The 144,179-nt window shown below is 43.1% G+C and overlaps 3 protein-coding genes across 5 annotated transcripts; 1 reads left to right on the plus strand and 2 right to left on the minus strand.

Annotated features, from left to right (window-relative positions):
* Nucleotides 1–2,681: 2,681 nt before the first annotated feature.
* On the minus strand, nt 2,682–26,289 carry CNOT7 (CCR4-NOT transcription complex subunit 7). 2 transcript variants are annotated; one of them, XM_075258792.1, is made up of 7 exons: nt 26,166–26,289; nt 16,359–16,572; nt 12,685–12,878; nt 12,287–12,448; nt 9,118–9,262; nt 5,432–5,542; nt 2,682–4,086 (listed from the first exon to the last, which is right to left on the minus strand). In XM_075258792.1, the coding sequence occupies exons 2-7, from the start codon at nt 16,473–16,475 to the stop codon at nt 3,958–3,960; spliced, it is 858 nt and encodes a 285-aa protein (XP_075114893.1). In that variant the 5' UTR covers nt 16,476–16,572; nt 26,166–26,289; the 3' UTR covers nt 2,682–3,957. The 2 variants fall into 2 exon arrangements, with proteins under 2 accessions (XP_075114893.1, XP_075114892.1); XM_075258791.1 differs by having other exon boundaries at nt 26,148–26,289.
* Nucleotides 26,290–26,356: 67 nt separating this feature from the next.
* On the plus strand, nt 26,357–55,982 carry VPS37A (VPS37A subunit of ESCRT-I). Its single transcript, XM_075258786.1, has 12 exons — nt 26,357–26,817; nt 32,194–32,268; nt 39,734–39,848; nt 41,313–41,413; nt 42,784–42,979; nt 47,070–47,140; nt 47,689–47,816; nt 47,899–47,957; nt 48,041–48,109; nt 49,568–49,711; nt 54,195–54,275; nt 55,531–55,982. The coding sequence occupies exons 1-11, from the start codon at nt 26,711–26,713 to the stop codon at nt 54,273–54,275; spliced, it is 1,146 nt and encodes a 381-aa protein (XP_075114887.1). The 5' UTR covers nt 26,357–26,710; the 3' UTR covers nt 55,531–55,982.
* A 4,338-nt stretch (nt 55,983–60,320) lies between these two features.
* MTMR7 (myotubularin related protein 7) lies at nt 60,321–111,439 on the minus strand. 2 transcript variants are annotated; one of them, XM_075258765.1, is made up of 14 exons: nt 111,309–111,439; nt 96,701–96,823; nt 93,020–93,182; nt 91,188–91,345; nt 90,146–90,274; nt 87,986–88,120; nt 85,796–85,928; nt 78,295–78,404; nt 77,697–77,822; nt 77,558–77,607; nt 64,930–65,130; nt 63,657–63,791; nt 61,764–61,890; nt 60,321–61,171 (listed from the first exon to the last, which is right to left on the minus strand). In XM_075258765.1, the coding sequence occupies exons 1-14, from the start codon at nt 111,330–111,332 to the stop codon at nt 60,809–60,811; spliced, it is 1,977 nt and encodes a 658-aa protein (XP_075114866.1). In that variant the 5' UTR covers nt 111,333–111,439; the 3' UTR covers nt 60,321–60,808. The 2 variants fall into 2 exon arrangements, with proteins under 2 accessions (XP_075114866.1, XP_075114867.1); XM_075258766.1 differs by lacking the exon at nt 64,930–65,130.
* Nucleotides 111,440–144,179: the final 32,740 nt, after the last annotated feature.

Below are 144,179 nucleotides of genomic sequence, written 5' to 3' on the forward strand. Positions count from 1 at the left end.
ATGGGGAGTGGCTGGGAAGAGGCGCATCATGGTGCAGGTAAAAAGGGTGGATGGGGGTGAACTGCCCAAAGTGTCAGAGACAGATGTGTAGGTGTCCAGGCTGGTGGTCTGGACTGCAGCACCAGCACTGTAAACAGTGGAAGAGGCAGTGTCGGCAACGCCAGGCGACGATTGCTCTTCCCACTGAGCCCAGGGCTTGCCTTCCAAATGACAGCACACGCAAGAGGTGGTAAGGTTGCTCTTTTAAGAGCCCCTACTCAGTTTAGACTTGCAAAGTGTGCAAACTGCACTAAATTTGTCATGTAACTGACATGTAAATGATGGGTCTATCCATTGGCTGTTCATTTTGATGAAAGTCAGCATTGTCAGCTGACAGCTGGCTGTGCTTATCCATGATGATGCCACTGGCTGCGCTGAAGACACTTTCCGATAGCACGCTGGCGTCAGGGCAGGAAAGGAACTCCAAGGTGTATAGCGCAAGTTCCAGCCACAAATCCAACTTGGAGACCCAATAAGTGTAGGGCGCAGAGGGATCGGAGAGGACAGGGCTGGGGTCAGCCAGGTATTCCCGCAACATGCGCCTATACTTGTCCCTCCTGGTGACACTAGGCCCCTCAGTGGCGGTAGTTTGGCCAGGGGGTGCCGCTACCCTCCTGTGTGACAATGAGATCATCTGCCACTTTGTCTTTTTCCTCTTCCTCCATCAATATACGCTGTGAAGCGGACAGGAGTGTGCACTGACTATCCTGCTGGGATGGGTCTGCTCCTATGCCCGACTCCTCAGCGTACAATGCGTTATCCCTGATGGTGAGGAGGGATTCTTGCATCACACACAGGAGCGGGATTGTTATACTCACGAGTGCGTCGTCACAGCTGACCCTCTTGGTGGACTCCTCAAAGACACGGAGAGATCTCGCATAAGTCTGCCAACATCGGCAGCGGGGAAAAACACATTGCCATATCATCCAGGATGGATTCCCTCACCTCGGAGGCAGTGTACTGTCTGTCCCCCAAGCTGATGAGCTTCAGCACAGCCTGATGACGTCTTCCCACACCAGTGTTGCAGCGTTTCCGGCTCTAACTTTTTTGATATTGCACAGCATACCATATATAAAAACACAATTTAATAGTTCATATATACAACCACCTTCATACAACGTTGCGGCAAACAGATTGCAAGCAAAAAATTGCACAAAAATTCAAATTAGCCACTAAAGTGCGGCTCAAGCAATCCCCTTTCTGCAAATAAAATGTACTTTCCAAAAAAACTGCAAGATGTGAGGAGTTCATACATACCACACGTGTATATATTTACAGGGGCGGGTGTTACAGAAACGCCAAAATCTCAAATGTGTCAACCCATTTTTTGCATGCAAATTAAATAGGACTTTACATAAAAATGTTATTTTCCATTCCCCTATAAAATTTTTAGCAATCTATACGCTCATCTCTAGTGATAATCGTTATTACTATTATTTTAGCATGTAACGGACATCACTAGAGACATATTTTACTGTAGAAAGCTCAGGCATGGACAGGGATTGCGTGAAATGTAAACTTTATTCATGACTTTGTGTATATGCTGTGTAAGTGTTTGGTGAGACCTTTTTTTGGCGCTGCGAGCTGGACAAAGGTAAACATCTGGGTCACAGCGCCAATACATTTCCTGGTTATGTTTAGAGGGTATAACATAAGAATACCCCACTAGTAAAGCTCAGGGGGAATTATATTATACCTGTATGTGACAATCAGAGCAAAAGTATAGTATGCCCTCTGATTGACAGGAGGGGGGAAATAGGGACTGAATCACGTTCTCCCCCTTCCTGGGGTCACATACAGGTTGTGTACAAAGATCAGATTGCTTCTTTGTCTCTGTGCACGCTACAGGAGCCCTCCTCCACCCTCCTCTTCCTTTTACATTTCGGAAATTGCTTGCTTAGACAGGAGGGGGTGGGACACTTTAGAGCCTTATATCTTTGGACTGCATGAAGATATCTTGATGCTTTAAAATGTATTTTAAAGAGGAGAATCTCATCTTAAAAATGATACCAAGATCTTGGTGAAAGAGCTTATAGTTTTGGAGCAATTCACTGTTAAAACGCTGTAGGGAATTGAGATCTGCTGTTGGATCTCAATGCCAAATAGCGTTTTCAACAGTGAATTGCTCCAAAAGTATAAATTCTATCATCAAGTTCTTGGTATCATTCTCCTCTTTAAAATGCATTTTAAAGCATCAAGATATCTTCATGCAGTCCAAAGATACTGGCATTAGTAGGGAGGACGTAGTAGCTACATCCTCCGCTACTGTGTTACCACCCTGGGAGGACATAGAGCTGACGTCCTCGGTGAGAAAAGGGTTAAGAGTATATTCACATAGAGGAAAAAGCTGCACTAGTGCCTCATTCATAGGGAGGAATCGGGGGCTTTTGGGCTCCTGTTTTCCTGATCGCTGAGGTTCCAGTGATCAATTCCCTTGTGATCTGTCCCTGTAAGTGTATTTCATGATCACTTAGCATACTAATATCACCAATAGGCACTGGTTATGTTTCATATACAGTACAAATATGGTAGATCCTACCGGCGACAACATGACCTTACAGTTTGAGAAGACACTTACCCTTTGCCATATGACTACTCACAGATTAAAAGAACACTCCGAAAACCAGAACCTTTTCAGCCTTTATTACAAAAGCTCTAAAAACAAATATCCTTTGTTTTCAAACACTTTGTATTTTCTGCGTTAAAAAGGATCACACGGTTACAACACTGTAACTCCGAAAAGAAAAAAACCTCAAGATATTACAAAGTATAAAGGTAGAGAGTCCTGACTGACATTTCACTGTATTTTACACAGGTCAATAGTGTGTAGATAAAAGCACACACAATCCATTTGTAGGGAAATAGGAATTTACCATCAAACCCCTGGAGAGAAAAAAAAAATCCTATGTCTATGCAATTCATCAACGGGATGGCTAACAAAATAGTATTGTAGAACGATGGTGACAATAGAAAAAGTATATTGCAAAAGATAAGACAGCACCAACAAGAGCTGCAGTATTGTCCACAACCTTAGTGATGGCAGCACCATGCTACCTAAGGTCTAAGGTGTCCTCTTCTTCCCCATCATGATGCCGTCCATCCACAGCTGGAATATGCTGAGAACGTCAAATGCCAAAGCTAAAACCTTTTACTTTTGTTGTTACAACAAATAATTACATTTCTGTCGCAAAATACAAAACCAGATTGTATTTTCCAGTGCCTAATCCTCTGCATCGGAGATCCCTATCAGACTGGTTGAGCTGTTGGACGGGATTTTCTTAATTTTTTTGCATGAAGCTTTGTCTTACTAAGAATTCTTTGTCAATATCCAAAACTCAAGCACCTAATAAATATTGTTTCATAAAAATAAAAAAGAGTGATCTATGTAAGTAAACATGGATTTGGGGATAAAAGTCGAGTGCTTCTTATGGCTAGAGTGCACCAAGGGCTGGAGGCAGCCAGCACCTTCAGATCTAGCCGTCTTCCTCAAAGGAGATCTTCACGCTTTAGAGCCTACAGTCCCCCGCCATGGTGTAGACCCCAATAGTTTATGGAGTTGCTCTTTAAGGCTTATAAAGGAGGGGTAAAGATGCATTAAATATGTCACCTGAACTCAGTGCCATACACAAAAGTGCTATGTTGTTTGTCAATTGGAAGAGGAATTAATAAAAAAAAAAATCCTACTGGAGAAAGATTGGAATAGTGCACTGTGTAGATGGAGCTCTACTGTAGATAAGGCAAACATAAAAGTGAGACAACAATCTGAAGGCCAAGTGGATCCATATTGGTAGAGTAAGACAGAAAATGTTTCTGAGACATGGGCGGGTTGATAGAAAGAAATCTGAGCAGAGATAAAACATGTAGAAAGTGACTCAGCTTGGCAATAAAAAAAAAAAAAAATTAGTTCTGCTTTTCAGGTCATGACTGCTTGTTGGCTTCCTCTTCATAAGCATTCCCAGTGCCGTTTTGAACGTAGGAAGATCCAGACCCCAGGCCATATAAATGGCCACAATACTTGGCATCGTCTATGTGGTCTTCAAAGAACATCTGGAAGGAAAATGTTAACAGATTGTTAGATGATGGCCATGTAGAAGAAGGTACAACATGCATGTCCATTAAGTCCACAGAATCCTATTGATATAAGAGAAATGTCATCTGAATTTTGGGAGCATAGGATGACTCCCTTGTGTGTGTTGGGGCCTTCTGTTATCTCCCCTGACAGATAATGTTGTGGAAATGAAGAATAGGGCATGGTGAATCTTATAAGTCATCAACAGAGGCGACTGGTGGTGGATTACTCAATATTGTCTGGAGAAACCGTACACAATCAGCCAAACTGAGTGTGAATGTGTATGGTGTATGATTAAAGGTGCCTATACATCTACAATAGCTCTCACCCAAAGAAATGCTATTGAAAGTGTCCAGGCACCTTTATTCAAGGTTTCAGCTGGCACATGGCAGAATCATCTGACAATTCATCCATAGATACACACAGGCCGGCACATCTGCCTTCAATATCTGTACAGTATGATAAAACATGACATTTGACAACAGAGGGAGGACGACGGTGACAAATGCCTCTCCATTATTACTGAATATTTTCTTAGTAAAAAAAAAAAAAAAAAGACTATAGGTCTGACCCGGTGCCATTTGTAGGCAATGCTGAATTCATCAAAAGGGTGTATGCCATGGCATGCCAGCATTCGTACCAAGGCATATTAATAGGCTTACACAGTTCTCTACATGGACACAGAAGTATTTAGCGGTGGTCAAGGATAAGAAATTTCTCTGAAGACTGGGAATGACTAAAATATAAAAAAATAAAAAAAGTTTCCTTAGTCACCGCACTGCTTGGCGATCCCTGCCTGTCTTAGTTTACCACCTGATGTCATGGGGCATGCATGCTACGTTCAGTACTACGTCTGCCCGGTGTAATGAGGAGGATGAGGGTTGGGGGAGGAGCTAGGCAGCAGTTAGGGGAGGGGTGTAATTTGCAGGGGGAAGCCCAGGAATAGAAGCAATACCCAAAAAGCACTTTTTAACACAGGAATGTAACAGCTATTTTTCTCAGTCAAGAAGTTGCAATGGTGAATAAAGGCAGATTTGGAGAGTCTATAAGGATCCTACAAGGTACAGTGAATTTTATTATGAGTTTCCTGCTGATAGACTCCCCTTATGATGTTTCTACTACAGAGTCCAGTGATAAATCTTATTCTACAGTGCATCACAATTATATCCATGGAAATAATAAACTAGCAAAGCCTCCTTAGGTCCTACATTCATACCAGACCTTGTAAGGTCGCATAAACCGTATATACTACTATATAATATAAAGCTCTATAAAAAAGAACCAGAACCTCAATGCAGATATTCAGTTACTAGCAGCTGATACCTCTCTCATCTTGAAGAATGCCATTCCTGTCAGTAAGGAGTCCGAGCCAGCCTGATGCTGAGGTCCTATCCGTTCCAGCTCCAGCTGTTCTGCCACTTCTTGCAATCCACCCTGATAAGACAGACAGTGATGTCACCACATCTGTAATTCCGCTGGTAACCCCAGACGGTCACTAATAATCTCTTAAGTAGTAATAGGCCCTTCAGGTAGCGAATACCCTGTGGCCCCCTGGCTGTATGTAGTTGTCCATCTGTCACTGTACAAGAACTGAAGGTCAGGTATGAGCTAATCCTATTGAGGAACCTCTAGGGTGGGGACTACAGATCCCCCGAGCAAGACAGATACACAGCTCAGCATTTTACTCAGGTTCTTTCTTTATAGTGTGCCTGTCTCGTGTCTCTTTTCAGGATAAAGGATTGTCTTTTAGTACATGAGAAGTAACACTTTTTCTGCAGTTTAGCACTTTTCCCCACCAGTATGCAGTTCTCTCTGAGCTGGTGGGTGGGTGAAGTCTACCTGCCATATACTGTACACTATACATAGAAAAGCATCGGTCTCTCTTACTCAGAAACAGCCCCAGGACTGTGCAGGACAATAAAGAGAAGAACCCACCTATACTGATATACTGCATAAAGTATTTTGGATGGGATAAAAAGTTCCTATGTAGCTCCAGCATCAGGCTAAACCCGTCTTTCTTCTATTATCTCCTGCACACTCCCCCTTTCACATATATGTGCAATGTGATTCATGTTTCCTGCAGTCGGCCTGAAGACAGATATAGTAGAATATTCAGCAAAGAGGAATGGCCTGATATGAGGAGAGGTTTTTACAGTCTATTTTAATCTCATATGTGGCCCAGCACACTTGGATACATGTAATCCCACTTAGAAGAATAGTCTGGGTGGGAATATACTGGTGTCAGGCCCATTCTAGTACTTACAGGAAAAAGGTTATTAATATTCATGTATAAATGTGAACTCAGTAGGTGTACAGGAGATCATAGCAGGGCTTATAAAACCTGGTGTAGGTTAGGTTACTGAGAAAAAGGAAAAACGTGAAGAAAATACATTGACAACAAGATGAGAGCACCACAACAATAAGATGAGGGACCTCCTTTATATTCAGGACAACATACATACACAGATTTCCATATCCGAATAAGGCAAATGGAAGGAGAAGCATATTTTTAAAACTCAGCATTGTGTTTGCTCCTGTTATTCCTCATAACAATATATGAATACACTAAAAAAGAGGCATTATTACCCTTGTCAATGTTATCTGCGCACTAAACAGTCACATCTTAAAGGGAAACCTGTCACCTTGAAAATGTATTCCAACCTAAAGGCATCATGTTACAGAGCAGGAGTTGTGCAGACTGATTGCAATTCTTGTCAGGAAAGATTCAGCATGACCTGTCATTTATTTATGTCTCTGTCCTTTCAAAGCTTAGGTGTCCAGTGGGCGGTACTAACAGTGATTGACAATCCACCATCTTAGATGAGGCATACAGCAATTACTGTTAGGACCACCCACTGGACTCATTTACTCCTAAACACAAAGAGCAGAGATTTCAATGGATATACTACATCTTTTCCCACAAAACTATACTCAATCTGCTCAGCTCCGGCTGCTCTATAACATGCGGCCTGCAGATTAGAATGTATTTTCATGGTGACAGGTTCTCTTACAGCTGATCATACACACTGGCCCAGATTTATTATGCTTTTGTAGGGGCCACACGGTGGCTCAGTGGTTAGCACTGCAGCCTTGCAGCTCTGGAGTCCTGGTGTTCAAATCCCGCCAAGGGCATAAAACCATCTGCAAGGAGTTTGTATGTTCTCCCCGTGTTTGCATGGATTTCCATCCCATATTCCAAAAAAGACATACTGATAGGGAAAAATGTACATTGTGAGCTCTATGTGGGGCTCACAATCTACATTTAAAAAAAAAAAAAAAAAGATTTATTATGCTTTTGTGCAAAAAATTGTGACTTTTTTAAAAAAATCTGCATCGAATTGTCTGGCCAAGCCAGATTTATCATCACTTACCCCAGAAACCTGGAGTAAATGATGGGGAAAATGTATGTCAGGAACAATAAGTTGGCATACATTTTCCTAGAGGCATACAGCTCGGCAAAGGGAGCGCCTCATTTATGAAGAGCACCTTTCACCATCTCCGGGATGAATAATGCCAGCCTTCATAAACCTGCCCCATTAGCAGGGGCGTAACTACCGGGGTAGCAGCAGTAACAGCTGCCACAGGGCCCCGAACATTAGGGGCCTGGCGACAGCCGCTACCGCTGTATTTTATTTCTTAATAGGCAGTTACCGGCTGGAGTTACTCCAGCCAGTAATGGGCCCTATTTACTTACCAATCCTTGCAGGAGCTGAGATCGGTAAGTGATGCCGCAGGCCCCACAAACACTAATATTATACTCCGGGGGGGTTGGGGGGGACCACTATGGGGCATAATACTGTGTGCAGGGACCACTATGGAGCATAATAGTATGTTCAGGGGCCACTATGGAGCATAATAGGATGTGCAGAGGTCACTATGGGGCATAACACTGTGTGCAGGAGCCACTATGGGGCACAATACTGTGTCTAGGGACCACTATGGGGCATAATAGAGTGCACAAGAATGCGGGGGGGGGGGGGGATGCTGGTGCATGCCAGAAGTTCGCCACGGGGCCCCGACATTCCTAGTTACGTCACTGCCCAATAGATATGTATGACTAAACCTGTTGATTTTAGTGGGACCAGCAGATGAACTAAAGTCCATTGAGGTATCCCGCCATAGGAATATATTAGATTTCAATACGCCTGATTCATTGTTCTGAGGGAAAATAAACTGTTATCAGAGGGGTCTGGCGCCAACTTATTCCCCACTCCCAGCTAAGAATACATGCATGCTTGGCCAACACAAGCAGAAAAGTGTACAAGGAGTGGAAAGGAATAGCTGTCAGCCAGACAGCTACCTAAGGTATACAGCCTGCTCGACCTAGAGATTTCTGAAAAATCTGACACGTCAATGAGCAGGCAAAGACAAAAGTGTAGACAGAGGAATAAGTCTGTGCAGCGTCTACTCTGCCAGGGCCTTCCAGCTACGCTCCCAGCACAAGCAGCCATAACTACTACCGTCCTGTATGTTTAGTGGTTTTTACAAAGCTGTCTCTGTACACAATGGAGCACTTTGGCTGGCAAACATGATGGGGTATTCTGGCTTTCATACGTTACTGTGCAATGTTAACTAAATACACACCAGATAGATGCATGCTGATGCCATAAATGCTCATTGAAAACAGCTTGTCCTGTTCTAAAGCTGCCCGTACACATTCCATTTGCTCCCAATACAACATACATGCAGCCCAGTTCGTGTTTGATTATTTTTTCTCAATACTTCACGGTTTTTACTCCAAAATAAGCAATGCCAAGAATGCCTCGGAAAAGATGGCTCCTACTCCATCCACTCAAAGTGGATGCAGAAAGTGCAGTCATTCTGTAATAGTAAACTGTAATAGTAGCCATGCTTATGTTGTACAATCGTCTACTTTATGAACCAGGTCAGCAATGGATGTCCAGAATATTTGGTGGGGCACAATCCTGGGATGACCTGGGTACACTGACCAGAGCAAGAGTGTAATAATGGGCAATATGATAAATAAATATACCGCCATCTATACATACCTTTAAATTTTTGCAGCTTTTCATGAGATATTTGACATCATAGATCACAGGAAAAAATAGACGAAGAATTTCAAAGAAGTCTAGCTCAACCTCAGGCAGGTTAGAATTAGTCAGTATTTTTATTAGATAGCCAAAGTCATACCCACTGCAATAAAATAAGAAAATACATTACTAAAAAGATTGTTATACATAACAGAAGACTATCCCAAATTATACTATATCTCTAGTTTATACAGACAGGGATTGTACTAGGGACACAAATAAGAACATATGAAGATGTTCTTGCCAAACAGGATCCCTTTATGTGTTAAAAATTATATATATATATATATATATATATATATATATATATATATATATATATCTCTATCTCAATCAGCTATAGCTACATAGGGGAACTACAGGGGAACTACAGACTACTGGGATCAGTAGTCTGTAGTTCCCCTGGTCTTCCTACAGACTAATATCGTAACTGGAAGTTCAGATTTGCAAAACACAGTCCAATACACATGGTTATGGCTTTAAAAATGGGATAGACCTGTTGTGAACCACCCAATCTACAGGTGCAAAATGTGGGAGGAATCTACAGCAAACCAAATGCAATAGTCCAGCAGTCCCTACATTGTGTAGGGTCTGTAAGCAATGCAGCAGCTCAGTCTGATTCACAGCCACAGAAAGAATTTACTAACCCATATGCACCAATTTTCTTACATAGATGGCTATAAACACACACAAATCTTTTTTTTCTGCATCAAACATTGAGATACATTGTTGGTTCTGTGCCCTGCTTTCCACTTTTTACAAATATGGGCAGGCTGCGGACAACTCGGCCCAACCAATTTAATATAACTTTCCTGACTGGTGAAGATTGCAAATCTGACACACAGAAGTCTATGGAGAAGGAAAGGGGAGGAGGAGACTAATGATTTATTGCCTCATTCTATACAGTGATAGATCATCATCTTACAAGATACGGTAGCAACAAAAAAAAAAACCCTCCTTATTCATGGTGTCTATTTAGGGCACTAAAGTACATTTAGGTCCTTTAGTGAACAGCCAACTCCTGTGGTCAGTGGCCACTATGAAAAAAAACTAAACCTTTATACTTCGATAGACAGGAGTGCAATGAGTGCAGTTGCTCACTGAAGCCATGGAAATACACCACATGCGCACTGCCGCTGAGGTATACTTCTTGGGCTTCACTGAGCCACTGTGTAGGTGCCAGGAGTACAGAGCTAGGTAATTATACAGATTTTTTTTAGTTTTTAAATTGCAGGCATTGACAGGATTAGGCATAGGCTAGTTGTGACAATAAACCACTGGTCCATAAGGATTTTTGGGTGATTTAATGTCCCAAATAGATCCAATTACGAAGATATATTACAAGGTTTTTATGAAATATTTTATAACTGGAGTTTAAAAAAAATAAATAAATAAAATTATTTGAACAGCGGATCTCAACGATTTATAGTTTTGGTGAATTTTGCTATTTTATGATGAATGTTTTACCTGTATAGACTAGCATGAGGACAGGTACTATCGTGTCTTATATATCGGTGTGAGAGTTGCTGCTGGTCAATACAAAACTTATGCTGATGTTCCCTAAGGCAGAAGCAACAGTGAAGTATCTATGCGGCTGACTTAGCTGGATATGTCCCCACAGGGACAGATTCTGGATACATGGCATTTTCTCAATAAGCTGCCACCTAGCACTATTTTCTGCAGTCATGTGGTGTGAATGGGCACGTGTTACCAAAGACATTGTAGACTTTTGGTTTTGTAATCCTACAGATGATCCAGCTCAGCCCTGAAGAATGAAACCAAGGCTCCTAATAAGAAGGCTGTAAAGCACGTGGAGAAATGAAGCTGCTAAGATCAAAGGACAAGTGTAATGTCATGGGGAAGAGAAAGTGAAGGTTACATGAGACAAGTACGGCTGCTATGGATTAAAGGCTTACGCTGTGATTTCCAGCCATCCATTACCTTTTCTTAGACACAGTACACATTCTCACTTATTAACTCTGTTGCTTGTCATAAGGGAGCGACACATGACGTACAGTGACAGTGACAATTCCCAAAATGCTGACAGCTCATCTATACAAGACCCCGTTATGTCACTGCTCAAAGATCTACAGTACATTAAATGACTCACGGAAGGAATGTTATGGAAGGGAATAAAACACAGCAATCCTTCAAGGAATCTCCTCTATCCATACAATAAAGGGAACATTTACCTGCTATCAGCGGTATTTGTTTTAGTAAATCGGATGTATGGGACTCTAACCTACATTCAGCACCTTACAAGTTATATAAAAAGAACATCCAAAATCAACATAAACACATTGTCAGCGGCTTATCCACATACAGTGAGTACAATGCAGTACAATGGGTCGTCTAAAGTCACCCTGTGGCCACTATGGGTATATAACCAGGATGGTCACAATGTGGCATGGTAAGTCACGTGGTTGGGAACCTGTAAGACATGGTCAGATTCTTAGCACTGTCCTGGACTGACACTTCTGTCGGATAGAATTGCTAATAATCGTGTAAAGTATAGGGCAGGGGTACCCAATACGTCGATCGCGATCTACTGGTAGATCGCAAAGGACGTATGGGTCGATCGCGGGATGCAGGGATCCCCGGTGTCTGCTAGCTCACAGTGCAGGCTGAGAGTCATCTCCTGACACTGGCAGGAGGGGCTGCCGCAGCCCCAGCCTGTCAGTGTCCAGAGATAACTCTCAGCCTGCACTGTGAACAGACACCAGGGATCCCTAGGCGGCCACAGAACGCCGTCTCCTGCTGTCACGATCCGTTCGGCCCCGCCCACATACCCGCCCCACCCACAAACACCCCATCCCGGCCATAAGCCTACCCGGTCCCGCCCATAAGCCCGCCTCGGCCCTGCCCACAGGCCCGCCCCGGCCCCGCCCTAGTAGATCTTTTGTCTTGGTCAGCTAACAAAGTAGCTCTCACGATGAAAAAGTGTGAGCACCCCTGGTATAGAGTGTTACAGGAGGACATGTGTTACTTTCATGTAGCAGCTGAGCAATAACATGGACTTCTATGGGTCTATGACTGAGGCTCCAGAACAAGGGGCAACAAATCCAGCTAAATTCAATTACAATAAATAGCTAAAAGTCTTCTATAGACGAACATGGAAATCACTGACCTGTGGAAAGAAAGCCACTTCACCCCTTCACAAAGCACCACTCCGGAGGTCATAAACAACTCTGCAAAATAGTGAGTTTCAATCCCCTCCTCTTCGTGTTTCTTAAATTGGATCCCAGATGACGTGAGCAGCTCTATGGAGTCTTGTGCATACATGTCTTCCCTAGGAAAACCGTAAGCAGGCTTATTAAATGTCCTCTGCATGTGACATGAAATCTGTGTGTTGAGTGGGATTAGGCAGGAGCTGTGGGGTACGCCGGTAAGACAAGCATCTCCTGGACAACTCCTTGACTACACAAAGTAACATCAATCATTGCTTCAGGATTTTATTGCCTAGTTCTAGCTCCCTCTAGGGGCCGTCGGGCAGTCACTTTTTCATGCACTCTGTCGGCGACTTACGTTAGATTAAACTTAAAGTTGAATTGCCAGGTGGAGGTTCCTGGTGGGTATTCTCCTTGTTCATTCATAAATGTCAAGCCAAGCTGAATTATCTTCAGTAAGTCCACATTACAACGTAATAGCTGGTACTGATAGTCAGCATTGCTCCTGAACTCTCCTATTGGTCTCGCAACTACCCCCGGAAATTCTGTGTCCTGAAAAAAAATAAATAACACAAGCACAAGAATATTTCACTGCCAAGGTTTTTTTCTTTGGTGTGCATTCACATTTAAGGAAGAAATTCCCAAAATATCCAACATTGTCTGTGTCTTTTAGACACTTTATCTCTGAAAAGGACTTACAACTTAGGTATAGGTTTCTGAATGGCAGTAATGGGGTTTCCTGAAGAGAAATAAAGCTTATCAGTTCATTCCCTGTATTGGATAAGCTTCAATAGGGGGCGTTCACACTTGCGCCCATGTCCACCCGCCAGTTTTAAAAGAATGGGTTTTTAAAGCAATCCGCCGATATCTGTATGTAACCTCTCTGCAGGGAAACGTTTTTTGGGGGTTTTTTTGCACAGACACCAATATATAAGCATGTCCCCTCTGCAGAACAAAGTGAGATGCCGGAATTGTTTGAGTGCTACCTCCATGGCAGCTGCTCCGACTAGGTCTAATGTGACTGACTCTGCTCTATTCTGGACACAGGTCCACTGAATAGAGCAGAGTCAGTCATGTAACAGGGTCAGAGCAGCAGCAGGGTGGCAGAGAACTGAGACTTCTGGCCTCCACAAAGAGAACTATCAGGGCTCCGGGGAACCAGCTTATATTAGTAATAAAGATTATCCATTGCAGGGAATGTACTAGCAAGCTTTATTATTCCCTGAGAACCTCTTTAAAATATAAAGTTAGACTAGACAGTATGAAGATGCACCAGATATAGCACCCATCAGCAATAAATCTGGAGCATTTAGAGTCTAAATTTTAGACTGTCAGGGCTGCCTAAATCTTGTACAGGATAAATATAGGGCAGTACATGGTGCCTCATTGGTTAGCACTGTTGCCTTGCAGAGCTGAGGTACTGGGTTCAAATCCAGGCAAGGGCAACAACTGTGTGGATTTTGTATGTTCTCCGCATGTTTCCGTGGGTTTCCTCCCATATTCCAAAAACATACTGATATGTAAACTGGCTTCCTGTGAACAACTGACACTGGTTTCTGAGGAGGAGTGCCTGCACGGCTCCCCTACTCCACAACGCTCCCTGTGCTGTGAGTCCTGTGAGAAAAGTATATTACAATTGTCTGTCATATCTGCCTTTGTAATATGCAAGTTAAAAGGATTTGTTTTACCCAAAATGTAACTATCATCAAAAGAAAAAAAAAAAGCTTATATCAGATGTGTGAAAACGATGGAACCAGCCTACCCATACAGCCCAGAGGAAGCAGTCACCTTACAAAAGTTATTATAACATTCATATGACATATCCGATGGACTACTTTCCTCGCAGAAGTGGATACAGCTGTATACAGTCTAGTAATGTTCTGTCAACAGCTCAGACTCTAGAGTGATACACTACAGCATAAAGTAGGGTTAGTTTCGTAGGAATGTTTTGAAACGTTTGGGCTAATTCATACAATTAAAATAACTGCAATACTGTCTGCACAATTCAATTCACGGGAAGGTTATAATGTGTGTATACACATCTCTCTGCCTGTCCTCTACCAGAAGGCATAGGTCTAGTCTATGATTTACACCATTTTCAGGTTTCCACCTAACACTGATGTGAACCTAGCCTAAACTGTGTGTAGTCATGTGAACGAAACTGTGGACATTTCACCACGTTAGAAAGGACTTTGCCCACATGTGGCAGCACACAACCTATGACTGTCAGAAATACATACCGTATATACTCAAGTATAAGCCGACTTTTTCAGCACATTTTTCATGCTGATAAAGCTCTCCTCGGCTTATACTTGAGTCAGGGTCCACAGAGCACAGAAAACTGGAAGGACCTGGAAAGGGGAGGTCCTTTAGTGCTACTGCTCTGTGATTGGTTTCTCATGAGGTCACGTGACTGTGATGTCATCAAAGGTCCTGTAGCCACTGGTATGTAACATCTGCAGATAAGGTTGAATCTAAATCCTAGTAGCTCCGCCCACACCAGAGTCCGATCACATGGTCATGACGTCATCAGAGGTCCTTTAGCCCACTAGGATTTAGCATCTACCCTGCAGATGAGTGGCCAGGATTCATTGTGTCTTATGGAAGATGTCTGTTGTATGGAGGAGAGGAAGCTACAGTAACGTGACACACACAGGGACCTTCCTTTAGTTACTCTGCCTATTACTGTCAGGCATTTGGGGTTATTAATTTAGTTTCAGTAACTCCATGTGCCTCACATTAATAACAGTTAACCCCATCATGTCCCTCATATTAACCCCTGTGTGCCCCATATAAGGGTTACTAATATGTGAGACATATGGGGGTACTAATGAAGGACCTTAATAATGAAGATAACTAATTATTACCTCCATATGTCCCACATATCAGTAACTCTTATGTGAGGCACATGAAGGTACTAATGAAGGACCTTAATTATGAAGATACCTAATTATTACCTCCTTATGTGCCACATATCAGTAACTCTTATGTGAGGCACACAGGGGGTTAATGTGAGGGATATGATGGGGTTAACTGCTATTACTATGATCCCCATGGAGTTACTAAGCTGCAATGCACACAACCAGACTTTTTATCTGCAATGGTGGATTTCTCCCCCCCCCCCATAGCTTATACTCGAGTCAATAAGTTTTCCCAGTTTTTTTGTGCTAAAATTAGGGGCCTTGGCTTAGATTCGGGTCAGCTTATACTCGAGTATATACGGTACTTTTGGTGCAGTTTAATTTTATAGGCGAAATTATTTAACATGTTTCGGCTGTAAAGATAAAAAAAACTACAAAAAAAAAATTCACTCTTGGGTTACATGCACATGATCGTGTGTATGTGGTCAGTCCAAGGTCAAATGGCACGATATGCATATGGATTAAATCCATGTGCCTCCATGGACCCATTCACTTCATCTGGCGAACCTAGGCTGCGAAACAGGCAGGAATAGGATGTGTCCTGAGTTTTGCCCTGGGCATACACAGGCCGGTGATAAATCATGGGCATGCATATGGGGCCAGAAATTTAAATGGGTCAGTGTGCTGGTTGTGAAAATCTTGTTAACTTCCTATACTTACATATTAATTATTCGCATTACAGCACATTTCGCACTCCTACTTGACTAAAATACGCCTAGAAAACGGTAGAAGATGTAGTTTTAATCCCTTTTATACTGGAAGATATATCATGCACTCATTTACTGGGCTGCTGTCTAACCTAGGATGATGTTTTAAACCAAAAAAAGATATATAACAGTATTTCACAAAGAGGAAAAACATAAAATTCAAGGGAACCCTGAGGAATTTGGCTCTATGGTTCAATGCATAAAATCCACATGTAATCTGGCTGAAGACGTGAAATCTACCTGGATTCTCATTGAAATCAATGGGTAGTATATTACACATGAATTTCATCAAAGAATACATGTAGAGTTTGTAAACTCCCCATCTCAAGAAATGCTTCAATAGATATCTGCACATCAGCAAGATTAGAGCAATCGCTTTAGGAATACACAACCCCTAAACATACCATTGCAACATAACTATACTTGCGTATAACTTGACGGATTCTCTTCATCTGTTCATCCAGGTTGCAGGCCCAGACTTCGCAGATCCGCTGGCTGTGGTCCACTGTTGCGGCAGGCATAGTGGTGACGGGGGAGGGGCTCAGAGGCAGGCATCAAAATGTTGCACGTGGCCGCTGAAAAGTTTCATAGGTGGAGGGCTGCGCTACTTCCACGAAGCTGAGAAATGAGAACGAGTTTAGTGTTATAGGGGTGAATGAAATAATCAGAAGTGAGAGGAGGAAGTGTCACTGAATCGTCTTTAAAAAATAAGTTATATTTATACAGCACTTTATGAATAATCTCGTATTATACACTGATAAACTAGCAATTCACACAATAGGAATGAGAGCCCCGTGACAAGAGTTTACAAAGTATGAGGAAGAAGACATGACACAAGAGGTAAAGGGTAAAAGTACGTATACCATGGATAACACAGATAAGGCTGCACGAGAGTCACCAGCTGGTCTCTACAGATAAAGGGTGAGGGCTGAGACTAGTAAGGGGGGCACAGAATGGGGATCGGGGGGCCTCAGATGCATTAAATGAATAAGCATGGTTACCATTAGATTTAGCTGTTAGAAAATCACTGGAGACTTTTAGAGGTCAAGAAGACAGAAGAATAGACCAGGCGTCCAGGAGTTTGGAGATCAACAGGGAATTAGACAGGTCAGTAGTGAGCAGGTAGGACAGGTTAGGAGAGATTCTTTACAGTAGTGGACTTATGCAGAGGACGCTATAAGGTCTCTACAGACATCATAGTCACCTATAAAGGCAATTTTGTGCATTTCCAACATCAGACACACATGTATGGCGGGTGCCAGAACTTTATTTAAACATTATGGGGCCACACGGTGGCTCAGTGGTTAGCACTGCAGCCTTGCAGCGCTGGAGTCTTGGTGTTCAAATCCCACCAAGGGCAAAAAAACATCTGCAAGGAGTTTGTATGTTCTCCCCGTGTTTGCATGGATTTCCATCCCATATTCCAAAGACATACTGATAGGGAAAAATGTACATTGTGAGTTCTATGTGGGGCTCACAATCTACATAAAAAAAAATAAATAAAAAAAAAGAACTTTATTTAAACATGGCACCCATCTGTGACTGCACGCAATTAACTTCTCAGATGCCAAATTATTTTGCATCCATGCCATCCTGCCTCACATTGCCATTGGCACTAGCATTCAAGCGCTCCACTGCTGAATCCACATAAAACAGGCAGAGAGTAAAGTCCTGAAAGGTGGGCTTCTCTCCACAGGTTTCCTTATAAAATCGTGGCAATCCAAGCAACCAAACCATATAATCTATAGCAGGGGTAGGGAACGTACGGCACTCCAGCTGTTGCAAAACTACAACTCCCAGCATGCATACTTGCTCTGCTTTTCTTGGAGCTCCCATGGAAGTGAATGGAGCATGCTGGGAGTTGTAGTTTCACAGCAGCTGGAGAGCCGAAGGTTCCCTACTCCTGATCTATAGGGTCCACGGATCGCCACATGTGACCGCTTTTAAATGGACAGGGTTTCTGTCTTTCGGGTCCCAAGTGGATCCAAAGTAATGAAACCTGAACACTAGCATGAACCTAGCATAACCACAAGCAAAATTCAGTGGCCACTAAATAGGGGGAGTGGCCTAAAATAATTGTTTATTAGTCATAATCGAGGGGAAATGTTCCACTAATTGTGATTTTGATTAAGGTCATAATTACCCAGACTCACCCAATGGTAAGATCTTAGGTCCGTCATAGCAAGGGCTGTAATATAATCAATATTACTGCAGTCTACGGTATAAGTAATCTAATGATTGTACGTTCATGTTCGTAGGTTTAGCTGTGAGGTGCGGCTGAACAGAATAGTAAAAGTTTCTAATAATAATACTATTTAGCTCATAACGTGAATGCTGAAGTGGTGGAAAAAAAAAACTATAAACTAATAACTATAAAAGTTATTGGTGAAATCACAATATATCAATGTACTAAAACATGAAAACTGTAAATTTGGCATCAGTGCGATCCTGCTAACTAGCAGAATATAGGGGACATGTCATTTAGGCATTGCTGCCTCTCAAAATGCCCCAAGTATTATTATATAAAGTATTGCAATGAACATCATAGCAGGAAAAAACATTCATATGCTTTAATAGCCCTATATTTAGAATTGTATAAATTAATTTGCTATTGATGTATGGAAGGGAATTTTAATAATGAGAATTATATCATTTACAATAGTGCAATCTGTAGGACTACAGAATTTTATTATTTTGTGCCAGAGAAGTGCCTCAAAAATGACGGAGGTGCTATATCAATCTAGAAATACTCCCGCACAGCAACCTCAAAAATATCTGGCAAAGTTCAAATCGATGGAACAAAGTTCTCAAATCCACATATCTCTGCAAATACCAAGTACAGGTACGACTAAGCTAGGAGCCTATTCACATGCGATTTAGCATATGATATAACTATGAGTCTCTCTGGAAGTCCTTGTATAAGAGCTGGTCAGTACAACCAGATGTCCCTTTTATTAGTATAGATTCCTCATACTACAGCCCACGAGCCTGGTGTACATCCTGCTAAGTGGCTTTATCATGTCCTAAGGGACATCCAGTACGCCCTGACAGTTAGCAGTGAGGACACACATAATATAAGGGAGCTCAAAGATGTGATGGCTGGATACTACATGTGTGGCAAGAAGTCACCAGTTCCATAAGATAGTCCACAACACTGGGCAGGATAAGGACGTGTATTATATAAATATAATACAGGCTATGAGAGACAGAGGACACTACTAGAAGTTACTACATCACAGCCATTACTATAGGACTACTTTACTTTACATTCACTTTCCCCGACTCTCTCCTAGGTGGCGTAGCTTCAGAAACGCCTGACATTGAGTCATCACCATCGGAAGAATCCATGGTCAACCATAAAGGATCTCTACTCCTCTGATGCATACAATGGGGCACATTTACTGACTGTCTAAAAGTAAGACAGCGCAGACCCAGACTAGACAGTCTAACACTGCCCCAGATCAAAGCGTCTAACACTAAATGTATAAGGAAAAATGTCTTTGCACCGTAAAGCTTTGTACCCGAAAGCTCGCAATATGTCATCGTTTTTAGTTAGCCATTATAAAATGTATCAACTACTGAAGACTCCTCAAATACTTTTTTTTTTATATAACAGTAAATGGTACGTGGACAACATTTTGGCACCCCTTGTTTAATGAAAGAAAATCCACAAGGGTCACAGAAATAACTTGAATCTGACAAAAGTAAGAATGAATAAAAATTCTATGAAAATGAACAAATGAAAGTCAGACATTGCTTTTCGCTTCACTGGATTTTAAAAAAAATAAAATAAAACTCACGAAACAGGCCTGGACAGAAATAATGGTTGCCGTAACTTAAAGGGGTATTCCCATGTACATAATCATATCTATATTTGTAGATAATTAAAAGTGAAACATTTTTGCAAATATAAGCAATTAAAAATTCTGCAGAGTTTTATAGATTTCCTCTAACTATCTTAGTAGTGACAGTCTGTTGTCTTGATCAGTTGCCAACGGATACGACCAATAATGCAGAAACTTTCTATGGTCTGGGACTTGTCAGGAACCCAGCCATGATGTCCTTATTGTATCTGGGTTATCAGACAGAGGACACTACAGGTATCAGAAGATATCGTGGCCACAATAAGGAAATCGTGGCTGATTTTCTGACCTTAGAAAGTTCCAGCATTCATGGTCGTATCCATGGTAACCGATCAAGATAACAGACTCTGCAAATTTAAAAATAATTATGTACATGGGAATACCCCTTTAATATTTTGTTGCACAACCTTTTGAGGCAATCGCTGCAATCACACGATTCCTGTAACTGTCAATGAGACTTCTGCCCCTCTCAGCAGGTATTTTGGCCCCTCCTCATGAGCAAACCGCTCCAGTTGTCTCAGGTTTGAAGGGCGCCTTTTCCAGACGGCATGTTTCAGCTCCTTCCAAAGATGCTCAATAGGATTTAGATCAGGGCCCATAGAAGACCACTTCAGAATAGTCCAATGTTTTCCTCTTAGCCATTCTTGGGTGTTTTTAGCTGTGTGTTTTGGGTCATTGTCCTGTTGTAAGACCCATGACCTGCGACTGAGACCAAGCTTTCTGACACTGGGCAGCACATTTCTCTCTAGAATCCCTTGATAGTCTTGAGATTTCATTGTACCCTGCACAGATTCAAGACACCCTGTGCCAGATACAGCAAAGCAGCCCCAGAACATAACAGAGCCTCATCCATGTGTCACAGTAGGTAAATGTTATTTTCAAGATATGCTTTTCCGTCTGTACATAGAGCTGATGGGCCTTGCCAAGAAGTTAGATTTTTGTCTCATTTGTCCATAGGACATTCTCCAAGAATCTTTGTGGCTTGTCAACAATTTTTCTTTATTATTACTTTTGTCAGTTTCAAGTTATTTCTGTGACCATTGTGGGGTTTTCTTTCATTAAACGAGGGCTACCAACAATTTTGTCCACATGTGTAAATCCATCATATCTTTAGACTCTCTAGTCTATGTTCACCCCACCTATGTTTATAACAGAAAAAAAGACCTTTGAAGCACAGTGTCACTTCTTAAGCCCTACCCCAAGGAGCAGAAAGTGGCTATTGTGGTTACACCTACAAACTGGTATAAACATGACGCATCTCTGGCTCAATAAGGTGCATGTATCTTGGGTAAAACTCTCCAACTTGCTAGACATGTAGGTGTGGATCCTCAGGAAAAGGGGACAAGAGATAAATGCACCGCAGAGTGACAAGACTCTGTCCTTAAATTCTGATTTAAAGTAAGCCAATTAAAAGATGGTATAAGTGTAGACTAGACAGCGTAAAGATACACCGGAATCATCATCCAGAATCAGTCACTGTGATAAATCTGATGTATTTTCAGTCTATGTTTTCACTATACACTGGATTCATCATCCAGCATCAGTCCCTGTGATAAATCTGGTATATTTTCAGTCTATGTTTGCACTATACACTGGATTCATCATCCAGCATCAGTCACTGTGATAAATCTGATGTATTTTCAATCTATGTTTTCACTATACACCAGATTCATCATCCAGCATCAGTCACTGTGATAAATCTGGTGTATTTTCAGGCTAATTGCACTATTTGCATTTTGAACAATACCTCTGCCCCAATGTATAAAATGCAGGTCAAATTCCCTCAGTCTGACTCCCATAAACCTGCATTAAGAGTCTGACCTGTTCATACAGGAGAGACTGCTTAGAATTTACTATTGCCTCTACTCCAGTAGCTGTGGTGCCATTTCATTCAGGAATAAACTAAACTTGCTGACCTGAGATATCTCTGCCCACTTTAGTAAAAAGTAGCAGATGGAGCACAGAAAAATCAAAGTGGTTTGTCTTTCACTCAAAAAAGGGGCACCAGAGATGAACCACTTTGACCCTTCCGTACTTTACTCACTACATTTTATTAAACTCGGCAGAGATGCCTCAGGCTAACAAATGTACTGAAACTCCCACCAGAAATCCATACCAGTCACTAACTGGTGTGAATCGTATCACTGGTGCACAAAAGCGTTTCTAGAATTATTAAGAGGCAGTGGTATCTGGTGCCGAAACAGGCACAAGAAAAGCCATTCTTAATACATTTCTTCAAAGTGTGTATCAGATGTACATTGAGGCGTTCAGTGCTTCGGAGGGAAGCATATAACTTGTCAGTAAGGCCGTGAGTAAATTATGCAGTAACATTCCACTACACACAGGTTCATGGTGGGTAGTACTTCTTGGCCATGACACAGAAACACATTTGACAATTTGCTGTGACTGGTGTTGCAGTTTTTTTTTTTTTAAATACTGCTCATTTAAAGGGGTAATCCAATTTGAAATAGCTATTATCTATCTAATACACAGGTGTAGAATGTTAAACAGTGGCGTGACCACATAGATGGCTAGAACACAGAAATGGGGCAAGACCACAGCTAGGAGAAGTTTGGAGCAGCAGTGAAATATACGCCCTGCCACTTCACTGATACTCTATGGCAGGGGTAGACAACCTTCGGCACTCCAGTTGTTGTAGAAATACAACTCCCAGCATGTATACATGCTCGGCTGTTGTTGGAACTCCTATGTAAGTCAGTAGAGCATATTGGAAGTTGTAGTTTCACAACATCTGGAGTGCTGAAGGTTGCCGACCCTCTGCTCTATGGCGCTGAGCATTATGTATCCTAATATGTGTATATGGAGAGATCTATCAATCAAGCTGAGCTAAGAGAGGAAAAGACTGAGGAGAGTCACCCAGTGCACACTCCCCATGGCTTGTTTTACAGCTATGTTTTCTCTGAAATGCCAAGAGTCTCATAGTATATCAGAGAGCCTAGGGAAGAAAGGAGTCTATCAGGGTAACATGAACCTAGTGATATTTGGCCTTTAACACATCATTTCTGCAATGTTGTTTCCAGAAATATGTAAACACACTAACTTATTACTTTGGCAAAGCTTTACTTGCTCTCGATAGCAGAGTTGCTGTAGTACCTACATTTTCAGCAATATCAATCATAGTAAATATATGTAGGAGGGAATACATTTTACAACCCAACTTGTTGCGGTGCTGGCCTCCTAATACAGTACCATAATGGAATTCAGTGAGCCCTTTAGACCACCCCATTCTTTCACAACTGTTTGTATGGCTGTGTTCCAATATAACGGCAGCTGCATGAGGACAAAACCTCAGGTATATTTGTCCGTCTTTTCCAATATCTTTTCATTGCCCTGCTGCTTCTTATTAAGGAACAATTCCATAACTAGTAGGTTTATATTAGGGAAAAAGTTGGAAACACAGGTTACCTCTGTAAAAGAAAGAGGTCACCAAAAGATGACATGTCAATTATAAAGGGGTATTCCAACAATCAGAAAACCTGCTAAACAAGAAAACAACATCACCTGGCCTCCGGGGACATTGGACATGTTATTACTATGACACACTGTGACCTTGCAGGTGCTGCAACTTCTTGTTGCAAAAAATTCAAGCAATGTTAGGGTGCATTCACACTACGGAACGCCAGCGTGTATCACAGCCGTACACGCCGGCGTTACAGCAGGGCTGCCGGACACTTCCCATTCATTTCTATGGGAGCCGGCATGCGAGCGCTCCCCATAGAAATGAATGGAAAAAAGCAGTCCATTCATTTCTATGGGGAGCGCTCGCATGCCGGCTCCCATAGAAATGAATGGGAAGTGTCCGGCAGCCCTGCTGTAACGCCGGCGTGTACGGCTGTGATACACGCTGACGTTCCGTAGTGTGAATGCACCCTTAGAGGTTGTAATACAACTCCATACACTAACATTAGTAAAGGAGGCGACCCGGTGATCTTTGTTTGTGGCCAAACTTACCATGTAACCCTAGCCTTAAAGCCATCAGAAACATAAGACCAATGCATGGAAACATTGTGGTGCAAAAAAAACCAATAAATATTAGAACCAGGGATTTGTGTACACTTAAAATGTAACTTTTAATGAGTAACCTTAAAAGTGATAGTAAACAACAAAAAAAGGTGTAGACCCTAAACGTTCAAAAATTAACACTTCAAGACTTGGTGTGTATAAAATATGTAGGCGTGGGTGGTATACTGGCTAATTCTGGTACAACCACATTAGCATAGAACCGCATTCCCACACATCAGTCCTCTCACCCCAAAGAACCTTCAAATCATAATAGGGTAACAGAACTGTAGAAGGAGTAGCACATGTTGGATAATACAGCCCATGCAACACCTCTCCACTCCCCAGTAATTACTAGAAGCCGGATCTCTCCCAAGAAATATGTCTAGTGAATGGTCTCAGCTCAGCACTGTTAGGGTGCATGCACACTGAGTAACGCCGGGCGTGTATGAGAGCCGTACACGCCGGCGTTACAGCAGGGCTGCCGAACACTTCCCATTCACTTCAATGGGAGCGCTCGTAAACGCCGCTGTTACGAGCGCTCCCATTGAAGTGAATGGGAAGTGTTCGGCAGTCTGCTGTAATGCCGGCGTGTACGGCTCTCATACACGCCCGGCGTTACTCAGTGTGCATGCACCCTTACTCATGCATTAAAGGGTAACCCCCGTTTTGAGAATAACGGAGGTATCCCCAAAAGTACCTTCACTATAGCCACTCATTCACTTCACACAAAGGGTTAAACCGGGACTGGCTACCTGGGGTGTTTTACTGACTAATGATGCAGAGTCGCGGCAATATGACCATACGCTCCCATACACACTGAATGATTAGCAAACAATTTGCCACTAGAGAGATTTGTCTGACGCATTTCTGCTATTACTTTAGCTCATCAGAGGCATAATTTTGAACACAGTAACGAAGCGCAGCCACAGGCCTGGAGCACCCGGTCGGTTTTGATGGTAAGCCGCCATACTGAGCGTACTCAGTATGCTCAGTTCCCCTGCTACTGCGCCAGCGCGGGATTACAAGCAATGACGCCGGAAAAAGAAGACGAGGAAGACGGGACCCGAGGACATTGCTGCAAGAAGAAAGAAGATGTAGGCGTGGCTAAAGATGACGTCGGACCGTGCATGCCCGCCCAGCGTGCACAATACGGTATGATTACCATATTCTGTTTTGGGGTATTATTATAAAACCGGGGGGGGGGGGGGGGGGGGGTAGTTTAATATGACATTAGCAATGCCTGAATGGCCTTTTTAAAGGCTATTCACACATATGTGGGGCTCGATCAGCATAATTTTGCTGACAGAGCCCCTTTAAAGGGAATGGGGGTCTCCTGTATGAATGCAGCAGTGTTGTGCACACACAAACAACTCCATACACTTCTATCAGATACAGCTGAACGTGGCCATATCCATCAGTGTCACAAGTGAATGTAATGGTAATCCCAAACATAGGGTCTCCCATCTATGGTGAAGGTAGCAATGGTAAGACCCTCAGTGATCCCTTATCTGCTCTACACAGGAGGAATACATAATACAATTATTTTTCTTTGTCAATATGTGTGTATAAGTAGTAGTTTTCAATTATCTCATTTTGGGAACATAAACATTAATTAATAAACATTAATTTTCTCTAGAAGTTGTGACTGAAAAACAACCCACAAGTCCGCCACTGTCTCTTACATTAATAATTATCTTTATTCTATGAGTCCGTACAATTACCACAACAACAAATTAGTAAAGTTTTTTCTGCACGATAATGAAACTACAGCTTTTATGTGACCATATTAATAGCCATAACTTGTCGCCTATGTAGTGGCATGAAGGTTTGTCTGTGCAGGGTGAGTGGGGTACACATACTGTAAGTTATTAACATACTTATTTTATATTTTATTTTTAGGAGGGGTGCCATTGCAGCAGGATGTCAGACTGAGCCAAATTCAGATTTTGTGGGCACAATGCCATTCTCTGTGTATGCAGACACCCCACACTGGGTGTTATGTGTGGAGGAAGCACAGCACATAATGATGCACCTTGTATCCATACATACTGCACATATCTGCCATAGAAACCATCAGCATGTAAATGAATGGTGTCTCTGGTGCACTATAGTAGCAGTCCATGTAAGGCAGCCCTCATTCACCTGAGCACCCCTGTACACTACAGTACTACAGCCAGGACATAACTATTCTAGCATTATGGACAATGACAGCACCAGCTCCAGAGCACGGCCGCTGCCACACGTGAGGGTGATGACAAGTGTGACCGCACACACACATGGTGAAGGGATGCACGACTCACCCCTTACCTCCTACTGTCTGCTCACCAACAAATATGTCTCCCCCGCTTCGGCTCCGCGTCACGGCCGCTCTCTATGAGGTCACAAGGATTCTCCTAGACCGAACACGTCATCAGAGCGACGAGCCTTCACGACTGGTGGCCTCCTACTCCTCCGCCGGGGCGCCCAGCGATGACGTCACCCGTCACCCAGGGAGGGCCAAGTCCAGGCCTTGTGATGCGAAGCGTCACGAGATTGTCACACGCTGCGACCCGTAGCCAGCCATAGAGAAAACAGAGCTTGTGTAATAATGTACACAGCACGCCGTGACTGCAGAAGTCTGTACAGATACTGAACACATACATGTCCGGCGACATATCACTCCTGGTCTGTGTGCCCAGGAATGCAAGCAGTGCTGCCCGTGTGACCTGACCCTTGTTCCAGGCTGATATCGATGTCCTCACTACACTGAGGAGGAGGAGGTGGTATATTGTCCTGAGCGGATAATCCCCTGCCCGCCCCCTGCCTCATCATCCCAACACACCATAACAAAAGCCCCTGCCTCCTCCTTCTGCCCAGGGATCACCGGCATCATGAGCTGGCTCTTCTCATCTAAGGGCACCAGACCTCTGCCACCTCTCACCAGCCTACAGCAGCAGAAGCAGAGGCAGATCGACTCTCTCAAGGCATGTCATAGCAAGTGAGTGCCCTGTAACATGTGATCTATGTACAGTATACATCTGCCCTGTAGTGTGCTCTTTGTGTACAGTATACATGTGTCCTGTAGTATGTTCTTTGTGTACAGTATACATGTAGCCTGTAGGATGTGCTCTGTGTACAGTATACATGTGTCCTGCCTCTAATGTGTGCTCTGTAGGATGTGATCTAAGTACAACTTATGTGTGCCCAGCAGTATGTTCTTTGTGTACAATATACATGTACCCTGTAGGATGTGATCTATGTACAATATAAGTGTGCCCAACAGTATGTTCTTTGTGTACAGTATACATGTACCCTGTAGGGTGTGATTTGTGCACAATATATAAGTACCCTTTAGGTTGTGATCTATGAACAATATACGTGTGCCCTGTAGTATGTTCTTTGTGTACAGTATGTGCTCCACTGGGTGTGATCTATATACAGTATACATGTGTTCCGGAGGATGTGATCTATCTACAGTATACATGTGCCCTGGCTCTGATGCGTGCCCTGTAGTATGTACTTTATGTACAGTATACATGTCCCTTGTAGTATGGGCTCTGTATACTGTATACATGTACCTGTAATGTGTATTTTCTATACCCTTGTCCTACACAACATAAATAATTTTCTCCAGTTGTTAGCCAATAAAGTAACAATTGTTTTGCCAATGATTTTACAACTTAAAAGTTATCAAATCCATTTCCCAGCTCATGGTGTGCAATACCTTCACTGGTCAGTAATTACTATGCTATGAGTGTGAAAATGACTTGGGCCAAGACATGTTACCACTGAGTAATATGTTACATGTTCCCATATTAATAAAACTTCTGGACCATCCAACATTGCTACATGGTATCTTTTTTTCCCGTAAAAGTAATGTTCTGGTCACATCTAATTCCATTGTTCTTCTACTATGAAATTCATGGCAGTGTTGCGTCCATTACATGATAGATACCAACGGTGCCTCACTGACTCCGCTGTTTGATATTGGAGCCTGTCAGTATTCTGTCATGGTATGGATAATTTTACAGCACGCTGGATCTGTGACAGTGACAATAGAGCCTCTAAAACATATACAAGAAGAGCCTTACACCCATACACATACTTTGAGTGCCCAATCATGTAGCCGTATGATGGTTGGCTCATTCTTTGAAATGACCCCACTATCAACAATAAAGTTATTTAAAAAAAAAAAAAAGAAGGTACAGTGAGTCGACATAAGTTGACCAGAAACGGCCGATAATGCTAAACATGAGCACGCCGAAAATATTCATCATGACTGATCTGCTTTTGGCAGACTAAAGTTTTTTGATGGCCAGGCTCAAATTAAAATTGTTGGCATCTACGTATCCAATTGTGAGCCATTTCATCCAACATTTGCTTCTGTGATGGTCACTTTCCATATAAATACTGTGGTTGAAACAATGGCTATACCAGTACCAGCGGGTGGTAAAGAGCAGCAAAGAGTTGAATGTTTTTTGTAGTATAATGAAGTAGTAAAGTATAATGATACAGCAATCATCATTTCAATATAAGTCAAGGGTAAAGGAACTTGTCCCCTGGTGGTTACATCTCATAGAAGGAGAAAGTATTGCATCTCAGTATTAGGAGGTGTGGATATCAGGGACTCAGTAGAGACGTATCGACAGTATTTGTATTCTAAAGGCTGGAGCCACATAGGTGATGGTCTGAATATTGTGACTGTAACACAGAATGGAGTGGACCCTCATTGAGGTGCAAGGATACATGAATACAAACTCCTCATAATATAAGACCCCATAAAATATAAGACCCCATGAAAAGTGTCTGTGTTAGTGAAGCCAAATTGAACAAACATGCTAATGTAGATCTCATACAACCATGAAAAAACTGTCCAAAATGACCCCAGATGTGTGAATCAAGTCTTACTGTTAGACAGTTTTGATAAGTGTGGGGGGATATCTATCAAGACCGGAGTGGAAGACCTTGGCATTAAGGGAGAATGCATCGTTCTAAACTATGAACTTACTGCCACAGGATTTGGAGATGGCGGATAACAAGTTCAAGAGGGTTATGGGGGGTAACTGTCCCAGATGACCCCAAGCTATGCCTCCTCTATGTGGATCCAGAGCGTTTCTGTTCTACCGTAGAGAGAATGTTTCTTAATGAATCCCTGTATTGTGCTCGTAAGACTGTGGCCCGCCATTGGATGTCCGCCCACCCTCCAGTGCTGCGTGAATTAATCAGATCTGTGAATATCTCTTTGCCTCTTAAAAAATGGATATTTAAGCATAGGGATATGGAGACTAAATTCCACAGTGACTGGGACAAATGGATAGCTCCCTCCATACTCTACCTCAGCCTGGCCTGGACTATGACTAAATACTTTGTGTTCGTCCCATGGTCCTGTTTAGATGGGTATGAGGATATACGCGTGTTGATGGGGGTTTCCTGGGGGATGGGGGGGCGGTTGTTTATGGTTTGTGTACCCTTTTTTTTTTGATATTTTGGTATAATTCGACTTCTTTTTCATAAGGAATTCTTATATGTTTTTTATTTAGAATACGGGTATTGTGTGGGCTGGATTTGTCCATTATTTGTTACTTTATTTTGTTAGTGTTCTCTCTGTGTAGGCAGATGGACTTTAGCCCAGACCCATTCTTTACAGACAGTTGACACCGGTTTCTCCTGCGGTCTGGCTTTTGTATTAGTTTCTAATCTGTGTTGGGCGGACGTTATCTATTTGGGGCCCTGCGAGGACATCTATTTTTTGATGTCTTTTGTCCCTTCTTTGATCCTTTAATAAAGTGTTGTTGTTTTAAAAAAAAAAAAAAAAAAAAAAGTTATGCGAACTAGAACTTCTAGGGTAGGGTATTGATCCAGGGACTTAGTTCAGCTGTCACAATTGGGAAGGATTTTTTTCCCTCTGTAGGGGTAACTAACATCAGCCCTGTGGGTTTTTTTTTGTTTGTTACCTAAACTCACCAATTCCGACAATTTTTATGGCAATTGGAGTTTTAAAATCTGCGCCACAGTTCATACTTTTTTTGTACAGTGGAATTATATAAATTCTATCATTATTAATATTGGATCATTACCTAATTTCACATTTTGTTACATATTTAGTTTCATAGGATTTCAGTCACTAGCTTTTTCATGAATTGATGGAGCTTTAGTGCTTCTGACTGACCATGGCTGTCGGCCATTTATGTAGGGGTCAGGGTCAGTGATTTAGCCTACCAACGCCATAGCCATTTTTGGCGGATATGTGTCTGATAACTAGAGATCTCCGTGCCTAAAACTTTCAATCCAGAAGAAGGCATAACACATACACACTTTCAGCCAACTTGTTACAATGATTACTTTTTCACCCCTGGGAAAGGCGATCAGTCCTATGAGCTTGGATCAAATCTGCTGATGTCATTAATAAATTCATACTATCTGATGTTAATCTTACTATTACTGCATTATTACTGTTGATTGAATATCAGCTCTACATACCAGCCTGAATCTGTCTTCCTTTGTTTCAATGGGAAGCAGTGCCAGACATATCTTTTTCAGGGCAATGAAAAAAGAAGCGTCTTGTTCTGACTTGCCGCAGATTCCGCTGCTTAGTCCTGTTATCTCTCAGGCTAACCAGCAATGAAAGCCATGGTGGAAAGCCAAAGCAGAGCAAGAAGCACAAGGCCGGAAACTGGTGTGGAATTTTAGGCAGAAGACCTCCTCAAAATCCTCTACCTTCACTTTCCACCATGTGAACCTGGTCTAAGGTGGCCATATACTTTGAACAACATATACTCCCCCCTTCCCCTTACATGTGCACCCATACATGGGGAGTATGGAGCAGCCTAACACCTGTGATAGAAGCTTATCTCCTTAGAGAATGACATTGGCATACCTCCATAGATCTTAGATGCTCAGGTGGTCCCACAAAAATTGCCAGGTCCATTTAATAGGTCCCACGGCATCTCTTCCAACCTCTATTAGTTTTTCAGACCCGGGGCCTCAGTTTGTCAATGACGTCTTTATAGTATAACTATGCATACTTAAGTGGAAGCGTGTAAGGATTTATGGTGTTTGTCTTGATTTTCCTATGCCAAATATCCGCAACGTTCGGCATTCCAGAAACTCCCAGCATGCTCCATTCACTTTTATAGGCAGCTCCAAGAAGAGCAAAATAAGTAAGCATACTGGGACTTGTTGTTCCACAACAGCTGAAATGCTGAAGTTTGCCTACCCACGTCCTCCTGTAGTGATATAAAATACTCCAGAACTAGTAAGTATATGTAGCTGTCAGGTAGTAGACCGAACAGTCTATAGAGAGGAGTGGTTATTAGAACAGCAGATGTGTTTATTACAGTGCTTGGTGTAATAACACACCTCATGTGACTCATCTGTCATCATGCGATCAGCTGGGGCAGGGCCATACTTGTCACTTTCCCATAAGCACTTCTGCAGATTCTTTAGAACAAGAGTCCTGAGCAGCAGCCGGCTGGAGAAGTTAAGATAAAAACACACTGGGAAGAAAGTTGTGGATTCCTTCAGTGGTCAGTGATGAACAGGTTTCATCAAGAATGTTGTTTTTCTATTCTACCACAGGTGTCCAAATACTTATTGGTAGACAGTGTAGAAGGTATCTCCCTATAGATTTAAACCATGCATTAATCTATAGGGAACTACCTTTCAAAAGATGGCTCTAGGAGCAAGTTCCTTTTTTCTACCATTGAGGCATGCATAGTATTGAGACATACTATCCCTTCTGACCTACTTTTTGCTCAAAATGGTTCATGTCATGAGTGTTTTATTCTGCTCTGCCGATCTATAAATGTTCCAGCTCGGTTGGAGAAGTTCTAGGCCCTAGTTCATACGGCTTATCACGTGATGGACTCCTCAGGTTCCTCTAGCTTGCTTTTGCCAGGCTTCATCTTTGGTCCACCTTCAGTTGGCTCATAATTCAGGGGTATTTGTAATAATATTGTGTGTTAAATGTTCCAAAGCCAGAAGTAGATTCAACAAGTAAGAAATATAAAGCAAGGACTAATAACACTTATAATGTATCTTTGGTTTAAAAAAAATTGTAGAAAAATAAATAAATTATATATATATATATATATATATATATATATATATATATATATATATATCAAAGTTAATCTAAACAGCTTAAACTGCTCCAGCATGATATCTTATCACAGAAGACAACAAAAACCAATGAAGAGTATGGATAATTTATGTGTTTCTATATTATATAGCTAGGTTTATGATTTTATACAGTATATTATTGCTGGGTATTGTAAGGGACATTTCATGGTATCTGATGAAGTCACTTGCTTTTTTTGACACAGCTATTTACAGTATTTTCATTCATTTTTTATTTTTTCTATTTTATATTTAGTATTTCTGAAATTCAGAAAGATGTGGAATATAGACTTCCAATTACGATCAAAAACTTGACCATCAACATAAATATGTAAGTAACTCTGTTTTTATGCTATTTCAGGGGTTATACCACACTGTTCAAAGTTACTAAGATGTATTTCACGCTGCAGCTGCAATGTCTATGTATACTGCAGTAGCCCCCAGTGCATCATATTTAATTGCCCTACAGACTCCCATTATACCATAGGGTCATTCCGTGTCAAGTGAACCAATGATTTTTCCCTCTATATTTTTAATTCTTTTGAGATTTTGTCATTTGGTAATAGTGTGTCAGAGAATGCAAAATGTGAAGAAAAAAAAATTCTAGAAATTTTTTTGGATTTTTAATTGATTTTCAAAGTTCAGAAAAAGTGCGAATTTTGGTGTTTCCTGCCTTTACATTTCTCCTCATAACTTAGGCTAGAAAAAAGATAGAGAAACAAAATAAACGCCATTCTACTCAGAACTATACAGGCTTTCACCAAATATGTCACAAGAGTATCTTTGTTAATATTTTACCCATGTGAACGCAAACGCAAAATTTTAAAACGCATTTCCGAAAAAAATGTTTTATTTAAAAATTTCAAAAAAATGCACATGGGCCTGCTATGCCCTTAGCCACATCTGTACCAAAATTCAAGTTGGGATCGCGATGGGATAATATTTTAAAATACAACTATTACAGTGTCATTCCGAAAATCTTGAATTCAGATCTGTTCAGCCTGTGGTCTAAAATGACAGTGAAGTCCATGAAGTGGTAGAAGGCGGCACAAGATTGGCAATGGATGACATAACTGGTTATGTGACCTGTGAATATAATCGGCGCTGGTGGCTGGCTACTGTACTCTCCAAAGATTGTGAAAATGAAGACAATAAAATTGACTTTTTTGCATCCTTCTGGTCCAGCACCATCCTTTTTGTATCCAAGAAAACCAGACATTTTACAAGTCAACAAAAATCAGATATTAACTCAGATGGAGCCGAATACCATGACAGGCCGTACATACCGTATTTTTCGGACTATAAGACGCACTGGACTATAAGACGAGGGACTATTAGAGGAGGAAAATAGGGAAAAAAAATTTTGAAGCAAAAACTGGTAAAATATTTAATATATGGGAGTTGTAGTTTTGCAACAGCTGCAAGGCCACATTGACAGGTGACCCTGCAGCTGTACGGGGATGCATAGAGCGTTTTTTTTGCGGGGCCAGCTGTAATTTTTAGTTATACCATTTTGGGGGATATCTATTGCTTAGATCACCTTGTATTGAAAAAAAACAGGAGGTGATTTAGAACTTTTATTTATTTCATATTTTTAAAGCTTTTTTTTTTTTTTTTTTTTACTATTTTATTCCCCCCCGGGGGCTTGAACCTGCGGTCACTTGATCGCAAGTCCCATAGACGGCAATACAACTGGATTGCCGTCTATGGGACATTCTGTCTATTAGTATTACGACTGGTCATAGACCCAGCCGCAATACTAATATATAGCAGTGACAGGCCCGGTAGCTTCATTAGGCTCCCGGCTGTCACCCGAACAGGTCGGCTCCTGCGATATCGCCGCGCAGGAGCCGGCCTGCAACTTCAGAGGTACGGGGCCGGTGGGGACCGGCCCCGGGGGAGAAGGGGCCACGGATACTGACCCGGCATCCGCTGTACTAGAGACGTGGATGCCGGGGAGGGATAGACGCCGGGGCCTGAGACATCGCTACGATCCTCTGCCCTGGATGAAGCCAGCGGCGGGGGCACGGAGGAGCCCCTGCCACTGCTGGCTTCATGCAGGGCAGAGGATCGTAGCGATGTCTCAGGCCCCGGCACCTGTAATGGCGTCTATCACTTGCCGGCTTCCGCCTCTCTATTACAGCGGATGCCAGGCGCCACCTTCAGACTATAAGACGCACCCTTCTTTTCCCAAAAAATTTTGGGGAAAAAAAGTGCGTCTTATAGTCCGAAAAATACGGTACTCTTTGACACAAAAGGAAATGGCCATTGCTAGTAAGCGCTTATGGACAAGATTACATTTCACTCACTAGAAAGGACAAATTGATGATAAAAGGCCAGTAGTTTAAAAATGTCCTATTAATGGTTTGATTAGTTCATATTTTATAGAATGAGGATTTATCTACTGGACTATTTTTCTTAATTAATTACATGTTTAGTGATATAATAAAAAACAATTGTTACATGTAGAAATAGGTGTTATAAATATTGGTTCTTGTACTCTTGTTAACATATAATTAGGATGAGACTATTTAGAAAATCGCACTTGAGGATATGAACAGCTTTTTTCTTTCGGTTTGTTCAATGCATTCAGGTTGAAAATGCTGGACAAGTTGTGTTATGATGATAAAATGTATTTATTCTGGCACTTATGGGATTTGTTTTTTGTTTCTCTTTATTGTTGCATATAAATGTTGAATTCAGCAAGTTGTAATTTGAAAAGAAAAAAGGAAGAAGCCACACCAACATAAAATCAGATGATTCAAGGCTTAAACAAAAATTAAAAAAAATTGATCCCAATTTGGTCCCAAGTTGAAAACCTGTACAAATATAACCAAGAACACAAGTAACACAAATGCATTTTTTCACAATTTTAGAACATACATTTTTTTCACAATTGCGCATCAAAATTTTGAATTTGATTTCTCCAAAACAAAATATAAAGAAACCTCGTCTTGTGACATATCAAATGAAAGCCGGTACCGCTCTGAGAAAAATGATGCCTCTCCCACCTATTTATCTTAATTCTAGCCCAAGATATGTTAAAAAATGTAAAGCCATACCAGGCCAAAATTCACACTTTTTCAAAACTTTAGAAGTCTATAAAAAATTAACTGATGACGAAAAAAATTCAAAACTTTTTATTTGTAATTAACTTAAGTTGTACTTCATAAAAAATAAAAATAGAAAAAATCTAAAGACGTCAGGTAAAAAAAATATTCCTATTTGGATCACTTGATATGGAATGACCCCATAGGAACTTAACTGAGTGTCCAGTTTTCCTATGTCATTGGAGTGGCAGTAAATGCTGGTGCATTGCGGCTCCAGATATCCCTACAGTACAGCCCAAAATGGCAGTCTGTAGTTGTCCCAGTATCGGCCTGCTGCTCCATGGTGGTCTCACCCCTACCCATCAACAGGTTATCATCTATCCTCTAGACAGGTAGTAAATTTTAAACATCCATCCCCTTTAATAGGTTATCTGGCACTTAACAAAAAAAAAAAAACATAACGCAACCATGTGACGTGTCATCCGTAGTGATGTCATGTCCTGTTGTACAGCCATGGCACCAATAAATAATAGTGTCTGGTGGCTCATGAGGTCACTATGGACAATGTATGTTACGGTTCGGATTTCAGGTGACCACCATTTGTGTTGTATGGTCTTTGAGAAATATATTATTTAACACAAAAGGCTTATATTTCTTCTAGGATATTTCTCTACTAATATAAATTTGCAGGTGATCCATTTTAAGGCTTCTCCCTTGCACTAAATGTTATATATAGTATTCACGTGTATAGTGCCATATTTCACAGTGCTGTAAAGATTGTCATCCTCACATCAGTTTCTGTCCCCAGTGGGGCTCACAATTTTAAGGGTCTGTCGGCTTCTAAATTTTACTTCTTTCTAGGCCTGGTTCTGTCAGTACTGGACGTCACATTTCTAGGCTGGTGCCGACTCAAGGTCATGTGACTGGAGCCATCATCTGATCCCATCTGCCTCCTGTCCTGTGTTCACTAGTATTATCTGCACTATTGGTGCCTAACAAACTAGATCCTTGTAATAGTAAAAGCAGCCTCCATAGTACAGGTAATACTTGGGAACGTGGAAGAGAATGGGACAAGATGGATCAACTTGGTTGGATGATTGTGAATCAGAACCAGACTGGAAACCTGATGCGCAGCACTGACAAAACCTGATCTGGAAATAGGTAAATTTTAGTTCCTGGATAAGCCAGTTTAAGTCTCAGATTACCCTTACCAGTACGTTTATTGGAGTGAACGAGGAAACCAGATTACTTGCAGAAAACTTGCATACGCATGAAGGTAACCTACAGACTCTGTGCCCGAGTAGTATTCGAAGCCAAGACCCCAGCATTGCAAGGCAACAACGCTAACCACTGAGCTGTCACATGTACTATAAACCGAACGTATTCTCTAGCCCAGGGGTCTCAAACTCAACTCAGCATGTGGGCCGCAGAGCAAGATCCCAGCCAGTCGGCGGGCCGCACTAGGTCTACAAACAAAAAAAAAATCAGTACAACAAGTAGAATCGTACATGCAGTTTACTCAGTGTCACAAAACGAACAGAAACTGTAGTTTGCATCACAACTGCTGTTAACTAAGCTAAGCCCTTAAGAAGGTTTCTGTCCACTCAGCTGAGTGCGTTTGCCAGACACCAGACCGTCGACGTTAGGCCTGAAGTTGTGTGTAGTCGCAAGTCGCAAAGTTGCTTTCAGATGTTCGTCAGTCAGTCTCGATCGCAATGCTGTTTTGTTGATCTTCATTGTAGAGAAGAATTGTTCACAAACGTATGTACTGCCAAACATCGCCAGAATTCTAGCAGCTCTGCAGACTAATATTGGAAACTTTTCTCTCGGAACGAACTTGTAGAATTCTGGAACGCCAACATCAGTGTACTTCTGTTTCAGAATAGTGTCACACTGCAAGTCCAGTAGTTCCATCTGGACTTCTTCTGGAACGCTCTGCACATCAACCGCAAATGGAGTTGCAAAAAGTGCAAAATGCGGTTCCAGAGCCGTGAATTCCTGAAAGCGATGTTCAAAATCATCTAGTAATCTGGTCAACATATCTGCATAGTATTTCAGGCGGTGTAAATCGACAGCACCTAACGACTTTAGAGCTGAGAAATGAGCCATGTTGCCACCTGTCAGCTGGTTTGCCCACAAGGTGAGCTTGCATCTGAACGACTTGATGCGGTCAAACATCACAGTAATCAACTGCTTTGAGCCCTGCAGTTCTGAATTCAGTGCATTGAGGTGTTGTGTGACATGTGTCAGAAAAGCTAGATCCGATAGAAATGTTGGCTCACACAGCTCAGGAACGTCTCTGTCTTTCATTGCCATGATCAATGCTATTTCCTGCCTCTGAGCAAAAAATCTCTGCAGCACTTTGCCACGACTCAACCATCTGACTTCTGTATTATACAGCAACTCTCCGTACTCCGCCTCTAAATCGGCTAGAAATGACACAAACTGCCTGTGGTTGAGTCCCCTTGCACGTATGAAGTTTACTGTCTTCACAACAACATCCATGACTTCCTTCAGTTGTATATTTTTGGCACAGAGTGCTTCCTGGTGCAAAATGCAGTGTATGGCTGCAAAAGGTCCGCTCAAACTGAGCCGATTCCGTTTGTCCTTCAACAATCCGACAACACCAGCCTTCTGTGAACACATTGCTGGAGCACCATCTGTGGCCACTGAAACGAGTTTGTCCCATGGTAGTCCACATCTGTCAATACAAGCTTCCAGATCTTGAAAAATGTCCCTACCGGTCATCGTTCCTTTCATCGGTAGCATGTCCAATAACTCTTCAAAGACGTTGAAGTTTGCGTCGACCCCTCGGATGAATACGGCACAGTACACGGTATCTGTTACACCAGTGGACTCGTCCAGTGCGATGGAATACGCTTCAAAATTCTTCGCAGCTGCAATCAGTTGCTGTTGTACATCGTCGGCTGACTCCGTGATCCTGCTGGCAACTGTGTTTGCAGACAAACTTATACCTTCGAAGAGCATCTTTTTCTCGGGACAAATAATTTCACACGCCTTTATCATGCATTCTTTTACAAACTGGCCTTCAGTGAATGGTCATGACGCCTTTGCTATCATCTCGCTAACAACAAAGCTTGCCTTCATGGAATCTCTGCTTGCTGTATTAACACGTGCAAAAAAGTTTCTTTGGTTGGCGAACGATGCCTTCAAATGACGGCTTTTTCCTCGCGAATTGTGCCAGTCAGTGCAGCAAACTGTTGTTCATGCAGCGTATCATAATGTCTACGCACGTTGTACTCCATGGGCACAGAGATGCATTGCAGACAAATCAGACAGGTGATTTTGTCGCCTACTTGCGTAACAAAATATAAATTTTCCCACTTGTCCTGAAACAGTCGTTTTTCATCCGCAATCTTTCGCTTTTTAGAACACGATGACGACATTATTAAACAGTCCAGGGCAAAGCTATAATAGGCTATTTTCCCAGCGAACAATTTGGTGGGCCCGCAGACTAATCCACGCCAAGCCTACTTGTATGTATAGAAAAAAGAAAATAGTGGCACTACTGCTTTAACAGAGGCAGATCTTTGCAAATCATTGCAGATTTAAATTAGAAACACATCTGACTTCAGCTCAAAAAGCTCATACAAGCTACTTGTATGTTCCATTTCTCTAGTCTAGCATCCTAGGTAGATAATAAACTGTATTATGCGTCTTACTTACTTCTATGGTGCTTTCCCGTGGATGCCCCGCCCAAAGCCTGGCGACAGCGCGTCTTACTTACTTCCGCTGTCCAGATATCCGCTGTCGCCAGGCTTTGGGCGAGGCATCCAGCGGAAAGCACGATAGAAGTAAGTAAGACGCATAATACAGTTTATTATCTACGTAGGACCTAAACTGTATTATGCGTCGTAGGATGCTTCTGCAGGCCGCACAAAGCTGTTTGCCGGGCCGCATGTGGCCCGTGGGCCACGAGTTTGAGACCCCTGCTCTAGCCACAGGATAGGGGATACATGTGTTATTTGCTGGCGGTCCAACTGCTGGGACCCCAGGAAAACGTCACGTCCCCCTAGTTTCTCCATGAGAGTGAGGCGTTGGTGCGTATACTTTACCACTGCTCCATTCACTCCTATGTGGCTGCCAGAAATGGTCATCCCAGAAGCCCCATAGAAGTGATCGGAGCACTGGCTGAGCCAGTGGTCGGATCTTCAGCAATAACATATATATATACCCTCTTTCCTGTGATTATGGGGATAACGTCCATCCTTATGGAGAGACCACCTATTAGGTGTGTGGAGACTTATACAGCTATGCAGTGGAGCAACTATGGCTGTATAAGTCTCCACACACCTAATAGGTGGTCTCTCCCTAAGGATGGACGTTATCCCCATAATCTGGTCTCTCAGCCTCTCAGTTCTACCAAGTCAGTTCTCTGTAGGCTGTGCTGATGAAGTCCAACCAGACCGAAACTGCCATCCGTAGCTGAGAAACTGTCTTGGTATAAAACCCACATCATACAGCAAAGGCTTCTGGGAAAGTCGTGCATGATGTTCAGGGTGCTTCCTATGGAGGGCAGCATAACAGAGGCACTGTCTCCCTGTTTACATCTTGGGAGACAGATTTGCATATTCTTCCCTCTTTCCTGTGGATATAGATTACACATGGTTCATGTCACAACTCTTTTAAATATATTTCATAACTTCTGAGATCTGTCACATTTGTGTATATTGTAGTCATTTATCACATGTCCTGCTCTAATACTTTACTGTGTTTCTGTTGCAGTTTGCTTCCTCAGCAATTTCCTCAAGACAAACCTATAATCACAGTCTTTCCACCAATAAGACATCACCTAGTGGACAAGCAAGGCACTAACGTGACATGTCCTTTAGTACATAATGTAAGATGCTTTTGTACAGTTTGCGTTTGACATAGAAGTATTGTCATTTAACCTCTTAATATCTCGGTTGCATTTTGCTTAAAAAATAGTAGTCAAAAAAGGAGATAATTGTGAAGTCAAAGTTTTTCTTGTAATTCTTGTAATGTTTCTGGGTAAGCAGACATTTCTGATAGATTCTGTGAATATGTCATGAATGCTTCATACAGGAATACCACTTTAAAGGGATTGTCCCATCTCAGCCTTTCAGCCAGGCTGCCTGCAGTGTCTGCTTCTCACTTCTGCAGGTCAGATAATATGAAGATTCTTGTACTGAACAGGCTCAGAGTTAGTTTACTTAGAAATAACAGACCAGGCTTTACCAGCAAACTGCAATTAGCTGAAGCTGGCAAGAGCAGTGAGTAAGTGACGTCACTTGTCCTATAGGTCTGTGGTTATAGCAAAGCTGTGTAAACAATGGGAGGAATAAGGTCACATTGCAGGCAAACAAAGCAGAATTTCTAAAGCAATATATTTAGAAAAAGGTTTCAATTTACATGAGCTACCAGTATAGATAGGATCCTTGAGATGGGACAACTACTTTAAAATGTGTTGACCCTTCTAAATTTCTTTTGGTGCTCTACTTTTTTTGTGTGTTCTGATTAGATTTACAGACCAAAGTCTTTTTTTTTTTTTCTGGGAAAGTAGTAACACAGTCTGGAAAATTCAACAAATTCCCTATTCCAAAAAAGTGGTATACATGGGGTCGGGTTTGACATGGGTGAGGCTTGCACCCATGCAGCCTGCAAAAGAAAATCACTGCAGACCGGCTGGGAAGCTTTTACAAGGCTCCTGGCTGTCATCCCAACGTATGCTCCAGGTGCTGGCGACTACCAGCAAAATAGCAGCACTGGGAAAATGGCGCCTCAGTCAGCTTTGACCGAGGCGCTGGAGGGGCTAATGCCTCCGATCGGTGCGGGTACCGACCGGATGCATTAGCGCTGGGTGTCTGTTGTGTAAAACAGTAGACACCAGGCAGCTATTGTCCCGAGGGCCACAAGTTTGAAACCCCTGATTTAGACAAAGGTGACGTTAATGACATTAGTATGTTCGAATTCCCCGTACACTCTCCCTTACTATCGAGAGCCCTAGGCTCAGGGAATAACACTGCTGTAGCTTGATATGTTTCTCATTTGGCATAATGAATGGGGCACTCATTTCCTGATTTTGTGACCACCCTGAATAAACAGGGAGCGGTGTATATATATTGAGTGAAATAGTGATGGCAGAATGACTGTATATTTTGTCTATCCTCTCTCACTTCTGTCTCCCTGCGCCCCTAACCTTATGACTACTTGATTGTTCTTACTACCACATGTATTCTGTATAAAGTTGGAAACCATTGATAAGATATAGAAGATATAGCCAAATCTGCCTCTGATGATATTTTTAAGATTAATATCTCTCTTTTTTTTCCTCTTTCTGTAGTTTACTATGCACTCAGATCTTGGGAAAATAGTCCAGAATTTACTAGAAGAGTTTTGGAAAAATCCCCCGACTCTGGCTCCAACCTCTGGTTCATTCCCTTAGTAAGTGTGATCAGGCTACAGGTCTGTTCAGTGTTTGATATGTTCACGTCCTCAGGTCTCTGATCCTTCCAGCTTTTATCAGTAACAGGAAGAATCAGACATTTTCTATCATGGTAGATTATCAGCTTTGGTTATCTGAAGCATTGTACACTAACCCTTACTTTGCTTATTGCCGCAGTACACAGTTAGGATTGAAGCTTTATGTCTCCCTATTGGAGCTGGCCATGCCGATCCCTGAAGGATGATCCCCAGATTCCCAAAATGTAACTTGCCTTGGTATATCCTCACTAGTGCTGGGACAGAGGCCATGTAGTTTCTCCTGAGATTGAATGGCTATTAATATGTGCACCAGCAGTAGTAGTGAATGCAGATGATGTATTCAGATCTTCACAGGTGCAAGGAAATCCACGTGTCACAAGCCACGGCACATTGTTATGTAGTGGCTCAAGCATATTTAAATCGTTTCGAAAAATAAATCTGCCTGAAGAAGTCCATAAAGATAAAATCCAATCCAAACACCTTCTGTCCATATTCAGCTTTAGCAAGCCTTTATAATTTTACACTGATGCCAATGCCAGACTAGTAGCCCAGTATAACAGTCCAGATAAAATATAATCTCCTATAGTTATGTGAAAGCTCCCCTGTTCTGTTTAATCTCCATCTTGTCAGTGTCTATTACTGCTGTAATATATCAGGCAGGTAAAGAAGAGCAGGCCATTTATATCCTTATGTATTTATAGTGGCTACGCTAGAAATGGAAGATTGATGGTAATCTTGTGAGCCCCTGGGGAGTAGGAAGCTGAATTTCATCCTTACTTAGCCTGTCAATAACCTTATCCGCAGATTAACATCGTTGGTGTCCTAATAGGATTGCAGGGTAACTGTATGTTAAAACGTGCAGATCCTTCCATGCAGACCTGCACGCACAATAAAGTGACGCCCAGATCATGTGCAGACAACACAATTGTTAGAGTAGATCTCCATGTTCCCGTACTGATCTGGACGGATACCAGGTTGGTTGTGGTCATTGAGAGGTGCAGTATTTCATGACAGATATGGTATAACTGCATGGGGGCCACACGGTGGCTCAGTGGTTAGCACTGCAGCCTTGCAGCGCTGGAGTCCTGGTGTTCAAATCCCACCAAGGGCAGAAAACCATCTGCAAGGAGTTTGTATGTTCTCCCCGTGTTTGCATGGATTTCCATCCCATATTTCAAAGACATACTGATAGGGAAAAATGTACATTGTGAGCTCTATGTGGGGCTCACAATCTACATTTAAAAAAAAAAAAAAAAGATATGGTATAACTGCAGTACAGTAGTGTCAGGGAGCATTGTAATAATTGGAAACACCGCTTTCTTGTCTTTCAGCTTGTACAGCAATCCTGCAGGGAGGCCTCCGTACCCTCATACAGGATTTCCATTTCTTCCACCTTTTTCTACACAAGAAACCAATAGATCTGTGCCAGTATCTGAACCCATTCCTTCAGCCTACAACACTGCCAAAGCTGCTGCCCCCGCATACGGCCTGATAACAGATTTGCCTGTACCTGTACCTACTTCTGAAGTAAGTGCATAGCCATGAACTAAAAAAACAAGAAGGGTAATGTGAAATAAAGTATGTAGGAGCGCATACGATTTCTAAAGGGAAGGTGTCATCAGAAAATAATTTATTTAAAAAGGACCTTTCATGTCCTCGGGCACATGCGGTTTTATATACCGCTAGAAGGCCGACTTCCTGCATGTCCGACTTTGTGTCCGGTTTGAAAAAAAAAACGTTTTTCGCTGCAGAGAGACACAAGACGCTCACGGGCGGTCACTTTACAAAACCATTCAAGTGAATGGGTTTGAAGACTGACTGCCAGGTGTCCGTCTCCTGTCCAGTTTCTTGGGCAGAAGATGGAAACCCGAATGCACAGGGTCCACCTTTCACAATAGGTGATGGACACACATAACCTCTGTTCCTTAAGTCCATGTATCTGCAGTAACAGCAGCTCAGGTAAGATGGCCTTAATATACAAAAAATAGAAGAGCTTAAAAATATGGTTTAGTCTGTAATTTTCATTACATATATAATTCAAAGGGTTTTTTTTTTTTTGTTTAATTCCTTAATATTGCTGCGAGTGGGGCCATAAACATAACTAACCATTACTTGCCTATCCTCAGGTCGCCACTTCCAGCAGCGGTAGCTCTGTTTATGTGTATACAGGATTTCCATTATTATTTTTAGAGATTTTTAAAACACATTTCCTACATTTGTTTATTTTTTAAAGCTGACCCACAAGGCAACTTGTTCACTTAAACAGGGCTCTACCATTCAGAAAATGAAGAATATGCCTGAATAGCCTTTAAAAAGCCTATTCAGGTGCTATCTCCAGTTCTTCCAAAGACTCCCCGTTTTTAGTAAATATTGGTAAAACAATATGCTAATGAGGCTCGCCGAGCACCCTGGGCGTTCCACAGGGCCGGCGAGCACCCCCTGCGTCATAACTGAATAAAGCACCTCTGTGTCTTGTGCTCCGTTATGCCCTCCTCCTCCACATTTGCTGTACCACCTACATCCTCTGTTGTCTTGCTACTGGCGGTTCAAATCCCGTGTATGCTGTGGAACACTCCTTCTGAGCGCTATTTTCTTGTAGAGAACTGGATGACCGTACTTCGCATGAGCAGCACGCTCGTGTAGTTCTCAGGGGAACTGAGCATGCTCAGTATTAGCATTCTACAAGAAAATGGCGCTCGGGCATGCGCTCTTAGTGCTCAGAACGGAGCGTTACGGGATTTGAGCCGCCAGGAGCAAGACAACAGAGGATGTAGGCGGTACAGCAAGTGTGGAGGAGGAGGGCATAACGGAGCACAAGCCACGGAAGGGCGTTACTGAGGTATGAACACCCAGGGTGCTTGGTGAGCCTCATTAGCATATCGTTTTTCCCAATTTTTACTAAAAATGGGGGGTCTTTGGAAGAATAATAATATAATAATAATACATTTAATTTATATAGCCCCAACATATTCCGCAGCGCTGTACAATTTATAGGGTTCAGATACAGACATACATAACAAAGAACGTCATTTCACACAATGGGACTGAGGGCCCTGCTCAAAAGAGCTTACAATCTATGAGGTAGAGAGGGTGACACAAGAGGTAGCAGGGGCGGCATTGCTTATACAGTGTTCAGACAATTTTGTGCATTAGGAATTGTGATAGGCTTGTCTGAAAAGATGCGTCTTTAGTTTGCGTTTGAAACTGTAGAAGTTGGGAGTTAATCTGATTGTCCGGGGTAGAGCATTCCAGAGAAGTGGTGCAGCTCGGGAGAAGTCTTGTATACGAGCATGGGAGGTTCTGATAATAGAGGATGTAAGTGTTAGGTCATTGAGTGAGCGGAGAGCACGGGTTGGGCGGTAGACAGAGATGAGGGAAGAAATGTAGGGAGGTGCGGCATTATGGAGAGCCTTGTGGATGAGAGTAATAACTTTATATTTTATTCTATAATGAATAGGCAGCCAATGTAGCGACTGGCACAGACCGGAGGCATCGCTGTAGCGTCTAGCCTGATAGATGAGCCTGGCCGCTACATTCAGAATAGATTGTAGAGGAGAGAGTTTAGTGAGGGGAAGACCGATTAGTAAGGAATTACAGTAGTCAAGGCGAGAATGAATCAGAGAGACAATAAGTGTCTTTAGTGTATCTCTGGTAAGGAAAGGGCGTATTCTGGAGATGTTTTTGAGGTGGAGGTGACATGAACGTGCGAGTGATTCAATATGAGGGGTGAAGGAAAGGTCTGCGTCAAATATGACCCCAAGGCAGCGGGCATGCTGCCTAGGAGTTATAGTAAGGCCTGAGACTGCAATGGATATATCAGGGACAGATCTGTTAGATGGTGGAAACAGTAGTAGTTCAGTCTTAGAGAGATTTAGTTTCAGATAGAGCGAGGACATGATATTAGAGACAGCAGAGAGACAGTCACTGGTGTTCTGAATGAGTGCAGGGGTGATGTCACGGGAAGATGTGTATAATTGGGTGTCATCAGCATAAAGATGGTACCTGAAGCCAAATCTGGCGATGGTTTGTCCAATGGGGGCTGTGTAGAGAGAAAAGAGCAGGGGGCCGAGGACCGAGCCCTGAGGAACCCCAACAGCAAGGGAAAGAGGGGAGGAAACAGAGCCCGCAAATGATACACTGAAAGTGCGGCCTGAGAGATAAGAGGAGAACCAGGAGAGCGCAGTGTCATTGAGGCCAACTGAGCGGAGCATAGTGAGGAGAAGTTGATGGTCAACAGTGTCAAAAGCTGCAGAGAGGTCCAGAAGAATAAGAAGAGAGAAGTCACCATTGGATTTAGCCTTTAGTAGATCATTAGAGACTTTTGTGAGAGCTGTTTCAGTAGAGTGCAGAGCGCGGAAACCAGATTGTAAGGGGTCAAGCAGAGAGTTAGCAGAGAGATAACGGATTAACCGAGAATAAACCAGGCGTTCCAAAAGTTTAGAGATGAAGGGGAGGTTAGAGACGGGTCGATAGTTAGCAGCACAGGATGGGTCCAGGGAGGGTTTTTTCAGTAGCGGGATTATAACAGCATGCTTGAAGGAGGATGGGAAGATTCCAGAAGAGAGAGAGAGGTTAAATATTTTAGTAAGGTAAGTAGTGACAGCAGGGGACAGAGATTGGAGAAGGTGTGAGGGGAAGGGATCACTACTGCAGGTTGTGGGGCGAGATGAAGAAAGTAGCTGGGAAACTTCCTCTTCTGTGACAGGTTCAAAAGATGAGAATGGACAGTCATAAGTGCGGCTGGTGAGGGGATCAGTACTATCGTAGGTGTGGGAGTCAATGCCACCTGGGGCTTGGGCAGTAATTTCCTGATGGATCTTATCAATTTTATCATGGAAATACATGGCCAGGTCATCAGCACTAAGGTCTGTGAATGGCGTCTGCACCTTGGGTGTGAGTAAGGAGTGAAAGGTTTCAAAAAGCCTTTTAGGGTTGCTTGAGAGAGAAGAGATGAGGGCGGTGAAATAGTCTTGTTTGGCAAGGTAAAGGGCAGAGCTATATGTTTTAAGCATAAACTTGAAGTGGAGGAAATCTGCAGGTGAGCGTGATTTTCTCCATAGACGTTCGGCACACCTAGAGCAGCGCTGAAGAAATCGTGTCTGTGGCGTGTGCCAGGGCTGATGCCTCCTATGTGGGACTTTATGAGTGGAGGGGGGAGCAACCTCATCCAATGCATTTTTGAGGGTATCATTATAGTGACTGGTGGCCAGATTGGGACAGGAGATTGAAGAGATGGGGGACAGGGAGGACTGTAGAGTATCTGAGAGGTGCTGGGTGTCAATAGCACGCAAGAAGAACTGGAAGTAGCACCTGAATAACCTTTTGAAAGGCTATTCAGGCATATGCTTAGCTCAAAATCCGTTTTCTGAATGATAGAGCCCCTTTAAACCCCTCTTTCCCAGGTGGTTACTGTCTGCTAGAAAGAGCCAGGTCCTGGCTGTACAATTCATCCAGAACCCGTTATCGATGTAGCAGGTGTTGATTCTGCACTTGCTACATATCAGCTCCATTAACAATACACTAGGTGTGACGTAATAGTATGGCACTTTTCTGAAATGGGTAATACAATAAATGTCTATTGCTGTAGCAACCACCAATAACTATATGTATTTTTTAGGTGGGTATGAATGGCTTTACATACAAAATGCCTGATCTCCCGGATACGTTTCCTGAACTCTCAGATTTGAGGTATGTATTTTTCTGTTATATATATATAATTACATTACATACATAATTCATATATAACTGTAGGTAGGGCTAAGACTGAGTGCGAGAAAAGTGTTGCAAACAATTATTATCTCCACATTTTAATAAAGAGAATTAACTTAGACATACTTTTCAATATGTACGCAGGCCAGGGGAGGCAGAAAAAAATTCCATACTGTCTGTTCCTGTTTTTCAATGACTTTTCATATTTTTTGTTGTCTTCTGTAATAAGATATCACACTGCAGCAGTTTAACTTATTGCATAAGTTCTTGTTAACTCTGTAACATCTGTACATAGCTACTGAAGACAACAGAGGCGGCAGCGATTTGTTCCCCTTTACCTATAGGCCGGTCTTGTAGAATAAGCATTGAGCCGATCGGTTTCTCATGTACGATAAGCTTACTTTTACTGACTAGATGCAATGCTAAGCTCATCTGTATATTATTATGTGCGTGGTTACTGTCTAGCATGTTATTTTAGGTGTACTTCTATGTCAGTGAGTGACGCCGGTTTCCTTTCTATATTTCAGTGTGACACAACTCACTGAAATGATGGAGCAAGAGGAAGTTCTTCTGGAACAGTTTATAAATCTGCCTCAACTAAAACAGATTATATCAGATAAAGAAGACCTAGTGAAAAATATCGAGGATCTGGCAAGTAAGAAGTGATGGGTAGGGGGTTTTAGTAGTTGTAGGAAACATTATACTTCTCTGGTTCTGACTATAACGTTATATTCCAGAGAAGAATCTTCAGATGGAGCCGATTCTGGAGTCAAAGCGACAAGCGTTACTGGATAAGGTACGTGGCGGCGGAGGGGCTGACATGGTAAGTGCCGGACTTTGTGGGTTCAGCCATGTCAGTGTCTTCTTTATTTCTTACAGTATGAACTTCTGACACAAATGAAAGCTGCTTTTGAAAAGAAGATGCAAAGACAGCATGAGCTGAGTGAGGTAATACATATATGTATATAGACTAGGGAAGATGTGGGACATATAGACTTGTTACAGCGATATGTATGTAGGATGTTGAATAACGTTGCTAATACTCTACCTCATCGCAGGTTACATTGTATCTGTTTCTCTAGTCATTTCTTTTAGGTTCCTGATAGCTTTTAGACTGTAGCAGCACATGTTCATCTACTGCTGCTTGTGATTTCAATATCTGCATAAAGTGTGCTGTATGTTATGTTCTGCGTCCACCATACATTAGAGCATAGCTGACCGTATGTGTTATTTTTTTTATTAGTGGTAAGGAACTTGTGTCATAAATTGGCCTAAATTATAGCAAAATCTATAATCTATCTAAATATCTAATCTATAGCTGACAGAAATTTGCTTACCTGGGACATCCGAACAGCGCCGCACCTCCCATGAGGCGACCTGAAGCGACCGCTTCAGGCGGCACTGTGCCGGGGCCCCAGGGGGGAGGGCGGCATTTTTGCTAACCGAAGCAGTCTCGGCAGCCCGGCACGGGAAGTGAGCGGTGGATTGGGGCGCTCCTGTGGACACAGCGCTGCTCCAGCGGCCGCCCCTCACGCTTAGCAGAGAGCAGGTCCTCTCCCTGCCTGCTCTCTGCCTGCTAATGACGCTCGCTCCGCTCTGCCCCACCCCCTCCGCTCTGCTTTCTGACGTCCGCCTCAGGCGGCACAAACCCTAGGTTCACCCCTGCATCCGAATATGCACCAAATTGAGATGTACAACTCTTAAAGGGGTTTTCCAGCCACAGATCAAATTTTCATACTGATGAGCTGTCCACAGGATAAGTCATCAGTATGTGATCTGTTGGGGTCCAACATCTGGATCCTACGCAGATCATGTGTTGAAGCGGCGTCCTGTGATGGATGCCGCTAGTGGACGGAGAACACATGTAGCACCACTCCTATAAAAGTAATAAGAGCAGCACAGTAGCCCCATCCAATGCATAGAGCTGGTTTTAGTGAATTGCAGTGCCACTTCTATTACTTGTATAGGAGCATCACTACACATGCTACTTGTGCCTGAGAACAGATAATCTACTAGAGGCTACTAGTGCAGGACCCCAACAGATCACATATTGACAGCTGGACCCTTACAGATCCTGTGTATAGGTTATCCGTATGAAAATTAGATTTGGAGCTGGACAACCCCTTTAATATCTTCATATGTGGGCCTGATAGGGTCGTAATGGCCACTTATCCACAAAAAAGCTAAAAAAATGTGGGGGTTTAACAGCCCTAACTGGGCCCAGGGACCTGGTTTAGGAGATGGATGTTGTTCTATGATTGGCTTTTAACAAGGCCAGTTTTTCTCTTCAATAATGAAGCCTTGTTTAATGGTGGGAAATTTGTCAGTCTTTCAAATACTGAAAATAAATGGAGGTATAATGTCCTATCACATGAGTTCTCATATCCTGCTTGTTCCCCCTCACAGAGTTGCAGTCTGAGTGCTCTGCAGGCCAGGTTAAAAGTTGCTGCTCATGAAGCTGAAGAAGAGTCTGACAACATTGCTGAAAGTTTCCTGGAGGGAAAGTCAGAAATAGATGATTTTTTAACTCTGTTTATGGAGAAGAGAACAGTAAGTGCTGTGGTATTGGGTTCATGATCCTGTGCCTATACAGTATTTTGGGGATTACATAAATAACAATTTTTTTAGATTGTATGTGCGCGCCTCTTGACCCAATGACTGAAAGAACAGATTTTTTAAAAATATGTTAGACTGATCCTTAAAGGGGCTCTATCACTGGGAAAAGTCATTTTTATCTAATCACATGCTTGCATAGGCTTTAGAAAGTCTACTCCACACTTACCTATAGTATATAGATTGCCTCAGTGGTCTCTGAATAAGTCCGTTTTTATTCATATGCTGATGAGCTTCCAGCCAGCTCAGGAAGTTCCCAGCAGCCTCCTCTCTCCTATTATCTTCTATGTGTGTGCAAACAGGAAGCGAGTCATCAGCAGCAGCAGCCTCCCATAGAAAACAATAGGAGAGGTGTGCACCATCTATCGTGCACTAGTCTAATTAGCATATGAATAAAAACTGACTTATTCAGAAACCACTGAGGCAATCTACATACTATAGGTAGGTGTGAAATAGACTTTCTAAGGGCTATGCAAAGGTGTGATTAGTTAAAAATGACTTTTCCTAGTGATAGAGCCCCTTTAACCCCTTAACGCTCTGGTCAGTAATAGTACGTCCTGGCAAGTAGCACGTTCGCGCTCAGGTCAGTACTATTACTGACCAGTAATGGCGCCGGCACAGAAGCTGTGCCTGCGCCATTACACCCGGCACTCGGCTGCATTACACAGCCGAGGGCCTGGACGAGCTGCCCCAGTGAACTGCCGGTCGGAGCTCCGCTTCGATCTGCGGTATTAACCCTCCCGATGCCGCGGACGCATGTCCGCGACATCGGGAGCGTTTTCTGTGACATCACCCCCCCCCCCTGGGCACCCCCCGCGGCGAGATCGGGGGGTGCCCTGATGAATTTTATGCAGCCCGGGATCTGGATAGTGACCTCGGGCTGCTAGGACCTCTCTTACCTTGCTGTCCTGCTTGTGCTGCTGGAAGTGTGTCTATGCGTCTGCAGAGACACACTTCCTATATAGCCTGCAATACACGTGTATTGCAGGCTATAGTACTGGACCAGCAATCAGAGTATTGCTGGTTCAAGTACACTAATAGGAGAAATAAAAAATGTGAAAAAAGTGTAAAAAAATAAATAAAGTGTGTGAAATAAATAAATTAATTAATAAAGCCCCAAAATTCCCTTTTTCTATAGCAAATGAGTTATTAAAAAAAAAAACACCTAAAAAATAATAAAAACAATGCATATTTGGTATCGCCGCGTCCGTAACAACCTGTACCATAAAACTAAAACATTATTTCACCTATATGGTAAATGTCGGGGGAAAAAACGGAAAAAAAACCACCGGAAATAATGTTTTTTTGCCATCTCACCTTAAAAAATATGCTATAAAATGATCAAAAAGTCGTATGTACACCAAAATAGTACCAATGAAAAGCACAGGTTGTCTCGCAAAAAATAAGCCCTCAACCAACTCTGTCAATCGAAAAATAAAAATGTTACGCATCTCAGAAGATGGCGATGCAAAAAACATTGATTTATGTCCCCAAATGGGTTTTTGTTCGGCAAAATTACTAATGCATAAAAAAACCTATAAATGAGGTATCGCCGTAACCGTACCGACCCGCAGAATAAAGGTCACATGATAATTATGCTGTACACCATGTGGAAAAACATTTAAAAAGTAAAATGCAATACCAGAATTGATTGATTTATTTTTGTCCAGCAAAACAAGAGTTAATAAAAAATAGCCAATAAGCTATAGGCACCCAAAAATGGTGTCATTACAAAATGCATCATATCCCAGAAAAATAAAAGCACTCATATGGCCACATCAACACAAAATAAAAAAAATATAGCTTGAATAATGTGAAGACAAAAAAAACCCAAAATCGCCAAATGCGTCAGAAGGGGAATATATAAGTGGTGCGGGCGTATGTCAGGGTACAGACCAGTTTTGCAGCTTACAAGAAAAAAACAATAGAAGAGACCCCCAAAGTGACCCCCCCAATCATAGGAGCTACTGGGACATAATAGGGAATTTGGTGCTCCCAATGTCCTCCGCACCACTTACATATTACCTCTTCACCATCCGCTGTGCATTCACATCTGGGATACTAATACTCACTACACCCCCTGATAAATTCTTTGAGGGGTGCAGTTTCCAAAATGGGGTCACTTTTGGAGGTTTCCCACTATTGTGGTACTTCTAGGGCTCTGTAAATGCAACATTGTATCTAAAAACCATCCTAATGAAAATGCTGCCCGAAATCCCTAAAGGTGCTCTTTGATTTCTGAGGACACGTATTGAGTCACGTTGCACAGTAGGGCCACATATGGGATATTTCTACAAACTGCAGAATCAGAGAAATAAATATTATGGTATGTTTTGCTGTTAACCCCTTCATTGTTACGGAAAAATGTGGTTTGAAATGGAAAATGTGCATAAAAAAGTGACATTTGGAAATTTCACCTTCATTTTGCATTAATTCCTGTGGAACACCTAAAGGGTTAATAAAATTCCTATATACAATTTTGAATAGTTTGAAGACTACCGTTTCAAAAATGGGGTCATTTATGGGTGTTTTCTATTATATAGGCCCTTCAAAGTCACTTCACAACTAAATAGGTCCCTAGAATACAAAATCTTGAAATTTTCTTGAAAATCTGACAATTTGCTACTAAAGTTATAAGCCTTCTAACTTCCTAGAAAAGTAAAAAGACGTTGAAGAAACAATGCCAATATAAAGTAGACATATGGGAAATGTTAATTAGGAAGAATTTTGTGTGTTATGACTGTCTGTGTTTTCACGAGAATAACAGAAACTTTCAAAATTGATAATTTTATGAAATTTTCAGTACATTGTCCGTTTTTTAACAAACAAACGCAAAGTATAATGACCAAAATTTACCACCAACATAAAGTACAAAGTGTCACGAAAAAACAATCTTGGAATCACCTGGATAGGTAAATGCATTATGAAGCTATCCTCACATAAAGTAAAAGACGTCATATTTGAAAAACAGGGTCTGAGCCTTAAGGCCCAAAGTACCCTGCGTCCTTAAGGGGTTAAAGCAAATTTTAAAAGTGCATAATGTGTATTATTTAATACGCAATCACTTACTGAAACCCGGAACACTCCCTTAAAGGGGTTGTGCAAACGTACTGTCCTGCCTGATATGACAAACACAACTGCACACATGGAAGGATAGTTGCCATGACGGGCATCCAGCACCCACCATGTATCCAGCAGGCCCTGTTAATTTGAGTAGGACATAAGACCAGGCGTACAGTTGCATCTCCCTGATTCTATATTAAAAGGATTCTGTAGGCCTATTACCCTACCTGATCTCACTTGGTGCTATAACTGTATAGTTTAATAAGTGACCATTATAATAACATTTCCAACAAAGATGATACCTCATATCCTGACTAATGGATCTATAGGGGGTTTTAACAGATTTGGAACAAGCTATGGGATGGTAAGTCGTAAGTAAAAGTAAAAAAGACCTTAGGGTGGGTTCACACCTGCACCCGGTCTCCGCTTTGCAGGTTTCCTTCTTCTGCCCAAGAAACTGGACAGGAGACGGAAAGTGGCAGTCAGTTTTCAAACCCATTCAGTTGAATGGGTTTGCAAAGTGTCCGCCCGGGAGCGTCTTCTGTTTCTCTGCAGTGAAACCATTTTTTTTTTAACCAGACGCAAAGTTGGACACTCAGGACTTTGTGTCCGGTTATAAAAAAAACGATTACGCCACGGAGACTAGAAGACGCTCGCGGGCAGACACTGACTGCCGGGTTTCCGTCTCCTGTCCAGTTTCTCGGGCAGAAGATGGAAACCCACAAAGCAGAGACCGGGCACAGGTGTGAACTGCCCTCATTCTCCTGTCCCAAGTTCTCCATTGTCCACTGCCAGGGCTGTAGTACCAGAAGGTCCGAGTCTCACGTGACTCCTGACACCAATCAGTGGCCTCAGCAGTTCCTGGAGGGGGACGGAAACATCACTCACATACGCCACTATGTCCTTACCATCCAGTGTGGAGGCCACTGATTGGTCTTCACAGTCATGTCGGCCTCAGTGCTTCCGGTGACTTTGACTAAGCACAATAAAATATGCACATATGAAAATTTTTGTAGGATTTGGAGGAACTCCCCTGCTACATCACGGGGTGCTCCAAATCCTGAACAATCCTTTTCACTGTGACTACTAACACTTTTCTGAATTAGAAATATGCATAGAACCCCTTACTTCATAGATATCAGGATCAGAGGAGATGGCACTTTCCTGGGCAGAGTATATATTACTTTTTATTACAAGTGCTCATTTCATACACGCATGTCTTATTATGCTTAGTCACAGAGTCTACTTCTGCACACACCAATGGAAGGTCAGCTGAATTATATCCTATGACTGCACTTTTGTTTTTCTTGAATCATTCATATAGCTTAAGGATTGATTTATGCCTTTTTTACCTCAGTGCTGCCACAGTAGAAGAGCAAAAGAAGAGAAGCTGCAACAATCCATATCCCTGCACAGCCAGTACCATGCTCCACTATAGGTATAACAATACACTGCCATGTTTGTTGGATGCACATACCATCCATACCATACAGTACTGTTACTGCAGTAAATAACTACTTGGATGTTCTGAGGAAACAGATCACGGTCTAAGGCTGCTTTGTTCTAATAAATGTCACTTTGTGATATAAGCATTATTACTAGTAGCCCTTGTAGAACATGAAGGCCTTGGGGTAAGAGCACATTGCATCCAAGGTACTGAACCTAGCATATATATCCTGGGAAAAGCATATATAAACATTTATCTTAATAGTTGTCTAGGCCCCCATTCAGCAAGCAGTAGCCATAAAAGTATCCCTTTTGGCCACCAGTTGGTCAACATACTGTTTATTTCTTATCAACTGTATAGGTAAGCACTGCAGACTATACTTTCCTATAAAGGTGTCCACTTAAAAAAAAAAAATTACTGTGCAGTGTACAGTGTTTTTTTTTCAGTGGAACCCTAACAAACCATCCATCAGAAGCCTCCATCAGATGTCGCAAGCACAACATATACAGAGCTTAAAGCACATATCAAGTTTGCTTGTCTGCTTAGAACCCCTTTATTTGCAAGAGAAGTGTGATCTCTGGCAGAACCAAAGATATGCAAACAGGAAAAAAAGAAGCAGAAGTATACAATATTGTCTTGTACTAAAAAAAAATCATCTACAACATTTTTTAAAACATTTATCTGGAATCATGTGCGCAGGATAAACCAACTTTGGTTGAAAGTCAAAGCTTGACATGCACAACAGAAGAGCACTTTGTTAAATTGTAGCCAAAAAATTCCACAAAAATGTGGCCTCTCAATATACAGAGGCGTTGTATGCAAGTTTAAGGACTCCAGTATTAGACATGCCTTACACAAAGATGATAACTATGGCGGTTCTACAGTCTTTAAACCAGAATCAAGTTTTGACTTTTGACCATAGTTGCTTCGGTCTGCAGATTTTTTGCTGGTCTTTGCACACTTAGATGTGATCATTGAACCAGTAGTTCTGGACAGGCACATCAACTCAGAAACTTGGATCACAGACTCCCATACCAGGAACAAACAAGCTATTAGTTCCCTTTTGAACTCCGCACAAATAATAAAGTTATTAATAACAGACTGAGAAGAAAAGGGGGCATTTACTATGATGGCAGGTGTGTCAGGAAGAGTTCATCTTGACTATGTAGAAATAGGGAAGTTGGAGTTGTTTTGTTCAACTCCTATACATACCCACTAATTTTCGATGAACCCTGTTTCTCTATAGGTTATTTGGAAAGGTTGACTGAGAAGAAGTCGGTGGTTGGATCCCAGGAAGCACATTTTTTTGTATTTATGATGGAACGGTAGCGCCGATTGTATTCTGTTCTATTAATAGATTATCGGTAAGATCTGTTTTGTAAAATCTAACTACATTTGTTCATTTCACGTTGACCTGAGAAACTCTGTATCTGCTGTAAGGATACTTCTAATATATTTTTTACTTTCTGTTCCCCATATTGGAATGATTTCTATTAAATACTTAATTTCTGTGAATTGAGCCTTTTTATTCAGTAAATTAACAAGTGTTAATTCCCATTCTGAATGCCATTGTTGTAATGTCATGCTTCTGTACATACAGTGCCTTCCAGGACTACTCAGCTGTACATGTACATTATGATGTAAATACAGTAAGCACAAGCATTAGTAATAAACTTGTTGCTGGTTCGTTTTAATGAATTTCTGCTAAGAATTGATTTATTTGCTGCTCTTTTATTGCCTGTAAGGAGAACTACCTTTTGATATTAAGAAAAGATACTTAACCTGAATTTCTTACTTCAAGTTTAATGTGTTTGCCCAAATTTTAATGTTACCTCTTAGCCACAGTATAGGGAATAATGTATCCACAAGATGTGCTGGGATTCTGACCACTAGATTTGGGATCCTATTTCTGTCCAAATGTTTGGCCTGCTGCTTTAGTCAGTTAGGGATCTCCTATTCTTATGCTCAATGGTTGGACCCCCACCAATCAGTATGCTATACCCTAGAACTGCCAGTAAGTGAATGGACCACAGAGACCCACACCAATCAAACCTTAAAGGGATTCTATCATTAGAATCCCGTTTTAAGCTAAACCCACATCGGAATAGCCTTAAGAAAGGCTATTCTTCCCCTACTGTTAGATGTCTTCTACGCGCCGCTGTTCCTTAGATATCCTGGTTGTCATCCATATGCTAATTAGTTTTCTCGCAGCAATAGAGGCGTTCCCTGTGCTGCGAGAAACTCTTCAGCACAGCCTTCTTCTTGTTCGCTGCCTCCGCCTCCTCTTTCCTGTTTGGCCACATGAAAATGGCCAACTCTGCATGTACGTCGACCATTTTCCTGTGGCCTCTCCTCTTCAGCCACAGGAAAATGGTGATGGACATGAGCAGTCGGCGCTTTTTAAAGAAGACGTGACAGGACAAGGAAGAAGAGGCAGAGGAGGCAAACAAGAAGGTGGTGGCGCTGGATAGTTTTCTTGTAGTACTAGGGATGCCCCAGTGCTGCGAAAAAACTAATTAGCATATGGACGAAAACCGGGATATCTAAGGAACGGCGGTGCGTAGAAGACATCTAAAGGTAGGGGAAGAATAGTCTTTCCTAAGGCTAGTCCAACGTGGGTTTAGTTTAAAATGGGATTCTAATGATAGAATCCCTTTAAAGGCCTGTGTATTAGGCATCAGTGTTGAAAACAGTGGACACCTTTGCACTATATATGTGTTTTGGGGTTTTTTTTGCCTTCCTTAATGCAAAATTAACCAACTAAATTAATCTTCATTGCAAATTTCCTATCATTTTGAAGCTATGGACTATGTATAGCTTCTGCACCTAGCTGTATCTTCCCTGCAGCATTTGATGGATCTGACTTTTTCCTGGGTGTTTCAGGACTTACATCATATGCTGTCTTTGCTTTGTCAATGCCTTTATACAGTTTTAAAGGTCCAAATTAGGAAAGGGAGGAGATCATATACAATATATGTGTGTGCTAAGAGGCAGGAAAGCATCCAGATATTCAGGGAGGGCAGATCACATTATGGGAAGGGTAGAAGCATCCAAGCTATTCAGGCAGATTGCACAGACTACATTGTATCACCGTATATACAGGGAGGAAAGCACATACAAGCCTGCTTTCTTTTGTAGGATCTAATAGGGGCCATATTATTTATACTGTACACTACACAATACTATTTGCATGTACCATCTGATATAAACACACATACAAACACGAAAAATGTGTTTAAAAAAATATTTTAATTACACATTACGGAATAGACTACTTTACATACATATTTGTATTGATATAACCACAATTAGGGTAATATTGCTTGACAACATCTTTTAAATTCTCTAAAATAAAAAACAAAAAAAAAAACAATTTATGCATATAAATAACAGCAAAAAATATGCAACAGAAGATAAGAAATAGATCGTGACATTTTAATATTCATCACAAAAATAAGCAATGATGCTATAAATAAAAATAAATTAGAGATATAACATTTATTACCCCAGCAATAAAACCATTGCCTTAAAGGAGAACTCCCAAAAGAACTATCGCACTACACTTCCTGGCACGGGCAGATTAGTGATCGTAGATGTTTCATGTTCTTGTCTGAGTTGCATAATAAAGGCTGAATCAATTCTAACTGGTTGGGGCCCAATAACCCTATGATAATACTGAGTGGTCAGAATATAGAAGTTTGGTCTGTCATGGGGACACCTTTAAGCTTATCTGTTAACATCACAAGAATATGGTTTTGACACTGAAGCTTCACTTGTATAACTTTTGGGAGTTCTGCTTTAAAAGGGACTAGAGAAAGGATCAGATTGTTTTTTTCCCGAAATAGTGGCACTTTATCTTTGGGTTGTGTCCGGCTAAGCCCAACTTCACTAAAGGGTTTATCACATAATCAGCATTTACAGGCAATGTGTCTGATGGCTAGGAGTCCCACCAGTGAAACTCACATAGTCACAGGGGTCTCTTGTTCCTCATTCATCCTCCCTTTATGACCATAGTCATGAGGCATTTAAAGCGGGGAGGGGGGGGGACACTCGCTGTGTGTGTATGTATATATATAATTTTGTTTTATTTTTTTATTTCTTAGTCCAATGGTAAATTCAGTAGAAGCCATGAGAGAGAGGAGCAAGTCCTAATGTTCAGGCAATAGCCGTCTTGTGCTAATCAGCGCTTCCTCTGGCAATAATATACGCCAAATAAATATATATATATATATATATATATATATATATATATATATATATATATATATATATATATATATATATATATATGAGAATTATAACTGTCAATTTTGGAAGACCCTACTACTGCATTTGAGCAACAATACCAGACACAGCCCATAGACAGTGGATACTTTTTCTTTACTTCTTGTGGGCAGCCTCTTTTAAAGGGGCATTCTGGTAACTTTATATTAACCTCTATCTGTTTGAGGGGGTCTGACCTCTGAGCCCCTCCTGATAATACATTGTCCTGTTCGCTTCTCTGAATGGATTGAGATTCGTGACCAGCCACTCTGTTCATAGAGAAGTAGAAGTGGTTGGTTGGGCTCCCACCAATCTAGTAACTATCCCAAAGGGATAGGGCATAACTTCAGTTGACCAGAATGACCCTTTAAACAACGTTTGCCACCTTCATCTCATATTAGAGTCTGCCGTTTGGAGGACTAGTTATCCTACAATGGTTTTTCTATTGCATGTAATAGTTTTGTTCTTATACAGTAGCACTACAGTGCTTGTAAACTCAAACCAATAGGGCATTGGTCACAATAAGCAGCAAAGTCAAGAAGTGAGAACGCTTGTTTTGGTAAGAATATTCATGCAGCTTACAAAAGAAACTAATAGCAGCTTCAATAAACATTCAGAATGGCAGGAACACCTGTTACAGCCGACAGGGGATGGCAGGGGAGAAACTACACAACATTGACTCTTACCTTACTAGTAACTGCTCTAATGTGACAGTATGAACCCTACATGGAACTACCATGGAGCACTGGTATTAAAGGATCAGTGTGTATTTGGAAAACCACAGTGTCGGAAGCACTTCAGGAGAACCCTATGGCTCTTAGACCTGGCTTACATGCAAGGATTCAAGTACAAGGGACTCAGGTTATCTGCTCAAGTGGAGACTGGATATCTGCAATGTACATGTGCAGAATTCCCCTATGAAGGTAGGAGTGCATCTTGACCGCTCTGAAGAACTACATATTCATAGTAAGACCTAAGTTTTCCTACCTTTAACAGTTTGCTTTTTAAAACTGTGCTGAAATGGTTAAAATGTTAGCCACAACTATATATTGGTGGCCTAGACTTAGCATAGGTCATCATTATGATGGCAGTCGGACCCCTGGCACCCCTACAATCGCTGATATTTACAGGATGTACAGATTTAGAAGCAGATGGGTCTATGAACTCTGCAGACGCTAGCTGTCAGACCCCCACCAACCTCATATTCCTAAATATGTAGTCTTTGACCCAACAAATGATTCCTCAGTTCGGAAATAAGTAAAATGCAATGTATAGAGCTATCCTACAGCTCTAAATAGGGTTTTTTTCTCTTTGATTTGTCCCCAATACTGCATTTATATGCATTTACACCTGGGTCCACTGAATTTTCTTACATGATTTTAGCATCTACTTCAAGGACTGACTTTTTTCTTTTTGTATTCCTGGATAGTTTAGTAGTCTATCCGCTCGGTAATGTCAATAACAAAAATTATGTGTACCTAGTCCTTAACCATTTATTTATTTTTTTTGTAGATTGTGGATAGGGATCACAATGTACTTTTTTTTTTCCTCCTATCAGTGTGTCTTTTGTAGAAAGGGAGGAAATCCACGCAAACACAGGGAGAACATACAAACTCCTTGCACATGTTGTCCCTGGCGGGACTCGAGCCCAGGACCCCAGCGCTGCAAGGCTGCAGTGCTAACCACTGAGCCACCGTGTTGCCCCCAATCCTTAACCATTATTGTCAACCTAAAGATACACGTTAAAATACCACAAGGTGGGATCAATGTAGCGTAGTGATGTGATGACGTGTCACAGCACCAAAATATAGTCTGTATGTATCGTAGCAGTACAAAGCCAAATAAAGGGGCAGATTTCTGATATGTGATTATTATAATGATTTTTGGATCTAAACCTGACAACTATGTAGGTGTACACGTCTTCAGTACAGGGCACCTCTGTCAGACAAGAGCCTAATACATACACCTATTGTGACATGATTCATGCTCTGAATATAGCCCCTAAAGTACTTGAAATCATGTAAGAAACTTAAATATAATGCCTTAAGGGCAACCCAGTCCTTTGTCTGAAAAATAAATGCTCATGCTTATACCCAGAGCACACAGACACGTACACACTTCTGGTTTCTGCTGCATAGACCACCTTTGTGAACACAGTTGGTTCATTTTTTTCCCCATTATATTCTTCCCAGTCTACGTCAAACCTCTCCCAAGAAATAAATATAAACACATAATATAGTAGCAAGTGGTTATAAAGATCTCTAAGCATTGAGGAATACTGCTTCATCTGAATCAGGATCCTTCCCACTGTCCTCACTTGGCAATGAGTCCCCACCACTTGGAGACCTGCAGCTCAAGTCCTCGACTCCAGATTCCTGGTCACTGTTTGCAGACAAGTCAGGGTCAGAGCTCTTCAAATGGTCCTGGGTGAGGATGAGGGCTGAGTCGTCTTCGCCCTGGGATGGACTTCGGGAGGGAAACAACTTCAAGTTGGTGCTGTAATCTTGGGGTGTATTAGCAGGAGAGTGTTTGGTGATGCACATCTGGAAGTTATGGATTTTTGGCTGTTCGTTGAGACTCTTGTTGGTTTCGTTCGCTTCTCGGATTTCCAGTTTAGCTAATCTCTAAAGGAAATATTGTGAGACATAAAAAGGTTACACTCATTTCCTACTTTCTTTACTTAAAACTCATCTTTGCCCACACCATAGCCCATTGGTGCTCAGAGATTTCTGGCATAGATCAGCCCTAATTTCAATGACACTCTTGTAAGACCCGGTTCATATCTGCGCATGGGTTTCCGTTTGGGGATCCTCCGAGCTGAAACCTAATCCGCATAAAAAAAGTTACCTCACGGAAACCACGGACTCCATAGACTATAATGTGGAAAGAAAAGTGCTGCTTACAGGACTTTTCTCTTTGCATTTTTCACGTGGAGAGTTGAATGGAATGGCCCAAACGCAGATGTGAACCGGGCCTAAGAATTGCATTGGAGAAGGTCCACAACTCACCAAGTGACACCAAAGAGTTAGAGCACTCCATAAAAAACTATGGACTCTTTCACTATCATGTCTCTATGAGTCTTTAGTAAAATAAGTTTCTTACATTAAAAGATTTATCTGGATTCATTGAAATCTAAGCTTAAACATCTAAAATGTATAAGAAATGACCTATGGCAGGTACCTATAAGTGGGACATGTCAGTGAAGGGCGGAGATACCTTTTCCATGAACTCCATTTCCTCTTCGAGCTGCTGGGTCTCTTCTTTCACGGCCTGAAGAAAATCAGTCACTGACTGTCGAGGATGCATTCCTTTCTCAAAACGGTTGTAAAGGCCCCTCCAAAACCTTCAAAAACAAGATCCAAGCATTAATATGTGCACAGCTACAAGAGTTTCAGGATTTGTAATTCCCTTAAAGGGATTCTACCACTAAAGCAACATTTTATCTAATTACCACGTCGGAATAGCTTTAAGCAAGGCTATTCGTCTATTACCTTTAGACGTGGTCTCCACGGCGCCGTTCCTTAGAAATACCGGTTTTAACCGGTATGCAAATTAGTTCTCCGCAGCAATGAGGGCGGGCCCCAGCGCTCAAACGGCAATGGGAGCGTCCCCACTGCTGCCTGAGAGCTCACTCCAGCGCCGCCTCCATCTTCAGCTGCAACCCCGCCTCTTCTGTTGGTCTAGCTTCTGACGCCTGCGCAATAAGCTCCTGTATAGAATTACAAGAGCAAGAGCAGCCTCCCAAAAATGGCCCTTTAAAGGGAACCTTTATGTAGTTTACTCTGTGGGTAGCATGTTATAGAGCAGGAGGAGCTGAGTGGATTGATATATAGGTTTGATAGAAAATGATTTAGTATAACCCATCATATTTCCATGTATACCTCTGCTCATTCTGGGCTTAGGCATCCCATAAGTGGTTCTACTCAGTGACTGACAGCAATCCCTATAGGACTGCTTAAAGAGATGTTATTTATTATTATTTTATTTTGCTTACTTGTATAAGGCCAACATATTCCGCAGCACTTTACAGACATTGGCAATAGGACTGGGCAATGAATTGAACAATAGATGAAACCGACAGTTTTATGTTTGTTTAATGACAGTAACCTTTATTACAAAATTGTCTGATCCCTGTATAAGCAATGCTACCTCCGATGCCGCCCCTGCTACCTCTTGTGTCACCCCCTCTACCTCATAGATTGTAAGCTCTTGCGAGCAGGGCCCCCAGTCCTATTGTGTGAAATGACAATTTTTTTGTAATGTATCTTTTTGTCTGTACTTGAACCCTACAAATTGTACAGCGCTGCTGAATATGTTGGCACTATATAAATAAATTTTTTTTTAATTATTATTATTATTATATTAAACTGATTAAACTGACAATCAATCCAGATAACTGATTTTATGCACGTCAGTCATTTTGGTTCTGTTATTACAGTATTCATGAACTTTTATCTGCAGTTTTGTTTGGACCAAAGGTGTCTAAACTGGAACTGTCATTATACTCTGGGTCTAGTCAGATACTCCATAGTTTATACGAAGACTAGGATATCAAGGGATAACCTCTATAAAATGCTGCCTTGATAAAGACCTAGAGGCCAAAGCACTAGACTACTTATTCTTTTGCAAGATACTACAATAAAAGTTTAATTTTAGAGAAGAAATTCTGGTGCTTTATTTTAGGGCAGACTTCAAAGACTACAGATTTTAGGTGGACATTGTCCCCAGAAGCGCAGATGAAGAATTTGGTGCTTTGAATTTTTCCATTGAAATACAATCTGTGTCAGACTCTCCGGCATGGGGGACTTTTCTCTCTGCCAGGTTCGGTTTTGAAACAGTGGAACCTGACGATGACCTGGTGGAACCTGACGGTGACCTGGTGGACCCCATTATAGTCAAAGAGGACCGGAGGTATCCGTGTGTTACCGCTGAAATAGTGGTCCGGCTCTCCGTCGTTCGGGTCCCCTGACATACCTGAACGATGGAGATCTCAATGCTAGAGTGAACCCAGCATTACTTTGCACTCAAGATGCATTCCATACATCCTTCATTAGGTTTCTATATCTGCTGTCTTATTGAATGCAAAGAAACCCCATTATAACCTCCTACCTGAAACTGCTCGGAGTGGTGTTTGGTCTCAGAGTTCCTTGTGTCTGGCTGTGATCTGGTCTATACAATGGGTTCATGTAGTCCAACCTTTGCTTCCACAAATAAGACCAAAGTGAGTAGGTTCTCTCCTGAATTCTATAAGATAACAATTGATAATAGTTATAGTTGTGTATTATCTTTTATGTAAAATTATAACTGTTTTCTTAATTTACCATATGCTGCTGCATTTCTTTAGTATAGCACATCATTCCACTGCAAAAATGTTGCCTGCTCATAACCATCACTACAGCGAAAATCTGCTTACAGCTCCTAGTTACCAAAATATGAAGTGTATATAGGAAAAGCAATGGACGACGAGGAGGCAATATTTTTACCAAAATGTGGTTCAGAGTAATATATGAAAGTGAAACAGTCGTATCTAGTACACTGTGAAACACTGAAGCCATTCATGTACGCTGCTTGTAATAATAGGTGCACTGTACTGACAAAAAGGAAGAGGATAAGCAGAATGAAAGGATTATTTCACAGAAATCACACACACCATGGACTCAAACAGAAGAGAGACATTCACAGCATAAAGTCACAAAATGGCAAAATATGGGGAACTCCACCACTTCTTCCTTCTTTTATACATAAGGCCTCACACTGATCTCTGTATGAAGAGAACTCGCAGTCCATTTCTCTATATCAGTTACACACACTATATGCACAAGTAGATCAAACATACAAGCTCCTTGCAGATGTTGCCCTGGTTGGATCTGAATCCAGATTTCAACTTACTTTCATCTACCACACACCCAAATCTGACTTGTACGGCTTGGTCAGAATTGAGGATATGCCATTACTTTACAATTGGTAAGGTTCCAACCTTCCCCTTTCATTGTCCCCATATGGTGCTGCTCCTGGCCACCTAGCTATGTAGTGAATTACGACTGTCCTTTTCACTGTGCCAGGATGCCACTCATCGGGGGAAATAATATACGCAGCTTTACTTAAATCTTCAGGTGGAGGGTCCCAGATGATGGACTCAAATCCGTTGATCATGAAGTCATGGCACATCTTACAATCACTGTATGAGATCGCAAAATCCCTTTCATTTTCTCTGTGGTGTCATGACATGGGATTAGACTAGCTGCTGCCAGATTTGCCAACAGTCAATCCCCCCGCTGCATGTTCTAAAAGTGGGACACCCAGTCATCAGTATATCATTGGAGGGAGACCCTTGCAATTCTAGAATAATTTACTGTATTTCTATAGAGTGTTTGGCTCTTACCTCAGTTCTTTCCTCTCCCTCTCGCAGTTGCACAGGAAGTTTCCATACTGGCAGGAGTATATGTGGTGTTGTATGTGCACCAAGAATCTCTCATTAAACTCAAATGCACATGGAAACTGTTCCATCAGCTGCCAGATACATTCCAGAAACTGGTCGATCACTGGGGATACTTCCTTAGGATCTCCTTCTAAATTTCCGTACCTAACATACATTTATTGAAAAATTAAACACCAGCACCTCCAATAAGCCCAGGTCTTTACATCATTTAGTAGGTAATGCTCCACTGATTCCGGTAGAATTGGAATTTTATTTCTCTACCCACCACCATTCCTGAGAAATCAATGCAGTTAGTTTTGGTGCCTGATGCGCTATTTAGTCTCTATACTGTCAGGAGGGTGGTGTCAAGCAGGAGCAGACAAGGGGGGGGGGGGTGAGTCTGAGCTCTAACACTGGCTGCCTCTGATTGGAGATATGAATCAAGCCCACTGCCTGACACCACCCTTCTGTTATTATAGAGTTCAAGAGCAGATCAGGCACCAAAACTGACTGCTCTTGTTACTCAGGAACAGTGGAGGCTAGTTAGAAAATTCCAACTGTGCTGGAATCATTGGACCGGTGTCTATTCACAAATGCTAAGAATTTGAATTATTGGAGGTCGTGAAAGGTCATCTTTAAAGGCAGTTTACAGGATATTTAACAAGTATATATACAGTAAGTATAAAAAATACTACAATTTGTAAGTAAGTAACTTTCCTCTATGGAAATACCTCCTGCAGTGTACCCAATATGTGTTGCAAATTGTGCATAATACGTTTCATTACAGACTTCTAGAAATTCCACTCTGAAGACTGATATAGTGTATGCTGTGATTTGTAGTCCTGTGTAAAAAATCAGTATACCTCTGGGTGAATTATCCTTAGTAGAGATGAGCGAACAGTGTTCTATCGAACTCATGTTCGATTGGATATTAGGCTGTTCGGCATGTTCGAATCGAATCGAACACCGCGTGGTAAAGTGCGCCATTACTCGATTCCCCTCCCACCTTCCCTGGCGCCTTTTTTGCTCCAATAACAGCGCAGGGTAGGTGGGACAGGAACTACGACACCGGTGACGTTGAGAAAAGTAGGCAAAACCCATTGGCTGCCGAAAACATGTGACCTCTAATTTAAAAGAACAGCGCCGCCCAGGTTCGCGTCATTCTGAGCTTGCAATTCACCGAGGACGGAGGTTTCCGTCCAGCTAGCTAGGGCTTAGATTCTGGGTAGGCAGGGACAGGCTAGGATAGGAAGGAGAAGACAACCAACAGCTCTTATAAGAGCTAAATTCCAGGGAGAAGCTTGTCAGTGTAACGTGGCACTGACGGGCTCAATCGCCGCAACCCAGCTTTCCCAGGATCCTGAATGGAATACACTGTCAGTGTATTCCCGTATACCCGATATATACCCCGATACCCGTTCCAACGGTGTGCCCCCCCACCTTCACCCCAGAAATACCCTGCAAGTCCCCTAGCAATAGAATTGGGGCTATATACACCCACAATTTTTACTACTGGTATACAGTGCCATTGTCTGACTGGGAATTCAAAGAATATATTGGGGTTATAAATACCCTCATTTCTTGCTACTGCCATATAGTGCCAGTTTCTGACTGGTAATTCAAAGAATATATTGGGGTTACGTGCACCCACAATTTTTACTACTGGTATACAGTGCCATTGTCTGACTGGGAATTCAAAGAATATATTGGGGTTATAAATACCCTCATTTCTTGCTACTGCCATATAGTGCCAGTTTCTGACTGGTAATTCAAAGAATATATTGTGGTTACGTGCACCCACAATTTTTACTACTGGTATACAGTGCCATTGTCTGACTGGGAATTCAAAGAATATATTGGGAATACAAATACCCTCATTTCTTGCTACTGCCATATAGTGCCAGTGTCTGACTGGGAATTCAAAGAATATATTGGGGTTACGTGCACCCACAATTTTTACTACTGGTATACAGTGCCATTGTCTGACTGGGAATTCAAAGAATATATTGGGAATACAAATACCCTCATTTCTTGCTACTGCCATATAGTGCCAGTTTCTGACTGGTAATTCAAAGAATATATTGGGGTTACGTGCACCCACAATTTTTACTACTGGTATACAGTGCCATTGTCTGACTGGGAATTCAAAGAATATATTGGGAATACAAATACCCTCATTTCTTGCTACTGCCATATAGTGCCAGTTTCTGACTGGGAATTCAAAGAATATATTGGGGTTACGTGCACCCACAATTTTTACTACTGGTATACAGTGCCATTGTCTGACTGGGAATTCAAAGAATATATTGGGAATACAAATACCCTCATTTCTTGCTACTGCCATATAGTGCCAGTGTCTGACTGGGAATTCAAAGAATATATTGGGGTTACGTGCACCCACAATTTTTACTACTGGTATACAGTGCCATTGTCTGACTGGGAATTCAAAGAATATATTGGGGTTATAAATACCCTCATTTCTTGCTACTGCCATATAGTGCCAGTTTCTGACTGGTAATTCAAAGAATATATTGGGGTTACGTGCACCCACAATTTTTACTACTGGTATACAGTGCCATTGTCTGACTGGGAATTCAAAGAATATATTGGGAATACAAATACCCTCATTTCTTGCTACTGCCATATAGTGCCAGTGTCTGACTGGGAATTCAAAGAATATATTGGGGTTACGTGCACCCACAATTTTTACTACTGGTATACAGTGCCATTGTCTGACTGGGAATTCAAAGAATATATTGGGAATACAAATACCCTCATTTCTTGCTACTGCCATATAGTGCCAGTGTCTGACTGGGAATTCAAAGAATATATTGGGGTTACGTGCACCCACAATTTTTACTACTGGTATACAGTGCCATTGTCTGACTGGGAATTCAAAGAATATATTGGGGTTATAAATACCCTCATTTCTTGCTACTGCCATATAGTGCCAGTTTCTGACTGGTAATTCAAAGAATATATTGTGGTTACGTGCACCCACAATTTTTACTACTGGTATACAGTGCCATTGTCTGACTGGGAATTCAAAGAATATATTGGGAATACAAATACCCTCATTTCTTGCTACTGCCATATAGTGCCAGTGTCTGACTGGGAATTCAAAGAATATATTGGGATTACGTGCACCCACAATTTTTACTACTGGTATACAGTGCCATTGTCTGACTGGGAATTCAAAGAATATATTGGGAATACAAATACCCTCATTTCTTGCTACTGCCATATAGTGCCAGTTTCTGACTGGTAATTCAAAGAATATATTGTGGTTACGTGCACCCACAATTTTTACTACTGGTATACAGTGCCATTGTCTGACTGGGAATTCAAAGAATATATTGGGAATACAAATACCCTCATTTCTTGCTACTGCCATATAGTGCCAGTGTCTGACTGGGAATTCAAAGAATATATTGGGGTTACGTGCACCCACAATTTTTACTACTGGTATACAGTGCCATTGTCTGACTGGGAATTCAAAGAATATATTGGGAATACAAATACCCTCATTTCTTGCTACTGCCATATAGTGCCAGTGTCTGACTGGGAATTCAAAGAATATATTGGGGTTACGTGCACCCACAATTTTTACTACTGGTATACAGTGCCATTGTCTGACTGGGAATTCAAAGAATATATTGGGGTTATAAATACCCTCATTTCTTGCTACTGCCATATAGTGCCAGTTTCTGACTGGTAATTCAAAGAATATATTGGGGTTACGTGCACCCACAATTTTTACTACTGGTATACAGTGCCATTGTCTGACTGGGAATTCAAAGAATATATTGGGAATACAAATACCCTCATTTCTTGCTACTGCCATATAGTGCCAGTTTCTGACTGGTAATTCAAAGAATATATTGGGGTTACGTGCACCCACAATTTTTACTACTGGTATACAGTGCCATTGTCTGACTGGGAATTCAAAGAATATATTGGGAATACAAATACCCTCATTTCTTGCTACTGCCATATAGTGCCAGTTTCTGACTGGTAATTCAAAGAATATATTGTGGTTACGTGCACCCACAATTTTTACTACTGGTATACAGTGCCATTGTCTGACTGGGAATTCAAAGAATATATTGGGAATACAAATACCCTCATTTCTTGCTACTGCCATATAGTGCCAGTTTCTGACTGGTAATTCAAAGAATATATTGTGGTTACGTGCACCCACAATTTTTACTACTGGTATACAGTGCCATTGTCTGACTGGGAATTCAAAGAATATATTGGGAATACAAATACCCTCATTTCTTGCTACTGCCATATAGTGCCAGTTTCTGACTGGTAATTCAAAGAATATATTGTGGTTACGTGCACCCACAATTTTTACTACTGGTATACAGTGCCATTGTCTGACTGGGAATTCAAAGAATATATTGGGAATACAAATACCCTCATTTCTTGCTACTGCCATATAGTGCCAGTGTCTGACTGGGAATTCAAAGAATATATTGGGGTTACGTGCACCCACAATTTTTACTACTGGTATACAGTGCCATTGTCTGACTGGGAATTCAAAGAATATATTGGGAATACAAATACCCTCATTTCTTGCTACTGCCATATAGTGCCAGTGTCTGACTGGGAATTCAAAGAATATATTGGGGTTACGTGCACCCACAATTTTTACTACTGGTATACAGTGCCAATTTCTAACTAGGAATTCAAAATGCGCAAGGCTCCCGGAAAGGGACGTGGACGAGGCCGTGGGCGAGGTCGGGGGAATGGTTCTGGGGAGCAAGGTAGCAGTGAAGCCACAGGGCGTCCCGTGCCTACTCCTGTGGGGCAGCAAGCATTGCGCCACTCCACAGTGCCAGGGTTGCTTGCCACATTAACTAAACTGCAGGGTACAAACCTTAGTAGGCCCGAGAACCAGGAACAGGTCTTGCAATGGCTGTCAGAGAACGCTTACAGCACATTGTCCAGCAGCCAGTCAGACTCTGCCTCCTCTCCTCCTATTACCCAACAGTCTTGTCTTCCTTCCTCCCAAAATTCCGAAGCTTTACAGAACAATAACCCAAACTGTCCCTGCTCCCCAGAGCTGTTCTCCGCTCCTTTCATTGTCCCTCAACCTGCCTCTCCACGTCACGATTCCACGAACCTAACAGAGGAGCATCTGTGTCCAGATGCTCAAACACTAGAGTCTCCTCCATCTCCGTTCGATTTGGTGGTGGATGACCAGCAACCCACCCTCATCGACGATGATGTGACGCAGTTGCCGTCAGGGCATCCAGTTGACCGGCGCATTGTGCGGGAGGAGGAGATGAGACAGGAGTTGGAAGAGGAAGTGGTGGATGATGAGGACACTGACCCGACCTGGACAGGGGGGATGTCAAGCGGGGAAAGTAGTGTGGATGTTGAGGCAGGTGCAGCACCAAAAAGGGTAGCTAGAGGCAGAGGCAGAGGTCAGCAGCTTAGGCGAAGCCAGGCCACACCCGGAATCTCCCAAGATGTTCCAGTTCGTACCCAGCCCCGAAAAACTCCCACCTCGAGGGCACGTTTCTCGAAGGTGTGGAGTTTTTTCAAGGAATGCGCCGAGGACAGATATAGTGTTGTCTGCACAATTTGCCTCTCGAAATTGATTAGGGGCTCTGAGAAGAGCAACCTGTCCACCACTTCAATGCGCCGTCATTTGGAATCCAAGCACTGGAATCAGTGGCAGGCAGCAACGGCAGGACAAAGGCCGCCTGCCGTTCACGCCACTGCCACTGCCTCTGCCTCTGCCTCTGCCACTGCCACTGCTGACTGTGCTGGCGATGCACTCCAGAGGACGAGCCAGGACACCACTTCATCTGCCTCCGCCACTTTGTTGACTTCTACCTCATCCTCCCCTGGTCCTGTCTTATCTCCTTCTCCTGCACCATCAAAGGCACCATCAGGCGTTTCTTTACAACAACCCACCATCTCTCAGACATTGGAGCGGCGGCAGAAATACACTGCTAACCACCCACACGCGCAAGCCTTGAACGCCAACATCGCTAAACTGCTGGCCCAGGAGATGTTGGCGTTCCGGCTTGTTGAAACTCCCGCCTTCCTGGACCTGATGGCAACTGCGGCACCTCGCTATGCCGTCCCTAGCCGTCACTACTTCTCCCGGTGTGCCGTCCCCGCCTTGCACCAGCACGTGTCACTCAACATCAGGCGGGCCCTTAGTTCCGCGCTTTGCACAAAGGTCCACTTGACCACCGACGCGTGGACAAGTGCATGCGGACAGGGACGCTACATTTCACTGACGGCACACTGGGTGAATGTAGTTGAGGCTGGGACTGCTTCCCAAACTGGCCCGGTGTACCTCGTCTCCCCGCCTAACATTCCTGGCAGGGACACGAGAAGAACACCCCCCTCCTCCTCCTCCTCTACCGCCTCCTCCTCCGCCACCGCCTCCTCCTCCGCCGCCTCCTCCTCCGCTGTTAGATTGACCCCAGCTACGAGTTGGAAACGTTGCAGCACTGGCGTTGGTAGACGTCAGCAGGCTGTGCTGAAGCTGATCAGCTTGGGGGACAGACAGCACACTGCCTCCGAGGTGAGGGATGCCCTCCTCGATGAGACGGCAATATGGTTTGAGCCGCTGCACCTGGGCCCAGGCATGGTCGTTTGTGATAACGGCCGGAACCTGGTAGCAGCTCTGGAGCTTGCCGGACTCCAACATGTTCCATGCCTGGCCCACGTCTTCAACCTAGTGGTGCAACGTTTCCTAAAGAGCTACCCCAATGTTCCAGAGCTACTGGTGAAAGTGCGGCGCATGTGCGCCCACTTTCGCAAGTCGACAGTAGCCGCTGCTAGCTTAAAATCTCTCCAGCAATGCCTGCATGTGCCACAACACCGGCTTTTGTGCGACGTCCCCACACGCTGGAACTCAACGTTTCAGATGTTGAATAGAGTGGTTGAGCAGCAGAGACCTTTGATGGAATACCAGCTACAAAACCCTAGGGTGCCACAAAGTCAGCTGCCTCAGTTTCACATCCATGAGTGGCCATGGATGAGAGACCTTTGTGACATCCTACGGGTCTTTGAGGAGTCCACAAGGAGGGTGAGCTCTGAGGATGCGATGGTGAGCCTTACAATCCCGCTCTTGTGTGTTCTGAGAGAATCCCTGATTGACATCAGGGATAACTCAGATCACACAGAGGAGTTAGGGATAGCATCCGATCCGTCACAGCTGGAGAGTAGGTCCACACATCTGTCCGCTTCACTGCGTTTAATGGAGGAGGAGGAGGAGGAGGAGGAGGAGGAAGAAGAGTTGTCCGATGATGTGATGGTGATACAGGAGGCTTCCGGGCAACTTCGAATCGTCCCATTGTTGCAGCGCGGATGGGTAGACATGGAGGATGAGGAGGAAATGGAGATTGAACTTTCCGGTGGGGCCAGAGGAGTCATGCCAACTAACACTGTGGCAGACATGGCTGAGTTCATGTTGGGGTGCTTTACAACCGACAAGCGTATTGTCAAAATCATGGAGGACAACCAGTACTGGATCTTTGCTATCCTTGACCCCCGGTATAAAAACAACATCTCGTCTTTTATTCCGGTAGAGGGGAGGGCCAATCGCATCAATGCTTGCCACAGGCAATTGGTGCAGAATATGATGGAGATGTTTCCAGCATGTGACGTTGGCGGCAGGGAGGGCAGTTCCTCCAGTAGGCAACCAAGTTCTCACCGGTCCACACAAACGAGGGGCACACTGTCTAAGGTCTGGGACACCTTGATGGCACCCCCTCGCCAAAGTGCCGCCACGGAGGGTCCTAGTGTCACCAGGCGTGAGAAGTATAGGCGCATGTTGCGGGAATACCTTTCCGACCACAGCCCTGTCCTCTCCGACCCCTCTGCGCCCTACACGTATTGGGTGTCGAAGTTGGACCTGTGGCTTGAACTTGCCCTATATGCCTTGGAGGTGCTGTCCTGTCCTGCCGCCAGCGTCCTATCTGAGAGGGTGTTCAGTGCAGCCGGTGGCATCATCACTGACAAGCGCACCCGTCTGTCAGCTGAGAGTGCCGACCGGCTCACTTTGATAAAAATGAACCACCACTGGGTAGAGCCGTCATTTTTGTGCCCACCTGTGTAAAGCACCCCAACATGAAACTCCATGTCTGTACTCAACCTCTCCAATTCCTCCGCATCCTCATACTCATCCACCATAAGCGTTGCACAATTCTGCTAATACTAGGCTCCCTCCACCCTGATTTCCCCCAACTCTGCTGGTTAGAGGCTCCCTCCACCCTGATTTCCACCAACTCTGCTGGTTAGAGGCTCCCTCCACCATGAATTTGCCCAAACTGGGCTGTTTAGAGGCTCCCTCCACCATGAATTGGTCCAAACTGGGGTTTTTAGAGGCTCCCTCCACCATGAATTGGTCCAAACTGGGCTGTTTAGCGGCTCCCTCCACCATTAATTGGTCCAAACTTGGCTGTTTAGAGGCTCCCTCCACCATTAATTGGTCCAAACTGGGCTGGTTAGAGGCTCCCTCCACCATGAATTGGTCCAAACTGGGCTGTTTAGCGGCTCCCTCCACCATTAATTGGTCCAAACTTGGCTGTTTAGAGGCTCCCTCCACCATTAATTGGTCCAAACTGGGCTGGTTAGAGGCTCCCTCCACCATGAATTGGTCCAAACTGGGTTTTTTAGAGGCTCCCTCCACCATGAATTGGTCCAAACTGGGGTTTTTAGAGGCTCCCTCCACCATGAATTGGTCCAAACTGGGCTGTTTAGCGGCTCCCTCCACCATTAATTGGTCCAAACTTGGCTGTTTAGAGGCTCCCTCCACCATTAATTGGTCCAAACTGGGCTGGTTAGCGGCTCCCTCCACCATTAATTGGTCCAAACTGGGCTGGTTAGAGGCTCCCTCCACCATGAATTTCCCAAAACTTGGCTGTTTAGAGGCTCCCTCCACCATGAATTGGTCCAAACTGGGCTGGTTAGAGGCTCCCTCCACTATGAATTTGCCCAAACTGGGCTGTTTAGAGGCTCCCTCCACCATGAATTGGTCCAAACTGGGTTTTTTAGAGGCTCCCTCCACCATGAATTGGTCCAAACTGGGCTGTTTAGAGGCTCCCTCCACCATGAATTTGCCCAAACTGGGCTGGTTAGAGGCTCCCTCCACCATGAATTGGTCCAAACTGGGCTGGTTAGAGGCTCCCTCCACCATGAATTTGCCCAAACTGGGCTGTTTAGAGGCTCCCTCCACCATGAATTGGTCCAAACTGGGTTTTTTAGAGGCTCCCTCCACCATGAATTGGTCCAAACTGGGCTGTTTAGAGGCTCCCTCCACCATGAATTTGCCCAAACTGGGCTGGTTAGAGGCTCCCTCCACCATTAATTGGTCCAAACTGGGCTGGTTAGAGGCTCCCTCCACCATGAATTTGCCCAAACTGGGCTGTTTAGAGGCTCCCTCCACCATGAATTTGCCCAAACTGGGCTGTTTAGAGGCTCCCTCCACCATGAATTTGCCCAAACTGGGCTGGTTAGAGGCTCCCTCCACCATGAATTGGTCCAAACTGGGTTTTTTAGAGGCTCCCTCCACCATGAATTTGCCCAAACTGGGCTGGTTAGAGGCTCCCTCCACCATGAATTGGTCCAAACTGGGCTGTTTAGAGGCTCCCTCCACCATGAATTTGCCCAAACTGGGCTGGTTAGAGGCTCCCTCCACCATGAATTGGTCCAAACTGGGGTTTTTAGAGGCTCCCTCCACCATGAATTGGTCCAAACTTGGCTGTTTAGAGGCTCCCTCCACCATTAATTGGTCCAAACTGGGCTGGTTAGAGGCTCCCTCCACCATGAATCGGTCCAAACTGGGTTTTTTAGAGGCTCCCTCCACCATGAATTGGTCCAAACTGGGGTTTTTAGAGGCTCCCTCCACCATGAATTGGTCCAAACTGGGCTGTTTAGCTGCTCCCTCCACCATTAATTGGTCCAAACTGGGCTGGTTAGAGGCTCCCTCCACCATGAATGTGCCCAAACTGGGCTGTTTAGAGGCTCCCTCCACCATGAATTTGCCCAAACTGGGCTGGTTAGAGGCTCCCTCCACCATGAATTGGTCCAAACTGGGGTTTTTAGAGGCTCCCTCCACCATGAATTGGTCCAAACTTGGCTGTTTAGAGGCTCCCTCCACCATTAATTGGTCCAAACTGGGCTGGTTAGAGGCTCCCTCCACCATGAATTTGCCCAAACTGGGCTGGTTAGAGGCTCCCTCCACCATGAATTGGTCCAAACTGGGGTTTTTAGAGGCTCCCTCCACCATGAATTGGTCCAAACTTGGCTGTTTAGAGGCTCCCTCCACCATTAATTGGTCCAAACTGGGCTGGTTAGAGGCTCCCTCCACCATGAATTGGTCCAAACTGGGTTTTTTAGAGGCTCCCTCCACCATGAATTTGCCCAAACTGGGCTGTTTAGAGGCTCCCTCCACCATGAATTGGTCCAAACTGGGCTGGTTAGAGGCTCCCTCCACCATGAATTTCCCAAAACTTGGCTGTTTAGAGGCTCCCTCCACCATGAATTGGTCCAAACTGGGCTGGTTAGAGGCTCCCTCCACCATGAATTTGCCCAAACTGGGCTGTTTAGAGGCTCCCTCCACCATGAATTGGTCCAAACTGGGCTGGTTAGAGGCTCCCTCCACCATGAATTGGTCCAAACTGGGGTTTTTAGAGGCTCCCTCCACCATGAATTGGTCCAAACTTGGCTGTTTAGAGGCTCCCTCCACCATGAATTGGTCCAAACTGGGGTTTTTAGAGGCTCCCTCCACCATGAATTGGTCCAAACTGGGCTGTTTAGCGGCTCCCTCCACCATTAATTGGTCCAAACTGGGCTGGTTAGAGGCTCTCTCCACCATGAATGTGCCCAAACTGGGCTGTTTAGAGGCTCCCTCCACCATGAATTTGCCCAAACTGGGCTGGTTAGAGGCTCCCTCCACCATGAATTGGTCCAAACTGGGGTTTTTAGAGGCTCCCTCCACCATGAATTGGTCCAAACTTGGCTGTTTAGAGGCTCCCTCCACCATTAATTGGTCCAAACTGGGCTGGTTAGAGGCTCCCTCCACCATGAATTTGCCCAAACTGGGCTGGTTAGAGGCTCCCTCCACCATGAATTGGTCCAAACTGGGGTTTTTAGAGGCTCCCTCCACCATGAATTGGTCCAAACTTGGCTGTTTAGAGGCTCCCTCCACCATTAATTGGTCCAAACTGGGCTGGTTAGAGGCTCCCTCCACCATGAATTGGTCCAAACTGGGTTTTTTAGAGGCTCCCTCCACCATGAATTTGCCCAAACTGGGCTGTTTAGAGGCTCCCTCCACCATGAATTGGTCCAAACTGGGCTGGTTAGAGGCTCCCTCCACCATGAATTTCCCAAAACTTGGCTGTTTAGAGGCTCCCTCCACCATGAATTGGTCCAAACTGGGCTGGTTAGAGGCTCCCTCCACCATGAATTTGCCCAAACTGGGCTGTTTAGAGGCTCCCTCCACCATGAATTGGTCCAAACTGGGTTTTTTAGAGGCTCCCTCCACCATGAATTGGTCCAAACTGGGCTGTTTAGAGGCTCCCTCCACCATGAATTTGCCCAAACTGGGCTGGTTAGAGGCTCCCTCCACCATGAATTGGTCCAAACTGGGCTGTTTAGAGGCTCCCTCCACCATGAATTTGCCCAAACTGGGCTGTTTAGAGGCTCCCTCCACCATGAATTTGCCCAAACTGGGCTGGTTAGAGGCTCCCTCCACCATGAATTGGTCCAAACTGGGCTGGTTAGAGGCTCCCTCCACCATGAATTGGTCCAAACTGGGTTTTTTAGAGGCTCCCTCCACCATGAATTTGCCCACACTGGGCTGGTTAGAGGCTCCCTCCACCATGAATTGGTCCAAACTGGGGTTTTTAGAGGCTCCCTCCACCATGAATTTGCCCAAACTGGGGTGTTTAGAGGCTCCCTCCACCATGAATTTGCCCAAACTCTGCTGGTTAGAGGCTCAATCCACCCTGATTTTCAAAACAAATGTTGGTGCCAACCTCAACTTACTACAAGGGCCAAATTCACTGCTGGTGACAAGCTCTCCTCACTGCAAGTGCCAAATACACATGTTTCAAGGTGTTTTCCTACTGTCAGAGAGGTGGTATTGAGTGTGTAAAGTGTGTAGTTGTTAGGCTGTGATGTTGGGGTAATAGAGGGTCTTTGGTGTGTTAGATGCCCCCAGACATGCTTCCCCTGCTGTCCCAGTGTCATTCCAGAGGTGTTGGCATCATTTCCTGGGGTGTCATAGTGGACTTGGTGACCCTCCAGACACGGATTTGGGTTTCCCCCTTAACGAGTATCTGTTCCCCATAGACTATAATGGGGTTCGAAACCCGTTCGAACACACGAACATTGAGCGGCTGTTCGAATCGAATTTCGAACCTCGAACATTTTAGTGTTCGCTCATCTCTAATCCTTAGTCTTGCAAAAAAAAAATTACTATAAATTATCTGAGGTCAATCATTCAACGGATACTTTGTTTAGCACCAAGAAACCCTTTCTAAACCATATGTAAGATAAAAGTAGCTCAACATCCACACTACGTTCCCAGCATGCAGACAGTGACCAGCATTACCTGTGGTTGAATTTGTGTCCAAATGAAATCCAGTCTTTTTCTATTAACACCTAATGGTAAAATAAATTAGAATATACAAATTAGAACATCGGCACAAAGTAAATCCCCATCACCACATCTGTCACATTAAACCTCCTACCATAAATCCTTTGATGGTTCTGTAATAAGGGTCAAGTAAGAGACTCGATACAGAGCAGACTTGAGCTGTGCGATCCCATCCATCAGAGCAATGAACCAGCACGCTGGTGCCCTCTTCTGATACGGCCTGATTGTGCAAATTAAGCCAAAGAAATACTAAAAATCTTCACATTTTATAGCACCAGCAAAAAAAATAAAAGTAGTGTTTTATCAACTTTTATATGTTCTTTCTACACAGGTCACACATACATAATTTCTTAATAGAAAGACATAATTATATGAGATGTCACATTCATTTTCAGTTTATTTTTCATGATCAATTTTTATTTTGACACAAAATAAAATAAATTACTAGAGCTGTAGCACAAACACTAAAACCAGCAATGTAAGGCTACAGTCACACTGCGGTCTCTGAACTCTGATACATCGTAGGATCAGAGTAACGGACTGCAATGCCAACAGAATGACTGATGCAGATGGAGTCTCCTCTGTCTGCATCCATCTCCATTCACTGTTATGTTAAACTCAAGACAGAAGTTTTCTTCCGTTTTGCTTGTTTACTTTTCTAATGGAGCAAAAAGCCGTATACATCCAAGTACCTTTGCAATGAAGATGCCGGCGTCCAGTATTGTTTTGATGTGTTTTAGCCATCCGGAGGATTCGAGACCCCAAAGAAATTCACCCATAGATGGAGAACGCAGCTCACATACTGCAAGTATGAAATATAAATTATACAAATACTGTATACACACTTTTCATCTCCACATTTTAACAACCTCAACTGTACATGTCATCTGTATAAGGTTAGAAAAAATATGGTGGATTTGTTTCCTAAACAGTGTCACTCTTGGATCGTGACTGGTATTGCAGTCAGGTAATGATAGGACGTCAAGGGGTTTATACAAGGACAATTTAGGTGTAGCTCCAACCAGTGAGACATACACATCAGGAGAATTTGGGGTGTCTGAATTGAGTGACGGTTCCATTCCATGAGTCCAACGCTCAGCTATCTCTGCTGAAGGGCAGAAGTTGAACTCTACTGCCATACAGTACATATTTCAACATGCATACGATGCTAGTGTATTTCATATATGTTAACTTAGCCAGGAAACCTACGGGCTGTACTTACAGTAATATATAACGAGATATAGGCACAAGCCTGTACACTGAAGGGAGTGGTTATACTATATATAGAAAGCTATAGCTCTAGAATAATGTTTGAAACATATCCATACTGTATTACAGAGATCTGTATCATTGTATATCATGAAATTCTTTGTTCATGGCTACCTGAACTACCATGAGACACAGACTGAATATAGAGGGGGCAGTATATCACTCATGCTGACATGGTTGTCCCTATTAGGAAAGGGCATTTTTTTCACATATGCGAAATTATGATTTGCTGCCAGAGAACTAAACATGCAAATGCTGTAATTATCTACTAAGCTATACATTGTCATCAGTCTATACAGTGTCCTCAAATGCTAAGATATGAGTCTATAAATATATATATTTAGCATAGATTTTGCAGTCTCAGCTGTCAGATGCTGAGGGTAGCATGTATTCACTAGAACTTGGTGACAAGCTGTCCAAAATTGGCAACCTCTACCTAGTTAAAAACTCCATGTTTGCTGTCCATCATGGCTCCTCTTCTGAAATCTCACAAGTGAATTCAATAAACAAAGCCGTCTCCCAAAAAGTACTGTGCTCTTTACACTCATGTGTGAGATGTCAGAGATGCAGCCATGACACCGAGTCTGGGTGGTGAATGTGGAGATTTGATTGAGGGGCAGTGACAGGCAGCTTTGGGCAGCATGTAAAGATGAAAGTAGGTGCACCAGCAGGTATAGTCCTACCACTGGGGTACCAGGAAGCTCTTTAGCATAATTAGTTTTTTCTTTTACATCACAGATCCTGCAAGAATGAAGACGTATTTAAAATGGTGTGACAGCGCCCTACAAACATGCATTTATTTTAGGCCCTATTGACACGGCCAGGCCATGTATTTTAACAGATCCATGCAGGATTTCTTTTCTTCAGTCCCATTTACCTGAATGGGTGAATCAGGTCTATAAAAATGAAACCAATAGTCCAATCCATGAAAAAAAGGAGCATGCTCATATTATTGGATGGATCATGGATGCCACATGACAGATGTCTGAATAGGCTCTTACTGATAATTTGGTAGGCGGTAGTCTTCATTTATAGGGTTCTATCATTAGAATCCCATCTTCAGTTAATATCACGTTGGAATAGCCTTAAGAATGGCTATTTGTCCCCTGCCTTTATAATTCTGCTCCGCCCCGCTTTTCCGTTAATATACCGTTTTTTTCCGGTATGCAGATGAATCGCTAGACAGCACAGTGGGTGTCCATTATGCTGCCTGAATACTCTCCAACAACACCTCCATCTTCTACAGCCGCGCCTCTCCACTGTGTCCTTCGTGTAGTCCTCTTCAGGCCGAGCCTGCATTTGGAATCTAAATTCTGCGCATGTGCAGTCGGATCTGCCATCGGACAGAGCCAACTGCGCATGTCTGTTATGCCATTTTACTGTGGCCACTTACACCAGCGTACTAGTCTGTGCGTATAAGAAGCCACAGCAAAATTGCTGTACAGATATGCGCAGTTGGCTCTGCCCGATGGCAGAGCCGACTGCGCATGCACGGAATTTAGATTCTGAACTGTAGAAGATGGAGGCATCGTTGGAGAGTCTTCAGGCAGCACAGGGGACGCACCCTGTGCTGTCTAGAGATTCATCTGCATACCGGAAAATAACGGTATAGCAACGGAACAGCGTCCGGAGTAGAAATATAAAGGTAGGGGACAAATAGCCTTTCTTAAGGCTATTCCGACGTGATATAACTGGAAAAGGGATTCTAATGATAGAACCCTTTAAGTAGTCAGAATTTGTACAAGAACATATCTTAACATCCAAACTTAGGCAGAATGGACATTTTTTTCACCTCTGCTATGTTAAAGGAGTCCTATGGATGTATCTGGCATATACGCCAAGAGCTTTCCTGGAATATATGCCAACCTTTTTCTTCAAACAAGACATGAACTATACTCATGGAACTTGACAAGTGACCCTGGGGTCAAACAGCATTCAATGTAAATCTCTCCTCAACTCAGGGTCAAAACACAATCGGTCAGGAAACAGGAAGTTACTAGAAGTAAATTCCGCAGGTACAACAAATGTGATTGTATATTATCTTTAGAACATTTTTAGCAGAAGAGCACAGTATTACCAAGAATTATATAATAAAGGCTCAGTAGTCAATGTTCTTTGTGCATAAAACGTTCACATAACATAAAAATAAGTAACAATGCATAACAGTGACGTGATACATATAAAGCTTCCCCCTGAAAGGAAACTATCAAGCTGCGAGAAGACGACATTGTAAGACTCCACAATGATACATTATGTTGGAATGATAATCTTGGAGGGTTCCTGCTGGGTCTTCACCTCTTTCTAGGACATGGAGAAAAATACAAAATACCTGACAACCCTGAATATAATTCTTAGTACTCCATGACATTTGGCTGTATCCGTTTTTCATGGAAACGAGGATCTACAAAAGGTAAATTGTTCTAAAATGCAATGAAGGTTCTATTGTATGTCGTACACTGAGATCTAGGGGGGGCTTCCAAGTGTAAAACCTGATGAGAACATTACGAAGAAATATAAAGCATATATAAACTCTACCTACTGCGTCTACTGGGATTTTACACTACATATAAACTGAACCCGTCTACTGAGATTCCAGGATATAAGGGAACCAAAATATCCGCTGTCCTGCAGGCTTACAGTGGGAATGGTTGTGGCTTATGCAAGGAGAGATTCCCTATGAACGTCACTTTGAAGATTGAAATAATTCGAATTTATATAAGTCATATTTTAGGGGCAGTGGTGTAACCAGGAGTGGCGGGGCCCCATGGCGAACTTTTGACATGCCTCCCCCGCCCCCCCCGACCAACACTGAAGACCTCGACCGACCCCCTCCTACGCATTCCTGCGCACTCTATTATTCCCCATAGTGGCCCCTGCACACAGTATTATGTCCCTTGGTGGCCCCTGCACACACTATTATGTCCCTCAGTGACCACTCCACACAGTATTATGTCCCTCAGTGACCCCTCCACACAGTATTATCCTCTATAGTGGCCCCTGCACACAGTATTATCCCCCATAATGGCCCCTGCACACAGTATTATCCCCCATAGTGGCCCCTGCACACAGTATTATCACCCATAGTGGCCCCTGCACACAGTATTATCCCCCATAATGGCCCCTGCACACAGTATTATCCCCCATAGTGGCCCCTGCACACAGTATTATCACCCATAGTGGCCCCTGCACACAGTATTACCCCCATAGTGTCTCCTGCACACAGTATTATCACCCATAGTGGCCCCTGCACACAGTATTATCCCCCATAATGGCCCCTGCACACAGTATTATCCCCCATAGTGGCCCCTGCACACAGTATTATCACCCATAGTGGCCCCTGCACACAGTATTATCCCCTATAGTGGCCCCTGCACACAGTATTATCCCCTATAGTGGCCCCTCCACACAGTATTATCCCCCATAGTGGCCCCTGCACACAGTATTATCCCCTATAGTGGCCCCTCCACACAGTATTATCCCCTATAGTGGCCCCTCCACACAGTATTATACCCCATAGTGGCCCTGCACACAGTATTATGTCCCAGTGTGGACACCCATAAACAATTATTATACTCTGGGATCTTTTCAGACCCCAGAGTATAATAATTGGAGACCCAGGGGGAGAAAAACATAAAAAAAAAAGCTCTGTTACTCACCTATCTCCCGGCTCCTACGATGTTGGCCTACAAAGTAGTCCATCTTCAATGATGTCAGACGTCACATGACAAGGGACGAAGGCCGGGGTCATGAGATGTCAGACGACTAGGCCAAAGCCTGCACGGATCATGGAGAGGTAAGTAACAGTGTTTTTTATGTTTCTTACCTCTCCCGGTCCACCGATCATTATACTCGGGGCCCGGAGTATAATGAGCAGCGGAAGCGGCTGTCACCGGGCCCCTAATGTCCCGGGCCCTGTGGCAGCTGCCTCTACTGCGCCACTGTTTAGGGGGTCTAGGATGAAAACATATTAAAGAAGACCCATCATGTTAAGACGCAGGAAGAACTGAGCAGATTGATATATGGTTTTGTAGGAAGAGATTTATTTTATTGATATACATTTTTGCATAGGAGTCCAGTGGGCGGTCATACTCAGTGATCGACAGCCTTCTCTGCATGAGTCTGTATACAAAAATAACTGGCAAACACTAACAAGGTCCACCCACTGGACACCTAAGACCAGAATGCCAGGGCTTTAGATCTGTTACACTGGATCTTTTTCTATAAAACTATCTATATCACATAGTTGGCTCCTCCTGTTCTCCTGCCCAAGTGTGCAGGTTTATCTCAGTGGGGAGAGGGACATTAGCCGCTGCTGTCACTCTGGTAGCCATTTGTTGTCCAGAGGATTGAGCATACTGGAATCAGATATGCCGAATAGTTTTTTCCTCTGACATCAGGATACACACAGGAGATCATCACCTGACCCTGAAGAAAACATCAGGATCACTCAACATATCCATATACATGGTCCCTGAGCGTACTCCATTCATGTCTATCTGTACTAAGGAGATCCAAAACGAAAGTGAACGACTGTGACCTGTTTATCTTACAAACCAAAGGTTACTGACGCACTTGATCTAAAGTTAGTACCGCAGTCCTGCTTCATCCACTTTCTCCGCAGATCATATTACCTGAACTTATCAAATGTCTTACCAGACTGAAAACAGAGATGCAATGCTGGAGGCAGGACATTGTGAAGAGGAGAACCACAACACATATAGTCCAAAATCAAACCCAAGAAGCCGACGACAACTCCAACATGATGTGTGTACGTATACGCTAATATTAAAACTGGTGAAGTGAACAACATCTTGTGACAATGACTGCTGTCAAGGGGTGGGATGTATAAGGCACCAAGAAAACCATCAGCTCTTGAATATATTAGGGATATTTATGAAGACTGGCGTTTTCAAAGCCAGTCTTCATATCTCCCGCATTAGCAGAGAGACTACCCCATTTATAACAAGGGGTTCATCTCCTCATAAAACTGTCTCACCCTCCACCAGGCTCATAGATGGCACTGATTCAGGAATCATTTGCACCAATAATTACACCAAGCAGGGGTGTAATTTGAGGGGGTGCAGAGGGTTCAATTGCACCAGGGCACAAGAGCCTTAGGGGGCCCATAAGCACTGGCATCAGTATTGAGGTTGTAGCTTCCATCTGGCCTATAAGCCAAGGAGACCCACAGATTACCATAACCACAGTAGGGTTGATTAAACTCCTCAACTCCCGTAACCATCACGATCAACAATTCACTGTAGGGATGAGGTAGGGGGCCCCGGACAAAAAGATTGCACTGGGGTCCACAAGACTTTAGTTACGCCACTGACGCCAAGTCATGTCTCTCATCTCCTTTTGTTAAGAAAGTGGCAAGGACATCGTATCAAATGGGAAAAAATTGTAAATCTGTCTGCAAAAACCTGGCTTGTGTAGAAATTTGCACCTTTCCCATACCTTGAATAAGTACAATGCATGATAAAAATCTTAAAGTTGACTTTGATATAAAGGTGTCAGAACAAACGGTTGCATATAGGGCTATGGAACAGCAAACAAGTCAGAATGCCCATACTGACCCCTGTTCACCACACAAAATGCCTACAATGGGCATGTGAGCATCATGTGTATGGCTTGGGCATGTGCTGTCAACCTCCAAAAATTGCTGAGTAATGGTTTGAGAAACATAGCAAAGAGTTCAAGGTGATGACTGGGCCTCAAAGTTTTCCACATCTTAATCTTCTTTAGCAACTGTGGGAGTTCAAAGGGACCCACAATGTAGTTCATTGTAATAATTTGCTATCTGCAGCTACAGTACTCATGCTAAAATCTCTAAAATATACTGAACATAGAAGACACTTAAAGGGGAAATGTCACTAGAAAGTGACCTATTTTGTCTACATTTTTTTTTTTTAACATATATAAGTGCTTCATCATATAATTTCCACTCTAGCCACTAGGCCTAATAATCAACTGCTACATGCCAATTCTTTATAGGGTTTTCCTTGCAGCAGTCATCTTGTTTACATCTCAGACAAAACACACAGGATTGTAAGATAAGATATAACATCTCTGTAAATTACACCACTGAGTCATCAATGCAATGAAAAAACAGCACTATCTTGGCAATGGAGGCACCAATTCTCACCTTGCGATTTGGGTGACCCTAAGGGTAAGTTCACAGGGAGAATTTTGGTCAGGATTTTGAGGCCGTATCCGCCTCAAAATCCTGACCAAAAAGATGGCTCCCATTGAAATCAATGGGAGCTGGACAGTTCTTGTTTCAGGGAGCCATTTGTTCCGGCTCCCTGAAAAAAGAAGCGACATGCTCATTCTTTCAGGCGGATTCACCTCGCGACGTCCACCTGAAGACACTCCCTTCCCAACTAGACCCATTCATTTGGGCCTAATCCGGAGTGGAGTGTGCGACTGGATGCCAGTGCTCTGCAGCTAACCATTCTGGACCAAAGTACCCCGTGTGAACTTACCCTAACCTATCTAACTGCAGGGCTGGGGTGATATTATGGGTACTGGTGACAAATTCCCTTTAACTAAGATACATGTAGCTTAGGTTATGAGTTCATTCACATTGTAGGAAGGCAATAGATATGGCCTTCAAAGTAAAATGGCTATGTGCAATAACCTAATTCTGAATGTGCGATCACACAGCCTATACCATTGCAGTGCACCAGTCATTTCTTCTGTTCGTCTTTTGGACATCTTTGTTTATAATGCAATTCCCTAATAAACCAATTTCAGCCTTGTGTAGACACAGAGACATAGCTGTAGGGGGTACAAAGGCTAAAAGGCCCATCTGTTACATAGGAAGACACGAGTGATGAATAACATATGATGATGGCGCCTATTTTTGCAGATGTTGCATTAGGACCCCGCAGCTTCAGGTTACGACTAGTGCAGAATATGTACCTTCCAACATCTTCTGTAAACTGTTCCTCATCACATGGATGTTCTCAATTCCAATAAACTGAAACTTGATGTCCGAGTAGTTATCTTCGTTCTCGTAGCCTTTTCCTGCTGCTCTGTTGGCCATTGCATTCAGCTGGAAACACATCAAGAGGTTATCTTAGTTGAGCTATGAAGGGCTGGAGTACAGCCATATTTACCAAGTACAGCGCTGTTTAAGTGACATATAGTCAATGGGCTCCATTATTCTTTGCTATTTTTGCAGTCTGTTTTTCTGCTCTGCAACAGAGCTGAAAAAACTGAAAACCAGTGCAGATGTGAACCTAGCCCTAAGAGAGCTGTCCTCCATTGCATAGCTATCAGAACCACGTATTCAGGCATCGGGCACTGTCTGGCTGAATGTGCCTGGCATCCAGCTGAAAAGGAAATCTGCAAGTAGCATTGTGAGCTAGTGTCCGTCAGCTGCGCTCAGCTTATCAGAATCACTGGTGGTATTTTCAGCAATAAACTGACTGTCATAATATCCCCCCCCTCCCCATTTCTGGTTCTGAGAGCAGCATAGTGGGAATTCTCAGCACACACCAGTTTAACCCCCCATGGACATTTAACTATTAGGAAAAACCTGCATCTCATGATAGTGGTGCTTTAATAAATGATAATATATACAATCACAATGAAGACCAAGTTAGGGAGTAAAGAGAGTGACAGTCATGTTGGGGCACCTCACAAAGTCCCCAATGTGAATATCCGCAGCTGTGACACATAACTGTTGTCGTTCATAGAGAAACATATCCTGCAAAAAAACAGATAGCACTCAACATTGTAGTGTCGTGGTGGAAGTCTGAAGCATGTCAGCATGTGGCGGCATAGCTTTCATGTACTGTTAATATTGCATACTGCTGTAGGCATTGTGGCTGGCACTATATAAAGCATGTATCCATGGGGGCACCTTACTGTCACCCTGTGAAAACACCGTGACTATTATAGGAAAAATGTAAAGGTGGGGGTATTTTCCCCTTTTCCATCGAACAACAAAATAGCAAAACAGACCCCTCCCTGATCACAATGGGCAAATGATTAAACAAAAGAGGGGCATTCACTACAACAATGACAGTTGTAGTATCATATCTATAGAATCAAGTAACATATAAGCCATATAGAAAACCGTGGTATTGACTTGCACAACATAACTGGTGAGTGTATATCATAGAGAAGACATTGGGTGGCAGCACTTCCTATCTAAAAAGAGCAATATGGAAAGAAACGAGGATTAAAGGTTATACAAGCAAGGATTCATCTACAGCTAATATATTCATGTGTCTGTGAATGTACATTTGTACACTGTGGATAGTGCCGGGGGTGGTTGTCATGATCAGTGGTCATGGATATGGCATCACAAATGTATCTTCTATAAGGGGACCGTATCAAGGCCGGCATTTCTTATACTACCCTGTGCTCCATGGTGGAAAAGAGCCCAATATACTGAGATCTTAACCAGTGAGGGGCATCTTCTGCCTTTCGTGCACCAACAACACAAATCTACGACAGTTAGGATCTAGCATAGACGTGACCTAGAAATTATGACAGCGTCTTATAGTAAATATGCCTGGCCATTGTTGGTGACACCTCCTCCCACTAAGCTTTGCCCAAAACACCCACTTTTTGGGAAACGCCATGTTTTGTGCAAGAGCCAAAAAGACATCAAATACTGCTAAAGAATCAAAAAACAAAACTTTTATCCACCATGAAGCTAGAGTAGATGGCTTGAAACATTCCCCCTGCACCCTCTGCCCGACTTCAGGTTGCCCTTTCTGAACCATTCACAGTTAAAACCCAGAATACAGACCCTGATCAATCACTATTAAAAAGAAGACCCCAATTTCTTAGAGTAATTATTCATTAGGGGTCTTTGGCACCCTCTAAAGAATATTTTACTGCAGATTATATTTATGGATAATACAGGTGGCTGACCATGTTTCTGCCACTCAACAGAGTACATGGTTCTGAGTATTGATCCATACCACCAAAATTTTTGGACTTACAAGAGGGCGCTGCTGCTGAAATAATTGGATAGCTTTATCTTTAATGGAGCTGTATTCGCGACATATACCGCAAAAGAGGCTATCTATACAAATCCATATTTCAACAAAAATTACGCTCGCCCATAGGGACAACTTAAAATATCGCACTTACTTTTGGTCGAGTATCAACAACATAAAGGAAATCACTTCCCGGGTTTGCCTTTTTTATTGCCTGTAACATCTGTTCATCTTCAAGACAGCGAGCACTGAAGCCAGATAAGGGCTGACTACTTCGACAAATGGAGGCCTACGGTAAAAAGATGTATCAAATACAGACAGTAGTCTCTGGTTACTTCTCAGTGAAGTAAGTTATTATTGCACTACATCCAATAGTTTACCTATCCTTCCTATATCACTGGTCCTGAAATCCTTTATTTGGGACACAAAATGGCTTTGATCACATCACATCTGCGAATAACGCTCATTGTATGTGATAGGAAAGATCCTGATGCTTAGGCGAAAGGTCACCTCACAGATCCAAATTGTTTTCCTTTTGACATACAGTGGACTTGTATACATTGGTATACATTTACTTTTTTACTTATATTTTACTTTTACACTACCTGATACGTGTTTGTACATTAGTTGGGTAATGGCAATGTACGCCACTCTATGCCTATACAGTAACACACATTGCAGCCTTCTGCCTCAGGTAAACATTGGGAAATTCTCCCGCAGTACAGCTCAGTTGGAAGGCTTAAGCAGGGCCTAAGATATCATTACTGTGGATCTTTCCAGTGTTAAGCTGAACAAAAGACAGGTAAAGGAGCAATAAACTTGCATATAAGCTGGAAATAGCACAAAAAATGGTTCATTCATTTTTTGCAGGTTCTCCTTTCCAGCAGGGCAGCCCAGTCCTCGCTGCCAGTGATCCTTGATGATGATGATGATGATGATGATGATGTGTCCTGATGACATTTGTTTATGCACAGGTCACGGCCAATGACTGGCCTCTATGGTGACCCATATACGTGACCGACTAGCCCCTTTAAATATCTTTTTTCACACACACCTTTTTCACACATCTATTCAACTCTTATGATCTCTTTAAGCAGTTGTCAGGCAGGGTTTCTATGCTACTTCTATGTTAGTGAGCTAGATGTAAGAAATTATGCAAGTAATGTCATATTCCAAGTCAGTCACAGAGGTGTAACATTAAATCCAAGACCCCAAGGAAAAATCTGTTACTAGGCCCCCACCTACCATATGCTCCTTGTCAGCTATCCCAATGATGTAGATAAAGGTTGATAGCCCTCCACTTTCCCTAAGTGCTTCCTGATGTACAAATTACAGCATTTACAGGATTTGAGTTCGCCGTATAAATTACTTGAGGTAGATACAGTTAAAAAACGGAGCTGTTAGCCATCTACCTGTTTGCACAGTGCTTGCACACCAAGCTCACATGAACCCTGCTGCTCTGAGCTATTACCATGTGTCCTACAGCTAGTTTTCGGGATGGAGTTGCAAACCTCTTATCCGGACTGACTCTGACTTCTGCCATGCTGGCTCTACCTCCAATCCTAGACTTCTGAAACACACTGGAACATTCCTATTCATGTCCATCTTGTGTAGGCTGTACCACAGGAGGCATGCGAAACACAGCCTGTAGCACAACCTATAGGCGCAACAATGTGTCACCTGTGTAGCACGATCTATAGGCACAACAATGTGTCACCTGTGTAGCACGATCTATAGGCACAACAATGTGTCACCTGTGTAGCACAACCTATAGGTGCAACAATGTGTCACCTGTGTAGCACAACCTACAGGCACAACAATGTGTCACCTGTGTAGCACGATCTATAGGCACAACAATGTGTCGCCTATGTGTGCACCCGCAGTAACACCTTTCAGAACAGCACAATAACAGCAGTTTAATACAATAATACCGTATTACAGTACAAGTGCGCAAGTCAACAATAATAGCGAACTAACAATGTGGGCAACAAACTTACTGTAGTTGTTATTACAACACAGAGAATATACGCATGCAACAAACAGTAAAGAGTAAGGATTCTTATACCCAGTCTATAAGTCCCCCACTTAAGAGGTTGGTTTCCACTACCTAACATGTTACTGATAATACTGATGTCTTCTGACGTAGAAGAGGTCCATCTACATACCCTATTAGGCCAAATAGATGTCATAGAGAGGAGACCTACATAAGGCTTGATCATTTATTACACGGGCGCCCATTCATATAATTGCTATATTGGTAATTGTTCACTAGCTAAAGGATGAATTAGGCATACCAGTAGTGTCTGATACTTACATTGTTATCTTGGTAATAGTAGGACAGAGTAGGAAACCGGCCTCGGCTTCTGAACTTAGAGCTCCCAACGATGATTGGCACACTGGCAGGTTTAGGTACATAGAGATCAGTTGGATACGTGTCACAAACCTGAAAGACATCTGTTTTATTATTTTAGTACTATATTGACAACTTTTTAAAATGACCCAAAATTGCATTAAAAAATATTCTTCCATGTGGTCATCTTATTCACGAAAATGGAGACTATGCATAATACACGTAACATGAAATCTGCTCTGGATAAAGGGCTTGTCACATAAATTGAAATTACTATCCACAAAGGAGACCAATAAGATTCGCTTATGAGTATAACTAAAAGGTGCTGATAATATTGCAACCTTGAGGCATGACATAAAAGATTCAATCGGCAAACAAACAGACTTGGAAATTATTGGTTATAGGCATGCTTGTTTCTGATAGTTGCTGTGATTATTGGGCTGTAATTCTCAAAACTCCCCCATGCATATGTACATTTATTTTAGGCCAAGCACATCTGTAGTGCAGTTAGGCCTAATGCACATGACCAAGTGTGTATGCCGATGCTTCTCTGAGGGGTTGTCCAATGGTCCATTCCATTGAACATAAAGTAGGTCCTATCCCAATCTGTGTCATTGGGACAGAACGCACTGGAAGTATCCATACAGGAAAGTACATCATAGGATGACACTAGGTTGTTACTACGAGTATCATCCGAGTACATTCTGCTGCAAACTTGGCCCCACATTGGACAGCACGCTTAATCATGTGCAAGGTTGTCTTCATGGCTGCAAAACTCTTGAGGCACTGCCTGTCCAAATAATAAAATTTACATGATGTAATGTTCCTTTAAAACCTGCTAAAGTTAGTGAGTCTGGCTGATATTCATCTCAAATAAGTGCAGATAACAGATAAGTAGGCTTGCTTATATGAAAAGTACAATTTCTTCTCAATTTCCATATATATATATATATATATATATATATATATACACACACACACACACACATATCTTTGCTTCACTTACACGATAGTCACGATTGACATCGCTGAGCTGCCACAGACTTTTGGGGACCCCCATTCTGATATATTCGTCTTTCAGGTCAATTATCTTCCATCCTTCCTCCCTTTCAGCCTTGTCCAATTTTGGATTGAAAGAGAAGCAATAGAGCTCTTCATACTTGACTAGGAAGCAAGGGAACAGATGAGGTTTTAAAGCAATAGAAATATGAGAATTAAATATTAATATAAAAAGTTAATATTGTGTTGAAAAAGATGCCCAGAAGAGACATATACTTGTCATTATTACATAACCTATCGTACCTACAGATAACACTGGTTACTCCAATGGTCATAACACAATGTCGATATGGCATATGAGATGGACTTCAGAGAACCTTCAAAGATGTGATGAAGAAAAAGAGTCACAAACACCTCACATTGCTTTATGGGACCCTAAAACATGTGGCCCCATATCCTATATATATTTTTGGTGCAACAGACCCAAGTTAAGGTTCTTGCCCATGCGGTGGTTTTTATGTATAAATGAATATAAGATCGTATATCTCATTACCTGTCAATGAAGAGGCTGTATATATCTGCCTACTAATATAGATTGGACTCATGTCTGAGTTGAGAGTGAGAATGTTAGTACATGCACATTAAGTAAGCCATGACGATTCAGGGTCATGAGCTCTTTGTGGGTTGAATGATAAGTTAGTTTTGCTTTGCTTTAGCAGTGAATCTGATGTTTTATTTGTCCCCGTTTGGAGTTATGGTCTCTTTATAGTCATAGAGGGGATAGTATGCTTTTTTCTATATATATTTATTTTTTAGGTTTCTGTAATTCTACATATAACAGAAACCTAAACTGTGAGATCCTCGTTTGCCTTGGAGGTGGATAATGGTGGGCTGTTCGGCAATCCTTGTAGATGTTGCAGATTGGTGGATGTATATGGTGCCATTCTATCTATGACACACAGTTGTTACTCTTGGTTTACTTTACCCTACTCCGACCCACCCAAGGCCAGGGCAGGCCAGGCAATCTTCAAGCGTCGCAGCAGAGAAATACACTCTACTCACTCAGGCAGGTTGTCACCCCTTTACTGATTGTAGATGTTCAGCAATACACATGTTTATGGCATATGCACAGAAGTAGGCAGCAGGAACAAAACATTCCAGTAGCACATACAGCGATTGTCCAGTTCTCACAGGGGATTACACTCAACACTTACAATGACCAGACCTCAGACAGATTCGGGAACACTAGATTTTGGGAACAAAATTGCACTGCATGGGCGAAAGGCAGACTGGTCCAAATGGAAGATCCAAAGGTGCAGTAAAACCTCTCCTTTATATGAGTGCACCCAGATTCTGCCCATTTGGAGAGACATTATGCCGCCCTCTTTTCAGAAAATACCAGCAGATGATTCAGCAGCAGCTTCACAATTAAAGTGACAGTGTAACATCATACAGGACAATAAGTCATCAGGATATTCAGTAAAATACGTAAAATGCACAGAGCACATGCAAATTACACAACACAGGCCAACTCTGGGCGAAGACCTAAACAAGTCACCCAATTAAGGCCATTGTTGAAGAATGGTGGCCCTCACTGCCTTACAGATACTCCATCACTTGGGTGTCCCCTGATGTTGGAGCATCCACCAATGATGTGGGTGCATCCTGTTGAAACCAGTGGATTCTCCAGCAAAAATCTTGTGCCTATGGCCAATTTACGACACTGGACATTTCTAGTGATAGTCAATTCATCATGCCAATATACTAATAGCCATCTACACCATAATGCTTTCATATGGGTTTGTTTCATCCATATTAGTACATCTAAACATATAATACCTGGGCGCGAGAGTCTGGCGAGAGATATGTAGATATCATGGCAGTCTCTTTCCTGAGGAATGATAAGCTGTATAATCTGAAAGTTTTTGCAGCGGAGAAGCAAGGGACAACCTGAAGCAGTCGTTGCTTGTTTTTCAATGGCGGAGATCAGACTGTGAAGAATCTATAAATATAATATAAATCACATCAAACCTGTTATAACACTGAAAATGTGTGAAAGCATGTCTTTTTTCAGTTTATGTAACCACTCACTGCTAGAGATTACATAAAGAAGAAGTCCATGTTCACAACAATACAATAGGAAGGAGCAGAAATCTATGGAATACAAGAACACAATGGTAGAAATTTATAACTGGGATTGTTAGTAAAAGAGGCACAAAGAGATGCTCAGACACAGCACCGTATATAGAGTTGTGGCTGTGCCTGGTACTGCAGCTCTCTATATAGGCTAGTACAGGGGTAGGGAATAGAGATGAGCGAACAGCGTTCGATCGAATAGTTATTCGATCGAATAGTTATTCGATCGAATATCAGGCTATTCGATGTATTCGATTACAATCAAATACCACGCAGCAAACGCAGTAAAAATTTGTATTTCCTCCCACCTTTCCTGGCTCTTTTTTTGCACCAATAACTGTGCAGGGGAGGTGGGACAGGAGCTACAACAATGGAGGCATTGGAAAAAAAATAGGAAAAAACCATTGGTTACCGAAATCAGGTGACCTTGGATTCATAAGAATAGTGGCCGCCATGTTTGTCTCATTTGCGGCTTGGAGAGATGGGACAGAGATCTGCTGAGGGCTAGAGAGGGATTAGCTTCTGCTAGGCAAGAAATCTGAAGAACAACAACAGCTCTTTTCAGAGCTATACTGCAGGGAGAGGAGTCTATACGTTCAATCCAGCTTTCCTCTGTGTATAGTGTCAAAAAAACTAAGTGGTATACACAGCAAATCTGTCAGGCCATATACGCTCAATCCAGCTTTCCTCGGTGTATACACCATAAAATTTGCATTTATATACATTTCAAAATGCGCAAGGCTAGCCCAAAGGATGTGGACGAGGCCGGGGACGAGGGGTGTGAAACTGCAGCTGGGAAGCAATATTGCGGTCAAGCTACAGCGCATCCCATGCCTACTGGTCTGCGGCCACAAGCATTGCGCTTCCCCACAGTCCCCTGCTTAATGGCCACATTAAGTAGGGTGCAGGGTACAACACTAACTAGACCCGAGCATCAGGAACAGGTGTTACAATGGCACGCGGATAATGCTTCCAGCACATTCTTCACCAGCCAGTCAGCCTCTACCTCAACTCCTCCTCCTACCCAACAGTCTGGTCCTCTTTCCTCACAACATGCCCAATCTTCCCAGCAGAGTAATCCCCCCTTTCCCACCTCCCAGGAGCCGTTTTCTGGTCCTTTCACTGTCCCTCTCTCTGTACTACCACTTTCCGAATCCCAGGAGCTACCAGATGAGTTTCTGTGTCCTGATGCCCAAACACTGGAGCATCCACCATCTCCTGTTGATTTTGTTGTTGTTGAACAGCAACCCGCCCCCAGTGACGATGACGAGACACAGTTGCCATCAGGGCAGCCTGTTCACATGTGCGGTGTACAGGAGGAGGAGCCAAGAGAGGAATTGGAAGAGGAGGTGGTGGACGACGAGGACACTGACCTGACCTGAACAGGGGGGATGTCAAGTGGGGAAAGCAGTGTAGATGTGGAGGGAAGTGCAGCACCAAATAGGGTGGCTAGAGGTAGAGGCATGCCCAGAGGCAGAGGACAGCTGCTTCAACGAAGCCAGGCAACAGCCAGCAAGGCCCAAGGTGTTCCCTATTCTAGCCAGCCTAGAAAAACTCCCACATCGAGGCCACGGTCTTTGGTGGTGTGGAGATTTTTCAATGTATGCATAGAGGACAAATATAGTGCGGTTTGCACACTTTGCAACTCGAAACTGAGTAGGGGCTCTGAAAATAGCAACCTTACGACCACTGCCATGAGCCGTCATTTGGAAAGCAAGCACAGGGCTCAGTGGGAGAGAGCAAACGCAGGACAATCGTCGTCCAGCGTTGCCGCCACTTCCTCTCCCACTGTTGCCAGTGCTGGCGCTGCAGTTCAGACCACCAGCCAGTACACCTCCACATCTGCCTCCACCACTTTGGGGACCTCTCCCTCATCCTCCCCTTTTCCTGCCTCAGCTCCTTCTCCTGCACCATCATGCGCCGCTTCCCAGCAACCCACCATCTCCCAGACGTTTGAGCACAGGAAAGTATAGCGCTACCCACACACATGCACAAGCCTTAAACGCGCACATCTCTAAACTCCTGGCCCAGGAGATGTTGCTGTTCTGGCTTTTGGAAACTCAGGCCTTCCGTGACCTGATGGCAAGTGTGGCACCTCACTATGCCGTCCCTAGCCGTCACTACTTCTCCCGGAGTGCCGTCCCCGCCTTGCACCAGCACGTGTCAGGCAACATGAGGCGGGCCCAAAGTTCCGCACTTTGCACAAAGATCCACTTGACCACCGACGCGTGGACAAGTGCATGCGGACAGGGATGCTACATTTCACTGACGGCAGACTGGATGAATGTAGTTGAGGCTGGGACCGGGTCACAAACTGGGGCGGTCTACCTAGTCTCCCCGCCCAACATTCCTGGCAGGGGCTCTGAACCACCACCCTCCTCCTCCGCCGTCACATCGACCCCAGCTACCGGCTGGAAACGCTGCAGCACTGGCGTAGGGAGACGTTAGCAGGCCGTGCTGAAGCTCATCAGCTTGGGGGACAGACAGCAAACTGCCTCAAAGGTGAGGGATGCCCTCCTCGATGAGACGTCAATATGGTTTTCGCCGCTGCACCTGGGCCCAGGCATGGTCGTGTCTGATAATGGCCACGAACCTGGTAGCAGCTCTGGAGCTTGGCAACCTCCAACATGTTCCATGCCTGGCCCACGTTTTCAATTTAGAGGTGCAACGGTTTTTAAAAACGTACCCCCAATTTACACGAGCTACTGGTGAAAGTGCGGCACTTGTGCGCCCACTTTCACAAGTCTACAGTAGCCGCTGCTAGCCTGAACTGCATGAAACTGTGACTTGGGCGTGTTAAATGCCCCCAGACATGCTTCGCCTGCTGTCCCAGTTGCATTCCAGAGGTGTTGTCATCACTTCCTGGGGTGTCATAGTGGACTAGGTGACCCTTCTGAGTCGAATAGTGGTTTCCCCTGAAACAAACTTTTTTTCCCCATAGAATATAATGGGATTCGATATTTGTTCGAATAGTCAAATATTGAGGGGCTATTCGAATCGAATATTGAATATTTCACTGTTCGCTCATCTCTAGTAGGGAACCTTTGGCTCTCCAGCTGCTGTGAAACTACAACTCCCATTATGCACCATTCACTTCCATGGGAGTTCCAAGAACAGCAGAGCAAGTATGCATGCTGGGAATTGTAGTTTTATAACAGCTGGAGAACCATACTTTCCCTATTCCTGGGCTAGTAGATGTAGCTTACTTTATATATACCGTGTATCTGATATAAAGAACATATCAATGTATTTTAAATATCTATAGATATAGACCATAGAGCTATAAAGCACAGAGAATCGAGAAAGTAAATAATAAAGTGAAAGGTAAAGGAATGATCTACATTTATAGAATATTCTATATAAACCAAATAAATGCTAACTAACCCAAGTTTCCTTGCGAGTTTCTGAGATATTTTCCACAAAAATGACATGGGTTGCTGTGAGATACAAGGTTCCCAGGACTGGCTTTCTAGAAGATATCCGGTCAAGTAGGCGGACGTTTTCAACCTTTAGTGATAAAAAAAACAACACAATTAATTTACTAATTTTACACAGATGCTAATATTTGTTAACCAGAGTTTATCGTAAACTGTACTGCTAAAATGTCGATGACATGTGACATTGCAGTAGTAAACTTTACAACTTTTGTCATTGCTCGCCAACTGGAGTAGTGGTCGTGGTCTCGAAAACGTAGACTAGGCCACATTCAATAACCAGAAATAGACTTCCATCCCCATTCCACTTAAAAAATTCGCTCTCCACATTTTTTCGTGGGTAACTGCTTTTCTAGTGGTTTGGGTTTCCATTTTTCAGGTCCCCAAGTGGATCCAAAGAATGGAAACCCCTAGTGTAAGTGGAATGAAAGTAGAATAAGTGGTTTATAGCAGGGACAGATTATATTTTATGAAACAGGTGAAATTCCTAAAACATTCCTAAAACTTCATATATACACATTAACATTATATGTGGAAAGCTAGTTGTGTTATACTTTACATACCCATTGACAGTCCACTACCTTACAACAGATGGTATTTGTTAGGTCTATTCTGTCTTGTTGCAATTCTAATCAAAACTTTAATGAAAAAAAAATGTTTAAAAAAATAGCACGTGCAGTAACAATAACAATAGAAAGTGCAAGTGCAGAAAATACATCAAGGAATTCCATCTATGGGAATGTTAAAAGAATAATACAAGTAACAGAATCACAGTGTAAAGAAGCCTTAGGGGCACAATAGCACATCTTGCTGTGAGTCTGCACCTTCCTTGCACAGTGTCGTATCACCCAGCACATGACATACACCCGGTGTGATGATGTCGATGTACAATCACATGATGCCATTTGATGGCGTTACAGTAAACACACAACATTTCGGGATGTGCACCACAATTTCTCTCTATTGACTGATATACTTAACATACTACCAGAACAGTACAAGTAAATAAAACACTGACAATAGCACTGACATTATAGATAGCTGCCCCATGGGTACAAGTCAGTCTGCATTCTCCAGAAGGTAAATTAATCTGGTCATTCACTAGAGATTGCTGTTGGCCAAATGTGCACTGGGTTGACATCTATTCCTCCCGACTGCACCATAAATATGCTTAGCCAAGCCAAGTGTTTATGTCTATTTCAGTGGAGAGAGGGGAATAAGTTGCTGCCAAACACCACTGACAGCGACTTGTTTCCCACAAGATCAAGCAAGTTAAAATCCTACATGCCCTATCCCTCTTACCTCTTTCCTGGCAAAAAAAATTCCCGAGGCCCCCATAAATAGATAATTAACAAATCTCAGGGGGTTCAGCCACCAATATCCAGCCATTCGAGATAAAAGATGTTCAGATTCATCACATATACACAGGTGAGTATTGGAAGGATTCCAACAGACAATCCGGTTCCGCGCTCACTCGAGAGTTAATGATGTTCAATGGATAGAAGTTTGATCAACAAGTAGTTTATTGCAAATAAAATTGATCAAACTTCTATCCATTGATCATTTACTCCCAAGTGAGCACGGAACCGGATTGTCTGTTGGAATACCTCCAATACTCACCTGTGTATATTAAGTCGACCTTGTATCATTCACCGGTAGATGCTGCCATCCCTACTCGTCCACCTAGATGCACAATGTGTAATGTACATTGTTTTTCTGTAAGTCAACTAAGATCTTGGAGAAGCGCGGTCACTCTTGCCTACCCCATTTGTATCGTGCCAGATTCATCACATAAATAGTTATATCTACAGATGACTATGCAATAAAATGTGACATCAACCCCTAAGAACCACAAAAATGCTAAAATGAGAAAAATACCAAATTTTGAGGGGTAACTTCGAGGACTGGAAAAATATTTTACAAATTAGATCAAGCAAGTTAAAATCTCAGGGGATCCCAAACTTTCTAAAAGGAGGACCCACTTTTGGCCAAGAATTTTGCCAGGGACCCCTTCTACCGTACTTAGTCACATTTGAAAATTAAACGTCCCTATCTGTATTATAGCATTGTATATCTTCCTTTTAACCCTGTACTCTGCCTTTTATTCCATTCTGTCATCAGGAATTTTGGGGTACTAAGCCAGCTAAATTTGTGGGCCCCCTTCATCCCAGATGTATCTTACAGTTTCCTGTTCTGTGGCCTCTATATAGTATATATAATGTTCCCCAGTCCTCCCCACAAAGTATAATGTCCCATTCAATATAAAATGCTCCACAGTCTCTCCACATCAAACAATGCTCCACAGTGACTCCACACTGTATAATATTCCATAGTGTTTCCACACACTACCTTCAAACAGTATAATGCACCACAGAGCCTCCACACTGTATAATGCTACCCAGTGTTTCCACACCATATAATGCTCTACAGTGGCTCCTCATAGTGTAATGCCCCACAGTATCTCCCCGCAGTATAATGCTCCAGTGTCTCCACAAATGCTCCACAGCTCCTTCACAAGGTTTAATGCTCCAAAGGGCAACACAGTGGCTCTGTGTTTAGCACTGCAGCCTTGCAGCGCTGGAGTCCTGGGCTTGAATCCTCCCAGGATCAACATCTGCAAGGAGTTTGTATGTTCTCCCTGTGTTTGTGTGGATTTCCTCCCATTCTAATAAGACATACTGATAGGGAAAAATAATGTACATTGTGATCCCTATATGGCCTCATAATCTACATAAAAAAGTATAATGCTCCACAGTGCATCCACACAGTATAATGTTACCCAGTGTTTCCACACCATATAATGCTCCACAGTGGCTCCACACAGTATAACGTTACCCAGTGTTTCCACACCATATAATGCTCCACAGTGGCTCCACACAGTATAACGTTACCCAGTGTTTCCACACCATATAATGCTCCACAGTGGCTCCTCAGAGTATAATGCCTCACAGTGTCTCCACACAGTATACTGCTCCAGTGTCTCCACAAACTATAATGCTCCAAAGCTCCTTCACATAGTATAATGTTCCACTTTGACTCCACACAATATAGTGCCTCTATAAGGTATTTCCACACTGTCTAATGCTCCAAAGTTGTCCATCACAGTATAATGCCCCCATACAGTATAATGCCTTTGGCTGTTTCATTAGTAGAGATGGGCAAACCCCATGAGGTTTGTTTTGATGAATATTAGTGAGATTCATTTTGGTGCATTATTGTACTCAGACATACTGACCCAGCATTATGGTGTCAGCACACTCCATGTGACTGCTGAGGCCTGTGATTGGGCCTGTGACATCACAAGAGGCCAGAAGAGGCCTGAAAAGGATGCCAGAACATATGGAATGCCCATGAGAAGAGAGTATAAGTGTGTGTTATTTTTACTCACCTCCCCTGGGCCCACCTGTGCAGTGCTCAGCTACAGATACAGCTGCTAGTCTTTATAAGCAGCCATTCAAGGACGGTAGTGTAGCTCTGCATAGCTTAGTTACTTTGATAGCTCACGTTCCTGGCAATCTTTACACGACTTCCCACAGTTGGTCGCAGCCTACAGTTTGGGAACCACCGTTCTAGATTTATTTGCACATGGAGATGCCGTTTTCTAAATGTAACTTACGATAAATCTCTTACCAAATCCTGACTCTGGATCACATTTGCTGATTACTTCACGTACAGTATAATGACAATGTTACAAACTATTTCCATAAATCTCACCATGTACCCAGTTCAGCAGTCACAATTCTGCAGGCTACCATTTGCAATTTGCCAATTTATTCATATATTTATTTATTTGACTTTTATCGGTATAGGCTTTGCATGTTGTGTGTAACTGCATGAAGCCAAAATCCTACCTGCCCAAGTGTCACACGATGCTGTAATGCAGCATACCCATTGGGTCGTCACTTGTAGGGATGTTATGTTTGTTTGTGACCATTGTTTGGGACTACTCTATAACCTGCAGTGATGCAAAGTGTAAGTTATTGTGCTGCCTCTCCAGGTTGCAATGTGTAATGGTGGGACATTGATTGCACCTAGGTGTTATACCATGGGAGGAGTTGTTGGGCTCACGCTTTGACATGGATGGCTGCAACCTGTCTACAACATCTTGTCAATCTTACAACTGAAAACAGACTAAATTCTGACTCTGTAAGCACAAAATCCACAACAGCTTCTATCCCTACTGTGAAAGTCAATGACCAGCCGAAGGCTAACCATGAAAGCGTGAAATTATCAACTGAAGGACAGCATGGAAGTAACCGAGGCATCAACCGTCCTCTTCATATCTTGTAGGAAGATACAAAGCTTAAACTATAAGCTTCACATATACTGGTAATACAATGGAGATAAAGCAGCAATTGCAGGTATATTCTGAGGACTTTTTTTTGTTATTTTTTCCACATAAAATATTCTGTAGATTGTAGATGTTTTATTCCCTTTCCTGTACGTGATTATGGGGTTTGCCATCTTTTTAGAGCTTCTCCCCTACTCTGTTAAAGGATTAATGATTATAGCACCATCATGGCCATAGGCTGCAATAGTCTGGAGCTGGTTCCTTGAGGACTACGAGATAGTTTTCTAGATATGCCCTGTGCAGGGAGGAAGAGTAGATAAGATGAGACTTTATCTATTGTCAGTAGTAGATGCATTGATGGGTCACTGGTGTTATCTACAGAGGTTCACAAATAACCATATACACTCACCGGCCACTTTATTAGGTACACCATGCTAGTAACGGGTTGGACCCCCTTTTGCCTTCAGAACTGCCTCAATTCTTCGTGGCATAGATACAACAAGGTGCTGGAAGCATTCCTCAGAGATTTTGGTCCATATTGACATGATGGCATCACACAGTTGCCGCAGATTTGTCGGCTGCACATCCATGATGCGAATCTCCCGTTCCACCACATCCCAAAGATGCTCTATTGGATTGAGATCTGGTGACTGTGGAGGCCATTGGAGTACAGTGAACTCATTGTCATGTTCAAGAAACCAGTCTGAGATGATTCCAGCTTTATGACATGGCGCATTATCCTGCTGAAAGTAGCCATCAGATGTTGGGTACATTGTGGTCATAAAGGGTTGGACATGGTCAGCAACAATACTCAGGTAGGCTTTGGCGTTGCAACGATGCTCAATTGGTACCAAGGGGCCCAAAGAGTGCCAAGAAAATATTCCCCACACCATGACACCACCACCACCAGCCTGAACCGTTGATACAAGGCAGGATGGATCCATGCTTTCATGTTGTTGACGCCAAATTCTGACCCTACCATCCGAATGTCGCAGCAGAAATCGAGACTCATCAGACCAGGCAACGTTTTTCCAATCTTCAATTGTCCAATTTCGATGAGCTTGTGCAAATTGTAGCCTCAGTTTCCTGTTCTTAGCTGAAAGGAGTGGCACCTGGTGTGGTTTTCTGCTGCTGTAGCCCATCTGCCTCAAAGTTCGACGTACTGTGCGTTCAGAGATGCTCTTCTGGCTACCTTGGTTGTAACGGGTGGCTATTTGAGTCACTGTTGCCTTTCTATCAGCTCGAACCAGTCTGGCCATTCTCCTCTGACCTCTGGCATCAACAACGCATTTCTGCCCACAGAACTGCCGCTCACTGGATGTTTTTTCTTTTTCGGACCATTCTCTGTAAACCCTAGAGATGGTTGTGCGTGAAAATCCCAGTAGATCAGCAGTTTCTGAAATACTCAGACCAGCCCTTCTGGCACCAACAACCATGCCACGTTCAAAGGCACTCAAATCACCTTTCTTCCCCATACTGATGCTCGGTTTGAACTGCAGGAGATTGTCTTGACCATGTCTACATGCCTAAATGCACTGAGTTGCCGCCATGTGATTGGCTGATTAGAAATTGAGTGTTAACGAGCAGTTGGACAGGTGTACCTAATAAAGTGGCCGGTGAGTGTATATAGCCAGTTTTATGGAAAAGACATACATAGCCATGGGCCAAGGTACATTAGCCTCTTAATGACACTTATGTTAGCACTATAGAAGTAGAAGTAATTTCCTTGTAAAGTTGGATTCCCATAAGTCAGCTGATATACAGAGAACAAAGCAGGAAGCAGACAGCACTGTTCTCTCTGTAGTGGCAGAACTGTATCACTGCAACTTAGGTCCCAATCAAATGAATGGGAGATGATCTGCAGTACCTGATCTGGCCACTACATAGAACAGAACTGTCTGCTTCCTGCTTTATTCTCTGTGCATCAGCTGCTGAGAATAAATGGGGATGATGGGTGTTGGACCCAAAGAAGGAGAGGAAGGAGGAACTTTGGAGCAAAGGAACTGGCCTTGGTGCTCCAGATTGCTCTGATAAAATTAATATTCCTGCAAAAAGCCATAGATTTGCATAGGAAAAAAGTGTTACATTCAGGGTTGCCTGACCTAGCTAAATGTATTACTGATTTAATATAGTTCACCCTGATGATAGACTCCCTTTAAGCACCCTTTATATTTTCCTGTATCTTACCAGTGTATTCAAAGTTACATAGTTAATAAGGTTCAATAAAAACACGGGTCCATCAAGTTCAACCTACCATGTTTCCCCGAAAATAAGTCATCCTCCGAAAGTAAAACATAGCAGAGGTTTTGTTGAATTGCCTAATATAAGGCACCCCCCGAAAGTAAGACATCCCCCAATAATAATAATCTTTCTGCGCAAAGATTGTATGAAGAAAAATGTTGTATCTACTGTTCCTGCTGCTGTAGGATGAGCTGGGTGATGCCGGCTGTGCATACACTAAGCATCGTATGTGGCAGGGGTCCACTCTCCCAGCTCATCCCACAGCAGCAGGAACAATGGATACAACGTATTGCAGCGGAAGCAGCCGGTATCAACAACGTACAGTATCACAACAGAAGCAGCAATGTTTTTCTTCATACAGTTCTTTGTGCAGCAGGCACATCTCAGCATAGCGCAGTGGTGACAGCAGCACACAAAAATAAGACATCCCCTAGGACCAAAATGTAATATAAGACACTGTCTTATTTTTGGGGAAACACGGTATAACCCTGCAGAGTTGATCCAGAGGAAGGTAAAAACCCATATAATGCAAATGCCAATTACACCATACTAGAGGAAAAAATTCTTCCTAACTCCAAACTTGTCAATCAGAATAAATCGCAGTATCAACCTCTCATCTCCAACAATCTATCGCCTATCATTTATAGTTAGGTTAATTATAACCCTCAATATTTTTTTCATTATTCATCTAGTCCTTTGTTAGATGTTGATATGGCATCTGATATTGCTACCTACATGGACAGGCCATATCGTAGTTTCACTACCCTAACTGTAAAGAGTCCCTTCCTAAAAGAATGCCCCTGTCCTTTGTACATATCTTTATAAAGTGCCAGTTCTTTGCACCGGCCCTTCATATACCAAAATGTCTTATACCAAACTTTTTAGAATGTGAAGCCCAAATTTTAATTCCATATCTTAAATTGATAGAGGAGCAGTATTACATTGGCTCCTGGATTTCAATCTGTATTTTTTGTACCGAAAAATCTTTATAGCTTTTGCAGCTGCTGCTTAGCTGCTTTACAGGAATACACATTATAATTGTAATGCATTATTATTTCATTAGGGGTTTTTTTTGTGTCAACATGATCACAAGACCTTTGGTCATAAAATCATGCCGTGCAGGTCCTCAAGATGGAAGAGTATACTGCTATTTACAGTCCTATGAAAAAGTTTGGGCACCCCTATTAATCTTAATCATTTTTAGTTCTAAATATTTTGGTATTTGCAACAGCCATTTCAGTTTGATATATCTAATAACTGATGGACACAGTAATATTTCAGGATTGAAATGAGGTTTATTGTACTAACAGAAAATGCGCAATATGCATTAAACTAAAATTTGACCGGTGCAAAAGTATGGGCACCTCAACAGAAAAGTGACATTAATATTTAGTACATCCTCCTTTTGCAAAGATAACAGCCTCTAGTCGCTTCCTGTAGCTTTTAATCAGTTCCTGGATCCTGGATAAAGGTATTTTGGACAAACAATTCAAGTTCAGTTAAGTTAGATGGTCGCCGAGCATGGACAGCCCGCTTCAAATCATCCCACAGATGTTCAATGATATTCAGGTCTGGGGACTGGGATGGCCATTCCAGAACATTGTAATTGTTCCTCTGCATGAATGCCTGAGGATTTGGAGCGGTGTTTTGGATCATTGTCTTGCTGAAATATCCATCCCCGGCGTAACTTCAACTTCGTCACTGATTCTTGAACATTATTCTCAAGAATCTGCTGATACTGAGTGGAATCCATGCGACCCTCAACTTTAACAAGATTCCCGATGCCGGCATTGGCCACACAGCCCCAAAGCATGATGGAACCTCCACCAAATTTTACAGTGGGTAGCATGTGTTTTTCTTGGAATGCTGTTTCTTTTTGGACGCCATGCATAACGCCTTTTTTTATAACCAAACAACTCAATTTTTGTTTCCAAAATGAAGCTGCCTTGTCCAAATGTGCTTTTTCATACCTCAGGCAACTCTATTTGTGGCGTACGTGCAGAAACGGCTTCTTTCTCATCACTCTCCCATACAGCTTCTATTTGTGCAAAGTGCGCTGTATAGTTGACCGATGCACAGTGACACCATCTGCAGCAAGATGATGCTGCAGCTCTTTGGAGGTGGTCTGTGGATTGTCCTTGACTGTTCTCACCATTCTTCTTCTCTGCCTTTCTGATATTTTTCTTGGCCTGCCACTTCTGGGCTTAACAAGAACTGTCCCTGTGGTCTTCCATTTCCTTACTATGTTCCTCACAGTGGAAACTGACAGGTTAAATCTCTGAGACAACTTTTTGTATCCTTCCCCTGAACAACTATGTTGAACAATCTTTGTTTTCAGATCATTTGAGAGTTGTTTTGAGTAGCCCATGATGCCACTCTTCAGAGGAGATTCAAATAGGAGATCAACTTGCAATTGGCCACCTTAAATACCTTTTCTTATGATTGGATACATCTGGCTATGAAGTTCAAAGCTCACTGAGGTTACAAAACCAATTTTGTGCTTCAGTAAGTCAGTAAAAAGTAGTTAGGGGAATTCAAATCAATAAAATGATAAGGGTGCCCATACTTTTGCACCGGTCAAATTTTGGTTTAATGCATATTGCACATTTTCTGTTAGTACAATAAACCTCATTTCAATCCTGAAATATTACTGTGTCCATCAGTTATTAGATATATCAAACTGAAATGGCTGTTGCAAACACCAAAATATTTAGAACAAAAAAATGATTAAGATTAATAGGGGTGCCCAAACTTTTTCATAGGACTGTAGCTGTTGTTAAAGCCAACTCTACTATACAGGTTTTAGTGGTTTTCTTGATGTAGTTTTGGATGGCCATGAAGCCTTAATTTCATGGTGACAGCTAGATACTATGACTGATAGCGAAGTCACATAATGAACTTTTAGCAGAATACATGTGAGAATATATTAGACATAGGGATGCCACGCTTCTTACACTGGAGCAGAGCAATTAGTTGTGATTTGAGGTCGCCCTTTCCACCAACAGGAGTAAGGGTATATGACCTGTATAAAGGAACAGAGAGAGACATAATATAGGATTTAGGATTAGGACCACAGGGGGGTGAAGAATAGCATACCCATATGGAATTGTGTCGTCAGAGGAACTGCCCATTGTGAGGATGATGGGGTCTGGACTAAGGAAATAAGGTCAGTTAGTGGGAGCCATGGTGAACGGCACAATGGAAGTCTATGAGGTGGTTGAGGAGAAAGTCTCCCTGTGTAAACACTTTAAAGGGGCTCTATCAGCAAAATCATGCTGATAGAGCCCCACATATGCGTGCATAGCCTTTAAAAAGGCTATTCTGGCACTGTAAAAGTTAAATTAAACTACCCCGCCGTTTTAAAATAATAACTTAAAAAAGAATGTTATCTACTTACTGAAGGTGCACGCTGGGCGGGCATTCAGGGTGCGCCGTCTTCTTCTTCCCCGCCTCTTCTTCCTCTGACGTCTTCGGGTCCCGTCCTCCTCCGGCGCTTGCTCGCGGACACTGACAAAAAAAAATAGCCCGGACGCATGCGCAGTAGCACGCGGCTTCTACTACGGCTACTGCGCATGCGCCCGGGCTATTTTTTTTTTATCAGTGTCCGCGAGCAAGCGCCGGAGGAGGACGGGACCCGAAGACGTCAGAGGAAGAAGAGGCGGGGAAGAAGAAGACGGCGCACCCTGAATGCCCGCCCAGCGTGCACCTTCAGTAAGTAGATCACATTCTTTTTAAAGTTATTATTTTAAAACGGCGGGGTAGTTTAATTTAACTTTTACAGTGCCTGAATAGCCTTTTTAAAGGCTATGCACGCATATGTGGGGCTCTATCAGCATGATTTTGCTGATAGAGCCCCTTTAAGTGGAAGGAGATTGTGGACCCAGCACTAGTGATTAGGATATACCTACCTAGAAGTGGACCAAGTGTCTGAGAAAATACAATTGACTGCTAAAAGCAGTGATACTTCTGTTACAAGTACAGCAGAAGAGTACATTGGGTGATCCACTATTGCCATTGCTGGTGTCTTTGAACTGTATTATAGTTGCAGAGACTCTCACAGTCACTTTTTTATTGTGACTCAGTTGCACCACAATACACTGATAGCAGGAAAGTTACTCGGGGCATACAATTATTTTGCACAGCTTTGACCCTGAAAATATCTTCATGACCCAAAAACTATTGTGTATTAGTCAATAAGAAATCTGTGAAAGTCTGTGTATGCCTGACTTTTGGTTTCATGGTAAAATAGCTACTCCCTAACACATTCTACTGTGGCCAGCACAACACCACTCCAACATGCCCCTGACCCCGGCCTACCCTCTCCGAGCTGCTGCCTCAGCACTGATCATCTGCATCAGCTAAAGCCACCTACCAGTGATGTAAAGCGCATGGAGACTCCACCTGTCCTCTTACTCACATGTGTCCTCATGGTGTTTTGGTTCACTGAACCAACTGACCTATCTTTTTCTTTCAGTCTACTCCACTCCATAAGCCATCCAACAAGCCTCCAAGCTTTTGTGTCTCCATGATTGGTTGCTAAAGCTGTCCTCCTTGCCTACAGGTCATAACAAACACAATTTGACCTACAAGCCACCACAGCCCTTCAAAGTGCTGGAATGGGCCCTTAAATAGGGAAGCATTAAACTGAGTTAGAGCAACAAACATCTCCCATGGTGCTACTCATAGACATATAGTTCTGACTCCAGAGTCAGCAGAGTCCTCACAAAACACCAGAACAACACCATGACCTGCACCAAATCAAAATGCACCTCTCACATAACACACCACACAATCCAGTGCAATGTAATCCTTGTATAGTGCCTCTGATACCACCATGTGCAGGATCAGAGCAGGGCTAGGGGCCACATGGTGGCTCAGTGGTTGGCAATGCAGCATTGCAACGCTGGAGCCCTGGGTTCAAATCCTGCCAAGGGCAAAAAAAAAAAAAAAAAAAAAAAACATCTTCAAGGAGTTTGTATGTTCTCCCCATGTTTGCATGGATTTCCATCCCGTACTCCAAAGACATACTGATAGGGAAAAAAAGTCCTATATGGGACTCACAATCTACATTTAAAATGGAAAACAGATGCAAACAGCCACATGTCCAAGATGTGCATTTACTCCTCCTTATGTCCATATGCAGAACCATTCATCCACAATATTCTAGGTGAATGCTGTATCTTCTATAAAACGAAATGTGTCAGGAGCCATCTATAAAGGTTAGAACCAAGTACTACTTGAGACCGTCAGTATAAGTAGCCATGAATTATACACTCACAAACTGGAACTAAATTATTGTTTTAGTTGAAGCAAATTCATATTTTTAAGTCCAATCCCAACACGGTTACATAAGATATCTGAATCCTCTTCAAAATCAACCCATTCAGAAACTTTACTGGTAAATGGGTCTTGTGCATATTATATTCTCCCTTTTCTTATGATAAATGGCACAGAGTGACCTTTTCATTTACACTTCCTAAATACAATAATTAGTTTAATACTACAGAAATGTGTTCTACCGCCTTCTCCTACCGAGCTCACGAACCAACAAAGCAAGCCTAACCTTGAGATAATAAAGCTGCAGGCAGTTTTTGGCATTAAGAAGTATTGAGAGAACAAACAAAGGCTTGAAGCAAAGGTGAACCTGCTGCATATCAAAGGAAAGCCCTTCCAACTAGAGATCTTAGAGTTTATCAGGTGGGCTACAGGAAAACAACCAAGCCACATTTTGTAGAAGTAGATGGTTAGTCCTTAACCAATTTCTTCCATTATGGTGGTAGAACCAACATTAGAGTGTGAGTTCCCTTCCATTGCTTAGCAAGAGGTTTATCTGATGGAGTTGGTTAGAGGAGTCCCTGTTCTCTGTGGCACATTATTGTAAGGGTGTTATGTTATTTATTAGGTATATGTCTATCTGTCTGTTATTGTGCATTGACATGTACTTATCTAATGCACTTTACTAAGCTGTGCATAAAGGTATGCAGAATTATACAGATGGTTAATGATATATACTCTTTACATTAGGGGATGAGGTCCTGGTTTCCCCTTAAAATATTTTAAGGAAAATTGAACGTTTGTGCAGAGTGAGCGCTGTACTGTGAACGGAGTTTGGTGCCGCTGATGTGCATCTGACTGAATCCAGTAAATACCTGGTTTACCAGGTACCACACATGTGTAACAGTGTATTTACTGCCCGACTACAGCTCTGTGTTACTCCAGCTATGACTAATATGAGGGGAGAGGGTTTACAGCAGCCAAAGAACCATTACTTTAGAACTATACAACCTTCCTGCTGTACCTTCAACAACTCAATAGAAGGCCAGGAGATTGGGAGCAGTAGCCACAGTGATCATGGTGGCAAGAATCTTGACTTAGTTCCTCCAGTGTTCCCACTACGATCCCACAGCCCATACTTAATTTGTCTCCAAAACTCACACTTTGTTAGACCCTGCTGGAGCTGTCTTATGCAATTTATGGCAGCACAACAAATCTAAAAAATAGGGACAAGATGAAAAGGTAGAAAGTAGGAGGGGAGCAATGATTTTTTAATGGGATATGGCAGTCTACATAGTGTCCCTTCTTGTGTGCATTATTTACACACTATGACATCACCGTGTACATTATTACTCTACTGTGACTTCACTGTATAATTCCTGAGAAGTACTATGATGTCATCACTGTGTGAATCATCCCTGTACTACAATATCAGTGAGTATATTAACCCTGCACTGTGATGTCACTGTGTATATTATCCTTGCGCTTCTACATCGCTGTGTGCATTATCCTTGTTCTATGTCATCACTGTATGTATTAACCCTGCACTGTAACATCATTGTGTGAATCATCCTTGTGCTGTGATATCACTGTTTACATTATTCCACTACTGAGATATCACTTCTTTATTCCTGCACTGTCACATTACTGTGTGCATTATCATGTACTGTAACAACATTGTATGTATTATCCCTATACTTTGTCATTACTGAGTGTACTACCCATGTACTGTGACATCACTGTGTATATTATCCCTGTACTGTGACATCACTGTGTGTATTATCCCTGTACAGTGACATCACTGTGTGTATTATCCCTGTACTGTGACATCACTGTGTGTACTACCCATATACTGTGACATCACTGTCTATATTATCCCTGTACTGTGACATCATTGTGTATATTATCCTTGCAATGTGATATTACTATCCCATACTGTGTCACTAATGTGTGTATTACCCCTGTATTGTGACATCACATTGTGTATTTTCCCTGCACTGTGACATCACAATGTGCATTATATGAATATCCCTGAGGCATTGTTATTTGTTATACCCCTGTATTTGTGTGTCTAATATTACATTTTATGTTCTTCATCTGGTGCCTCACCTATGACCTTGTCCTTGGCAGTAACTAACCCTATTGATGTCACCTCTGTAGATGTCATTGTATCACTTCCAGTAGATGGTCTACAAGAACACGCCATTCTTACAACACATTGGTAACTGGATAGTATTACAATCAGTAGACTATGTTATTGAGGACCACGCTACATCCCAATGGATACAGAGTATTTATCTCACTGGTGCAAATAAACCATCATCATCATCACTAGCAGCAAAACCATTGTATGTGAACAGCACATCCTGATATACAATACACTGGTCAGTATGTCTATAGTCAACCTGCACAATCCAGTCTGTGACAGAGGGATCCCCCATCAGTGTATCTGAGGAGAGGCGACGTAACACTAATGACCTTCTGATGGCACCCTCATCCTCATAATCCCAGATTACACAGCCAGGCCCACATCAGTACTGTGGAGCGTATCCAGAGCACAGGACAGGATGCTCCATGTTGTCAGTAATAACCTCATCATGCAGCATCATGCAATGGAGAACACTAGGCAGGGATGGAGGATGAGGAGGGGGTGGCACTGCTATGTGCCAGGGATAAGGCTGCAGTGTTTACGTAGCCTGAGATTGAGGAGGGGTCCCTGCTGTACTATACACATCCTCCCTGTTGTACTAACCTTAGGCAGCCTGATGTGCTCCATGTTGTGTTCTGCTGCTGGTCAGTATAGGAGGATGCTGGAGGCCATTGGCTGCTGCTGTGAGATGACGTTCAGTGTATGGGGATGTGGATGTGTCAGGAATGGCTCCTCCTCACCAGGTGCTGCCTTGTGCCTCAGCAAAGGCTCCTTAACCCTCAGTGCTCTGGAGGCCTCTCACTGCTGCTGCTGTCACCGGCGTCCTCTCACCACTCACAACATATCTTATTCTCCACTATTTAGCTACAAATCACATTAGGAAAACAAAGATCTTATAGTGTGTATATGTATCTGATAAAGGATCTTATAGCATGTATATGTATCTGATAAAGGATCTTATAGTGTGTATATGTATCTGATAAAGGCTCTTATAGTGTATATATGTATCTGATAAAGGATCTTATAGCATGTATATGTATCTGATAAAGGATCTTATAGCATGTATATGTATCTGATAAAGGATCTTACAATGTATATATGTATCTGGTAAAGGATCTTATAGCATGTATATGTATCTGATAAAGGATCTTATAGTGTGTATATGTATCTGATAAAGGATCTTATAGCATGTATATGTGTCTGATAAAGGATCTTATAGTGTGTATATGTATCTGATAAAGGATCTTATAGCATGTATATGTATCTGATAAAGGATCTTATAGCATGTATATGTATCTGATAAAGGATCTCATAGCATGTATATGTATCTGATAAAGGATCTTATAGTGTGTGTATATGTATCTGATAAAGGATCTTATAGCATGTATATGTATATGATAAAGGATCTTATAGCATGTATATGTATCGCAGACACTGGGCAAAGATCCACTACTCGTATGCACTGTCTATCCATATGCCTGTCTGTCTATCTCTATCTATCTATCTATCTATCTATCTATCTATCTATCTATCTATCCATGCGTCCGTCTATTTATTGATCGATCCATGTGTCTATTCTATCTATCCATCTATCTATTTATCTATCTATCTATCTATCTATCTATCTATCTATCTATCTATCTATCTATCTATCTACCTATCTATCTATCTATCTATCTATCTATCTATCAATTATCTTATCTATCTACGTTATATTATATAGCTATCATTTATCTTTCTCATATCTATTATCCATCTATCCATCCAGCCATCTTCCATCTATACTACAGTATATATTGTTTATATATCTCTTATCTATCAGTTATCTATCTATTTATCTCATCTATCTATGTGATATCTATAATCTGTCTCTATAATCTTACGTCTATCTACCATCTATGAGTCCACCTATCTATCAAACCATCACTTACATATCTCATTTCTTTCTTTCTTTCTTTCTTTCTTTCTTTCTTTCTTTCTTTCTTTCTTTCTTTCTTTCTTTCTTTCTTTCTTTCTTTCTTTCTTTCTTTCTTTCTTTCTTATCTATCTATGTGTTTATCTCATATGTATGTGTGATATCTATAATCTGTCTCTATAATCTTATATCTGACTGTCTACCATCTATGAGTTCAACTAGCTATCATACTATCATGTAAATATCTTCTTTTTCTTTCTTTCCTTCTTTTGTTTCCCTTTCTTTCTTTCTTTCTTTCTTTCTTTCTTTCTTTCTTTCTTTCTTTCTTTCTTTCTTTCTTCTGTACCATTTTTTTTAATTAGTAATTAGAGATGAGCGAACAGTGTTCTATCGAACTCATGTTCGATCGGATATTAGGCTGTTCGGCATGTTCAAATCGAATCGAACACCGCGTGGTAAAGTGCGCCATTACTCGATTCCCCTCCCACCTTCCCTGGCGCCTTTTTTGCTCCAGTAACAGCGCAGGGTAGGTGGGACAGGAACTACGACACCGGTGACGTTGAGAAAAGTAGGCAAAACCCATTGGCTGCCGAAAACATGTGACCTCTAATTTAAAAGAACAGCGCCGCCCAGGTTCGCGTCATTCTGAGCTTGCAATTCACCGAGGACGGAGGTTTCCGTCCAGCTAGCTAGGGCTTAGATTCTGGGTAGGCAGGGACAGGCTAGGATAGGAAGGAGAAGACAACCAACAGCTCTTATAAGAGCTAAATTCCAGGGAGAAGCTTGTCAGTGTAACGTGGCACTGACGGGCTCAATCGCCGCAACCCAGCTTTCCCAGGATCCTGAATGGAATACACTGTCAGTGTATTCCCGTATACCCGATATATACCCCGATACCCGTTCCAACGGTGTGCCCCCCCACCTTCACCCCAGAAATACCCTGCAAGTCCCCTAGCAATAGAATTGGGGCTATATACACCCACAATTTTTACTACTGGTATACAGTGCCATTGTCTGACTGGGAATTCAAAGAATATATTGGGAATACAAATACCCTCATTTCTTGCTACTGCCATATAGTGCCAGTGTCTGACTGGGAATTCAAAGAATATATTGGGGTTACGTGCACCCACAATTTTTACTACTGGTATACAGTGCCATTGTCTGACTGGGAATTCAAAGAATATATTGGGAATACAAATACCCTCATTTCTTGCTACTGCCATATAGTGCCAGTGTCTGACTGGGAATTCAAAGAATATATTGGGGTTACGTGCACCCACAATTTTTACTACTGGTATACAGTGCCATTGTCTGACTGGGAATTCAAAGAATATATTGGGAATACAAATACCCTCATTTCTTGCTACTGCCATATAGTGCCAGTGTCTGACTGGGAATTCAAAGAATATATTGGGGTTACGTGCACCCACAATTTTTACTACTGGTATACAGTGCCATTGTCTGACTGGGAATTCAAAGAATATATTGGGAATACAAATACCCTCATTTCTTGCTACTGCCATATAGTGCCAGTGTCTGACTGGTAATTCAAAGAATATATTGGGGTTACGTGCACCCACAATTTTTACTACTGGTATACAGTGCCATTGTCTGACTGGGAATTCAAAGAATATATTGGGAATACAAATACCCTCATTTCTTGCTACTGCCATATAGTGCCAGTGTCTGACTGGGAATTCAAAGAATATATTGGGGTTACGTGCACCCACAATTTTTACTACTGGTATACAGTGCCATTGTCTGACTGGGAATTCAAAGAATATATTGGGAATACAAATACCCTCATTTCTTGCTACTGCCATATAGTGCCAGTGTCTGACTGGGAATTCAAAGAATATATTGGGGTTACGTGCACCCACAATTTTTACTACTGGTATACAGTGCCATTGTCTGACTGGGAATTCAAAGAATATATTGGGAATACAAATACCCTCATTTCTTGCTACTGCCATATAGTGCCAGTTTCTGACTGGTAATTCAAAGAATATATTGGGGTTACGTGCACCCACAATTTTTACTACTGGTATACAGTGCCATTGTCTGACTGGGAATTCAAAGAGTATATTGGGAATACAAATACCCTCATTTCTTGCTACTGCCATATAGTGCCAGTGTCTGACTGGGAATTCAAAGAATATAATGGGGTTACGTGCACCCACAATTTTTACTACTGGTATACAGTGCCATTGTCTGACTGGGAATTCAAAGAATATATTGGGGTTATAAATACCCTCATTTCTTGCTACTGCCATATAGTGCCAGTTTCTGACTGGTAATTCAAAGAATATATTGGGGTTACGTGCACCCACAATTTTTACTACTGGTATACAGTGCCATTGTCTGACTGGGAATTCAAAGAATATATTGGGAATACAAATACCCTCATTTCTTGCTACTGCCATATAGTGCCAGTGTCTGACTGGGAATTCAAAGAATATATTGGGGTTACGTGCACCCACAATTTTTACTACTGGTATACAGTGCCATTGTCTGACTGGGAATTCAAAGAATATATTGGGAATACAAATACCCTCATTTCTTGCTACTGCCATATAGTGCCAGTGTCTGACTGGGAATTCAAAGAATATATTGGGGTTACGTGCACCCACAATTTTTACTACTGGTATACAGTGCCATTGTCTGACTGGGAATTCAAAGAGTATATTGGGAATACAAATACCCTCATTTCTTGCTACTGCCATATAGTGCCAGTGTCTGACTGGGAATTCAAAGAATATAATGGGGTTACGTGCACCCACAATTTTTACTACTGGTATACAGTGCCATTGTCTGACTGGGAATTCAAAGAATATATTGGGGTTATAAATACCCTCATTTCTTGCTACTGCCATATAGTGCCAGTTTCTGACTGGTAATTCAAAGAATATATTGGGGTTACGTGCACCCACAATTTTTACTACTGGTATACAGTGCCATTGTCTGACTGGGAATTCAAAGAATATATTGGGAATACAAATACCCTCATTTCTTGCTACTGCCATATAGTGCCAGTGTCTGACTGGGAATTCAAAGAATATATTGGGGTTACGTGCACCCACAATTTTTACTACTGGTATACAGTGCCATTGTCTGACTGGGAATTCAAAGAATATATTGGGAATACAAATACCCTCATTTCTTGCTACTGCCATATAGTGCCAGTGTCTGACTGGGAATTCAAAGAATATATTGGGGTTACGTGCACCCACAATTTTTACTACTGGTATACAGTGCCATTGTCTGACTGGGAATTCAAAGAGTATATTGGGAATACAAATACCCTCATTTCTTGCTACTGCCATATAGTGCCAGTGTCTGACTGGGAATTCAAAGAATATATTGGGGTTACGTGCACCCACAATTTTTACTACTGGTATACAGTGCCATTGTCTGACTGGGAATTCAAAGAATATATTGGGGTTATAAATACCCTCATTTCTTGCTACTGCCATATAGTGCCAGTTTCTGACTGGTAATTCAAAGAATATATTGGGGTTACGTGCACCCACAATTTTTACTACTGGTATACAGTGCCATTGTCTGACTGGGAATTCAAAGAATATATTGGGAATACAAATACCCTCATTTCTTGCTACTGCCATATAGTGCCAGTGTCTGACTGGGAATTCAAAGAATATATTGGGGTTACGTGCACCCACAATTTTTACTACTGGTATACAGTGCCATTGTCTGACTGGGAATTCAAAGAATATATTGGGAATACAAATACCCTCATTTCTTGCTACTGCCATATAGTGCCAGTGTCTGACTGGGAATTCAAAGAATATATTGGGGTTACGTGCACCCACAATTTTTACTACTGGTATACAGTGCCATTGTCTGACTGGGAATTCAAAGAATATATTGGGAATACAAATACCCTCATTTCTTGCTACTGCCATATAGTGCCAGTTTCTGACTGGTAATTCAAAGAATATATTGGGGTTACGTGCACCCACAATTTTTACTACTGGTATACAGTGCCATTGTCTGACTGGGAATTCAAAGAATATATTGGGGTTATAAATACCCTCATTTCTTGCTACTGCCATATAGTGCCAGTGTCTGACTGGGAATTCAAAGAATATATTGGGGTTACGTGCACCCACAATTTTTACTACTGGTATACAGTGCCATTGTCTGACTGGGAATTCAAAGAGTATATTGGGAATACAAATACCCTCATTTCTTGCTACTGCCATATAGTGCCAGTGTCTGACTGGGAATTCAAAGAATATATTGGGGTTACGTGCACCCACAATTTTTACTACTGGTATACAGTGCCATTGTCTGACTGGGAATTCAAAGAATATATTGGGAATACAAATACCCTCATTTCTTGCTACTGCCATATAGTGCCAGTGTCTGACTGGGAATTCAAAGAATATATTGGGGTTACGTGCACCCACAATTTTTACTACTGGTATACAGTGCCATTGTCTGACTGGGAATTCAAAGAATATATTGGGAATACAAATACCCTCATTTCTTGCTACTGCCATATAGTGCCAGTTTCTGACTGGTAATTCAAAGAATATATTGGGGTTACGTGCACCCACAATTTTTACTACTGGTATACAGTGCCATTGTCTGACTGGGAATTCAAAGAATATATTGGGGTTATAAATACCCTCATTTCTTGCTACTGCCATATAGTGCCAGTGTCTGACTGGGAATTCAAAGAATATATTGGGGTTACGTGCACCCACAATTTTTACTACTGGTATACAGTGCCATTGTCTGACTGGGAATTCAAAGAGTATATTGGGAATACAAATACCCTCATTTCTTGCTACTGCCATATAGTGCCAGTGTCTGACTGGGAATTCAAAGAATATATTGGGGTTACGTGCACCCACAATTTTTACTACTGGTATACAGTGCCATTGTCTGACTGGGAATTCAAAGAATATATTGGGAATACAAATACCCTCATTTCTTGCTACTGCCATATAGTGCCAGTGTCTGACTGGGAATTCAAAGAATATATTGGGGTTACGTGCACCCACAATTTTTACTACTGGTATACAGTGCCATTGTCTGACTGGGAATTCAAAGAATATATTGGGAATACAAATACCCTCATTTCTTGCTACTGCCATATAGTGCCAGTGTCTGACTGGTAATTCAAAGAATATATTGGGGTTACGTGCACCCACAATTTTTACTACTGGTATACAGTGCCATTGTCTGACTGGGAATTCAAAGAATATATTGGGAATACAAATACCCTCATTTCTTGCTACTGCCATATAGTGCCAGTGTCTGACTGGGAATTCAAAGAATATATTGGGGTTACGTGCACCCACAATTTTTACTACTGGTATACAGTGCCATTGTCTGACTGGGAATTCAAAGAATATATTGGGAATACAAATACCCTCATTTCTTGCTACTGCCATATAGTGCCAGTTTCTGACTGGTAATTCAAAGAATATATTGGGGTTACGTGCACCCACAATTTTTACTACTGGTATACAGTGCCATTGTCTGACTGGGAATTCAAAGAATATATTGGGGTTATAAATACCCTCATTTCTTGCTACTGCCATATAGTGCCAGTGTCTGACTGGTAATTCAAAGAATATATTGGGGTTACATGCACCCACAATTTTTACTACTGGTATACAGTGCCATTGTCTGACTGGGAATTCAAAGAATATATTGGGAATACAAATACCCTCATTTCTTGCTACTGCCATATAGTGCCAGTGTCTGACTGGTAATTCAAAGAATATATTGGGGTTACGTGCACCCACAATTTTTACTACTGGTATACAGTGCCATTGTCTGACTGGGAATTCAAAGAGTATATTGGGAATACAAATACCCTCATTTCTTGCTACTGCCATATAGTGCCAGTGTCTGACTGGGAATTCAAAGAATATATTGGGGTTACGTGCACCCACAATTTTTACTACTGGTATACAGTGCCATTGTCTGACTGGGAATTCAAAGAATATATTGGGGTTATAAATACCCTCATTTCTTGCTACTGCCATATAGTGCCAGTTTCTGACTGGTAATTCAAAGAATATATTGGGGTTACGTGCACCCACAATTTTTACTACTGGTATACAGTGCCATTGTCTGACTGGGAATTCAAAGAATATATTGGGAATACAAATACCCTCATTTCTTGCTACTGCCATATAGTGCCAGTGTCTGACTGGGAATTCAAAGAATATATTGGGGTTACGTGCACCCACAATTTTTACTACTGGTATACAGTGCCATTGTCTGACTGGGAATTCAAAGAATATATTGGGAATACAAATACCCTCATTTCTTGCTACTGCCATATAGTGCCAGTGTCTGACTGGTAATTCAAAGAATATATTGGGGTTACGTGCACCCACAATTTTTACTACTGGTATACAGTGCCATTGTCTGACTGGGAATTCAAAGAATATATTGGGAATACAAATACCCTCATTTCTTGCTACTGCCATATAGTGCCAGTGTCTGACTGGGAATTCAAAGAATATATTGGGGTTACGTGCACCCACAATTTTTACTACTGGTATACAGTGCCATTGTCTGACTGGGAATTCAAAGAATATATTGGGAATACAAATACCCTCATTTCTTGCTACTGCCATATAGTGCCAGTTTCTGACTGGTAATTCAAAGAATATATTGGGGTTACGTGCACCCACAATTTTTACTACTGGTATACAGTGCCATTGTCTGACTGGGAATTCAAAGAATATATTGGGGTTATAAATACCCTCATTTCTTGCTACTGCCATATAGTGCCAGTGTCTGACTGGTAATTCAAAGAATATATTGGGGTTACGTGCACCCACAATTTTTACTACTGGTATACAGTGCCATTGTCTGACTGGGAATTCAAAGAATATATTGGGAATACAAATACCCTCATTTCTTGCTACTGCCATATAGTGCCAGTGTCTGACTGGGAATTCAAAGAATATATTGGGGTTACGTGCACCCACAATTTTTACTACTGGTATACAGTGCCATTGTCTGACTGGGAATTCAAAGAATATATTGGGAATACAAATACCCTCATTTCTTGCTACTGCCATATAGTGCCAGTGTCTGACTGGTAATTCAAAGAATATATTGGGGTTACGTGCACCCACAATTTTTACTACTGGTATACAGTGCCATTGTCTGACTGGGAATTCAAAGAATATATTGGGAATACAAATACCCTCATTTCTTGCTACTGCCATATAGTGCCAGTGTCTGACTGGGAATTCAAAGAATATATTGGGGTTACGTGCACCCACAATTTTTACTACTGGTATACAGTGCCATTGTCTGACTGGGAATTCAAAGAATATATTGGGAATACAAATACCCTCATTTCTTGCTACTGCCATATAGTGCCAGTTTCTGACTGGTAATTCAAAGAATATATTGGGGTTACGTGCACCCACAATTTTTACTACTGGTATACAGTGCCATTGTCTGACTGGGAATTCAAAGAATATATTGGGGTTATAAATACCCTCATTTCTTGCTACTGCCATATAGTGCCAGTGTCTGACTGGTAATTCAAAGAATATATTGGGGTTACGTGCACCCACAATTTTTACTACTGGTATACAGTGCCATTGTCTGACTGGGAATTCAAAGAATATATTGGGAATACAAATACCCTCATTTCTTGCTACTGCCATATAGTGCCAGTGTCTGACTGGGAATTCAAAGAATATATTGGGGTTACGTGCACCCACAATTTTTACTACTGGTATACAGTGCCATTGTCTGACTGGGAATTCAAAGAATATATTGGGAATACAAATACCCTCATTTCTTGCTACTGCCATATAGTGCCAGTTTCTGACTGGTAATTCAAAGAATATATTGTGGTTACGTGCACCCACAATTTTTACTACTGGTATACAGTGCCATTGTCTGACTGGGAATTCAAAGAATATATTGGGAATACAAATACCCTCATTTCTTGCTACTGCCATATAGTGCCAGTGTCTGACTGGGAATTCAAAGAATATATTGGGGTTACGTGCACCCACAATTTTTACTACTGGTATACAGTGCCATTGTCTGACTGGGAATTCAAAGAATATATTGGGAATACAAATAACCTCATTTCTTGCTACTGCCATATAGTGCCAGTTTCTGACTGGTAATTCAAAGAATATATTGGGGTTACGTGCACCCACAATTTTTACTACTGGTATACAGTGCCATTGTCTGACTGGGAATTCAAAGAGTATATTGGGAATACAAATACCCTCATTTCTTGCTACTGCCATATAGTGCCAGTGTCTGACTGGGAATTCAAAGAATATATTGGGGTTACGTGCACCCACAATTTTTACTACTGGTATACAGTGCCATTGTCTGACTGGGAATTCAAAGAATATATTGGGGTTATAAATACCCTCATTTCTTGCTACTGCCATATAGTGCCAGTTTCTGACTGGTAATTCAAAGAATATATTGGGGTTACGTGCACCCACAATTTTTACTACTGGTATACAGTGCCATTGTCTGACTGGGAATTCAAAGAATATATTGGGAATACAAATACCCTCATTTCTTGCTACTGCCATATAGTGCCAGTGTCTGACTGGGAATTCAAAGAATATATTGGGGTTACGTGCACCCACAATTTTTACTACTGGTATACAGTGCCATTGTCTGACTGGGAATTCAAAGAATATATTGGGAATACAAATACCCTCATTTCTTGCTACTGCCATATAGTGCCAGTGTCTGACTGGTAATTCAAAGAATATATTGGGGTTACGTGCACCCACAATTTTTACTACTGGTATACAGTGCCATTGTCTGACTGGGAATTCAAAGAATATATTGGGAATACAAATACCCTCATTTCTTGCTACTGCCATATAGTGCCAGTGTCTGACTGGGAATTCAAAGAATATATTGGGGTTACGTGCACCCACAATTTTTACTACTGGTATACAGTGCCATTGTCTGACTGGGAATTCAAAGAATATATTGGGAATACAAATACCCTCATTTCTTGCTACTGCCATATAGTGCCAGTTTCTGACTGGTAATTCAAAGAATATATTGGGGTTACGTGCACCCACAATTTTTACTACTGGTATACAGTGCCATTGTCTGACTGGGAATTCAAAGAATATATTGGGGTTATAAATACCCTCATTTCTTGCTACTGCCATATAGTGCCAGTGTCTGACTGGTAATTCAAAGAATATATTGGGGTTACGTGCACCCACAATTTTTACTACTGGTATACAGTGCCATTGTCTGACTGGGAATTCAAAGAATATATTGGGAATACAAATACCCTCATTTCTTGCTACTGCCATATAGTGCCAGTGTCTGACTGGGAATTCAAAGAATATATTGGGGTTACGTGCACCCACAATTTTTACTACTGGTATACAGTGCCATTGTCTGACTGGGAATTCAAAGAATATATTGGGAATACAAATACACTCATTTCTTGCTACTGCCATATAGTGCCAGTGTCTGACTGGTAATTCAAAGAATATATTGGGGTTACGTGCACCCACAATTTTTACTACTGGTATACAGTGCCATTGTCTGACTGGGAATTCAAAGAATATATTGGGAATACAAATACCCTCATTTCTTGCTACTGCCATATAGTGCCAGTTTCTGACTGGTAATTCAAAGAATATATTGTGGTTACGTGCACCCACAATTTTTACTACTGGTATACAGTGCCATTGTCTGACTGGGAATTCAAAGAATATATTGGGAATACAAATACCCTCATTTCTTGCTACTGCCATATAGTGCCAGTGTCTGACTGGGAATTCAAAGAATATATTGGGGTTACGTGCACCCACAATTTTTACTACTGGTATACAGTGCCATTGTCTGACTGGGAATTCAAAGAATATATTGGGAATACAAATACCCTCATTTCTTGCTACTGCCATATAGTGCCAGTTTCTGACTGGTAATTCAAAGAATATATTGGGGTTACGTGCACCCACAATTTTTACTACTGGTATACAGTGCCATTGTCTGACTGGGAATTCAAAGAGTATATTGGGAATACAAATACCCTCATTTCTTGCTACTGCCATATAGTGCCAGTGTCTGACTGGGAATTCAAAGAATATAATGGGGTTACGTGCACCCACAATTTTTACTACTGGTATACAGTGCCATTGTCTGACTGGGAATTCAAAGAATATATTGGGGTTATAAATACCCTCATTTCTTGCTACTGCCATATAGTGCCAGTTTCTGACTGGTAATTCAAAGAATATATTGGGGTTACGTGCACCCACAATTTTTACTACTGGTATACAGTGCCATTGTCTGACTGGGAATTCAAAGAATATATTGGGAATACAAATACCCTCATTTCTTGCTACTGCCATATAGTGCCAGTGTCTGACTGGGAATTCAAAGAATATATTGGGGTTACGTGCACCCACAATTTTTACTACTGGTATACAGTGCCATTGTCTGACTGGGAATTCAAAGAATATATTGGGAATACAAATACCCTCATTTCTTGCTACTGCCATATAGTGCCAGTTTCTGACTGGTAATTCAAAGAATATATTGTGGTTACGTGCACCCACAATTTTTACTACTGGTATACAGTGCCATTGTCTGACTGGGAATTCAAAGAATATATTGGGGTTATAAATACCCTCATTTCTTGCTACTGCCATATAGTGCCAGTTTCTGACTGGTAATTCAAAGAATATATTGTGGTTACGTGCACCCACAATTTTTACTACTGGTATACAGTGCCATTGTCTGACTGGGAATTCAAAGAATATATTGGGAATACAAATACCCTCATTTCTTGCTACTGCCATATAGTGCCAGTTTCTGACTGGTAATTCAAAGAATATATTGTGGTTACGTGCACCCACAATTTTTACTACTGGTATACAGTGCCATTGTCTGACTGGGAATTCAAAGAATATATTGGGAATACAAATACCCTCATTTCTTGCTACTGCCATATAGTGCCAGTTTCTGACTGGTAATTCAAAGAATATATTGGGGTTACGTGCACCCACAATTTTTACTACTGGTATACAGTGCCAATTTCTAACTAGGAATTCAAAATGCGCAAGGCTCCCGGAAAGGGACGTGGACGAGGCCGTGGGCGAGGTCGGGGGAATGGTTCTGGGGAGCAAGGTAGCAGTGAAGCCACAGGGCGTCCCGTGCCTACTCCTGTGGGGCAGCAAGCATTGCGCCACTCCACAGTGCCAGGGTTGCTTGCCACATTAACTAAACTGCAGGGTACAAACCTTAGTAGGCCCGAGAACCAGGAACAGGTCTTGCAATGGCTGTCAGAGAACGCTTACAGCACATTGTCCAGCAGCCAGTCAGACTCTGCCTCCTCTCCTCCTATTACCCAACAGTCTTGTCTTCCTTCCTCCCAAAATTCCGAAGCTTTACAGAACAATAACCCAAACTGTCCCTGCTCCCCAGAGCTGTTCTCCGCTCCTTTCATTGTCCCTCAACCTGCCTCTCCACGTCACGATTCCACGAACCTAACAGAGGAGCATCTGTGTCCAGATGCTCAAACACTAGAGTCTCCTCCATCTCCGTTCGATTTGGTGGTGGATGACCAGCAACCCACCCTCATCGACGATGATGTGACGCAGTTGCCGTCAGGGCATCCAGTTGACCGGCGCATTGTGCGGGAGGAGGAGATGAGACAGGAGTTGGAAGAGGAAGTGGTGGATGATGAGGACACTGACCCGACCTGGACAGGGGGGATGTCAAGCGGGGAAAGTAGTGTGGATGTTGAGGCAGGTGCAGCACCAAAAAGGGTAGCTAGAGGCAGAGGCAGAGGTCAGCAGCTTAGGCGAAGCCAGGCCACACCCGGAATCTCCCAAGATGTTCAAGTTCGTACCCAGCCCCGAAAAACTCCCACCTCGAGGGCACGTTTCTCGAAGGTGTGGAGTTTTTTCAAGGAATGCGCCGAGGACAGATATAGTGTTGTCTGCACAATTTGCCTCTCGAAATTGATTAGGGGCTCTGAGAAGAGCAACCTGTCCACCACTTCAATGCGCCGTCATTTGGAATCCAAGCACTGGAATCAGTGGCAGGCAGCAACGGCAGGACAAAGGCCGCCTGCCGTTCACGCCACTGCCACTGCCTCTGCCACTGCCTCTGCCTCTGCCACTGCCACTGCTGACTGTGCTGGCGATGCACTCCAGAGGACGAGCCAGGACACCACTTCATCTGCCTCCGCCACTTTGTTGACTTCTACCTCATCCTCCCCTGGTCCTGTCTTATCTCCTTCTCCTGCACCATCAAAGGCACCATCAGGCGTTTCTTTACAACAACCCACCATCTCTCAGACATTGGAGCGGCGGCAGAAATACACTGCTAACCACCCACACGCGCAAGCCTTGAACGCCAACATCGCTAAACTGCTGGCCCAGGAGATGTTGGCGTTCCGGCTTGTTGAAACTCCCGCCTTCCTGGACCTGATGGCAACTGCGGCACCTCGCTATGCCGTCCCTAGCCGTCACTACTTCTCCCGGTGTGCCGTCCCCGCCTTGCACCAGCACGTGTCACTCAACATCAGGCGGGCCCTTAGTTCCGCGCTTTGCACAAAGGTCCACTTGACCACCGACGCGTGGACAAGTGCATGCGGACAGGGACGCTACATTTCACTGACGGCACACTGGGTGAATGTAGTTGAGGCTGGGACTGCTTCCCAAACTGGCCCGGTGTACCTCATCTCCCCGCCTAACATTCCTGGCAGGGACACGAGAAGAACACCCCCCTCCTCCTCCTCCTCTACCGCCTCCTCCTCCGCCACCGCCTCCTCCTCCGCCACCGCCTCCTCCTCCGCTGTTAGATTGACCCCAGCTACGAGTTGGAAACGTTGCAGCACTGGCGTTGGTAGACGTCAGCAGGCTGTGCTGAAGCTGATCAGCTTGGGGGACAGACAGCACACTGCCTCCGAGGTGAGGGATGCCCTCCTCGATGAGACGGCAATATGGTTTGAGCCGCTGCACCTGGGCCCAGGCATGGTCGTTTGTGATAACGGCCGGAACCTGGTAGCAGCTCTGGAGCTTGCCGGACTCCAACATGTTCCATGCCTGGCCCACGTCTTCAACCTAGTGGTGCAACGTTTCCTAAAGAGCTACCCCAATGTTCCAGAGCTACTGGTGAAAGTGCGGCGCATGTGCGCCCACTTTCGCAAGTCGACAGTAGCCGCTGCTAGCTTAAAATCTCTCCAGCAACGCCTGCATGTGCCACAACACCGGCTTTTGTGCGACGTCCCCACACGCTGGAACTCAACGTTTCAGATGTTGAATAGAGTGGTTGAGCAGCAGAGACCTTTGATGGAATACCAGCTACAAAACCCTAGGGTGCCACAAAGTCAGCTGCCTCAGTTTCACATCCATGAGTGGCCATGGATGAGAGACCTTTGTGACATCCTACGGGTCTTTGAGGAGTCCACAAGGAGGGTGAGCTCTGAGGATGCGATGGTGAGCCTTACAATCCCGCTCTTGTGTGTTCTGAGAGAATCCCTGATTGACATCAGGGATAACTCAGATCACACAGAGGAGTTAGGGATAGCATCCGATCCGTCACAGCTGGAGAGTAGGTCCACACATCTGTCCGCTTCACTGCGTTTAATGGAGGAGGAGGAGGAGGAGGAGGAAGAAGAGTTGTCCGATGATGTGATGGTGATACAGGAGGCTTCCGGGCAACTTCGAATCGTCCCATTGTTGCAGCGCGGATGGGTAGACATGGAGGATGAGGAGGAAATGGAGATTGAACTTTCCGGTGGGGCCAGAGGAGTCATGCCAACTAACACTGTGGCAGACATGGCTGAGTTCATGTTGGGGTGCTTTACAACCGACAAGCGTATTGTCAAAATCATGGAGGACAACCAGTACTGGATCTTTGCTATCCTTGACCCCCGGTATAAAAACAACATCTCGTCTTTTATTCCGGTAGAGGGGAGGGCCAATCGCATCAATGCTTGCCACAGGCAATTGGTGCAGAATATGATGGAGATGTTTCCAGCATGTGATGTTGGCGGCAGGGAGGGCAGTTCCTCCAGTAGGCAACCAAGTTCTCACCGGTCCACACAAACGAGGGGCACACTGTCTAAGGTCTGGGACACCTTGATGGCACCCCCTCGCCAAAGTGCCGCCACGGAGGGTCCTAGTGTCACCAGGCGTGAGAAGTATAGGCGCATGTTGCGGGAATACTTTTCCGACCACAGCCCTGTCCTCTCCGACCCCTCTGCGCCCTACACGTATTGGGTGTCGAAGTTGGACCTGTGGCTTGAACTTGCCCTATATGCCTTGGAGGTGCTGTCCTGTCCTGCCGCCAGCGTCCTATCTGAGAGGGTGTTCAGTGCAGCCGGTGGCATCATCACTGACAAGCGCACCCGTCTGTCAGCTGAGAGTGCCGACCGGCTCACTTTGATAAAAATGAACCACCACTGGATAGAGCCTTCATTTTTGTGCCCACCTGTGTAAAGCACCCCAACATAAAACTCCATGTCTGTACTCAACCTCTCCAATTCCTCCGCATCCTCATACTCATCCACCATAAGCGTTGCACAATTCTGCTAATACTAGGCTCCCTCCAACATGATTTCCCCCAACTCTGCTGGTTAGAGGCTCCCTCCACCCTGATTTCCACCAACTCTGCTGGTTAGAGGCTCCCTCCACCCTGCTTTCCCACAACTCTGCTGGTTAGAGGCTCCCTCCACCATGAATTTGCCCAAACTGGGCTGGTTAGAGGCTCCCTCCACCATGAATTGGTCCAAACTGGGTTTTTTAGAGGCTCCCTCCACCATGAATTGGTCCAAACTGGGGTTTTTAGAGGCTCCCTCCACCATGAATTGGTCCAAACTGGGCTGTTTAGCGGCTCCCTCCACCATTAATTGGTCCAAACTGGGCTGGTTAGAGGCTCCCTCCACCATGAATTTGCCCAAACTGGGCTGTTTAGAGGCTCCCTCCACCATGAATTTGCCCAAACTGGGCTGGTTAGAGGCTCCCTCCACCATGAATTGGTCCAAACTGGGGTTTTTAGAGGCTCCCTCCACCATGAATTGGTCCAAACTTGGCTGTTTAGAGGCTCCCTCCACCATTAATTGGTCCAAACTGGGCTGGTTAGAGGCTCCCTCCACCATGAATTGGTCCAAACTGGGTTTTTTAGAGGCTCCCTCCACCATGAATTTGCCCAAACTGGGCTGTTTAGAGGCTCCCTCCACCATGAATTGGTCCAAACTGGGCTGTTTAGAGGCTCCCTCCACCATGAATTTGCCCAAACTGGGCTGTTTAGAGGCTCCCTCCACCATGAATTGGTCCAAACTGGGCTGTTTAGAGGCTCCCTCCACCATTAATTGGTCCAAACTGGGCTGGTTAGAGGCTCCCTCCACCATGAATTTCCCAAAACTTGGCTGTTTAGAGGCTCCCTCCACCATTAATTGGTCCAAACTGGGCTGGTTAGAGGCTCCCTCCACCATGAATTTGCCCAAACTGGGCTGTTTAGAGGCTCCCTCCACCATGAATTGGTCCAAACTGGGTTTTTTAGAGGCTCCCTCCACCATGAATTGGTCCAAACTGGGCTGTTTAGACGCTCCCTCCACCATGAATTTGCCCAAACTGGGCTGTTTAGCGGCTCCCTCCACCATTAATTGGTCCAAACTGGGCTGGTTAGAGGCTCCCTCCACCATGAATTTTCCCAAACTGGGCTGTTTAGAGGCTCCCTCCACCATGAATTTGCCCAAACTGGGCTGGTTAGAGGCTCCCTCCACCATGAATTGGTCCAAACTGGGTTTTTTAGAGGCTCCCTCCACCATGAATTTGCCCAAACTGGGCTGTTTAGAGGCTCCCTCCACCATGAATTGGTCCAAACTGGGCTGTTTAGAGGCTCCCTCCACCATGAATTGGTCCAAACTGGGCTGTTTAGAGGCTCCCTCCACCATTAATTGGTCCAAACTGGGCTGGTTAGAGGCTCCCTCCACCATGAATTTGCCCAAACTGGGCTGTTTAGAGGCTCCCTCCACCATTAATTGGTCCAAACTGGGCTGGTTAGAGGCTCCCTCCACCATGAATTTGCCCAAACTGGGCTGTTTAGAGGCTCCCTCCACCATGAATTTGCCCAAACTGGGCTGGTTAGAGGCTCCCTCCACCATGAATTGGTCCAAACTGGGGTTTTTAGAGGCTCCCTCCACCATGAATTGGTCCAAACTGGGGTGGTTAGAGGCTCCCTCCACCATTAATTGGTCCAAACTGGGCTGGTTAGAGGCTCCCTCCACCATGAATTGGTCCAAACTGGGGTTTTTAGAGGCTCCCTCCACCATGAATTGGTCCAAACTTGGCTGTTTAGAGGCTCCCTCCACCATGAATTGGTCCAAACTGGGGTGGTTAGAGGCTCCCTCCACCATTAATTGGTCCAAACTGGGCTGGTTAGAGGCTCCCTCCACCATTAATTGGTCCAAACTGGGCTGGTTAGAGGCTCCCTCCACCATTAATTGGTCCAAACTGGGCTGGTTAGAGGCTCCCTCCACCATGAATTTGCCCAAACTGGGCTGTTTAGAGGCTCCCTCCACCATGAATTGGTCCAAACTGGGTTTTTTAGAGGCTCCCTCCACCATGAATTGGTCCAAACTGGGCTGTTTAGAGGCTCCCTCCACCATGAATTTGCCCAAACTGGGCTGTTTAGCGGCTCCCTCCACCATTAATTGGTCCAAACTGGGCTGGTTAGAGGCTCCCTCCACCATGAATTTGCCCAAACTGGGCTGTTTAGAGGCTCCCTCCACCATGAATTTGCCCAAACTGGGCTGGTTAGAGGCTCCCTCCACCATGAATTGGTCCAAACTGGGGTTTTTAGAGGCTCCCTCCACCATGAATTGGTCCAAACTTGGCTGTTTAGAGGCTCCCTCCACCATGAATTGGTCCAAACTGGGGTGGTTAGAGGCTCCCTCCACCATTAATTGGTCCAAACTGGGCTGGTTAGAGGCTCCCTCCACCATTAATTGGTCCAAATTGGGCTGGTTAGAGGCTCCCTCCACCATTAATTGGTCCAAACTGGGCTGGTTAGAGGCTCCCTCCACCATGAATTGGTCCAAACTGGGGTTTTTAGAGGCTCCCTCCACCATGAATTGGTCCAAACTTGGCTGTTTAGAGGCTCCCTCCACCATTAATTGGTCCAAACTGGGCTGGTTAGAGGCTCCCTCCACCATGAATTGGTCCAAACTGGGTTTTTTAGAGGCTCCCTCCACCATGAATTGGTCCAAACTGGGGTTTTTAGAGGCTCCCTCCACCATGAATTGGTCCAAACTGGGCTGTTTAGCGGCTCCCTCCACCATTAATTGGTCCAAACTGGGCTGGTTAGAGGCTCCCTCCACCATGAATTTGCCCAAACTGGGCTGTTTAGAGGCTCCCTCCACCATGAATTTGCCCAAACTGGGCTGGTTAGAGGCTCCCTCCACCATGAATTGGTCCAAACTGGGGTTTTTAGAGGCTCCCTCCACCATGAATTGGTCCAAACTTGGCTGTTTAGAGGCTCCCTCCACCATTAATTGGTCCAAACTGGGCTGGTTAGAGGCTCCCTCCACCATGAATTTCCCAAAACTTGGCTGTTTAGAGGCTCCCTCCACCATTAATTGGTCCAAACTGGGCTGGTTAGAGGCTCCCTCCACCATGAATTTGCCCAAACTGGGCTGTTTAGAGGCTCCCTCCACCATGAATTGGTCCAAACTGGGTTTTTTAGAGGCTCCCTCCACCATGAATTGGTCCAAACTGGGCTGTTTAGAGGCTCCCTCCACCATGAATTTGCCCAAACTGGGCTGTTTAGCGGCTCCCTCCACCATTAATTGGTCCAAACTGGGCTGGTTAGAGGCTCCCTCCACCATGAATTTGCCCAAACTGGGCTGTTTAGAGGCTCCCTCCACCATGAATTTGCCCAAACTGGGCTGGTTAGAGGCTCCCTCCACCATGAATTGGTCCAAACTGGGGTTTTTAGAGGCTCCCTCCACCATGAATTGGTCCAAACTTGGCTGTTTAGAGGCTCCCTCCACCATGAATTGGTCCAAACTGGGGTGGTTAGAGGCTCCCTCCACCATTAATTGGTCCAAACTGGGCTGGTTAGAGGCTCCCTCCACCATTAATTGGTCCAAACTGGGCTGGTTAGAGGCTCCCTCCACCATTAATTGGTCCAAACTGGGCTGGTTAGAGGCTCCCTCCACCATTAATTGGTCCAAACTGGGCTGGTTAGAGGCTCCCTCCACCATTAATTGGTCCAAACTGGGCTGGTTAGAGGCTCCCTCCACCATTAATTGGTCCAAACTGGGCTGGTTAGAGGCTCCCTCCACCATGAATTGGTCCAAACTGGGTTTTTTAGAGGCTCCCTCCACCATGAATTGGTCCAAACTGGGCTGTTTAGAGGCTCCCTCCACCATGAATTTGCCCAAACTGGGCTGTTTAGCGGCTCCCTCCACCATTAATTGGTCCAAACTGGGCTGGTTAGAGGCTCCCTCCACCATGAATTTGTCCAAACTGGGCTGTTTAGAGGCTCCCTCCACCATGAATTTGCCCAAACTGGGCTGGTTAGAGGCTCCCTCCACCATGAATTGGTCCAAACTGGGGTTTTTAGAGGCTCCCTCCACCATGAATTGGTCCAAACTGGGGTGGTTAGAGGCTCCCTCCACCATTAATTGGTCCAAACTGGGCTGGTTAGAGGCTCCCTCCACCATTAATTGGTCCAAACTGGGCTGGTTAGAGGCTCCCTCCACCATTAATTGGTCCAAACTGGGCTGGTTAGAGGCTCCCTCCACCATTAATTGGTCCAAACTGGGCTGGTTAGAGGCTCCCTCCACCATTAATTGGTCCAAACTGGGCTGGTTAGAGGCTCCCTCCACCATTAATTGGTCCAAACTGGGCTGGTTAGAGGCTCCCTCCACCATGAATTGGTCCAAACTGGGTTTTTTAGAGGCTCCCTCCACCATGAATTGGTCCAAACTGGGCTGTTTAGAGGCTCCCTCCACCATGAATTTGCCCAAACTGGGCTGTTTAGCGGCTCCCTCCACCATTAATTGGTCCAAACTGGGCTGGTTAGAGGCTCCCTCCACCATGAATTTGCCCAAACTGGGCTGTTTAGAGGCTCCCTCCACCATGAATTTGCCCAAACTGGGCTGGTTAGAGGCTCCCTCCACCATGAATTGGTCCAAACTGGGGTTTTTAGAGGCTCCCTCCACCATGAATTGGTCCAAACTGGGTTTTTTAGAGGCTCCCTCCACCATGAATTGGTCCAAACTGGGGTGGTTAGAGGCTCCCTCCACCATTAATTGGTCCAAACTGGGCTGGTTAGAGGCTCCCTCCACCATTAATTGGTCCAAACTGGGCTGGTTAGAGGCTCCCTCCACCATTAATTGGTCCAAACTGGGCTGGTTAGAGGCTCCCTCCACCATGAATTGGTCCAAACTGGGGTGGTTAGAGGCTCCCTCCACCATTAATTGGTCCAAACTGGGCTGGTTAGAGGCTCCCTCCACCATTAATTGGTCCAAACTGGGCTGGTTAGAGGCTCCCTCCACCATGAATTGGTCCAAACTGGGCTGTTTAGCGGCTCCCTCCACCATTAATTGGTCCAAACTGGGCTGGTTAGAGGCTCCCTCCACCATGAATTTGCCCAAACTGGGCTGGTTAGAGGCTCCCTCCACCATGAATTGGTCCAAACTGGGTTTTTTAGAGGCTCCCTCCACCATGAATTTGCCCAAACTGGGCTGGTTAGAGGCTCCCTCCACCATGAATTTGCCCAAACTGGGCTGGTTAGAGGCTCCCTCCACCATGAATTGGTCCAAACTGGGTTTTTTAGAGGCTCCCTCCACCATGAATTTGCCCACACTGGGCTGGTTATAGGCTCCCTCCACCATGAATTGGTCCAAACTGGGGTTTTTAGAGGCTCCCTCCACCATGAATTTGCCCAAACTCTGCTGGTTAGAGGCTCCCTCCACCATGAATTTGCCCAAACTCTGCTGGTTAGAGGCTCAATCCACCCTGATTTTCAAAACAAATGTTGGTGCCAACCTCAACTTACTACAAGGGCCAAATTCACTGCTGGTGACAAGCTCTCCTCACTGCAAGTGCCAAATACACATGTTTCAAGGTGTTTTCCTACTGTCAGAGATGTGGTATTGAGTGTGTAAAGTGTGTAGTTGTTAGGCTGTGATGTTGGGGTAATAGAGGGTCTTTGGTGTGTTAGATGCCCCCAGACATGCTTCCCCTGCTGTCCCAGTGTCATTCCAGAGGTGTTGGCATCATTTCCTGGGGTGTCATAGTGGACTTGGTGACCCTCCAGACACGGATTTGGGTTTCCCCCTTAACGAGTATCTGTTCCCCATAGACTATAATGGGGTTCGAAACCCATTCGAACACACGAACATTGAGCGGCTGTTCGAATCGAATTTCGAACCTCGAACATTTTAGTGTTCGCTCATCTCTATTAGTAATCTATCTTATACCTCTATCTATCTATTATCTACCTATCTATCTATCTATCTATCTATCTATCTATCATCTATCTGTCTATCTATCTATCTATCTATCTATCTATCTATCTATCTATCTATCTATCATCTATCTGTCTATCTATCTATCTGCCTATCAATAAACTCTATTATTTATCCATGTCATATTTACCTGTCTATTATCTATCCAGAGGTATAAAGGTCAGTGCACACAGAGTTTTTTGGCGCTGATTTTGACGCTGAATACGCCTCAAAATCAGCCTCCAAAAAAAGCCTCCTAATAGAGTTCAGCGTCAAAATAAAAAAATAAAAAAAAAAAACTCTGTGTGCACTGACCCTAACTTGACCCTCCTAGGTCCAGGACAAAATCTGTAATGAGGCCCATACCTACCTCATACCATTTCAAATAGTAGTATATTCTATATGCCAGAGGGATCTTTGCTACTGCTACACCCCTTATAGCTACGCCCCTTATGTGGTGTTCATAAATCGCTCCATTGTGCTGCAATGACTGCTGTATTTTCTTCTTCACCCAATGGGATTTATTCTTTCTGCTCCATGGGGCTGAAGTCTGGAAAAATATCAGAGTCTAATGAAGTAAGCAAGTAAGTAAGTAAAAGAGTACTTAGTGCAGCTATAAATGGGCCACATGCCCCAAAGCCTGGTTGTACTTGGCTTTCCCATGGCTTGTACATCTATCTGTGCTGCCCTAATTATATGACCAGGTCATTGGTACACAGTCACTACTTATCAGTATCAGAATCATTATTTTATCTGACAAAAAAACATTATTTACTTCTGCAATTTGTTAGTACTTATGTGCTTAAATTCTAGAACCGCTGAATACCTGATAGAATTAATCTATGAATCATTTATGAATTTATCTTTAAAATCAATGTAAACATATTTATCCAACTATCTATCATCTCTCTGTCTATCTATATATTTATACACATCCAGACAGAGGATGGCTCTAAATGGTCAGAGATACAGTCATGGCCGTAAGTGTTGGCACCCCTGAAATTTTTCTGGAAACTGAAGTATTTCTACCAGAAAATTATAGTAATTACACATATTTTGTTATATACCTGTTTAGTTCCTTTGTAGGTATTGAAACAAGACAAAAAAACTGAGAAAAGCCAAAAATTATATAGGATTCCATTTTTGGAATACAATAGAATGATTTGCTTTACCAAAAAGCTCTATTTTGGTCTCATCTGTCCTCAAGACTTTTTCCCAGAGGGAATTGTTCATTTTGGCAAACTGCAGTCTAACTTTTTTATGTGTCTGTGTCAGCAGTGGGGCTTCCTGTAGCTCCTGCCATAGCGTTTCATTTCATTCACATGTTGACAGAAAGGTCAGGCTGACCCATGCTTGTTTGGGGCTGCTTATCCACCATCTGGACTATCCTGTATTACAACCTTTCACAAATTTTTCTGTTCTGTCCACATCCAGGGATTTAGCTACAGTGGTATAGGTAGTACATTTCTTGATTATGTTGCGCACCATCGACAAAGGAACATCAAAATCTCTGGAGACAGACTTATAACCTTGAGATTGTGGATATTTTTCCACAATTTTGGTTCTCAAGTCCTCAGACAGTTCTGTTCTTCTCTTTCTGTTCTCCATTCTTAGGCTTAGGTCCCACATTGTGGAAACGCAGTTTGTTTTGATTTTGTTGCAATTTTTTGAGTCAAAGCCAGGAGTGCACTGAGCATAAGGTAGAAGTATGAAAGCTTCCTATAGATTTCCCATCCCTTTTGTAGCCATTCTTGATTTTGGCTCAAAAAAACACAACAAATTCTGCAACAAAAAAAGCTGCATTTCCACGACGTGGGACCCCAGCTTTAGTGTGGCACACACACACACACATAATGCAAAGATGGATTCAACCTCTCTCTTTTTTTAAAGGGATTCTACCACTAAAACACAGTTTTTTTCTGCTTTAGACGTCGGAATAGCCGTTAGAAAGGATATTCGTCTCTTACCTTAAGACGTGGTCTCCGCCGCGCCGTTCCTTAGAAATACCGTTTTTTACCGGTATGCTAATGAGTTCTCCACAGCAATGAGGGTGGGCCCCAGCGCTCAAACGGCGATGTGGAGCATCCCCACTGCTGCCTGAGACCCTCTCTCCAGTGAAGCCTTCTTCTTCACCTGCATCCTTCCCTTCTATGTCGTATTCCTTCTTCGTCAGCTCTGACGCCTGCGCAGTCTAGCCTTGTGGCCACGAAAATATGGCCGCCGGCCGGCATGCACAGTCGGCTTTACTAGTGTCTCGCTGGCAGAGCCGACTGAGCAGGCGTCAGAGCTGACGAAGAAGGAAGACGACAGAGAAGGGGAGGATGCAGGTAAAGAAGAAGGCGTCGCTGGAGAGTGGGTCTCGGGCAGCAGTGGGGACGCCCCCCATCGCCATTTGAGTGCTGGGGCCCGCCCTCATTGCTGCGGAGAACTCATTAACATACCGGTAAAAACCGGTATTTCTAAGGAATGGCGCGGCGGAGGCCACGTCTAAAGGTAAGAGACGAATAGCCTTTCTAAAGGCTATTCTGACGTCTAAAGCAGAAAAAACTGATTTTTAGTGGTAGAATCCTTTTAAATGATTTCAGGAGTGATTTTTATATTGCCCACACCTGTTATTTGTTATTTGAGTGAGCATCACATGCTTAAAACAAAGCTATAAACAACAATTTTGTCAAGCCCAATTTTGGAGTTGTATGTGAAATTACATCTAACTTGTGTTTTTTTCTCAGTACTTTTATGTTGTTCCAATACAAACAAATGAAATAAACATGTATAAAACAAAAAAATTGTAATTGCAATAACTTTCTGGGAGAAATACTTCATTTTATGGAAAAATTTCAGGGGTGCCAACACTCACGGCCATGACTGTATAGTATATACAGAGTACACATACTGTAATCTGAAAAATCTTCTGAAAGCTGTATATTACTTTCTTTGATGGCGACAGGAGCTTTTTCTGAAGCTATACACAGCATATCCATGGATATCATGTAGCTGCTCTTACCTGTTTTCCAAAGGAGCAGCTCATCTTGGTTGCAGCAACTCATTGGGGAAGGCCAGAGGACTGGGCGTAGTCGTACTTCCAATGGTTAGGGTGGCTAAAAACTTAACCAGATGTGCCTATACTCTCACTTTCAACGGCTGGTCCAGAAAAGACCTCTGTAGGTTAAAATATTGTATCCTGAGGCCATTGTAACTTGAGGGACCAGAATAAGATATGTAAAAGATATGTTGAAGTGGGATCCCCATCTTATACATTTAGTGCATAACCACAGAATATGCCTGATATGTGCTGGAGCCTGTGTTATCCTCCCCTGTCTTGAACCCCATTTGCCAATTCACAGCCACACCTCTTCCCATAGAATTCAAGTTCCATAAACTGTAATGGAGAGCTGTTGCAGTTACGGGGCTACAATATTCATCCTCTAGTTGTGAATTTCATGTTTATATATTATTTAATTATTCTGAAGCGCTTAAGAGACATTGTGGTCACTGTCCCATATAGTGCTCACAATCCATAAAATTCCTTATCAGTCTGTCTTTGGAGTGTGGGTGGAAACGCACGCAAACACGGCAAGATCATACAAGCTCCTTGCAAATATTGTCCTCGACTGGATTTCAACCTAGGAGTCCAGCGCTGCAAGGCTGCCATGCTGCACGGAGGTTGGTAATGTATGTACACATCAGTCACAGCTGACATGCTATAGTTTGCTACTCATTACTGGGATATCTGATTCCCCTTTTACCCTAACAGTAAATATTATTTCCTGTTACACTGATGCAGATCTCTCAGTCTGCAGTGGAAATACAGATGTAATGAGGCATCATTTGATTTTCTGGGAAAATCTTTCCATTTATTAATGGTGGACATTTAGTTCTAATGAGACGATGGAGGGTGAGGCTCTTCTGTTGTATTCTTCTGGGACCTGTAACCCTATTTATAAGAGAAATCTTTCCAATTTTAACCACACACATTCAGTATATTTTTAGCAGCCACTTGACAGGAAATAAAACAGTTTTATATATAGTTCACACAGTCAGCAATGTTCAACCATGCACAAGCAAAATAATATCATATAAGTTATGTACTTTACATTTACATCTCAATTTACCATCAAAGAAGTTGATCAATAATTTAAAATTTTTATAGCTGTGTGTTATATATTATTGTGTTATATATTATATACATTATTAATACTATACATATAAAGATGTGATTGTGGGTACAAACTAGGATGGAAGTAAATAGTAGCTATTAGAATATTATAACATTAGTGTCACAAAACCCAACATATCAGCCCAGCTCAACGGATAGATCGGTTAGGTCACATGAATCAAACAGTGATTTTTCCCTTGTGTCTCTATTGCTGAGATATTGCCGTTTTGTTAAGATGCAAGTGAGTTCTTTGGAGCAAGGACAAAGCCCTCATTGCTCCAAACAGCTTATTTGCATATTGGCAAGAACAGATTGTTACTGTTTTGCTCCTGGTGGTGGAAAAATCTTTTTCTTCTTGTATACTACAAATTACAACCTATTCTCACATTCCCTAATATCTCTGTATCAGCGCCACACCTCCCATGAGGCGACCTGAAGCTATGCCAGGGCCCCGGGGGGAGGACGGCATTTTTGCTTACCTAAGCCAGTCCAGGACAAGCTGTCCTGGACTGGCTTAGCGTCACCGTCTCGGCAGCCCAGCACGGGAAGCGAGAGGAGGATTGGGGAGGACCTGTGGACACAGCGCTGCTCCAGCGGCCTCCCCTCATGCTCAAGCAGAGAGCAGGTCCTCTCCCTCTCTGCCTGCTAACGCCGCTCCGCCACGCTCCCCTTCGCTCCGCCTCCCTCCGCTCCGCCTGCCTCCTCCGCTCCGCCTTCTCTTCCCGGGGAAGGGGGGGGGGAGCGGCTTTTTGTCGTCCGCCTCGGGCAGCAAAAAAGGTAGGTTCACCCCTGCTCTGTGTTATGAATTTTATTCCCAAGCGAATGGTCACTGGTTTGATTCAAGAATCAGCCATGAAGATTTCCCAAGTAAAGAGCATCATCCAGCTCAGCAATAGCGATCTCTCAGACAATTGCCAAACTGTATCATGTGAGTGCCTTGACAGATGGAAGAATATGAAATGAAGTTCACCCATCCATGCAAAAATCCAAGAGGTAGACGTCCAGGAAAAATATCGGTCCAACAGGACAACAACCCAAAGCACGTGTCAAGATTAGCAAAGAAATGTTTCAATGACAATGAAGTAAAGGTGCTGGATTGGCCCCCACAGTCCACAGACCTCAACCCAATCGAACTCTTGTCGGTGGAGTTGAGGAAAAAGCTGTATTTGTACCCAAGTGAGTGGACCAGTTTGCACCAACATTGGGAACGTGTAGAAGAGACCTGGGATCAGATTTTAGTTGAGACATTCTTGAATCTAATCGAGTGCATGCCTAGAAGGATTTAGGCAGTGTTGAAAGCCAAAGGTGGTTTTACAAAATAATTAAAATTGTAGATTTTTAGGAGCAAAACACTAAAATACAGTGACATGACAAGAATCTGCATAACTAATAATATGCTAAACAGTTATAAGACAAATTTATGAATGAGATAGCCAAGATGATGGTCTATAAAATGATGGTAGTGTCATGTTCGAAGCTGTAGTGGATGGTGAGATATGGAGCCTGAAAGTCATAACCTCAAAACCCTTTTATTTGTCAGTATAGCTCTCTGGTCCTATAACTCAAAGAATGGAGAAGGGGAAAAAGGGAGTGAAATAGAGGAGTGTGAGACATAGCAGTTTGGAGCAATGAAGCTACTCTCTGTGCTCCAGATTGCTTATTTGCATATTGTGAAAAAATGAATATCTCGGCAATGTAGGCACAGATTTTCATGGGTATAAAGGTGTTACATCCAGGTGAGTCTATTTAACTGTGTTGCTGGTTTAATATACTTCACCCTGTTGAAAGACTCCTTTTAAATTTTATAATTCCAATTGCATGCAGTCACCATTAGGGGGAGCTAATTGCATATGGGTTCATACAGTATTGAACTCCATGGAAGCTGTCTGTGTACAGCGACCTCCAAATAGTGACACACAGTTTCCTAGCAAGGAGGAGAAGTAGTTCAAGGTGGGCTATTCTTGGTATAGGACCCCATAGCAGTAACATACCATGCCTTTTACTGATTGTATGTTACTGAATTGTAAAAAAAAAATTGCAAATTCGATTCTAAGGTGACATCTTCAACTATATAGTCAGATTACAATGTAGATCAGACCTGGGAAATGCCCGGCCCGTGGGCCACATCTGGCCCTCTGACTGCATCTGTCCGGCCCGCATAGCTTTTGGAAGTTTGTTCAAGGACCTATGATGACGTCATCACAGCCTATCACCAGGATAGGCTATGACTGGTTAGTGGGCGGAGCCACACAGGACTGTGTGCTTCCTGCAAGCTGCCTGCAATGGAGGCTGCAGGATGATAAAGAAGAGAGAAGAGAAAGCATGTGTGAGCAAGATGTAGGGGGCAGTTAAACTAGGGGGCAGATGGAGGGGGGATGTTAAACTGGGGCAGCTGGAGGAGGATATTAAACCAGGGGGGTAGCTGGAGGAGGACATGGCCCCCAGTTTAATGTCCCCCTCCAGCTGCCCCAGTTTAATGTCCCCTCTAGTTTCTACTCGTTTATACTGGGGCACGAGGAGAGGGACTTAATACTGTGGTACATTTGGAGGGAAACGTTATAATGTGGGGGTGTATAATGTTAGGGTGACTTTAGGAAGATTATACTTTGTGGGGCACATGGAAAGATTTTTGAGAATGGGCCTGAGTCAGCATAGAAGTGGGTGGAGCTAAATTTGCCGCAGCACGCGTGGCCCTCTAGAACCATTACAATTTCTCATGTTGCCCCATGGGAAAAATAATTGCCCACCACTGATGTAGATTCTAGACAGTACATGGATACACACATCACAGGGACAAATTTCAGGACTTTTAACATTTTTGTATATAATGCAGCATTTGGGTCTTCTTACACTATATGGACAAATGTTTTGGGACACCCACTCATTTCACCTACAGCAGGATGTATGACATTCTTAATCCCACACATTGATATGAAGATACATCCCCCGCAGATACAACAGCTTTACCTCTTATGGGAAGGTTTTCTACAAGAGTTTGGCGTGTTTTTGTGAGAATTTTTACCCATTCATACAGAAGAGTATTTATGGGGTCAGTCACTGATTTTGGATGAGAGGGCCCAGCTCTGTACGGGCAGTTAAGTACTTCAACACCAAACTCACCCTATGCTGGAAAGGATTAAACTGGTGGGGGGTATAAAAGGGGTCATAAATTGTGTGGGGGGCCATAAAAAGGGGAGATAATATGCTATGTGTGAGGGCTAAAAAGTGGGTCACATACTATGAAGGAGCCATAAAAAGAGGTCATATACTGTGTGGGGAGGCAAAAAAGGCATCATATAAAAGGGGGTCATATACTATGTGGGAGTGAATAATAAAGGGGTCAAATACTGTGGGGTCAAATACTCTGAGGGTGGCATAAAAAGTGTCATATACTTAGATCAGAGTCACATACTGTGGGGGAAAAAAAGGGACTGTATACCATTTGGGGTACCAGAAATAGGGGGGTTATATACCGTGTAGGGGTACAGAAAAGTGGGGCCATATACAGTGTGGGGAGCCAGAAAAGGGGGTCATGTCTTGTGGTGGGCAAAAAAGGGGGGGTCGTTTATCAAGTGGGGGCCAAAAAAGGGAATGTTACACTATGTGGGCCAAATTAGGGGATTTTTTTGTTCTGTCAATGGGGGGGGGGCATGTCTTAATGATTGGGGCCCCATCATGCAACCAAAGTTAGCTGGATTGTTTTTTTTTTTTGTTTTTTGGGGAGGGGGGTCCTTTTCTATAATTCGTCTCAGGCATCAGAGAGGCTAGTTTCACCCCCTGGAGCACTCACAGTCTGTGTGACCAGAGAGTGCTCCACAAGGTAGATGCCTCAGTGTAAATTTTGCAGTGGGGCCCAAGGGCTGTAAGATATGCCTCTGTATGTGATAATTCTCTACATATGTTTCTATCCCCTGAACTCTTCATTTTTGCTTTGCACTTCCTGGACATTATGGCTGTCTGGATCTTTGTCTGTGACTTAGCATAAGAAGAAGAAAAATGGTCTTGTAAGACGTGCAGAGTTATTTTTAAACTTTTCAAAGTAAATACAGCACTTTTCTGGAGCGGCTGCTGGAACAGACCACGGCCTGACTGTTTCTATTATAGCATATTTGTAAGCAGTCATACACTTCTACATCTCAGATGATAACTCTCCGCATCTTGATATGCTCTTAGATGTTGGCACGGCCTGTGAGAACTGAGCATTTCCTATGCAGCCTCAGGATTTGCTGTGACACACATGCGGCTGGAACAGATGTCTCTGATAATTTGGGAGTGTTTTAAGGTTTTGTTAAGTTTTTATAATGCTCTCAATTAGGACTGATATTTTGGGAAACATGCATTTTCTTATTCTCCAAAGGCTAAGTGTCATGCATGCGAGAGCCTTTATATATCGATATTTCAACAAAGAACAGATGGGAGCGTTATGCAGAGACAGGAACAAAGGGCAAGGGGTCGTTCTGAAAAATGGGAAAGAAATCCAGCCACAAATAAAAGTATATGATCATAGGACTGACAACTAACCTCAGCCTTATTAGCGCTCATTTTTGTGATGTTATTAAATATTACTCTAGCACAGATAATATTTTCCTATGGATTCATGAAAATTTTCAATCCAAAATGGAGATATCACATATTAGCTGTGCCAAAATTGTTTGCAGTGAATGCCCACCCCCGCCCTCCAGAAAAGAACTCTTGTAGGAGAGGTGAAATATCCAACCATGTGCCTTCTTGAATCCAAGGCAAAAGCTGCTTGTCATTTCTCCACTTTCATATGACACCAAAAGCAAGTTTCTATATTTTATAACGCTTGAGATTTAGCTGTTTGAAATGACTCACCCCCACCTTCATTTTCTCTTCACTTTACACAGCCCCTAGTCCTTGCACAATGAGAAAATGGGAAGCAGGAACAGATCTCAATAAAGAAGAAAAGTTAAGAGTGAAAAAATGCAGGATTTTATAGAACTGACAATGACAAACATTTGTAATGGGCTTTTTCTTACAGAGACTCAGGGAGTGTTGTGGAGAAGGGGAGCTAGTGACTTCCATACATGCGCTCATCCCATACAACACCCACAAGGGTCAGTGGTTTGTATGGGAAGACAATTTACCTATCAGTATATTTTTGGCATGTAAGAAGAAACTGGAGTACCTGGAGAAAACCCAGGCAAACACAGGAAGAACATACAAATTCCTTGCAGATGTTTCCCTTGGTTGGATTTAAACCCAGAACTCCAGAACTGCAAGGAAACAGTGCTAAGCACTGGGACACTATGGAACCACCATTTGTTAATATACAGTATTATATTAGCAGTTTATTTACGCTTCCCTAACTGCACAAGGAGGTCACATAGCCATATAAGTGCAGGTCCTTTCAGTGTTGAAAGGCTTGAACAGATAAAGTCACATGGTTTCAGCATATGTATTTATTTAGGGGTTCTGTTCGAGGTCTGATTGTATTTAAGGGATCTGCTTGGAGGGTCTGCTTTCTGGGGACCAATGGTCTACTTAAAGGGGTATTCCCAACTTGCCTGTTCACCAACTTGCAGGCTGTATGCTCTGTTCACTTCCTGGTTTTCTCAGTAAATTGGTGGGCAGGGTTTTACTTGCTGTCTCACAGACAAAGCCAGCTCTGCTATCTCTCTTCATAGCAGTACATGTTCACAGTCAGTAATGAGGGATGGTTGTAAATAAATTAGCACAGTATCACTGGAAGATGCACAATATGAAGCTGATGTAGCAGAGCTGGATTTGATAAGTGATGAGAATCCCTAATTTGCATGCTACAGCAACAAGAGTCAGCTTGCAATAAACTCCGTTTTAGGTCTGTGTTTACATACAGAGGTAACAGACTCCCTGTCTCAGCCCTTATCAGCAAAATTCAGTTAGCAAACCTGATAACTGGAAGAGAGAGATAAGCAGCTCAGAAATACAAGCTGCTCCGAGCACTCAGCTCCCCCTCCCTCTTGAGAGTCGTGAGCTTGGTCACTTGTCCTGGGCGGAGAGACAAGATCATCCCCAGGTCATGGAAATGCAGTTTAAACAATGAAGTGAATAATCTGAAATAGCGGCCAAACAAAGCAGTTTTGCTGAAGCAATGTATTTAGGAAAAGTCTTAAATCCACATAAGCTAGCAGTATAGATAGGATCTTTGAGATGAGACAACCCCTTTAATTAAACACTTAATTTGGCACTGGTCATGTGCATAGAGAAAAAAATAATACTAATATATTTTCACATAAAACGGAATTGTCGCTGTCATCAGTATCAACGCTAGAAGTAGCATTCCAACCAAATGTTTTACTCTACCGTAAGTTAGAATGGTACATCTTGCAAATTGTAGTCAAGGGAATTTCAGTGACTATTGTGAGATACTCTTTTCTGGTCCTTAGCTGTGTAATTTGAAACTATGTGTCTCCAGTTTAGCCAGTGTGTTATGTGTGGACAGGAAGTCAGTTTTCTCTATCAACTCTATGGCCTATTTCACATCTGCGTTCGGTATTCTGTTCAGGGAGTTTGCATGGGGAGCCCCCGAACGGAATACTGAATGCATTGACAAGCGGTAAGCACTGAAAGCACACGGACCCCATAGACTATAATGTGGTCCGTGTGTTTTCTGCGCGATGTCTGCATGGAACATGCGGAGATATAAGTACTTCATGAACTACTTTCCTCTCCGCATTACTTGTGTGGACACTGCGTGGAAAACACACGGAGCCCATTATAGTCTATGGGGTCCGTGTGCTTTCATTGCTCACCGCTTATCAATGTGTTCGGTATTCCATTCGGGGGGGCCCAAGACAATTCCCCGAATGGAATACCGAATGCAGATGTGAACCAGGCCTATCATTCATTATCATGAGACTTACATCAAAGCTCTCATAGGACTGAAAAGAAAAACTGACTTCC

Source organism: Leptodactylus fuscus, chromosome 1 (assembly GCF_031893055.1).
Source record: "Leptodactylus fuscus isolate aLepFus1 chromosome 1, aLepFus1.hap2, whole genome shotgun sequence".
Classification (NCBI taxonomy): Eukaryota; Metazoa; Chordata; class Amphibia; order Anura; family Leptodactylidae; genus Leptodactylus; species Leptodactylus fuscus.

Bases quoted from the DNA above. Each gene is read 5' to 3' on its own strand.
- CNOT7 (XM_075258792.1), bottom strand. From the start codon at position 16,475: ATGCCTGCCGCAACAGTGGACCACAGCCAGCGGATCTGCGAAGTCTGG. The intron at 9,263-12,286 runs GTCAGTGATTTC...ATTTTATTGCAG, and splicing joins AAGTGGCTTTCTTTCCACAG to TGGGTATGACTTTGGCTATC. The intron at 5,543-9,117 runs GTATGTATAGAT...CTGTCTTATCAG, and splicing joins AAAGCTGCAAAAATTTAAAG to GGTGGATTGCAAGAAGTGGC.
- MTMR7 (XM_075258765.1), bottom strand. From the start codon at position 111,332: ATGGAGCACATCAGGCTGCCTAAG. The intron at 90,275-91,187 runs GTAAGTGAAGCA...GATGTCTTTCAG, and splicing joins ATGTCAATCGTGACTATCGT to GTTTGTGACACGTATCCAAC. The intron at 77,608-77,696 runs GTAGGAGGTTTA...TTTTACCATTAG, and splicing joins GAACCATCAAAGGATTTATG to GTGTTAATAGAAAAAGACTG.
- VPS37A (XM_075258786.1), top strand. From the start codon at position 26,711: ATGAGCTGGCTCTTCTCATCTAAGGGCACCAGACCTCTGCCACCTCTC. The intron at 39,849-41,312 runs GTAAGATGCTTT...CTCTTTCTGTAG, and splicing joins CATGTCCTTTAGTACATAAT to TTTACTATGCACTCAGATCT. The intron at 47,817-47,898 runs GTAAGAAGTGAT...GTTATATTCCAG, and splicing joins AAATATCGAGGATCTGGCAA to AGAAGAATCTTCAGATGGAG.